We start from the raw sequence: 144,179 nt of genomic DNA, 5'->3' as shown, positions 1-144,179 counted from the left end.
GCCTGCCTGCCCAGCACAACCTCCTGTGACCCAACCTATGGATTCTGACCTCCTGCTTTTCGTGACCCAGCATTTCCCAGTGCTGACATCACCCCAGCCTGCTCAGCTGCCCGATGAACATCCCAGGATCAGAACCTCAGATGGAGAATCTAAAGAAACAAGGCGTTTTCTGGAGATTTGCCTGGGAAAACCAAACTCTTTCACAATAACCAGTTATTCTAGGCCTTGTTGGTAGAGCTTTGAAAGTGCACAGTTGGTTTCTTTCCCTTGTTCATCTGTATAAAATTGCTTTTATGGTATCTTAGAGCTGGAAGGACTCTTTGAGCTCATCTAGTCCAATTTATTTCCTTTTATGTATGAATAAATGGAGTTCCATGGTGATTAAATCGCTCACCCAAGGTGACATAAGTACTAGGAAATGGATCTGAGACTTGGGCCTAAGTCTAGAATGTTTTCCTTTATCGAATGTTCCGTCTGGTTTCTATCTCACTCTCAGAACTGCGCATTCTCTTTCCTTTGCTTCTACCAATTCATCTCATCTCCTTCCACATTTCCTGCCTGTACCCCACACTCAGGTCCTTGGGGAGGCTGAGTCAATATGAGGACCTTGCCCAAGAGAAGGAGAAATACCATCAACAACAATTTTATGCTCTGACATTGTCTACATATACTGCCATTTTCTAGACCCATCTCCCATTTGCATCTCCATAAGTCTGACCCATAAAGAGCCAGATAGTTGTCTCCAAAGTTATACCCATTCCATCCATTCATTTATTCAAGACACATTTACTGAACAACTACTTTGTGCCAAGCACTATGTGAGGTACGATGGCTGCTTTTGAGGAGCTCACAAACTTAGGGGAGTTCAGATAAATCATTTAAACATATGACATGGTATACCCACACAATGGAATACTGCTTAGCAAAACAGTGAAATACAGGCTGATTGAGCAATTAGATAATTTTACAGATGTTCATGGGTTTCCTGTTGTCTTTATACCCAGACAAAGCATAGAGTAATAGGAATAGCAGATTCTTTTGTAGAATCATGTACTTTGATACAGTTTTCTAATCCTACCTCCCCAATTGACGTGAAACTGAGGCACAGAAAGGTGAGAGGACTTGTGCTAAGTCATTAGCAATGACTCAGAGAAGGAGCCAGAACATCCTAAGTCCTTCATTTACACCAGCTTCCTAGGCAGCTGTCAGCTGCAGGTCTTCAGATAAGGAGCTTGAGCTCCCCTGATTTAATGTCAGTCTCCTTAACTAGGGTGCGGTTGAAACCAGCTAACCCCTACTGCACAGAACACAATGTGCAACAGCGAAAGAAGACCTACATGGAGAGATGATCTAAATAGAGTCTCGTTGTCATCATCATCACCATCATCATCATCAGTTCTTCAGCAAATATCATAAGAACTCAATCTACTGTGAACTAGGATTTTCAACATATAGTTGAAAAGATAGGAAACAAAACTATAAAATCTACTCAATTAGAAGTCCCATTTAAAAGTCATCAAAGAAATTATAGAAGTAAATGTTCCCATGCTGAAACAGACTTGAAGTTTCAGAAAACGAGATCTCAGAATATAGCAAATGACATTTATAAGAAGACACTCAGATAAAGATGCTCTGGTAAGCTTTCTTATTTCAAGAATGATGGAAAAATTTCCTCAGCACCTACAAAGGGAAAAAAATCTAGAGAGGAAAAACAAAAAAGAGTGCCATCAGACTTCTCCTCCACTCTACTAGATTTCAGAAAGTAATGAGAATAAGGGGGGTTTGTGGGTGGACAATAATTAGAGAATTCTGTGCTCCACCTCTCTGTTGTTCAGGTGGAAAGAAACAGAGAGAAGTTCTCAGCAATGCAAGCACTCAAAGGTGCCCTACACTCTATCCTTCTCTATCCACCCACGCCCAAATTATTTGGAGAAAAATTGTTCAACTTAATAATGAATAAAAACAAAGATATCAGTTTTAGAGAAGACATGGTGTAAAATAAATCATGGAGAGAAATCTGATCAGGAAAACAGATTGAGTGCTGAAATACCTATTGCTAACATGACGATGAAACGGTGTAAGTGTCAAAAGAATTAATGACCAAGAATATATAGATAGATTTAATCATCATCATCATCATCTGGATTTAAAATTATTCAAATGATGGAAAACTTGTCAAAATGGGAAAAGAGTGGGCCAAATCTCTTTTCTTATACGTGTTGACTTAACAGGAATGACCTGATTCTCGATACTATTAGAGAAGCAGAGGTTCCTTTATTTTTCTAAATAAAGGTAGCCACGTTAGAAATGAAATTGGATATGAACTTCCAGACCACTAGGGCATGGAGGTGTGTGTTAATGCTTTGATGTGCTCGTCACTGCTCTGAGTGCAGGGTGTGTGTCAACTCATCCTCATCATTATCCCATAGGGAAGGAGCTATTACTCTCATCCCTATTTTACAGGTAAGAAAACTGAGGGAGGCTGACTCCCAAGACCCTACAACTTGTAAAAGAGAAGTTGAAATTCAAACCAAGCAGTCAAGCTTCAAAGCACATGCCCTAACTAATCCATTACACATGCTTGGGTAACAGAGTAAGAACCTGGAAAAGAAAAGAGGAAAGGAAAGAAAACTGCAAAGAGGCATTTTTAAATGCACAAAATATATTATTGATTACAAAAAAGAAAGAAGAGGAGGAGGAGGAAGAGGAAGAAGAAGAGAGGGAGACAGAAGTGAAATTCCTCCAGTAAGAGGTAAGTGCTCCAAGACTGAAATTAAAAAGCAAAACAAAACCTTCTATCTTAATATTTATACAACCCCTACATTTTCCATGAAATGGTGCATTAGTCACTCTAAATAAACTGTGAAAAGTTAAGGATATATATTGTAATTCCACAAGTAACTGCTAAAAATATAATGCAAAAGAGTATAGCTAAATAGCCAGTACATGGATTAAAATGGAATATTAAAAATGTATTCAAATAATCCAAAACTGCTCATGAAGGAGGAACAGAGGAACAAGAAAGCAGAGGGATGAACAGACAACAAACAACAAAATGGTAGATGTAAATCAACTCCAATTAAAAGTCAGAGTTTGTCAGAATGGCTAAAACAGCAAGACCCAAGTAAATAGCGTTTACAAGAGACACACCAAGATACGGTTAGGTTGAAAATAAATGGATGAACATTGATATACAATGCAAACAGTAAGCATAGGAAGACTGGATTGGCTATATTAAATCAGAAAGGTGGCTTCAAGACAAAGAATAGTACCAGTGTTTAAGAGAAATATTCTATAGTGAGAAACGGATAAACTAATCAGGAAGACATGAGTCATTAGTGAGTATGCACCTAATGATCAAGCTTGAAACTAGCAAACATTGACAGAATTAAAGGAGAAATAGATAATTCCATAATCATACCTAGGAAGTTAACACTTTCTCTTAGCAATTGATAGGCTAACCAAACAAAAAAAAAAAATCAGTAAAGTCATAGAAAATCTGAACTTGCTCTCAGGTCAAGGTCTGTCACTTGTTAGTTGCTATAGCAGCACCACGCTGAGAAGGATGTTGATCAATCGTGCGTTCAGGCTCAAGAAGAAAGAGTGTTTCAATTAATGATGTCTACCATGGGCATAGAGGAGGAGAAAGAAAGGACCAGTGGACCAGAAACCCTCTTAAGTCTGACTGTGCATTAGAGTCACCTGGGGGGCCTTTCAGAAATACTGATGCCTGGGCCCCTCACTAGAGACTTTGATCTGCGGTAGAGCCCAGACAACTGGCATTTTTCTAAACTCTCCCCAGATGATTTCAATGAGGAGTGAGGGTTTAAAACCGCTGTCCTAAACTGTAAGGAAGTGGACGCTCCTACTCTGATGAAGGGAATGTGAAACATGTTTAGTATATAAAGGACTCTCATCTAGAAATCTCATTTCTAGGGAAATAGTAGTGATGTGCCCATATAATATATATTTGAATGCTTTCTGCAGCTCAATTTATAATAGCAGTAGATAGATAGGTTGATTAGATAGATACATAGAAACACAGATACATGGACATATAGATAGATAGAGAAAGATAATAGGAAGGAAGGAGCAAGGGAGGGAGGGAGAAAGGAAACCTAATTATTCAACAATATGGAATTAGTTAAATAAGTTAAAACTAAGGCATAATGGATACCTCTTACTAATGTCGTTATGTATTTCACATAAAATGTGTATATAATAAGATAAGTGAGAGAATTATGTTGCAAAATACACTGCAAAATGCTTTATTTTTGAAAAAATACATATGCACCCATACGGAGAAAAAGTCTCAAAGGTCATGCTTCAAAATGTCATTATATTTATCTGAAGGTGGTGATATTTTAGTCAATTTCAATGGCGTTCTTTTGGTTTCTGATTTGTGTAAAATGAGTACATATTCTTTTATGTAATAAAACAAGAGCTAAAAACACCAACTCTCCCTGATTACAGTACCCACTGTGAAATGGGGACAGCCTTTCATCTAGTCAGCTCTAATCCTTGAAAGAGGGTCAAATGGATTATTATTCATGCCAGTTAAGGAATTAAGAAGAACTTAGAACAGCTCTGTGAGAGGGTGTGGGAACTGTGCCATTACCTTAGGTGAAAACAAACAAGGGAGGCTCCTTTGATCCACGGGTGCCCATTTCGTTTAGCCTTCTCTGGGTGGATCTGGAACCAACCTTTAGAGAGGGTGAGGCCAGCTTGTACCCACTTGCTGTCCTTTCCAAGGTGTGGCTGGGAAAGTGGGAGCTGACTGGATCCTACCCCCAGTTATCTTTCCACCGCAAGAAGGTCACACCTGTCCATCCATCTTCTTCCAAATGGAAGGAATCTGGGCAGGCTCAGCCAGAAGAAATGGAAAGAAAGCAGAGTTCGTTTGGGGCCCTCCACTCCTCCCTTTCTGCCACACCATCCCTCCGTCTTCCTTTATGTTCAGTACTTTCAGGCCTCAGATTCTCTCTCTTCTGCTGCAAGGAAAGTGGTCTAAAAACCTCATTGTCATTAAATCATCAGTATTTGCATTTTGAGGGAAGAACAGAGAAATAAAGTTCACAAACAAATGACTTCCTAATTGAAGAACTTCAAGAACCAACTTATAGGAAGAGGGTGATTCTGTGGATCGAAAAAGCCTAAAACATCTGTGGTTCTGGACCTGTGCTCTCAGCAGAAAGAAGTAGGAAATAAAATACCCATGGAGCTAGCCGCCATTGGGACATCATCCTTTAAGAAAACTCTTACTTCCAGGGAGTGTCTTCTAATGTTTCTGAGAAACTAAGTGAAGAAAGCGTTTGCCAACTGGACCCTAAATGTGCAGGCCAGAACCCCTGCCCTCTTAGATAAACACCATCTCCTCACAGAGCGCCGAAGTCGCCAGATGTCCTCGGTTCTAGTCCTAATCCATTTAACCATCTCCATATGCATCATAGGATGCGCTTCCCACAAACAGTCTAGGAAATATTCCTTGATGTCAGGTCACCCAGCAAAGGTTCGACGGTGGTGGCAGATCACTGCTGGCTCCTCTTCCTCCATCTCAAGGTGATGGTTTGCTGGTAAAAGGAGCTGTAAAGTGTAGGTCCTTTTAGCCCTCTCCCCGCATCGCTGCTGCCAGGGTGGTGGGCGCTTGTCAATACCACCCTCGGTGACTGATTAGTTCAGTCTCCCATGGCTGTGTAGTGATCGTCTATCACAGGGCAATCTCATATGACACAAAATATAGTGCCCTTGTGACTCTTCACTCTCCAGCACTCACTGACAGCAAATGAAAATGACACTGCCTGCCAGAATCAGCCGTAACTCAGCCTCATTTTCCAGAAAACCTTCATGGGGCACTACAAAATAATGAGATGTGCACTGCCTAGAGGTTAGAGCATAGCCCAGCTGTGGTATATGCCCATAAATCAGCCCAACAGATGATCAACCCGCCCAGAAACAAAAACCACTCTATTTCCCTACATATTTTACGGTATAATTTAAGCAAATGAGTTCAATACAATATTCCTCTTTAGTCATAACCAAGCAGGTGATCGATATTGCTTTAACTGGTATTGGTTTGAGAAATAAGAGGAATATGATTTTATATCTTAATCTCATTTTCTGCCATTCCTCTTGAACAACTGAAAGAGGTTTGCTGCTGAAAAAATACTTATGAGAATGATGATAATTGATGATGATGATGTTCAAGGTTATAAAATGCATTCTGCTCTGCAAAATGATATCACATTTATTTTTCATTTAATCTTTACAGGAAATTCTGTAAAATAGATCATGCGGGTAAGTTATACATTTTTTCGGTTGAATAGCTGAATCTCAAAGGATATGACTTAGCATTGTACAACTTCTTGAAGAGTTGGGTGGAAAGGGGTGGGATACTAAGCTCAGGTCTGATCATCCATCTCAAAGTCTCTTAGTCCAGCCTTGTTTCTGGGTTCTTGAGAAAAGCAACTTAAGTCCTTCCCATTTTACAGATTATGGAACAAATTCAATGCAATTAGCATTAAGGTAAGATTTGCAAACAACAGACCTGTACAAAATGAAGTAGAATAAACTAAAAAACTATGCCAAAATTACTTTACACTTATCAAGAAAACAAGTTAAAAGTGATGGATGCATTATTTATTTCTTACGTAAAGTTTAAGAGTGTTTATGGAACAACTACTATCTGTCTCTGAGCCAGGTGTTGGGGTACAAAGATGCTTTCAAAGAGATGCTCCTTAGTTTAAAATCATACTGCAAAAATATTAAGAAAATGGGACACAGATGTGAAGATTTCCGATGTGTAGTACATAGCCCCAAATGAAGTGGAGATTTCCTCGTCTTCCAGTTAACTGAATCGAAAGAAACAAATGGAGAAGACTGATTTCCCAAAGAAGACACAGTTAGAACCCAAATCACAGAATCCAGGGAAAATCCACGAAGGACATCTCTGCTTCTGACTGTTCTCCCACATTCTAGCCTGGAGAGGTTGTTTGGCTTTTAAAATAGTGCAAGACCTAGTTACACACGTTTCCTTTGTGCCTTTAGATAATCAGGTATCTTCCCCCAGGGAACTACAGGCTCCGTCTTATGTATCTGATAGCCCCACAACCAGCCTAATGCCTGGCACATAATATGTTTTTAAAAATTGATATATAGTTTGCATGCCACAAAATTCATGTTTTTAAAATGTACCATTCAGTGGTTTTTAGTATATTACAAGGTTATGCAACCATCACCACCATCCAATTCCAGGGCATTTTCATCACCCCTTAAAGAAATTCCATATCCATTAGCACTAGCTTCCATTCCCCTCTTCCCCTAGCCAATGGAAGCTACTAGTTTACTATCTGTTTCTATGGATTTGCCATTTCTACATATTTCGTACGAATGGAATCATATGTGACCTTTCGTAACTGACTGGCTTCTTTCACTTGGCACAATGTTTACAATATTCATCCACATTGTAGCGTGTATTAATACCTCATTCCTTTTTATGGCTGAATAATGTTCTATTGTGTGGATATACCACACTTTGTGAATCCATTTATCCATTGATGAACATTTGAGTTGTTTCTACTTTTTGGCTACCGTAACAAGATTTTAATACACACTTGAATAAATTAATGACCTTCTAAATGTTAATGTCATATGTGAGAAAGTCAATAAACATATAAAAACTATTCAAACTCATTTAGTAATCAGAGAACTAGAAACTGAAAACAATGCAAGACCATTTCCTAGTTATCAGATTAGCCCTGCCTTGCCTGTGAGGATACAGGATCCCTCATGCACTGATTACGGAAGTACAAGTTGGTGCAAGTGTTTTAAAGCAGGTTGGCGGGATATACCAAGAGCCTTGACATGTTCATATAATTTGACTCCTCCAATTCTATATCTGAGAGATGAGACTAAAGATCTAATATAAAACACAGAAAAAGGCTTTATTTGCGAAGATGTTTATTTACAATGATGAAATATGGGAAGCAAACCTAAATTCCCAACAACAATGAAATGTTTAAAGAAGATATGGTGGATACATAAAATTAAATAGTATATAGCCTTTAAAAATTACATTTTGAGACAGTTTTAATTACATCAGAGTGTGTTATTATTATTTAGTGAAAACAGGTATGATTGATCTCAAATATGTGCAAATTTCACAGAAAAATAGAAATTTGAGGTAATCTGCAAAAATGTTAATATGATTTTTCTGAAAGATGAAATTATGGATGATGTTTATGGTAATGGGAATGAAGAAAAGAGGAAGAATCTTAGATGTAACTGTACCTATCATGTCTTCAGTTAGATAGTTGTTATGTACATGCGACTTAGCCCCCTTTAAATGATGGGAGAGCAAAGAGCTATTTTAAACGTGACCATTTCTGTGTTAGATATACAACAAGTATTTTTTTAATTAATAAAAAAAGAATTTCGATTTTTATTAGACCCCATTTAACCCATTCAGACATATATACTTAGAGCAGTTATTTCCAGTAATTATAATAGTCGATAACAAGGTAATGGATGTATAGAACACTGAACAATGTAAGTTTCTGTAATTCTGTTCAACAGGGTCATCCCAAAAGTGGTTAAAGGATTGGGGGACTACATTACCTACGCGGGAAACATTAGACAGTCGGCATGAATGTAAATAAATCCAATGACAGAAGCAATGGCTGATAAGTCACCTACAGGGCGAAATGTGTCATGCTTAGTTCTTCTGCCGATGCAGAAAGTGTGTTTTTATCATGTCTCCACGAATGAAGTGGCAGGTGGGAGAGGGTATTCCAGTCATTGGGGGAAATTCAGCAGTAATGGCCTTTATGTTTATGCAACTGTTATAACTTGTGAGTTTGTCAAAGCTTTAAATGCCTTTGCCCAAGCATCTTTTTTCCATTATATTTAAACATTCAAGTCCCCTCTACAGAAAGTAGGCTCCCACATGGTCCTAATTCACTTCTACTCAACTTATCAAAACATTATCCCATACGACTCATTTTAAGTCCACAAAATTATCTGAGCTTCTTGTATGAGGCTGGTATTAGTTCTTCTTATAAACAAGTTCTTTCAATTACTGGTTTTGCATGCCCTTCAACTTTGCATGTGTTTGCGTGACTGCAACTTAAGTCAAAATTAAATACCTTTGCATGTGAGCTGCAGACATTATCCAGATAATTCAAACTTAAGTATCTGTGTAGTTCAAATGATGTCACATAAAGAGTGCTCTGAAATGATGAGCTTTATTTTTTGTTTGTAGACAAATGAAAGAGTTAAGTCTTAACTCTTTCCATGTACATATCACAGTTATGTTTTAGTTACCCTTGTAAAACAATAATAGATAAAATTAACTGTAAGAATTTATTATGTGCTAGGGCTTGTGTCTGGCCTTAGAAGCATGTTTTCTTTTAATCCTCAGAAGATGATAAGAGATAGATATTATTTTTGGCCTTATTTGGCAGATGACAAAACTAAAGGGAAAAATTATCTGTCCATGCAAAAGAGGACTTACGTAGAAATATTCATAAAATCCCCAAACTGGAAAAACCAAAATGTCCACCAACAGATGAACAAATCGTGCTATATTCATACATGGGAATACAACTCAGCTATAAAAAAAAGAATGAGGGGTTGGCCTGGTGGCACAGTGGGTAAGTTTGCACACTTGGGTGGCCCCGGGTTCGCAGATTTGGATCCTGGGTTCAGACCTACACACCGCTCATCAAGCCATGCTGTGGTGGCATCTCATATACAAAGTGGAGGAAACTGGGCACAGATGTTAGCTCAGGGACCATCTTCCTCAGCAAAAGAGGAAGATGGGCAACAGATGTTAGCTCATGGCCAATCTTCCTCACAATAAATAAATAAATAAATACATAGATAAATAAAAATAAGAATGAACCACTAATATGTGTTCCAACATGAATGAATCTCAAAAATCTTTTACTGAGTAAAGAATCCAGCCAAAAATACATAAATATAAAATACAAAAATCATATTGTATGATTCTGTTTATATGAAGTTCTGGAAGAAGTGAAACTAATCTATGGTGATAACAATCAAAAGGAGCGTAGGTATTGATTGGGAAGGGACGTGAGAGAACTTTGAGAAGTGAAGGAAACGTTCAACACGGGAACACTTACCGTGCTTCTGAGATACTGCGTTTTTTACAAATTGCAGTTTTGTGGCAACCCTGGGTCGAGCAAGTCTATCAGCGCCATTTTTCTGCCAGCATTTGCTCACCTCATGTCACATTTTGGTAATTCTTGCCATATTTCAAACTTCTTCATTATCACGTTTGTTATGGTGATCTGTGATCAGTGATCTTTGATGCTACTATTATAATTGTTCTGCCACAACCACTCCTGTATAAGATAGTGAACGTAATCAATACATGTTGGGTGTTCTGACTGCTCCACTGAACGGCCATTCCTCCATCTCTCTCCCTCTCCTTGGGCCTCCCTATTCCCTGAGACACAACAATATTGAAATTAAGCCAATTAATAACCCTGCAATGGCCTCTAAGTGTCCAGTGAGAGGAAGAGTTTCACATGTCTCTCACTTTAAATCAACAGCTAGAAATGATAAGCTTAGTGAGGAAGGCATGTCGGAAGCCGAGAGGGGCCAAAAGCTGGGCTTCCTATGCCAAACAGTTAGCCAAGTTGTGAATGCACAGGAGAAGGTCTTGAAGAAAATTAAAAGTGCTACTCCAGAGAACACATGAGTGATAAGAAAGTGAAACAACCTTATTGCTGACTTGGAGAAAGTTTAGTCTGGATAGAAGATCAAACCAGCCACAATATTACCTTAAGCGAAAGCCTAATCCAGAGCAAGGCCCTAACTCTCTTCAACTCTATGAACGCTGAGAGGTGAGGAAGCTGCAGAAGAAAAGTTTAAAGCCAGCAGAGGTTGGTTAACGGAGTTTAAGGAAAGAAGCTGTCTCCATAACAAGAGTGCAAGGTGAAGCAGCAAGTGCTGATACAGAAGCTGCAGCAAGTTATCCGAAGATCTAGCTGAGATAATTAATGAAGGCAGCTACAATGAACAAAGGATTTTCAATGTACACAAAACAGTCTTTTACTGGAAGAAGATGACATCTAGGACTTTCATAGCTATAGAAGAGAAGTCAATGCCTGGCTTCAAATCTTCAGAGGACAGGCTGACTCTCTTGTTAGGAGCTAATGCCGCTGTTGACTTTAAGTTGAAGCCAACTCAGTGCTCATTTACCATCCTGAAAATCCCAGGACCCTTAAGAATTATGTTAAGTCTACTCTGCCTGTGCTCTGTTAATGGAACAACAAAGCCTGGGTGACAGTATACCTGTTTACAACACAGTTTACTGAATATTTTAAGCCCACTGTTAAGACCTACTGCTCCGAAAAAATGATTCCTTTCAAAATACTACTGCCCATTGACAGTGCACCTGGTCACCCGAGAGCTCTGATGGAGACGTACAATGAGACGGATGTTCTTTTCATCCTGCTAACATAACGTCCATTCTGCAGCCCATAGATCAAGAAGTAATTTTGACTTTCAAGTCTTATTATTTAAGAAGCATATTTTGTAAGGCTGTAGCCACCATCGATAGTGGTTCTTCTGATGTATCTGGGCAAAGGAAATTGAAAACCTTCTGGAAGAATGGCATCATTCTAGATGCCATTACGGACATTCATGATTTATGGGAAAAGGTCAAAATATCAACGTTAGGAATTTGGAAGAAGTTGATTCCAACCCTCATGGATGACTTTGAGGGGTCCACGACTTCAGTGAAGAATAACAAGAGATAATACCACCACTGATGTGGTGGATAACAAGAGAACTAGAATTAGAAGTGGAACCTGAGAATGTGACTGAGTTGCTGCCATCTCATGATAAAACCTTAAGGGATGAGAAATTGCTTCTTATGGATGAGCAAAGAAAGTGGTTTCTTGAGATAGACTCCACTCCTGGTGAAGATGCTGTGAAGACTGTTGAAATGACAACAAAGGATTTAGAATATGACATAAATTTCGTTGATAAAGCAGCAGCAGGCTTTGAAAGGATCGACCCAATTTTGAAAGAAGTTCTACTGTGGGTAAAAAATACCATCAAACAGCATCTCATGCTATAGAGAAATTGTTCTTGAAAATAAGAGTCAATCAATGTGGCAAACTTCTTTGCTGTGTTATTTTAAGAAATTGCCACAGCTGCCCCAGCCTTCAGCAGCCAGCACCCTGATCAGTCTGCAGCCATCAACATGGAGGTAAGAACCTCCACCAGCAAAAAAAGCTACAACTCACTGAAGGCTCAGATGATGGTTAGAAATTTTTAGCAATAAAGCATTTTTCAATTAAGGTATGCACATTGGTTTCCTTACACACTTAATAGACTACATTAAGTTTATATTGCATACTTAGGGGCCAGCATGGTGGCGTAGTGGTTAAGTTTGCTCACTCTGCTTCCATGGCCAGAGGTTCACAGGTTCACATCCAGGGCAAGGACCTAGAACCACCTGTCAAGCCACGTTGTGGTGGCATCTCACACAAAATAGAGGAGGACTGGCACAGATGTTAGCTCAGCGACAATCTTCCTCAAGCAAAAAGAGGAAGATTGAGAACAGATGTTAGCTCAGGGCCAATCTTCCTCACGAAAACAAACAAAGAAAACATTGTGCAGTTACTAGACTACTGCATAGTGTAAATGTAACTTTTATATGCACTGGGAAACCAACAAATTCATGTGACTTACTTCATTGCAATATTCGCTTTATTGCAGTAGCCTAGAACCAAACCCTCAATATCTCCGAGGTGTGCCTGCATCTTGGTCAAGGTGGTGGTTACATAGGTGTATCTGTTTGCCAAATGTTTTTCAAAACTCACTGAACTGGGCATTTTATTTTATGACAATCACATCTTAGAAAAAGGATAGGGACAGATGGCAGATAGATTAGATAGATAGACAGACAGTTGATAAATAGATAGAACTTAGTATGTGGAGGGGTTAAAAAAAGTTTAGGCATTTTCTCAAGGTTATATAGTTACAGTCAAAGTAGAATTTGAGCACAGTTTGAATACAGGGAGCCTGACTCCTAGGCAAATAGTTCATGAAATAATCCACAAGTACATTTGGCAGTAGCTACATGCAAGGCATTTTCCTAGTTGCCACGGGAAATAAAAAAGTTCAATTAAATGAGTTAATACATGTAAAGTGCTCGTTACAGTGCCTGGCATATACAAAGAGCTCAAAAGTGTTAACTACCATCATTAATATAAGGTACGAGTCTTAGACTCAAGGCAATTATAGGTTGCCTGGGGAAACAAGCCATTAATTCATGAATCATTAAACAACGATACAAGACTCATAGGTTAGTATAAGAAATGGCACAGAAACTACCTAAAGGCAAAGCCAAAGCCAGAAACTCAGCATCTCTAGGTGCCAAGCTGCTTAACAAAAGTGCCTCAGGTGTGAGGCGCTGGAGAACACCGGACGCACCCAAATGGACAGCCACACAGCACCAACCTATTATTGACATGTGGACGTGCCAACCTGATATTTGCAAATCAGTTTTAAAAGAAGTGAGAAATTTAGATATTTATGTGAAACCTCCCAATTTTTAAATGTTGACCACTAATTCAATGCTTTAAAAAGTGCATGACCTTTGGGTTATGAGCTGCAAAATGTGTCTTAAATGCATGGTCTTAAAAGGACTCTTAGAAGCCACCTGAACATCTGTTCCCCACCTTACTCGTCTACTCATCCTCAATCTTGAGGAGGGAATCCAGCCCAGAGAGGTGAAGTCACTTGCCCAAGCTCATTCAGCTCATTGGAGGTACAGCTGGGAATTCAATCTGCACAGACTTCAGTGTTGAATAAATGGCAAAGCTGGCCACAGCTCCGTAAGTCCCCTTGAGCTGGACTACAGAAGGGAAGCTTGAGGGGGAGGTGAGCTTGGAGTAGGATTTGGATAGAAACCCTGTATGTGAGGGAAATGTCATGGGAAAAGCATAGAGAGATAAAGTTCAAAATGTGTTCAATGGCTTCTAAGTCTAAGTCTAATGGATCTAAGTTTGAGGTAGGAAGAGGCTTGAATGGCCTAACAAGAGGCCTAGTAGCCACAAATTTTTATATTTATGCCCCCCTCCATGGGACCATGGAAGTTTCCTAGAGCCAAATAGCATAATGAAAGGTGAAAACAGACTTTCCAAAGGGCAGGCTGTGCAGTGCTTGTCTCTATTGTCAAGAGGCCCCATCAGCCACACCCCTTTCCCCGTGCACCCAGATTTTCCATCCAGGGGAGGAGGCAAGAAGGGGAGAGAAATCAGGGGAACTATAATTTATCTAAGGAATAAGCAGTGAAGTAAGGATAATTTATCAGTCAAACTCAAGGAACCAGATTCAACTCAATTATACTTTTTCCTCCACCAAACTTGTTTAGGTTCTTCAGGAAGAACCAATCAGCTTTAGATGTAGATTTGTAAGACACCATACCTGAGTGCACTGTGAGTAAATTAGTGACCCTTCTCCAAACATTTCCATTCCAGATGTCTGCAGAAATAGACATCAGTAAACCGAGATGCTCTCTACGCCAAAAGTCCCTTTCGACCATTCATTCAACAAATATTTATTGCATGCTCACTATATGCCAGATACTGGGTTGAGCCCCGGGGATTCAATGTTGACCAAAAGCAGACATGTTCTTCTTACTCAATTGAAGCTTAAAAGTTTTCTCATGGAGACAGGCATTAATCGGATCCGTCCAGTAAATGTGAAGTACGATGTGATAAATGCTGTAAAGAGGCACTGCATGGGCTCTGAGAACATCTGGCAGGAGGAGTGAACCTAGTCCTGGAGATCAAGGAGGTCTTCCCTGAGGAAGTGATGATTGGGCTGAGCTCTCAAAATTAAGGAGGCATTTTTAAAGCAACAAGAATAGGGAGTCCAGGCAGACGGAGCAGCAGCAGTCGCTTGCAGGACCCAGCTCATACTGATTCACAAGAGCAGACTGCTGAATTTTGAGGAGTTTTGCAAGCCAGTTGATGTCATGTTGAGAATCTTTACACCATAGACATGGGCAAATGCTACAAAATCAGGGGTTTTGTGGGAGGAGGGGGAGATTTTTTGTTTTTACAGAGAATCAGATTTTAAACAATTGCCAGCACACCCTCATAAAATGTTGTAGTTGGAAAGAGGAGAGCAGATGTACTGGACAGAAGGAATGTCAACTGTTGAGAATGCAAAAAAGGAAGAGGAGAATGATGGGAGACAAAGCAGACGGTTAGGTAGGGGCTGGACCACGCACAATTATGAAGTCTTGTTAAGCATTTTAGTCTTCATTTTAAAAGCACTGGGAAGCCATTGAAGTATTTATAAGCAGGATGAATAATTAAGCAGATAATGGTTTTGGTAAGATCCATCTGGCTGTACTTTCTAGATTGGATTGGAAGAAGACAAAAGAACACATGGATGACCATTTAGAAGGCAATAGTATTCCAGGAAATAGATAATAGAAGCTTGGACTAGAGTGTTGACAGTGGAGATGAAGAGATATAACAAATTAGAGATATTAGAGAGATAAAAATAAATAAGATTTGGTGAAGTTCTTCAAATGGGAGTGAGCTGATATAAATTTTATAACTGGATGTTTGGTAAGGACTCTTCACAACAATAGAAAATATTGAAAAAGGATCAACATTTTTGTTGGCAAAGAGAAATATAATGAGTTGTTTTGGGACATGTTTGTCTTGATGTTTTTGAGACAGCCCAAAGGGCTTGAACGATGAGGGATCCGAGCTGGAGCTATACATTTAAGAAACAGTTGAAAATGGGGGCATGGGATCCTATAGCAAGAGCATGGAGCGAGAAGAGAATTGGACTTCGTGTCGAGCTGTAAGGAATTCCCTGTGTTGAGACATTGTTGAAGATGATGACCCTGAAAAGGAGACTGAAAAGAGCAACCAGAATTCTGTTAGTTTTGGCAACAAGTCACCTAAAGGTTCAGCAAGTGCTGCTATAATGACATAACGGAGACAAATGGCGGAGGGAAGAAGGCAGAGAGAGTGGAAGGAGGGGAAGTGGAGATAGTGAGTATGGACAACGCTTTCAACAAGTTTGGCTGAGATGAATAGAGATATGGGACCCAAAAAACTGTTTTTTAAGTGGAAGAGATGTTAAGAACGTTTAAAACAAAAACAAAAACACTTGGGCTAGCCCAAGTTGAGAAAGAAAATCTTAACGTACAAGAAAAAGTAGGATAGGCAGGGAGCGGGGATGTAGAACCCACCGGAAGAGGTTCCAGCACCTATGGCACTGAGGGAAAAGAGGATGAGATGGGTGCTGAAGGGCTGAGGGTAGACTTTTCATACCAGCAACCTACAGGAGTTCCTGTCTGATGGTTTTCATTGCATCTGTAAAGCTTATAGACTGAATTGCTACACTCTTCACCCAGGGGCAAAAAATTGGCCTAAATGCCCTCTGTGGTTTCCTGCTGAAAAATCTTTGAACCCATAATTTAAACTGTATGTGTGTTGAATTTCTCTGATCTTGAGAATCTCAGAACCTTTGAAGCAGAAATTAACGATCTTATCCACCCCCTTCACTTCAATGCATTCCCCGAATATATATCAGGCATCCACACTGCCAGACACTCTGCTAAGCACAGGGAATTCAAAGATAAACAAGACAGCCTCCGACCTAGAAGAGGTAATGGAATAAAAATATTTGTACAATTAACTATAATACAGTTGCAAGCATACCAATAGAAAGATGGACAAAGCTGGAGGTTCCCAGAGAGGAGAACCAGTTGGTTTCAGGGCCAAGAAAATGATCCAGGCCTCTAGACTCCAAATACAATGCCTTTCTCACTATTCATATATAATATTACTCTTATTATTCCACACACACAAAAAAGATTTGCTGTGTAGATCTATTTGTGTAACCCACAGAGATAATATAATCTTTCAGCCTTCTTGTTAATACACTACCATCAGTAATCCAAGATCAACACTCGTATATACTATTGGCCGAGAACTATATGATTTGGATTCTGGCATTAACCACTCATTTCCCTTTAAACATTAGTTTGGAAACCTTTTAAACAGTAGATGGCCATCACTCCACATCCATTATTCACTAGAACAATTCTACTTAGCTCTGTCTATATAAGGCCACGGAATCAACCACATTTTTGTTGGTTTACTATTATTTTTTTTTGTTACTGCGTCTGTCATAATTCTAACCTACTGGTTAAAGGGAACCAAAATGTTTGATCATTTTTTGGTTCCGTGTCTTTTGTCCTCTGAGGTGAACCTATACTAATGGTTAGAAAGTAAAATTTTAGTCATCGACATTTCAGCATGATATGAAGCAAAATGTGCATTAAAATGAATTTTTACCTTCCTTTATTTTTCAGAAAATCATCAAATATTTACGGAAAACTCATAATTGCCTGGAAGGAGGACAAGTGCGTCCGGGGCTGAGGAAGAGACAAGACAGGAGCTTGTAGTATAAATTCAGAGATTCAGTCCTGAACTTCTTTCAATCCTTCAATTTTGATTTTAAAACAGACATTGGCTCTTTTAGAGGAAAAAAAAAACCTTTTTGGAGCAAAGACTGTCTGACAACAAAGTTCATCACACTCAAACTCACTTAAGCGAAAATCGTTCTGACGCGTCAGGTATCTAACGCGTTTACTCTCTTTAGAGTTTTCTCCTGCTCTGAGGGCTGTTCCACAGTTTGCTTCGCTCCGACAGGGAGAAGAATGTGGTGAGTGAAAAGTTATGATAGATTCATTAATCTGTTCCCTCCACAAACAACCCACCACCTGCCAATTAACAGCATCACACCAAGTACCCTGGGAGGAATATAAAGAGGAAAACGCCATTGAGAAATTTGCAATCTTGTGGAGAAGACAATGATGGAAATAGCAATGCATAATGAAATTTATGGTAAACAGACATAAAGCAACATGTTGTGGAAATTCTGAGAAAGATGAGGTTTCCTCTGACTGGGGGGTTGAGGGAAGCTCCTCAGTGGGGTTTAGCATGAACGGGATTTAGACTTTTGGAAAAGATGGGGAGGATGTTCCGGGCTACAGCTTCCGTCTTTGCAGAAGTTACAAAAACTAGAAATCATGTGGTAAATACCACTGCATAAACCCAGATAAGAATTGTACTTTTTTTTTCCAGTTAGGAACCACTGAAATGCGCCCATGTTGATGAGCGGATTTAGGACTAATTTGTCGTAGCAAATGAGAACCACAAACTCCCTCTAAATTTTCCCCTCCTGGTTGTTTTGACTGAGGCCTTTCTTGACATTTAAGCAGACAGGAAGGGAAACCTTGGAAGCCACAGCTCGCGGTAGTTTGCTGCGCCCCCAGTCTCACCAGGAACAAAGCCGGTGAGGGTGGGCGGGAGAACGCAGCTGCTTGGTGCCCAAGGCACAAGCTCAATTCTGAGTCCAAAGTCCACAACCTTCACCTGAGTTAATGTTTCAGTTGGGACTCAGCACCAGGCAAATCTTATCTCGCCCGGTTCCCCAAACAGAGGTGGGGAGAGAAACGCAGCCCCGCATCCTGCTTGGGGAGAAAGGCAACAAACCAAAGAAAGAGATTAAATTTTTAAAAACCAAGCGCTAATCAGACAGTGGTTTTTCAAGAGTGCCTCGAGCATTAGTAGGTCATTAAATCTTTGTTAACAGGCCAGGAAAAAATGTAAGAGGAGGAAAAAAATGGTCATGGTCCTGTTTGAGTTTACACAGCACAGGAATTTCATCAAATCACAGAATGGCAGTGATGAAAGGAACCACAGGACCCCCAGTCAAGGCTAGATGCCCCCAACAACATCCCAGGATGAGGTTCTGCTCACTCCTCATCTCCCGAAGGACACACTTCACCAGAGACTGTCTGATTCATCTCCGAACTTTGGGTTTACTTGTACAATTTGGGCATATCAAAGTCTAATCTGTCTTCCACTCCCCTTCAGAAACTTGAAAACCACCTTTAGGATCTTTCTGAATCTTCCTTTCTGTAGGCTATGCCTTCTGTAACAGGTAGTCTCAACATTTCCTTATAGTGCACGGTCTCAAGCCCCAATAATCTTCACCAACTTCTGTCTTTCCCTCCCCTGGAAGACATTCAGCTGGGCCACGCCCCTCTTCCACTGTGGCCTGAGAAGTACATAAACTATTTCAAATAGAATCTGACAACATGGAGTAAAAGGCTACTGTTATCACCATTTTCAAAATATGTTATTTTGTTTAAAGTAGCCAAAAAAATGCTAATTAGGAAAGAAATCTTATTTTGTCAGCACTTATAAATTCCTGTCTTTAAATAATCCATCAAATTTGGATAATTCACATCAAGGGAAGGTGAGATAAAATGAAATAAAATTTATTCATATGTAAAATACTAGTTGACATGAAGCTGAAGACACTATGGTGGACACCTGTATGCATGCGCACACAAGAACACACACCACACACTCGCACAGACACACAAGCTACAGTATTAAGCGTTTCTGTCCCCGAGGACCCCTTCTTGATTGACCTATTCAGGAGCCCAGGATCCAGTTGGCCCAGAGGAAAAGGAAGGAGAAGCACTCACTGTACCAATTTCACATCTAGAGATGGAGGACCCTTTGTAGGGAGTATAAATGTCACAGTCATAAACTTGTGCAGAAAAATAAATGCAGTAACTCTCTTAATTTCTCTATAATTGAATTTAACACAGCTATCAAACCCTCATTCAGATGACGGTAAAAAATGGGAACTTTCCACTTCAGGACAAACTCAGTCACTTCTAGATTGTGCCTGATCTCTTTTGGATAATACCCAGTCCTGCCAGGACTCCTCCCTCCACCCCTCTCTTCACTGCCTCCTCCTTCTCACTGTCACTGAGCTGGTGTCAGGTGTCAGGGGCGGGTGTGGGGGGGGGGGTTGTCACGCTGTCATCATCTGTCAGAGCCATCATCTGTCAGAGTCTATCTGGGAATGCCATGCTGCTGTGGCGCCTCCCATCTGTGCTGTGGGAGTGGCCCCTGCCCCACCGCACCCGCCGCTGAGTGTCTACACCTCTCTCTGGTAGCAAGTCCACTGTGCAATACCTCATCCCACCAGTGAGGTCTCTCCAGGCCTCCCAACCTGCCCTCTTCTCCCACCTCCAGGAGGTGCAGGAGTCTCTCACATCCCCTCCCGCATCACTCTGAGGTCATGGGAGACTGAGGGGAGGGAATTCACACTGGATGCCCTCTTCCTAAAGAAGCCACGCCACATCACCCTTCCTGTTTCCTGAGGCTCCACTCATAAGCTCAGAGAAGAGGAACCCATGAGAAGGTTCCTGGCTTTCTTGGATTCTACCTGAAATGCAAAGAATAGGCTGCTTTTGCTCTGTGGCTCCTTAAAATTCTCTCAGGATTCTCGGTTTTCCTCTGGGGCTTATTCAGCAGAAGGGTTCATACATGGTTCCCTTTCAGGGCACTTACTGCAGATTATACCTTCTGTAGTCTCTCTCCTGCTGCCTACTGCCACCCTGTATCTGCTTTGTGTTTGGAAAAGTTCTCTTACGTCATCATGCATTGCAATGTATGGAAGAAACTCGATCCTGCAGGTCTACCAGATCCTGAGTCTTCTGGGCTCAAGAAGCACTCCCTTAAAAAGCCCAGCTCTTGCCACAGAAAGCACCAGCTTCCAAGACCGTGTCTCTATTTCTAATTTTTACAAACATTCAGAAGCTGAGCTGCCTTCTGTGTCCTGGGTTGTGTCTGCCTTTACTCTGACAGAAGAGGCCTCTGACTCGAGTGTGGACGGTCCTGAGACAACACGAAGATTGCAGGACGGAAGGACCTCAGCTGTCGTCTAGGGACGTTACATCTCCATGCTGTGTCATTGAGAGCTGATTTATAGATTCAGGAACAGGGGTTTCGTATTGTTATGTCATTTTGTTACCCATCTTGTAACAAAATGTCACCATTCATGAGTTAGTGAGGGAATCCTTCAGGGTCCTTCCTGAAGGAAACATTCACCCCCAGTGGTTCCGATGAAGAGAGTCTAATGAAGGACTCCCTTCAGAGGTGTGAGCAGGGTAAAGGGAACCAGTAAGGGGCATCGAGGCACCCAGAGGCTAGCAACAGTGGAAGCCATTACCCCTCTAAGGCTGAAGAGGCAACAGGTTGGATGAGCGGGGGCTGAGAGAGCTGGAGCCATGGAGGAAGGGCCGCCCCAGCGGAGCCACGATTAGGGAGAGACGCCATCAGTCACTTCCTGAGCCTGAACACAAAGCAGGGGGTGGGCGGAAAAGGAATTCATTGGCCTTGCTCTCCTCTTGTCCTCCTGTCTCCCCTGACTCCTGCGGGCCAAACCCAGCCAGGTTCCAGCCTACAACCCAGCCCAGGTGAGACTGCCCAGGGCTCAGGCTCCTGGGGCACAGAGAAGGGTGGAGACTATGTCTTGCAGGAGGTGGGAGGGAAGGAGAATAACAAACCTGGTGAGAATATCATTCAATGCCCCACTTCTCATCCTTGCCTTCCTTCCCCTGCTCTCTGCTGAGTTGATCTAAGTGGCTTACGTGGAAAGTTGTGAATAATCACCACTGAGTCTTCTTTCAGACTGAGTCATGCAAGGGCCTCTTAACCTTTGTTGTTGGGTTACTATCACAGAGAACTTTTTTAAATATGTATTTGGCCAAGTTCTGAGAAAAATGCACTTGCCACACCAAACGCATATGATGTCAGAGCGTTCATGTGGGCCTTGAAGCCCATCCTTGGGTGTCCCAGGGCCCCTGGATCCAAATTGAAGGTCCTCTGCTCCAATAGGATTGATAATTCAGAGACTCTTTCCATCAAACAGCCGTGGGGCTGGGCGCAAGGAACAGAATCATCTCTGTCCCTGAGAACCCGTAACTGGATGAATGAATTTCCTTGGTGCCTTCTTAAGGTTAGGCAGAGAAGAAAGTGACTTCTTAAGGCTAGATAGAGAAGAGAATACTTGCCTATATAAAAAAAAGAATAAATAAAGACTTCAATTTTGTTCCACAAGCGATCATTGTTTGTTTCCCGTGTACAGAGTGCTGTAGAAACAAAGGGCACCCCTAGGTAAAGAAAAGACAAAAGAAGGATCCAGGAGAAGAAAGGAACAGAAAGAAAGAAAAGGGTGCAGGGGAGCAGATGGGTTGCATCTTCTTCTCCTTGATCACCATCAGCAGTGGGGGCTTCGAAACTTCTATGGCGAGAGCACCTAGCACAGTAATCTGGGTAGATGGAGAGTGGGGCTTGGCTTTTTGGATTTTATCATGCATAAGAATGTCTCTCAGGGAAGTACCACCCTTTACCAGGCCTTGCTTGCTTCCTCGTTTCTCCTTACATCTTTGTGCACATTTCTTTTACATATAAACTCATTAGAGAGGCCAATCCTTTGGACCAGACTCTCAAAGCCCTCTACAGTCTATCCACGTTCACTCTTCCAAATTCTCCTCTTGCCATGTCTTTACCCAGTCACAACTCGGCCACCTCCCCAAGGGTACATCCTATCCTTCCTAACTCTCTGGCCTTACTTGTGCAGATTCCTCTTCCTGGAATGTTTTCCTGCCCCTTCTCACCCACTCCTACTCCTCCCTATACACACCACTACCTATGAGGTTTCCATCTCATGGTTTCCATCTCATTCCTCCATAAAATTACTTTAGCTCCAATAAAAGGATTTTTTCGTTATAAAAAAAGAAGTGGGTATGCTATCTATTCCAGCAGACAATTGTAAGTTATTTGTATAACATTTTCAGCTTACAAAGTATTTGCATCCACATTATATATTCATATAGTCATCATCGAGCTTGACTCCCTAACATCAGTATGTTTGGCTAACCCTGGCTTCTCTGTTCCACTTTTTCAGGTATATATTCCAGAATGGGCATTTGACTCAATTGTGGCTGATGAGAGAGGATCAAAAGCCAGCTAGAATTTGCCTGGGAAGTGCTTCCCCACTTCCAAGGAGACAGAAGATAAGAACTTTCTTCTTTGGTCTTTGCATGTCTAGATATGATGCCTAGAACTTTCCCAGCCGTCTTGTTCCCAGCCTGGGGAGGAAGCCATCACCAAGGATGCCAGACTGTTGGCTCTCAGGATATTTTAAGTTTGGCATCAACCAATGTCCACTCACTCTCTGGACATACTGTTGTGTGATAAACTAAGTTTCCTTATTGCTTAAGCAGTTTGATAATTTCTGCTGTTTCCAGCAAAAAGTATCCTAAGTATTATACATTTAGCTTTGATATTTTTTCTTGATGATAGTGGGAAAAATAAGAAGATGGTGACACTAAAAGCACGGGCCACAAAAACAGAAATAAAATACTGGGACTACATCAAACTAAAAAGCTCTTGCAAAGCAAAAGAAAAAAACAAACAATGGAGTGAAAAGGCAACTTACAGAAGAGGAGAAAACATTTTCAAACCATACATCCGATAAGAAGTTAATCTTCAAATATACAAGGCACTCTTCCAACTCAATAACAGAAAAAGAAACAAACAACTGAATTTTAAAAAAATGGACAAAGTACTTGAACAGAAATTTCTCCAAAGAAGACATAGAAATGGCCAACAAGTATATCAAAAAATGCTCAATGTCACTTATACCCAGAGGAATGTAAATCAAAACCACAATGAAATATCACCTCACACCCAGCAGGATAAGTATTATCAAAAAAACAAAAGACTACAAGTGTTGATGAGGATGTGGAGAAATTAGAACCCCTGTACACTGTTGGTGGGAAGGTAAAATAGTGAAACCACTGTGAAAAACGATAAGAATATTCCTCAAAACATTAAAAGTAGAACTACCATATGATCCAGCAATCTTGCTTCTGGGTATTTATCCAGAATTCAATTCTTTCAAAAGAATTGAAGTTGGGATCTGAAAGAGACATTAGCACTCCCATGTTCACTGCAGCAGTATTCATAATAGCCAAGACTGGAAACAACGTAAAAGTCTATCGACAGATGAATGAAGAAAGAAAACGCGGCATATACATACAATAGAATACACTTCAGCTTAAAAAAGAAGGAAATTCTGCAATATGCAACAACATGGATGAACCTTGAGGACATTATGCTAAGTGAAATAAACTAGACACAAAATGACTAAGACTGTGTGATCCCACTTATCCACGGGGTATCTAGAGTAGTCAAATTTATAGAGACAGAAAGTAGAGTGGTTGTTGCCTAAGGGCTGGGAGAGAGAGAGAAATGGAGATTTGTTTAATGGATACAGAGTTTCAGTTTTACAAGACAAAAAGAGTTACAGGGATTGGTTGCACAACAATTTGACTATACTTAACACTTCTGAACTGTACACCTAAAAAAGGTTAAGATAGTACATTTTATGTTATGTATATATTGCCACAATTAAAAATAAAAAACAATTTTAAAATGGGGAAATAAGCGAAAAAAAAAGACCCCATATTTTTTAAAAAGAGGAAGTATTACAGAAGAAATTACACCAATTCTCTGCAATCCTTTCTGGAAGATAGAAGCAGAAGGAATACTTCCTAATTCATTCTAGGAGGCCAGTATTACCGTCATAACAAAACCAGAGAAAGACATTACAAGAAAAGAAAGCTACAGATAAATATCTCTCATGAACATAGATGCAAAAATCCTCGATAAAATATTAGCTAATCAAATCCAACAACATGTAAAACCAAGTGGGATTTATCCCAGGTATTCAAGACTGGCTCAAGATTCAGAAATCAATGCAATCCATCACATCAATAGGCTAAAGAAGAAAAATTATGTGATCATATCAATAGATGCAGAAAAAGCATTTGACAAAATCCAACACACGTTCGTGATAAAAACTCTCGGTAAGCTAGGAATCAAAGGAGACTTCCTCATCTTGAAAAAGAATATCTACAAAAAACCTACAGCTAACATCATACTTAAGGTTGAGAAACTTGAAGCTTTCCCACTTAGATCAGGAACAAGGCAAGGATGTCCCCTCTCCCCACTCCTTTTCAACATTGTACTGGACGCTCTAGCTAATTCAATCAGACATGGAAAAGAAATAAAAGCATACAGATTGGGAAGAAAGAAATAAAACTCTTTATATTCACAGACGACATGATTGTCTCTATAGAAAACCCAAAAGAATCAACAAATAAAACTCCAGAACCTAATAAGTGATTATAGCAGCACTGCAGGATACAAGTTTAATATATAAAAATCAATTGCTTTCCTATATATCGGCAATGAACAAGTGGAATTTGAAATTTAAAACACAACGCAATTTACCTTAGCACCTCCCCAAAATAAAATACTTAGATATAAATCAAACAAAATATGTTCAAGGTGTGTATGAGGAAAACTACAAAACTGAGATGAAAGAAATCAAAGAAGTGAATGAATGGAGACATATTCCATGTTCATGGATAGGAAGACTCAATATTGTCAAGACGTCACTTCTTCCCATCTTGATCTGTAGATTCAATACAATCTCAATCCAACACCCAGCAAGTTATTTTATAGACATTGACAAATTGATTCTAAAATTTATGTAGAGAGGCAAAAGACCCAGAATAGCCAACACAATATTAAAGTAGAAGAGCAAAGCTGGAGGACTGATACTACTTGACTTCAAGACTTAATATAATGTTACAATGATCAAGACAGTGTGATACTAGCGAAAGATAGACAGAAAGACCAATGGAACAGAATAGAGGGCCCAGATAATCAGCGCCCATAAATATAGGAAAGTGACCTTTGACAAAGGAGCAAGGCAGTACAATGGAGGAAAGATAGTCTTTTCAACAAACGGTGCTGGAACAACTATACGTCTACCTGCAAAACGCATCTAGAAACAGATCCTACTGCCTTCACAAAGACTACCTCAAAATTGATCACAGATCTAAATGTAAAATCAAAACTATAAAACTCCTGAAAGATAGCACAGAAGTAAATCTAGATGACCCTGGGTTTGGCGACAACTTCTTAGATTCAACACCAAAGGCACGATCTAGGAGAGAAAGAATTGATAAGTTGGACTTAATTAAAATGAAAAATTTCTGCTTTGTGAAAGATACTGTCAAGGGAGTGAACAAACAAGCCATAGAATAGGAGAAAATAGTTGCAAAAGACACATGTGATAAAGAACTGTTATTCAAAACATATTTTAAAAACTCTTAAAATTCAACAATAAGGAAACAAATAACCCAGTTTTAAAATGGGCTGAAGATTTTAACAGACACCTCACCTCAGAAGTTATATAGATGGCAAATAAGCATTTGAAAGGATGCTCCACATCATATGTCAACAGGGAAATGGAAATTAAAACAACAATACGATACCATTACACATCCATTAGAATGGCCAAAATCCAGAGCACTGACAACACCAAGTGCTGGTGAGGATGTGGACCAACAGGAATTCTCACTCATTGCTGATAGGAATGCAAGATGGTACAGCCACTTTGGAAGGCAGTTTGGCGATTTCTAACAAAACTAAACATGCTCTTACCATACGATCCAGCAAACACCCTCCTTGTCATTTACCCAAAGGAGGTGAAAATTTACATCCACACGAAAACCTGCACACAGATGTTTACAGCAGCTTTATTCATAATTGCCAAAATTTGGAAACAAGCAAGATGTTCTTCAGTAGGTGAATAGATAAATAAAATGTCTTACATCCAGACAACGTAATATTACTCAGCACTAGAAAGAAATGAGCTATCAAGCCATGAAAAGACCTGGAGGAACCTTAAATGCATAGCACTAAGGGAAAGCAGCCAGTCCCAAAAGGCCACACACCATAGGATTCCATCTGTAGGACTTTTGGGAAAAGGCGAAACTATGGAGACAGTAAGAAGATCAGTGATGGCCAGGGGTTAAGGAGGGAAGAGGGGTGGACAGGTGGAGCACAGAGGATGTTTAGGGCAGTGAAACTACTCTGCATGATACTATAGTGGTGAATACCTGTCAGTATACATCTGTCTAAACCCATGGAATGTACACCACCAAGAGTGAGCCCTAACGTCAGCTATGGACTTCCGGTGATGGTGATGCGTCAACGTAGGTTCATCGACTGTAACAAATGTACCACTCTGATGGAGGATGTGGATCGTGGGGGAGGCTGTGCTTGAGGAGGTGGTGGCAGGGGTATATAGGAACTCTCTGTACTTTTTGCTCAATATTTCTGCGAACCTAAAATTGCTCTAAAAAATAAAGTCTATTAAAAAAGAGGAGGCCAAGAAAAAGAGGAGAAAAGAAAAGAAAATAGAAAGTTAGAAGCTGACAGAACTTTTACCGTAATCTTGCATCAGAAAACCCAGCCGAGGCTGCACACTGTGCCTCTCTGGACGTGGCATTTCCACGGTGACTTTGGGTTTCACCCTCCAAACAGAGCAGCCAGTCTGTGTCTAATTGTGTTTGTTTTTCCCCCTGCAGGGACGTTTAACAGTCCCCTAACCACTGAGATGGTCCCATAAAATTTTATGACAACAATTTCTTAAGTGAAATTTCCATTCAGTCTGTTTGTGGGACCTTCAAAAAAGCCAGAGAAAGCCAAATAGATATAACTCGGGACATTTTCCTGAGGTCTAATTTAATTATAAATCATGACTTTATGAGCCTACCATTCAAAACTCATACGATTCCTCTGCAGCACAAAATAATTTACTGCTCCTGCAAGACAGTGAGCTCATGCCTAGAAGCAAAGGGCACCCTGAACCACATTCCTTCGGGAAACTTTGCAAATTATGTTCTGAGAATGTGAGGTCTGACATTCGAGGCTCGCAAACTCAGTCCCCCACCCGCCGCCCACCAGGTCAGCAGCAACGTGCACAGAACAGAGCACCGCCAAGAGGACTTGAGAGCTCAGTGAATGCAAAGAGAAGAGGAAGACCAACACACGCAGATGGTTGTGCTCATCTCTGTCCAGAGACAATGTGTTAGCTGTATTTTTTCTCTGTTCAGACCAGTGGCGGTTGGTTAGGACATGGCTGGGCTGAACAGTCGCACGTCCTAATTCAAGGCAGAGGTTTCAGAGATGGAGTCTGAAATTATTGGGTGTGAAACGCGAATAGGTTTAGCAGCTTTATCACTATTTATGTGGCCTTCAACTATGCCTGTTGAAGTGGGGTTTTTGTCTTTTTTATCTGAACATCTGGACATTTGTTAAAGGCTGTTCGGATCTGTAAAAGTTGGCCTCATGGTAGTAACAGCTCACGGCTCTCGTCAAGGCGGGCCAGAATCTCGCTCATTCTGGGAGGAAGGGATGGAACTTATCACCAAGACTTATTCAAAGTTAAGACAGCAAGGCAGGGATTCTGAATGTGTGCAGCTCCTAAGTCTGGAGTCAGAGGCATGACTTAAGCAACACTCAAAGTGTAGACAATAGAGGAGTGATTCTTTCCATTGTGTTACATGGTCGTGTGTTATGAAAGGAGTCGTTGCTGGTCTCCACTGTGTGTATTTCATTACGTGACATTAACCACTTGGCAGAAGAGTTGAAGAAGAATACATTGCCTACAGGGGGCCGGTTGGAAATGGATGTAAACCATCTCCCAAATTATATACCAAGTAGTCTCTGAAATCATGTTACAAGGCTATGGTAAAGATTTTATAAAGTGTCGACTTTTTCATTCTTTTCCAGTGATAGGTGGATTGTCTGTGGGGTGACCTGAGGTCTGGTCCTGGCTCTTCTACTTGATATCTGTGTGACCGAAAGCAACATGCTTAAGCTCTCTGAACTTAGTTTTCTCTTCAAAAACAAACAAACAAAAAAGTGGTGGTGATTTTTTTTTTTTTTTTGAGACATAGACATATAGCATTGTACTAGTTTTGGGTGTACAGCATAACGATTTGATATTGTGGTGGTGATTTTAATATATAATTCCCATCTATAACACAGGTCTGTTGCAACTCTAGTCAACAGAAGGACAAAGTACCTCCAAAGTGGTAACATTATTCTCAGTTTACAGATGGAGAAACTGAGGTCAGAGAGGTTTTTTCCCCCAAGGTCAAAACACTTATAAAATGCATCCCTGTCATGCATGATATGTGTTTTTTAAATTAAAAAAAAAAGAAAACTTCCAACAAGTATTAAGTACAGTTTGCTGCCGTCATGAAGCTGTTTTCAAAAGTGCAATGGTTAGGACACAGTTCTGGGTTCCGAATTAACAGAGGATGCTACAGGTGGTGACCGGCCTGAGCCCCGACTCTTCATCAAGCCTGGGAAAACGGTCCATCCTTCAGGGCAATCTAGTGCACTGTCCACTGCTCTCTCTGGGCCCTAAGAAGCTTCCAGTCTTTCTGCCATCTCCACCAGAGTTAAAGTGCTCAGTGGTGACCAAAGTGCACTGGTTCTTGGCTGCCATCCTCCCGCATAGCCTTAGATAGCTGCTTGTATTTACTGCTGCTGTTGCTGATTTTCCTATTGAAAGGTGTAATCACATTTTTTAAATTATGAATTACAGTGGGGATTATGAATGTGAAATTGTGAATTATCCTATGTGCGGAGGGTCCAGAAAATGCAAATGTGTAAAAGGCGGGGTCATGCAAGGCGACGTTAGTGAAGCGGCTGGGCTGAGCCTGCTGCGCAGGATGGGAAATCGTAGCCAACAATTGATGTCCCCATTATCACGGGCTTTTGCTGTATTCCAAACAAAGAGAAAAATACACTGAACAACATGACATCCATGTACGCACCACCCATTACGCAGACCTAATACATTTAACAGTTTCCCATATTTGTGCAGACCTCTCTTCTTTTTAAAGAGAGGAAACATTACAAATATAGCTGCAGCCCCTCCCTCCCACCCAACCCTTTCCTCCCAGCCTCCCTGTGGTGAACACCATCCTGAAATTGGTGTGTTTTATCCTGTACTAGTTTCCTAGGGCTGCTGTAACAAAATGCCACAAGCTGGGGGCTTAAACAACAAAAATTTATTGCCCCAAGTTCTGGAGGCCAGAGGTCCTAGATCGAGGTGCCAGCAGGCTTGGGTCCTTCTGGGGGCTCCAAGGGGAATCTCCCTCCCAGCTTCTGGTAGCCTCAGGTGTTCCTTGGCTTGTAGCTGGTGCTCTCCCTGCCTTCACATCGACCGCCTTCTGTGCGTGTCTGTCTCTGTGACTTATCAAAAAGATTCCCCTTTTTTATAAGGACACCAGTCAGATTGGATTAGGGTCTGTCCTAATGGGCTCATCTTCATTAACCTGATCATCTGCAGAGAGCTTATTTCCAAATCAGGTCACATTCACAGGTACTGGGGGTCAGGACTTCAACATCTTTTGAAGGACACAATTCAACCCATTACAAATCTCATGCGTGTTCTTGCACTTGATGTGACCACCTTTTGGCTCACTGATGATTTTGTCGACACTCAGACTTCTCGCATTCACAATCTGAAGAGCTCCTTGTGTCTGCCCGACAAGCCACAAGAAAACATATGCGATGAAACATGCATGATAACATGTGAAACGTGTAATGCGGATAAATCTTAGCTCAAAATTTGACCAACCCGGCCCAGTAAGGCTCAGTCTTACACCATGAAGCCTCAGCCATGAGGCTTGGTGCACCTCACCCCCCAGGAAAGAGGATATGAAGGAGGAAATGTCCTTTTCTGACAGGAAGAGGAAGTGGGAAATCTATCCCTTCCTGCTTCCGCAGCCTGGGAAAGGGGGCGTTATGCAAGGTGATTTCCTGTCTATAGCAGTAGCCAGCTCCAGCATGTCAGGGGCTCATCACAACAAAGGTTTGTTTCTTGTTCTTTTGAAGACTGATAGGGGACAGGCATCCCGCCTCCAACCTGGAGCTCTGCCATCCTTAGTTCTGTGGGTTCTGGTGAGTTGTCACAACATGAGGAGGGACGGATGGTGGAGGCACACCTACTCCTAGCCGTATCAACCTGGAGGTGGTAAGTGGTCCAAAGGTCACTTGGTCCAAATAAACCACAAGAGAGTGGAATGGAATATTTGGTGAGCACTAACTGAAGAGAGACAGATGCGTGTACTCAGGCTTTCCACTTCTTGTAATAGAACCTCAAAAAAGAGAAACAACATAAACATCTAGACAGGCATGGGCAAACACAAGAATGTCAGGAGACCCCGGCCGTAGCCTGGAGATGCGGCTGTGAAAATCACCACAGTCTGTAAGTTCAGCACAGTGTGGGGTACGAGGGCAGCCTCTCTGGAGGGAGGTGGCTGGAGAGAGAAGCCTACTGCTCTACTCCTGTTTCTCCGTGCTGCTGGGACAAGTCAGAAAATTCTGAGGTTCCATGTGCTCCACTGAGGGTACGTGGAGATGGTGGAAAGGCTGGTGGGCCAACAGAGGCCTAGAGTCAAGAAGAAGAAGCTGCAGCATGCAGAGTATTTCCAGCTAGAAGCTGGCAGTCCAGACCGTCGATTCCAGAGGAGCTGCAAGCACACGTCAGTGGTCTCCAGTCTCGAGAGAGGGCTGCACTGCCACGTCCCGTGCCTCAGCTCCACACAGCTCTCCTCACACCAGAGAGATCACTCAGAGATTGGAGAATTGGGGCGAAGGGGAAAAATACATGAAATACTAAGTGTTTTCTCAGAAGAGACTGAGTCATCTGAGTGGCTACTTAAATTGGAAGCCGCTATGGTACCAAATACTGGCAAACTTCAAGGTAATTTTCCTCTTGTTCCCAGCATGATGAGGGAATTCCAAGAAAAATCAGACACATTAGAGAAAATAAAAAAGTTAAATTTTCTGTGCACATCTAAATACAGGGTAAGTAAAATTGCAAACTTGCCACATACTAAATTTAATTACTTCCCATGGAAAATCTAGATTGAGTCATACGCATTCATAGAGAAAAGCCAGTCCCTCGAGTTCTTTAACTAGAAGGCGAAATAGCTGACTGGTTTTCCTGGGTTTCATCTGTGACAGCAGTGTAACTTCATTTTTTAACGTGCAAATCTTCATCGGGGAATAACATGTGCTATCAACTATTCGACCCTGGCAGGACTGGGACCTGAGAGCTGACAAAGGGGTTGCGGGACAAGAAGATGTTAGGACAGGAAAGGCCTGCCTCATCCCTGAGGAAAGTGAAGAAACAGACAGTCTGCAAGCAGGGCAACACCAGCAGCAGATCGAGATTTGCAGGTTAGCATCCTGCATCCACACCAGCTGAATCGGGGAGAGAGACACTACACCCAGGGCGCTGCAGTTAGATGTCCCCCACTCACCACACAGCAAATTGTTCACACGCAAGTTGGCAGAGACGTAGTAGCTATCTGTGAGTAAATCCATGGGTTTCAATTGGTAACAAATTTAAAAGGTTTCAAGGAAATGATTCAGCTGTTTAGAAAGCAAACTAAAGAATCCTGGTATATTAACAAAGGCAGTGAGGGTTTATGATCATTTGTGCTTCTCAAGTCATATCTAGGATACTAATCCTGGATGGAAGGTGGGAAGATAGCCCAGCTTCTTCTCCACGGGGGTCGGGGGCAGCTCTCAGAGTAAGTTCTACCTAGTGTCCCCGAGGTCCAAAGCAAGATCAACGCCCAGCAGCCCATAGCAGTAGCATGCTCATTCACACAGCCCATATTAGCTTCCTTCCCGTCCCTGTCTCGCATCTCCACTCCCCATTTGTGTTTGCTGGAATCACCTCCCAAATATGCACCTGCATTCCAGTCTTCCTCCGAGGCTCTGCTTCTGGGAGAGCCCAGCCTGAGACACTACTGAGCTGAGTTGCGGGAACCACAGTAAATGAAGGCTATTGACAGAAATAGTTGACCCAAAGTGGAAGAAACCAGAGAGTAAAGGGTCTGGGAATGATGTCTTTAGAAGAGCAATCCAAGAGACAAGGGACATTTAACCTTAGAAAGAGCACATTTAAGGACTACAAGGGTCTTTAAGTGCCTGAAAGTGCAGTGGGTGGAAGAGAGGATGGCTTGGTGTGTGTTGATCCAGAGGGTGACCATTGACAGTGGGGGTTTGGGGGCATCTGTATCAGGACAAACTGGGTGCTTCAAGCCAGGAAATGGACATGGGTTGGAGGCAGCAAAGAAAGGCTAACAAAGCCGTGGCCTTAACAGATTTAGACTGAGCAGAGTGGCTATTAGTGTTGAGATCAAGGTTTTATTGATGCATCTAAGATCAGATTGCCAATCAGGCAGCAGTCACAAGTCTGCTTTTCTCCCTTCATACTGAGGGCTCTCTCCTTCAGCCTTCTGGATGGCTACTTTCAATGAACTCAGTGTGTCCCGACACTTCCAAGGGGACTTAACTGGCTGCCTCCCACTTTGAGGATGAGTGACATAAACACCCTCTTTTCAAGAGACAGAGAAGAAAGAGGTTGAGCTTAAAGGGCAGAAAAGACAAGGACATCCAGACACATTAAAAACCAGCATTCTTGAGAACTACTGTGAGCTGAAATATGAATCTCTTATTAGTCACTGCAATTTAACATTTAATGCACATGAGTTACTACCTATAAAAATTTAGAGTGGAATATTAAATGTGACTCATGTTATTTAGAAACATCAGGAAAATTTTATTTGAAAATTACACAATATTAAAGTCTTCCTTCTACCTAAGAAGATAAATTGAAATGTGCTACAGACATTAAAATACCCTAAGTGGATAAATCATGGCTTGGATTAGTCCTTTTATTGCTTAGGATAACATCTGTGGCAACTCACAGAAAATTTGACTAATAGTAGCTTAATTCATGGAGACACAGTGTTCACTTAACAAGGAGTCCTGGGGTCGACTCACTGGCTCAACATATCATCATGGTCCCAGTTTCTCCTTTCCTTCCACTCTGCATCCTCAGCATCTTTGCTTTCATCCTCACATTTGTCACCTCATGGTGGAAATATGGCTGCCACTGCACCAAGCATCACCTCCTTAAAAAAAGAACATCAAGAACACACAGAAGGGGCCAGCCCTGTGGCAGAGTGGTTAAGTTCATGTGTTCCACCTTGGTGCCCTGGGGTTTCGCTGGTTTGGATCCTGGGAGCAGACATGGCATCACTCATCAAGTCATGCTGAGGCAGCATCCCACACAGCACAACCAGAAGGACCTACAACTAGAATATACAACTAAGTGCTGGCGGCCTTGGGGAGAAGAAGAAGAAGGAAAGAAAAAACACACACGAATGTTTATAGCAGCTTTATTCATTATTGCCTAAGACTGGAAGCAATCAAGATGTCCTTCAATAGACAAATGGATAAACAAGTGGTACAAACAAGTGGGATATCCAGATAATAGGATATTATTCAGTGATGAAAAGAATTGAGCTATCAAACCAAGAAAAGACAGGGAGGAGCTTAAATGCATATTGCTAAGCTAAAAAAGCCATTCTGTAAAGACGACATACTGTGCAATTCCAACTATATGACATTTTGAAAAAGGCAAAACCATGAAGACAGTGAAAAGATGCATGGTTGTTAGGGGTTATGACTGGGTGGGGCCCAGGGGCTTTCAGGGCAGTGAAACACTCTGTATGAAACTGCACTGGTGGATACAGTACACTATGCTTTTGTCAAAACCCATAGAATGCACAACACCATGAGTGACCCCTAATGTAAACCATGGACTTCCGTTAATAATAATCTATCACCATTGGCTCACCCATTGTAACAAACATACCAGTTAATACAAGTTATTAATAATAAGGCAAACCGTATGCCAAGGTTAGGGGTACATGGAACTAATTCTTTGTACTATGTGCTCAATTTTTCTATAAATCTAAAACTGTATTTTAAAAATTGTCTATTAATTATTAAAAAAAAAAAAAAAAAAAGAACATCCAAAACAGAAAAGGAGGGAGGGTGGTCAGAGATTCCTCTCCATATTTCTCTCCTTTTATTAGGGAGAACAATCTTTGCCAGAACTCACTAATACTGTTCTCTAATATCTCATTGTCTGGATTTGGGTCAATTCTAGCTGCAGGGGAATCTGGGGAAATAAAAACCTGAAAACCTCGAGAGCTGTACAGAAGATTGGGAACAGTTATTGGGTTGGTGACCAGCAGAGACTGGCACTGAGCCTGTTCCTGATGATGAATAAATGATGTCGTGGGAATTCTAAGTCTCAGCTATTAACCATAGTAGTTTGAAAAGTGGATTTGGGACTTCCGGTTTAAGTTGAAATCAGAACAAAAGTTCACAACTGAGAGTCTTCTATTTTCTAACCAAAATAACCATGAAAACTAGATTTTTTCAAAAAGAAAGAAAAAACTTACGTTATGCAACATGAGAAACTTAACTGAAAATCATATTATTGCGAGAATCTTGGAGGAATGTCCACAATTAAGAAAACACGTGGCTCGAAGACCTACCGGCTGCAGAGATGTTTCCCGGTCCAGAATGAATGCATTCGTCTGAGGATGGGCTTCCTCTTCTCCCACTGCCTGCTGCCCGGCTCAGCGATGGAAGGGCTGCACTCACCAGAGGACGGCGACCCTGGCCGTCTCCACGGGAGAGACGTTCCCTAAGGTATTAGGAGCTATATAAGTCCTGCCCCAACCCCCCATCACTCACCCTAATACCACCTTTCTACCTTTATTTTGGAATGAAGACACCTGATAATGGAACAGGGCTGGTGAGAAAGTGACGGGCCCTGATGTTCTCCGCCACTGGAGGTCACAGCCTAAGAGCGAGCCGAAACAGGAAGGAGTAACCGTGCACAGAGCTTTGGGAATCTCAGGGCTTTATTCTTTCCAGCAAGGGGAGAACTACGGATATTTGCCGGCCCTCATCCCACGATTTGAGAGACTTCTAATAATTCAGGTGCACAGTAAGAGGATCCAAGAGAATTCCATCCATACCATTGATGGGAAAACACCAGTCCTGGACAAACATCTCATTATTCTAGGAGGAATCAGTTAAATATGGGGCCTAAAAAAAGATTCTGTTGTATAAGAGAAAGCCTTCAGACCTGTCACCATTACAAAGAAAGGTGAACTTTAAAAATGATTTACTGGGGCTGGCCCAGTGGCACAGCGGTTGAGTTCACACATTCCACTTTGGCAGCCCGGGGTTCACTGGTTCGGATCCTGGGTGCAGACATGGCACTGCTTGGCACGCCATGCTGTGGTAGGCGTCCCACGTATAAAGTAGAGGAAGATGGACACAGATATTAGCTCAGGGCCAGTCTTCCTCAGCAAAAAGAGGAGGATTGGCAGCAGTTAGCTCAGGGCTAACCTTCCTCAAAAAAAAAAAAAAAAAAGATTTGCTGCAGGAAATGAGTACATTTGAGAAATCACCTGATTTGTGTTCTGAGTTTAGAAAAAAGGAACACTAGCACAAAAATATGAGATAACAGACTTTGAGGAAAATATAAAGGAGAGATGGACAAGATAAAGAAAGACAATAAAAAAAATGAAATGTGGTAGGAAAATCAAAATGTGTATTAGAATGAATAAAGAGCAGAATTAACACTGACACAAAAGGAAGCATGGATTTAAAGGAAAAAACCTCAGGAACTTTCTCAAAATATAATGGGAAATGAGATACAACAAAGAAATCAGTGAGAAAAAACAGAGAGGATGTTAAATTTATAACTAATTTTTATTTTTAAACAAGACCCTGGAACAAATGGAATGGAAGGTAACTTTCCAGACCCAAGGATAGAGCAAAGTCTTCAGATTCAAGAGTTTCAAGTGACAGGAAAAAATAATTTAAAAGCAAAAAACCGTATCTTAGGAAATTGTTGCATTTTAATGGTAAAGGAAAAGGCTATAAATCTTCCTAAACAAAACCAAAAGGGGTTATCTATAAAATAATTTTTTTAAATATATGATCTAAAATTTCCTCTCTATAATGGTAAATCCTGGAAAAAAACAAGGGTAACATTCCCAGATTTATATGGTGGAAAGCTTGCAGGCCAAGAATTAATCGTGTGGACATGGTAAAGGTAATTAATTAGAAGTTAATATAAGATATCAAATAATACAGAAAAAATATCATCCATGTACCATTGCTTAAAAAGTACTACCAAGGGACCGGCCCAGTGGTGCAGTAGTTAAGTTGCATGTTCTGCTTTGGCGGTCTGAGGTTCGCCAGGTCAGATCCCAGGTGCAGACCTATGCTCTGTTTGTCAAGCCATGCTGTGGCAGGTGTCCCACGTGAAAAAGAGGAAGATGGGCACGGATGTCAGCTCAGCACCAGTCTTCCTCAGCAAAAAGAGGAGGATTGGCTGCGGATCTTAGCTCAGGGCTAATCTTCCTCAAAAAAAAAAAAAAAACCCACCAAGACATAAATCAATAATCTAATCATGCATCAAAATACAGAATTCAAGAATGGAAACTTATGGTATTACAGCATGGGTTGGGGAATACTGAAACCAGTAAAATATGGAATTAAAACTAGACTATAAATATAAAACAATTTTACAAATAAAAGGCAAAAGAGTTATATAAGAATACACAATGATTAAATAATAATTTTCTGCATTGAAAGTCACAGAATATAGCCACAAAAGTTAAGAAAAAACTGCAGGCAAGGTAAGATGAAGTGAAAGCATTTGAAAAGTCCATTTTTCATAGAAGGAAACAATAAATATTGGCATTTTTCATACAGATCATTTAAATATAATTTTTTAATATAAAGTATTTTTTATTAAAGGACTTTTTAAATACAGAGTATCCTCTAGTAGGAGTAGAAACAAGATGTTACATAATGAACAATTTAGTAAAAATATTAAAAAACACAGGAGAGAGCAAGGAAAGAAATGAGGAACGAATGACATCGAACATGGATTAGTACAATAAATAGATATGGTACAAGAAATGTTTCATTTGTCAAAGGAAACACAATCCAATTATGTACACAGGGCAGGATTCAGAAGTAAACAAAGTAACACAGAAAGGATAAAAGATAAAGAAGGAATACAGATACGCTGGGCAAATTCAAACTGAAATAAACCAGATGACCCAAAGCTTATATCACGCAAAGTAGAAGGGAAGGCAAAAAGCAGTCGATGGGACAATTCATTCACCACAGAGACATAAAGCTCCAAAAGAGAAGAGAATTTTGTCTGCTCTTGAAATCAGATTTGGCTTTTACTCCAATCTGATTTCCACCTCCAGCGTACCACCAAAATTGCTATTGCCTGCAGTACCAGGGCCATATTTACGCCAAGACCAAAGGATTCACTTTCATCTTCATCTTAGCAAAGGTCTCAGCAACACTGTATTCAACGCTTTCCTCCATGAAATCTCTCACCCCTTGGTCTGGTGATACTACGCTTTGCTGGTTTCTTCCCACTTCTTGGTACCATTTTTCCATTCTCCTCCATATCTCCTCATTATAATCTCTAAAGGCTGGAGTTGTCTATTCAAGGCCTGGTCCTGCGTTGGCTTCTCTTTGCACAGGGCTTTCATTCTGCGCGATCTTCTCACTTTGCTCTGCTCAACTTTGACCATGTACCAATGTCTCCCAGGCCACAAGTCTCTTCCGAACTTGACTAGCACCATCAACCATAATAGTTCAAGAATGTTTCAGAGTCATCTGGGTTTACTCCTGTCTAAAAGAGAACTCTTGTTTCCACCCTACTCCCAATTCGGTTCCATTTTTTCTCTACTTGTTCTCCATGCATGGCACCACAATATTCTTGACTCTCAGATAGAAAACTTGGAATCATTCTTGACTCTTCTCTTCATTTCCACATTTAACCAGTCACCAAGTCTTGCTGGATCTACCTTCCAAAGAGTTCATGAATTTATCAACCTATTTCCTTTTCTAGTAGCAACCACCTTATATCATATTATCATCATTGCTCTGTCGATTGATCTTTCTTCTGTCACTCTTGACCACCTCCAATCTCATTTCCACGCAGCAGCCAAGGTTACCTGGAACAAACAAACAAATAAGAAAAAGAAATCTGATCATGGAGCTCCGCTGATTAAAGTTCTTCAATGGTAATCTTAACCATAGAATCGTATGCTTTTGGTTCATTGTGGTTATCACCATTTGCAATGATACAGTTCTTTCTTTGTTCTCTTCGTTAATGCCTGTCTCTCCAACTCAGCTGTAAGTTCAGGAGGTCAGGGGTTCCGTCTGTTCGGCGGATCATTATGTACCAACATTCAGCTCAGCGCAGGGTATAGGCCAGGGGCCCGATACACAGTCTGATTTGCTGAAGTACTAACACCGCCATCATTACAGCAGTGTGGCCCTGGGACCACAAGAGACTGTACATCGAACAGAATAGAGGGCCAAGAAGTGGATCTGACACATGAAATTATTTATTATTTGATGAAGATAATTTACAATGGCCAAATTATTCAATACTCCCTTTTTGGAAAACTGAATAATTTGGGGGGGGGGGGGAATCAACCTCTATATCATCCCATACATATAAATTTTGAAGTACATCATAAAATAACCAGAAGAAAACACAGGGGGATATTGTATAACTTTTAGTTATACTAGGCCTTTCTAAGCATAATTCCAAAGGAAGGAATCACAAAGAAAAATTCGGAAATGTGTAAGAAGAGCTTTAAAATTGTTTCATACCCCTATTCTATTATTAGCTGTTCAGTTAATCCTGAAGAAATTGTGAGAAACTGGTACTGAAATGCATGTATAAAGATGTTAAATGAGGTGGATTTAATACCAGCATGAATTAGAAACGATCTAAATGTATATTATTTGAGACGCAGTTAAACGATTATGATACACACACCCAAAGCAGCACCGCGAAGCCATTCATAGTTGCATCTTGAGGAATACGAAACAAAGGAAATGTTCATGAGGAAATGATAAGTGAAGAAGTGTTTCAAACAAAATATAAAGTAAAATTCTATGTTTTAAACGTAAAAAATTTAAAGAAAATATATAATTAAATATTTCCTGAATTATCTACATTGAATGCACATTAAGATAGATATCTGGGGAGAGAGAGAGAGCAGATGAATATTAAAGCGTAAAAACAAGTTCTGAAAAGTCTTTTTTCAGATTTTTCAAAGCATATTAAAATAGTGTTTATCAAGTTATGAAAATTGAAAATGTAAAAGACCCAAGAGAATATTCACAAACATGCCCTTCCCTTTTTGAACATTCCATATTAAAGGAAATATAGGTTGAATAGAAAATGACTGGGTACTCAGGAAACAAATTCCAAGCAAAGACTGCCTTTATCTACAGCCAGTGACTTCCACAGCTAGCAAAGGGAGCATGAAGGATGCAGAACGTGTGTTTGGAGTCATTCATTACAATGCTACGAAACATCTAGCATGTTCACCGCAGAGGACACAAGGAGGGCAAAACCACGCCCCTCGAAGAATTTCCAAGTGAGGGTTTCAAGGGCTTGCTCGAAAGTTAGGATGAAGTCAGGCATCTGCTTATTATTTCATGTGAACAACTTCCTCCATCCAACAGAGTCGGGTGTTTTTTTTCTTTTCCATTTTCTGCAACATCTCAATGTACTTATTTTCTAGAAGGAACCCAAGACCCATATAGCCACAAATGTTTGTTGGGATCACTGGTTAAAAATGGTTGGTGGTTTGCAAAATATAAATAGAAGAAACTATAACCAGTTTCAGCCAGTCTGACGCCACTAAAAAACTGATGAATAAATAATGAGAGTATCCCGCGTCTTTCATTAGTCCGGATCCGGAGCCCTCAACTAGTGGCACTCGCACAATTCCACCTCCATTACAAGCATTTCCATCCAAAGTCAGACACAGGAAATTCATGCTGCCTCTATTTGAGGCTTCTGGGGAATCCAATGTTTCAAAACAGTGCCTTCCTGAGAAGGAACCTCCAAAAGATGTAATTGTTCTCACGTACTTAGCATTGACAAACAAGCATAGTCTCCTTTTTGTATTTCATCACCTCTTGTGCACTCTCTCCTTTGGAGAGCATGTCCACTCTGGTAATTGCAACTTAAATGAGGAGCCGACGCCTCCTGGGGATTCTTGAACAGCCCGATGGTGGAACTGTGTCACAGGCCAAAGAGAGCTGCTCTATTTGCTATCAGAGAGGCTGTGGTTCGGGGAATTCAAGTTGCTCGCCTATTCTAGGACTGATAATACACGTTGCTATTTCCCTTAGAAGAGCATTTTCACGTCCATTAGCCAAGCCAAACCTCACAGGGCAAGTCATATTCTTATTGCATAAGATTCAAGAATTTTAAAATTCAAGTCCACACAGCTTTGTAAAAACCAGAGAGTAATAGGACTCAAAATGTCCACCTTTCAGTCAGAGGTTGGCCCGTTCCCCTCCATGCTGTCATCCATTCCTTTGGCAACTGTTTCCTGAGGGCCTGCTCTAAGTCAGATCTGTTCTGGGCACTGGGGATCCGCCTGGAATGACACAGAGCATGGCTGGACAGCAGGGCTGCTTTTGTGGGTGCCATCAGGAATTCAGGGTTCCTTGAGGAGGTGACATTTGAGCTCAGCTCGAAATGACAAGAAGAAGCCAGCCACGTGTAAATCCCAGGGGAGGAATCCTCCAGGGAGGGCAAGTCACAGATGAAAAAGCCCTGGGGCAGGAACCAGCTTAGCACGTTCCTGGGACAGTAAAGTGACCAATATAACTGGAGTATGGGAAAACAGCGACTGTTGATTATTCTGTAAAGAAAACTGGGAGTGTAAGCCAGGGTCCTCTCATGTAAGGCCTGACGGATCTTTATTCCCAGGGCAGTGAGAAGCCACTGAAGGGTTTGAGGCAGGAGCTAACATCTGACTGACAGTTTTGAAAGACGCCTCTGGCTGCTATGTGAAGAATAAAATGGGTCCTGTTAAGACAAGAGTGGAAACAGAAAGAACAGCGTGGAGGATACTTGAGCGGTCCAAGGAAAGGATGGGATGCCTGGACCAGCGCGGAAGGCGTGGGGATGGGAAGAAGTGAACTGATTTGGGCTGCGTTCTGGGAGCACAGCTGACTAGACTGGCTGATGGATGAGACAGCGATGGGAGGGGGACCGGAGAACACCCGGTATTTGGCCTTGGTAACACCAATGGTCTGCTTCTTTATTTGTTAATCCATCTATTCATTCAGCAAGTATTTATCGAGTGCCTACTGTATACCTCTACTGAACACTGTGCCGTACTTAACCCCCAAAACGACACAAATCCATGTCCTCACAGAGCTTGTAGGGTGGTGGGAAACAGACAATTGAACGACTGTAATCCAGGGTGGTGAGGGCTCTGATGGGGCGAGGGTCTCACCAGGTGGGAGGACAGCCAAACTGGCTTTGGGGAGCGAGGAAGCGACATCTCTGCTGAGTCCACAAAGATAAGTGGCAGGGAGCCAGACTAACTGAGCAAGGAAAAGCATTCTATTCAAGGGGAACCACGTGAGCAGAACCAGGAGGGAGGGGCCTTCAGAGAACAGAAGTTCACTCGGTCAGTGTAGCTAGAGAGGGTGTACAGGAGGCAATGACAGATTAACCTGGGGAAACAGGCAAGAACCAGGAGACACAAAGGAGGGTGGCCTGCAGGATAACTAAAGGACAAAGGGGAGCAATAAGCACACGTAACTGGGGCAGAGGGGTGGCCTGTGTTTCAGAATCATCTGTGAGATCAAAAGACGGCAACTCGCAGAGTATTGTGTACAGCACGATCTCACGTTCATTAAAACCGGAAAAAAAAATGTGTACATGTGTTTGTGAAAATGTTAAAATAGATGTAAAAACAGGTGTGGCAAGATATACAACAAACTGATAACATCAGTGACCTCAGGAGTGTGGAAAGAAAGGGAGAGACTTTTACTGTTGTTTTCTTTATGTACCTTATGATGTCCAAAAACACGCATTTTTCGTGTTTGAGTACTTTCAGTATTATAAAGGAATCATTTGAAAGCTACAAATCTGGCCACCATGTGGAGAATGAATGGGAAGTGGGCTAGCCAGGCAGGGAGCTACAGCAGTGACCTGGGCAGAGAGGGTGGTGGGCTCAACCAGGGAAAGGACAGAAGGAGGAAAGTCACCTTATACTCAGGAGGCAGTGAGTAGAATCGTCAGAACTCGGAGAGTAATCCACTGTTGGGGGTATGCGGGATGCTTCTCACCAAAACAGGAACAAGCTCATGGAGAAGAGTTAGCGAGTTTAATGCGACACAGTGCATTTGTGGGCCAGGAACTCAGAAGCGGTGTCTAGGCTGTTATGTAAATTTGGGCGACATTAGTCACTGAAATTCGCCAGGGCAGGGAGTGCGGAGCAGGAAGGGGAGAGGTTGCGGTCAAATCCTGGCCAACCCCGACAGGCAGCGATGGGCAGGGCGCCCTGGAGGAGAGGCTGACATGGAGCATCTGGAGAGGAGGCCCAGCTCTCTCTCCAGGACCGACTGCTGAGATCCCAGACATAGTCACTACACAAACAGTTTTATCTTTGCCACCAAAAATAAATGGCTTCATAAAACATTAGCCTGGATGCGAATAAACTTGAGCGCTACGTACAGATTAGAGAGGGTCCGAGTGGACGTGCAGCCAGAGCACGCCAGCCAGCCTCACCCTGCCTCCTCAAGTTCCAGAAGTAACAGATATGTGTACTGGGGGGGAAATTGTGACAGCACTGAAAAGTAAAAAGTGGTGTTAACGATGGACCAGAATTATGAAGAATCCCAGGAAAAAGGAAGGCTGATGAGAAGTGAAGGAAGGCGTGAACACACACAGGGCAGACGCTTTCCCGAGAATGGAGGATGGAATTGCTCTGCGCAGAGGCGGGGCTGAGGTGAGCCCAGGAGGACCGTGATGTCCCTCGGGTATGCGGGGCCTGGGCTGGGCAGCGCCGCTGTCCCCTCTGCATTAGGCAGTCTCATCAGTCACAGGCAGGAGGGACTGAGGGAGCGTGCACAGCGCTCTGGAAGACTAACCAGTTTTGGGAAGTCTGCACCAACTGCCTCTCCTCCCCGAGTCCTCGCCGTCACGGCCATCTCCTGCCCCAGCGCGCAGTCCCGAGCGGACGGTGCGACACAGATCACAGAGCTGTCCTCACAGACTGGCTGATGGGGAATTTTAAATACAAGGATGAAACAACAAACCTGCATCCACAAACTACTTAGCAAGGGCGACGTTGAGAGCCTTCCAGGTCAAATGCCAGGTGTGGCCGAAGTTGTAGGGAAATATAGAGGCCTAAATGCATTTGCTATGAAAAAGGAAAAACTCCAAAAGATGCGGAAATCTCTCCTTTCTGAAAGAAGGAGCCAGAGCTTGCCTATGAAGAGGAACAGGACAGTCACTCTCTGCAGTGCCCCACTGTGGCCCTCTGTGCCCCGCAACCCCAGTTGGTAACCCCTCCCTGCGTCCTTCCCTTCTAGGGAAGGACGTCACCCTCCTCTTTTAACATGGCCTTGCTCTTTCAGGGGAGTCAACCTCACCGAGGTGCAACGAGAAAAGTTTTTTCTTAAATTGTGGTAAAATATACACAACATAAAATTTACCTCGTAACCATCTTTTAGGTGTACAGTTCATGGCATTAAGCACGTTCATATCATTGTCATACTGTTGCCCCATCCATCCACTGAACTCCTTTCATCTTGCAAGAGTGAAATGCTGTCCCCGTTAAACACTAACTCCCCTCTCCCCTCCCCCCAGCCCCGGCACCCACCCTTCTATTCTGTCTTTATGAATTTGACTACTCTAGGGACCTCAGATAAGTGGGATCATGCTATATTTGTGTTTTTGTGACTGCCTGATTTTGCTCAGCATAACGTCCTCAAGGTGCATCCCTGTGGTAGCGTGTGTCAGCACCCCCTTCCTTTTTAAGGCTGAGTACTGTCCTGTTGTGTGGGTAGACTAACAGAGCCGTCTTTTGGGTGCATTTTAAAGTGGGACTCGGACTCGTCACACTTGCCAGAATCCCAGGCACCACGGAGGAGGAGCTCAGGGGCTGGGACACTTTCCCAAAGTCCTGCCTGAGAATCAAGATGGGGTCTGATGTTGGGACACGCAGGGAACTCCAGGCATCTTCCCGGCTGACCTTATTTTCTTTGCTTAAAGCTCACCCATACATGCCCTCCCAGTCTTAGCTTTGGCAGCCCTCAGGTTTAGGGTTGGCCCTAGTTTCTGTTCTTCTGAGGGAACTGTAACTCCTTGCATGACCTTCTCCTCCAGACCAGAGCCCTGGGTGACACGCCCCCTCCCCTCCAGAACCTGGGCTGCTGCCTCGTGGGCGCTGGGCTAAGATCAGAGGAGCTGGGCTGTCAGCACAGCGACCCATTCCCAAGCTGGCACCAGCTATGCCATGCAGGGGAACACAGCCTGGGGACCTCACTGTTCACAGTCCGAAAAACTTACCAGGAACTTCGTGGAAGAATCAGCCCCATTGTTCATGAAACGCTTTGAAGATGAAGACAAGACATAATGCACACATGAGAAGTGCCAAGTTAAACCAATTAGTAACGGAGTTTCCATGCAAATAACCTCGGTAATAGGGAAAAAATTATTTCTGCTTATCTCATACCTTTGTGCATTTCTAAATTGCCCTAAACAGACTCACTTTGAATGTTTTCCGTAGACGGTCATCATCAACTTCTGAGCCTTCTGCTGTTGTTCTTGTCGAAAGCATTTTCTGATCCAAATTAAAAGTGTCACAATGAGCAACAGCAGAAAAAAAACACCACCACCACCGTGGCTTTGTTTTGTGTTTTTAAAGCCAATCAAGTATGGGACGTCAACGCTAACGGCTTTTGGAAGGGAAATTGGATACAAAATGAAGATACCAGGAATTATGGCCTACTAATTTGATGTGCGTTATTATTTTCCAGTCCTTTCAAGTTTCTGGCTTAAGAGAGCAGCCCTACAATTGTACTTTCCACACAGGCAAAGTGTCTTCTTCTCCCACTGGCCCAGTGCGTCAGGGCTGAGCAATAGGGATTCGCTGGATGGCGATCGTGCTGCCCACGCATCCCACCGAGCAGGTCCTCCACCACACATGGAGCCCCGAAAGCCATCGCTGGGGGTGCAAGACGGGGTGGCAGCAGCACCCCCGGCCCTCACAAAGCATTTTTTGTTGATTAATTCTTTGATTATATCAGAGGGGATAAAGGAGCACATAAGCCACTGAAGCACAAAGTTAGTTATATATCTTTCCTCTCCTCTTTGCTTTGACACGATCCATGAAGGGCCAAAGGCCATTTTGCTGTATTGAATTCAAAAAAGACGCGTAACTGCAAGAAGCCCCTCCCCCAAATTATAGCTCCACAGTAGAGCGTTCAAGGATTTAATCTGTGTGATTTTGATTATTTAAGAGTAACCTTGAAGGTTCATGCCATGTAGCAATTTGTAATTCTTCTGAGCCAAGAATTTGAATCACACAGGTGAAAAGACGGGTGAGTGGGAGCAACGAGCTAATGGCAGCCTGGCTCGGGGCCCAGCACCCACCTCTCCCTGGGGCTCCCCTGGGCTCTGCTGGTCAACAAGTGCTCAGCAGCGCCTGAGAAATTTTTCAAAATAATAATGATTTTCTCTCCTCAACCGTAGAATGCAAGTCGAATCTCAAAGAATGCAACCACTGCTGCTGGTGACCAATGCAAAGAAAATGAGAAGCAAAGGGCGGCCCAGTCCTTTAGGACAACATTCCTGAGGGAAATGATACTCCACAGTGATATTCGTGGCCGTCGAATTGTCAGTATGTATCCTTTATGTGTACCAAGGGTCTCCTGCATTTTCTATTTGTCTGATTTTGTTCGCTCACCAGACATCTACTGGGAGCTGAGGGAAGGGCAGAGGGCGCTCACCATGCCCGCCCCCCTGCCCTGCTGGCCCCCTTCTTGCCCCCTTGGGCTTGGACCGGATGTGTGGCTGACTTCAGAAAGTGAGGCGTGAGCGAGAGGGACTCGTTTCCCCTCGGAGCCGAGGCGTTTTAAAGCTGGTGGGCCTCCCAGGGGCTCTTCTGGAGCACTGAGCACGGCCGTGACCATGGGGACCACAGGGCATGAGGGCAGCACCTTGAGTTCGAAGTGGGTGGAATTCTTCAACGCTTCCAGCCCCGCAGTGGATGTTCGATGGGTCAGAAATAAGCCACGACCTACGAATCCCCTGAGATTTCAGGGGTTACTTGTTACGGCAGGATTATTTGTACTTGTCCCTCCTAATAAAAGTGCCCCTATGTACCATAAAGTGATAAAAAACTGACTAGTAAAAACACTTTTGTGGAACAAAATGGGTGTCTGTAAGGAAAATTGTATTTATGGATTAAAGTCTAAAGGCATATATACGTGAACAAACATATATATATAATTTGCCAAGAGCGGAAAGGGCTGCAAGAGGTATTGCTCTGATTACAATTCTTTCCTACTCTAATCCTCCCTCCACAGCACTAGCGGAGGGAAATTTCTGGAAAACAAACCAAAATGAATTGGACCTTGCTAGGTCCCTACTAAAATCATCCATAACCTGCCAGATAAAGAACTGATTCCTTAGCATGAAGGCCCTGTATTTATTTATTTGCACTCCATCCCATTTCTAAAAGGAGCTGAGGCAGCACCTCTGATAAATACCGTTGAATTGAAGAAAATCAATTAACAAACGTAGAGAAGTGACATTCGTGGCACCAGGCAGACACTTTCTGGGCTGCAGGGAAGAATCCAGCTGGTAGGGCAGGTTTTTAGGTCACACTAGGGGAGCTAGACATCTATGCAAAAAATGAGAGTGTGGGCTGTAATTAACATAGGCCATCACAAGGGGAGGAGGCCCCTCAGAGTGGCTGGAGCAGTTTGTGGTGAAGTTGGCTCTAACCATTTATAGTTTTCTTCTCTGTAAAATGGGGCAATAACAGGACCTGACTCAGCAGGGCGTTAGGGAGCTCAAATGAGTGAAGGGGCGGCTTGGAAAGTACTGCCTGCATTCCATGGTACTCATTAAATAGGAGTTAGTATTGTTTTATTTAATGAGTTATGATTGGCCTTTAAAAGGCAAAACTGAAAGTATATCAGGAAGGTCAGCAAAGCTCCAGCTGACAAAACAGGCCTTGAGCTGGGCCCGCTGGGACGGCAGGGTCCGTGCGGCTCTGCGCTGCGGGAGGAAGGTAGCTGGAGCGGAGTCTCCGAGACGTGATGTGATTGGCCGGGCAGAGCTGGGCTGTGAGATAAGACCTCCAGGAGACCAGCTGGCTGCGGCAGCGGTTTTGAGCTGATTAGGAGGAGAGACGGGAGGGTTAGTAGGTTAGAGGAGTCTGATGGGAATTCACATTAAAACAATAAAGCCATGAGTGGGTGAGAAGTCCGCTGTCATCGCTAATAGGTTGACATATATTTTGCCTGAGAAGCAGAGGCATCTCGATTTGTTCTGTAATCATGAGGAGGCACGGAAGGCTTTGGAAGAGCAGCTGGAGTGGATTTGCAGCAATGGGCAGGTTCTACGGGTGACAGGAAGCACAAGGCAAGTAAACCAGTTAAGAAAATTCTCAAAATCCAGCGTGGAAGTGGTGGAGGCTGGGACGAGGACGGAGGCCTTCGGAAGGAACAAGTGACAATGAGGAAGGTATCTAGGGAAGGCAGAAAACAGAGCTCGAAGATTTTTTCAGGTGTCTGGCTTTGCGATGGTCACAGCCTGTCCTCAACAAAAGTATGAAGTAGCTGTTCTTTTTCCCGTTCACACAGAAATGTCCATACACACAGAAACCTACACACACATTCATCACACCTCTAAATATCCCCATCTCTTCTCTGTTGGTGTGATCCATACCCTGAGCTCCTACTCCAGCCCCACCTCCAGAGGAGCCAGCGATTTTATTTGCCTCCATGAGACCTGCCCTTAAGGCACGCTCCTGGACCTCTCCCCCGCTGGCCCTTCCCAGACAATAGGACCTGCCACAGAAAGAGTCAAAATTGGCCCTGCCAGCACCCTTTACCCTCGGGCCCATTCTCAGCTGGGTAACAGTGAGCCCATCTTATAAAGGTAATTCTGTTAATGCGTTAATGATCCTGGCAGATTCGTGCATTTTCTCGCTAATGTAGCTTATTTGCATGCTAATTGGGTATCTGGAGACAATCACTCACCCCAAAGATGCTGGGGTCTTTGCTTCGCCTCTAATAACCTTCATGACTTTATTTTCTCTCTCCGGGACTCAATTTCTTCATGTTTGTTAAAAAGAAATGACATTACGCCTAGGATTCCATTCACGTCTAAAACTAGGTAATTCTATTCTCTGCTATGAGCAAGGTGGGCCATTTCTGGTACACCCCCCCCTCCTGTAAGGGACGTGGAGGTGTCACAGAAATGTTTCTGTCACACTAGGCTACCTGTACAGCCACGGTAAGGCCCTAAAGCGTCAAGACTGACGACATGGAGAGTTTAAACCTGATGTATGAATTATTAGCAGAAACCGTCTAGAATAGCAAGAAGTTTAGGGGGGAATTAAAAATGCCCATTTCAGTTCTACAACCCCTGAGGCCAAGGGAGGCTGTCACCGACAAAAGTGTGCAACACTGGAAAATTCAGGGTTGATAACCTACGATTTTCTCTTTTTAAACATTGTTCAAATTACCAGCTTATACCAAGATATTTCATATTTTATTTTAAAGAGCAATGAGGTTATAACAACAAAAAAAAACCAGAAACAAATTAATCATCTAGAGGTTACTGGATATTTTGTAATATGTTCACACAATGGAATAGAACACAGAGAAAATGAACGAAGCGACGTCAGCGACACAGGTGGATCTTAGAAGGATAATTTTGAAGAGAGAGAAGCAAATCCCAAAACTACATATGGTCTATGGGATATAACGCTCAAAAAGAAGTAAAATTAAACATAAGTGGTTAAAAAATAAAACCCATACACATAAAGAAGAAATATGGGAACAATAAATTCAAAATCTAGTAGAGTGATTACTTCTTGTTTCCTTCCAAACTTTGGAAGCAAAGTGTTCAGGTTTTTTCACCACTTGCTATGTTGTTAGTTGTAGATTTTCCATAGTGAAGTTTCTTTCTATTCTTGGTTCGCTGAGAGTTTTTATCATGAGTGGGTTTAAATTTTATCCAATACTTTCTCTGCATAAATTGAGTTGATCATGACGTATTCCTGTATTCTGTTACTGTTTTGAAATACACTGGTTTTTGAATGTTAAACCAATCATGCATTCTTGAGGAAAAAACCTCACTGTCTCATGATGCATTATCATTTTTATGTATTTCTGAGTTCAATTTGCTAACATTTTGTTAAGGATATTGGAGCCTTTGTTCATGAGAGATATTGGTCTGTGGTGTTCTTGTAATGCTCTTGTCTGGTTTTGGGCTCAGGGTTATGCTGGCCTCATATTTTTGGATAGAGTTTGTATAAAATTGATTTTATTTCTTCCTTAACGGTTTCATAGAATTTACTAGGGAAGGCATTTTGCGTGGGGTTTTCTTTGAGGGAAGATTTTTATTTTGAATTGAATTGAATTTCACATATTTTGGACTATTCCCATTTTCTGTTTCTTTTTTGTCTGTTTTGGCAATTTGTCTTCCAAGAAATTTTTCCATGTTATCTAAGTTGTTAAATTTAATGACATAAATTTGATCATAATATTCCCTTATTATCGTCTTAATATCTGTGGAGTCTGTATTGATATTCTTCTTCATTCCTGGTTTAGTCATTTGTGTTTTTTATCATCTTTCACCAGTCGAGCTAGAGGAGCATTAATTTATCAGTTGTTTAACTGGAGGCTTTTTAATTTATTGATCTTCAAAGAACAACCAACCTTATGATTTTTCTCTATTACTTGCCCATTTTGTATTTCACTGGTTTCTCATTTTATCTTTATTATTTCCTTCATTCCACTTATTTTGGATTTAATTTGCTCTTTTTTCTTCCAGTGCCTTTAGATGGAAGCTTAGGTGACTGATTTTAAACCACTCTTCTTTCCATAATATAAGCATTTAGAGCTATAAATTTCCCTGCAAACTCTATTTTTGCTGCATACCTCAAATTTTAATATGTTGTTTTCCTTTAGCATTCAGTTGGAAATATTTCCCTTACGATTTACCCAGGGATTATTCAGGAGTATATGACGTTTTCTAAATAGCTCAGGATTTTCCAGCTATCTTTTTAATTTCTGACTTAATTCCGTTGTATCAGAGAACATCCAAGCAGTCAGCATACTTTGATATTTATTAAGACTTACTTCATGGCCCAGTATATGGTCCATCTTGGTGACTGTTTCATGTCCACCAGCAAAGAATGTGTGTTCTACTATGGTTGGGTGTAGTTGTATAAATGTCAATTAGGTTAAGACAAATGATAGTGTTGTTCAAATCGTCTATATTCTTACTTATTGTACCATCTACTTTTTCTATCAATTAGTGAAAGAGAATTATTGAAATGGCCAACCAGAATCAGACATTTGTCTATTTCTCATTTTAATTCTGTCAGATTTTGTTTTTATCATTATGAAATTATCTCTGCTAATACTCCTTGTCTTGAAGCCTACTTTTTCTGACATTAGTATAGTTGCTCATGCTTTCTTATGATTATTGGTTGCCTGGGTTATATTTAAGGTGTGTCTCTTGTGAGCAGTATATAGTTGGGTCTGTAGTTACACTTTTTAAAAAAAAAAAAATTCACCCTGAGCTAACATCTGTTGCCAATCTTCCTTTTTTTTTCTTCCCCAAAGTCCCAGTGCAGGGTTGTATATGTAGTTGTAAGTCTTCTTGTTCTTCTATGTGAGCTACCCCCACAGCATGGCAACTGACACATGAGTGGTGTGGTTCCGCGCCCAGGAAATGAACCCAGGCCACTGAAGCAGTGAGAGCACTGAACTTTAACCTCTAGCCCACCAGGGCTGGCTCATGTAGCTACACATTTTTAAGGCAACTTTATCTCACAGGTCCTAAGAGTATTGACCAAGGTGAATTTTAATTTTAAAAAGCCAACAAAGAAAGTTGGCCTTCTTTTCCTACATTGGTATCTCTCAGTCAAGAGCTGCCAACAAACTTCCTTAGCACAGAGGTAATATAAGATTGGCTCCACAGTGACCAAAACAATAATCAATTATACTCATTTATGTCCAGCATGCTTTGAGATGGACTATAGAATCTACTGTTCAAATGAAATGATAGATCAGTGAAAGTAAACAAGTATTCAGCTCAGGCTAGATGTATCAAATCAAAATATTTAGCCATTGTATAAATATTCAGTGGGTAGCCCAGCTAGACAGTTGTTCTCTCCACTTTTAGACACCATTTAATGACTTTTCTGAATGAACTGGCTGCTTTGGAGGAATTTCAGACTCTTTACTACTTGAACTGCAAATTTATCTCAAGACATTGAGCTACATCCAAGGATGAACAGACCACTCAATTGTAAATTCTGTTTTAACTCTCCCATTGACACCACTGACAGACTCTCGTGTAATTATTTAAAAAATATAACTGGGGTGAAGGTCATATACACTACGGAGAGTAGTAATTTATTCTTCCCCATTGGCCAGATTAGATTACTGTAGCTCTCATCCCCAGATCTTCCTGCCAACCCTCAAAAGAGTGCGATTAAAATGATGTTCCCATGAACTATGACCTAGTTCAAATGCTGTCCCTCTACTTTGTACTAGAAATTGGTCTTCCAGGGGCCAAAGGTGGAAAAAGTGGTGGATACTCCTAATTGAAGGAGACTGTTACAACAGACAAACATCAATGTCTGAACCCAGAGAACCTTCTTATCCATCTTGGTTCAACTGGATAGGAAATTAGAGAGCCAAAATCATTGGAAATAAAGTCTCTGGGGAAAACTTATTAATAAAAATCGCTCTGAATCTTTGATATTCCAAAAGGAGGAATAAATCATAAACCTTCTACATTCAGGGTTCAGGGTCATATTGGAGGCTGCATCAAGAAACAGACTCTTGTGAACGGTAGTAATTGATGTCAATGGACGTTCATAATCTCTGTCAAAGGTCTATGGACATCTGTGGGAATCTAGTTAGATAATCAAGTTCAGTCTTTGATTTCTTATTCTGATGCTTCCTAAAATAGGCAGAAATCCTTTGACTAGTGGCTGCTCAGGGCATCAATTCTGCTTCAAGCTTGGCCTAAAGTCTTTTGACCCAGAACACCTAGGATAGATATAGAAAAAGAGTGTTATCTGTCACAATTTTTTTTATTAAGATTATGATAGTTTACAACCTTGTGAAATTTCAGTTGTACATTATTGTTAGTCATGTTGTAGGTACACCACTTCACCCTTTGTGCCCTCCCCCCACCCCCCCTTTCCCCTGGTAACCACCGATCAGTTCTCTTTGTCTTTAAGTTAACTTCCACCTATGAGTGGAGTCATACAGAGTTTGTCTTTCTCTGTCTGGCTTATTTCACTTAACATAATACCCTCAAGGTCCATCCATGTTGTTCTGAATGGGACGATTTTGTCCTTTTTTTATGGCTGAGTAGTATTCCATTGTATATATATACCATATCTTCTTTATCCAATCATCAGTTGCTGGGCACTTAGGTTGGTTCCACATCTTGGCTATTGTAAGTAATGCTGTGATGAACATTGGGGTGCATGGGACTTTTGGAATTGCTGATTTCAGGTTCTTAGGATAGATACCCAGTAGTGGGATGGCTGGGTCATAAGGTATTTCTATTTTTAACTTTCTGAGAAATCTCCATACTGTTTTCCATAGTGGCTGCACCAGTTTGCATTCCCACCAGCAGTGTTTGAGGGTTCCTTTTTCTCCACAGCTTCTCCAACATTTGTCACTCTTGGTTTTGGATATTTTTGCCATTCTAACAGGTGTAAGGTGATATCTTAGTGTGGTTTTGATTTGCATTTCCCTGATCATTAGTGATGATGAGCATCTTTTCACGTGTCTAGTGGCCATCCGTATATCTTCTTTGGAGAAATGTCTGTTCATGTCCCCTGCCCATATCTGTCACAGCTTTTGAACGCAAATCATCTAGAAGTAGTAAGACAAATTATAATACATATAAAAACCTTCAGGGAGTGAATGGAAATCTTTTTCCAGTGGTGGTTGGTTCTTAAAATTGAAAACTCAGTCTAAACAGTCTTAGCTAAGACATTTTAACTCAATCCATTTTTTCCAATAAAGATAAGCAATTCAGAGCAATTCTAATGCATACTAAACTAAGGCTGATCTGATAAAGCAGATGCATGAGATTACAATAGTCCATTGAAAAAAGAAAGCATTTAGTCAATCAACAAGAAGTTTAGAAGCTACATCAGCAAATAACAACTTGATGATTTTTGTTTTGCTTTATTTTCACTGAATTGACCTGTTGAACAGTCTGAAGATGGTGGACAATATAGATAAAAGAGCACAAGTTTGGAAGTCAAGATTTGAACCAGCTTCCACTTTTAATTCCCTGCAATCCATACTCCACATAGCAGTGAGAATGATTGCTTTCAATCACAAATCAAAGGATATCACCCATCTACTTAGAACCCTTGAGGGACATCCCTTTGCTCTTATAATCTAAGTTCTTCCTCTTAGTCTCTCTTTGTGTTATTTGACCAAGGAGAGTCTTTCTACCAGCTGGTTCCACTTTTCATTAGAATGCTCTTCCTGGGCTATTTGAAGGACTAGTTCCTTCTCATCACTCAAATGTCACCTCTCAAAGAGATAGTCCTTCTCAAGAGAAGTCACACACTTTGACATTCTGTCACCATCAGATCATCTTGATTTAATTCTGTCTCAATCTGAAATTATAATTTATTTACTTGTTTTTTTCTGTGTTGTCTGTCTCCTGTACTAGAATGCAAGCTCCATAAAGGCAGAACCTTGCTGTACTGTTCCCCCAAACCTAGTATAATGCCTGTCACACAGTAGGTGCTCAATTAACATGTGTTGACTGAATGAATACAATAATATTTTGATTCTATTCCCAGCTTTGTCTCAAAGTATATGACTGTAATCATATCGGTTTTCTTAACTGGAAATGAGGACAAATACATCCTTTCTTGGGAACTACAATGAGTTATCATTTCCTCTTCTTCACCACCTGCCCCTTCTTGATCCCTTCCCAAAAAAATCAGGAAATGAGGGAAATAAGTTACCTGCGAGGATCACATTTTAAGATTAATGCATGATAGATTGAATCACAGACGTGAAATCAACTGGGGCAGACAGAACAGCTTCCAGCTATTCATATTTGTTTGAATATATTTACATTTCTAAACAACTTCCAATCAGCAGTGTAGTTGGTAGGTCTTAAAAACATAGCAAAGGGAGAGAGTTGGAATAATACTGGCCTTGCCCGTGCCAGCAAGGGGAAATCAGATGGATGTCTTTAACCCTCTGATTCATCTATTCCCCTGGTTTGGCTCCATATTGGGCAAGCAGCCTTCTGATTATAACTTGGTCTGATTGTACTTGGATTTTCCTACAGAGAAAGAATGCGCTGATCACATACGCTTTGAGTTTTCCAGTCGTTGTGATAATGGTCTGTCATTGTAAATTACTAGATTTGCATTCTGGTATCTTCTCGGCCTTGTGTGCTTTTGGTTCCAGTGAGTGAGTCCCTCAGAGCCCATCACCTCCCATCACCCAGAGGAGCAGGCCTTTGGCCCTTGGGGTGGAGGGCTGGATCGCGGCCATGGCTATTTAGTTTAGAGATGGCTTGGCCACTCTGAGGCGGGAACAACAATTTAGTTTTGGTGTATCCATTATGCAGCCCAAGCATGAGCTTAGGGCACCAGCAAAGAGAGCGATCGCAAAAAAGATTTAAAAATAATTTAATATTTCAAAATATGCTCCAAATATCCCTCATTGAAAAAAAATTATAACATTGTTGGAATTCCTTCAATTATTTTACAGTTTAGAATGGTTTGCACTTTGAATGCCTGGGCGTGTGGAAGAGAGGGGAAGAGGTGGCTCCATAAGAATCTTGGTGCTTAGACCTATAAAGATCTTAGTTGAGCCCCAGGAACAATATTTCACTGTGGCCCCAGTGAGCTCAGCAGCCTTTCAGAGGCTGCTGATACAGAGGAGGATGATGAGGCGGAGCTACTCATGCTCACACAGAGCTGGGATGGGAACCTGGAAGTCAGCATTTGCAGTTCAGTACTCCTTGCCCTACTGATGGAGGTAAGACGTCCCTCAGACGACACATCTGACACTTTCCTGGGACCTATTTCATCTTCTCCCCTCCTACCAACTTTCTACAGGGGCCTCGTCTAGGAGAACCCCCAGGTTGCTTTCAGGTCTAGCATTCAGTGATTCAGGAAAAGAGTAATGGAATGAATGACATTGCACTCTGTGGGGGTCCTCTCAAGCTTCTACCAGAGTGTCAAAGGAGAAGGAAACTTCTCCTTGCCCTCTGCTCCCCTCTGGCCCTGGACGGCAATCTTAACCTGCCTTGGGGAGAGGGGAGAATCAGGGTTGAAAGCGTAAATATTTTGTAAATTTTCAGGACATGCTGCAGCTGCACAGTTGGGTGCCCGATTTCAGTCTTCTAAGCTGCTTTTAGAGCAACCTAAGTGCCTACATTATTTAGGGCTCCTGCAGGGAACCTACAAAAGGCAGAGTAATTACTGATTGATCCAATTAGAGCACAGACTCAATCAATGAAGGAGCGTTTGGTGAGCCCCTAGAACACCCGGAGTGCTGCGGAAAAGGATGGGAGTAGGAAAGGCAGGGGAAGGGTGGGGGAGAGGAAATAAAAGCCAAAGAAGGCCCAGGAGAAGCATCGCTCTTTCTGCACTGTCCAGGAGGTGGTAGTCTGTGTCTTATGGCTTAGCACAGCCCCGGCACAGATCAGGGACCCAAAGGATGCTTATTAGTTGACTGAATGAAATAAATGAATTGAAGCAAGGAATGTCTCCATTGTCAATTGCTAGAGAAAATGCCAGTGGTCTCTTGAAGAAAAGAAAACCCTCATGGCTGGGTCCCTTTGCCCAGTTTTTAGGAAGATTTCTCCTAAATGATCAACAAACATGGAAGTCACAAAAATACAACCTAGATCTTTTCTTTTCTACCAGTATTGTGAGATCCTTGCCTTCAGAGTGGCAAGCCAGGTTGAGTGTTAGAGGAAACCCCAATGTTGCTGGCAAGATGCTCTTTTGGTCCCAGTCTCCTAAGAACACAGATACCACCTGAGGAGCCCATTGACCCTCAGTCCCCCACACCAGCTGGCCAGCATCATCTGGGAAATCTTCCAAACTTCCGAAGTAGAGAGGAGGAGCTTTAGAGAGGCCCTGAAAGATCAACTCCATTTATCAACCCTGTGTGTGTGTGTGTGTGTGATTAGAACTCTCCAGAAGTGCATTTTCCTTCTAAAGTAAAATACTTTCATCCATGAGAAAGATAAGCTATGTATGTAACCATATCAAAATAATCACTTTATTCAACGGATAAAAAAATTAATGTTTTTACCTGATAAGGACCCCAATGATGTTCTCCAAGCAGGATGCACCACTCCATGCTTCACTGCACTCATACAGGCCTCAGGGACATCCCTTATCCCACTAGGTTGCATTACGGGTCTTATTCTTTCTCCCTTTAGTGAGTATCTTAGAAGGAGAGACCGTGTCTCACTCATCTTTGCATCAACAGAACCACATGCAGATCTGGACATGTAGAGGGCAGTCAACAAGTGTTTGTAAAACTGAGTGTCGGAAAACACGGAGGGAAATAAATGAACGAATGGATGAATGAATGCCTATGTGAGCACGTGAATAAAAGAATGAGTGATTAGGTGAACCAATGTGCTGAAGCAGCCAACTTTGGCGTGTAATCATTTTGAACCTGGAACCCATCTCCATTCAAACCCCTAGGGAAAGTGGGAGAGGAGTGGGGAGAGAGGATGTGTTTATTTCATTTTCACTTTTCAGACTCACCTATCCTCCCAAGTCACCCACCCAACCTGGGACTAAAGTTCTGCGTTGTGAACTTAACCTTTCACACGTGTTCTGGGCTGCCCAGCTACCACTGCTCTCAGTGAAGGAAGGGCTGTGGGAAAGCAGCCAGAAAGGCTGTTATAGCAAGATGTTGAGCTTTGTTGTCCAAATACGAGCCAGCACTCACCAAGAGGAAAAAAAAAAGACAACTTCTCAGGCTGTGTCCAAGCAGCGTAAACCCAAGTGCCAATTTGGCAACTGGCCACTTGACAAGAGCACAAGTTTGAAGGTCAAAGTGATATTTCAGAGTGGCGTTAAAATCCTATATATATACATATATATACAGAGCTCCAATGGATGCCCCACTGCATTTCATTTTGAACAGTGGGAGCCAGGCCCCCCTGTACGGATGTCCATCAGTGCTCCCTCTCCCTGCTCACAGGATGCAATGGCTGCACTGTCAGTGTGAGAACCAACTACAAGAACCACATGCCTGGTTGGCCCATGCCCACTCTAGAAGGGCCTTGTAAAGAGCAGCACATGAAATGCCGGGGGTCTGTTCTGTTGCCATAGCCAGAATAGCAAGCATCTTAGACTCGTTCGCAGGCTCACAGAACACTGTAAACTGACCACCACCAGAGTACTGATCTCTGCCACCCATTTGCTTTCCAGAATTCCTCGCTTTTTTAGGTACTCAACTAAGGTCTCTCGATTTGTTGTTGGTGTTTCCTCCTATTTTGCAATGGGAATATTATTAATGCCACTGTACTTGGACAGAATTTTCCTTTTAAAAATCAGTTCAAACCAACAGATTAGCAACTCAGCTCAACCAAGTCCAGTAAGGACAAGCACTTCTCCAAGATTAGGAGGTGTGTTGTTGGAACAGTACTGCAGGTCAGTTTGGGGAGGAAGGCAGGATGATGCTCTGTGCTAGTATTTCACATCCCCAAAGAGTTTTAGGTATTTTTTTTCCTTCATAAAATTCCTTTCTGGTCTATTATTTCATTTAATCTTGCAATGTACCTATGAGCGAGTTGGGGTTCTCATCAGTAAAATATAATTTATGCTTGTTCTTAGGCACAAGAGAAACTAGAAAATTGCCTACCGAATTTGGTTGTAACCATTTATAAAGGATGAATCATTAGAGAAATGTTAAAACTAAACAGGCCTTCGAAAGTGAGTCATTATCCCTCCTTCTCTGCACATGGCTCCAAGTTCTAGGACAGTAAAATGACTTCCTGAAGTCAGACAGCCAGCAGAGATCAAAGCCTGTTCTAACTCCAGACAGCCCTTCTTTTCACCTAAAGATAAAATGGCCACTGAGCAAGCCATTTGCCAGGAACAACAGAAGAGCATGAAAGTATGGCGGAGGGAGTTTACACCTCATTCGGTTGGCTGTGGTGCAGCCTCCTGCATCGGGTGTCACATGGGACCGTATCCACCGTGCATCCCACCATCTTGCTTTCCACGAGGCCTCCCTGCTTTCCCGGCTGATACCTATTCAACCCTTTAAAAAGTCTGTTTTCTTTGTTTTTCCACTATATTTTTTTAAAAGAGCTGTTTTTCATTTTATTTTTTAAATGCCTTTATTGGAAGTGTATTTTACATATCATAATATTCATCCATCTAAAGTGTACAATTCCGTGATTTTTAGCAACTTTACCGAGAGGTGTAACATCACTATAAATTGAACATTTTCATCCCCCCAGTAAGATCCCTCACGCCCCTTTAAAGCTAATCCCCATTCCAACGCCTTAGAAAGGACTGGCTCTTTCTAATCAGCTAAGAAAAGAAAGTAAAATAGAAGCAGTTAATTTTTTATATTGGAAGAGTCTTGACCTGCTGCATTCTCTCCCTCCAAGAACAATTTGCGGCAGCGAAGACAACTTTCACACCACGCTGGTTTATCTCCCAGAGAGTGGGTCACGGGTTATATTCACCAGGCTAGGAACTCCCACGTACGCTTTGAGATGTGAGTGAGTCTCTCCACTGCCTTCCCAGAACTGGGTGGGCAAGACTGCTAATTCTTCTGGTTGTGTCCCTTCCCTCACCCCCAACTCCAGGTCATCTCTGTTTATGTGGCTAAGGGGTTAAGACCTAAAGACATGGGAGAGTGGTCCAAGCCCCCTTACCCGCCCGACGAGTTCTTCCCCTTTCCCCGTCTGACTGGCTCAATTCTTAACTATCCCCTTTTCCTGAGCGAGTGGGAATGGAGAATGTTGGAAGTGAGTTTCCTGTCAGCTCTTCTCTGGATGGCAGGCTATTTCTGCACGTCACCTTCACTCGCTCTGCCCCATGCTCCTCCCCTGCAGTATTTTCAAAATGACACAGCTCAGCAACAACCCACAGTCTCAACCATAAGGAAATGGCCAAACTCATCATCGAATGTATATTTCTACATAACCATGAAAAATATGCTGTAGAAGGATATCTCATGGTATAGAAAAGCCCTTGTGATATCATATTAAGGAAAAAAGAGGATACAAAATTATATACATAGCATGAAACCCACCTCAACCAATGTATTTACATGTGTGAATCTGAGAGTGTGTGTATCAAATATATCTGGACAGAAAACACCAAAATTTTGACAGTAGTTACCTCTGCATGGTAGGAGCATGAGTAATTCACATTGATTCATTTCTATTTTTCTGAATTTTTTGAACTTTCTGCAACGAACACGTATTACTTTTGTAACCAGAGAAAGAACCATAAGTGTTACAATAAAAAGAATGAAAGATCAGTGCCCTGGGCTGAAACAGCATCTTCCTCCCATTTGTCTAGCCCAGGTGCACTGTCAGCACCAGGTTCTTCTTCTTATTAACATCACTGTTATTACTTGCTAATCACAGCGTACATACCTCCTTCCTCTTCACTAATCACCCGCCACACCTGGGAGACTGATCTTGACGGAGGAGACGCAGAATCCCGAGCAGACAGACAATCTGGACTGAGTTCAGAGACAAGTTAGCCAAATGATCAAGGGAGCAGGGGGATTGTTGCTGGCGAAGAGATGAAAGGATCTCCATTTTTATAGCTCTGTTGAGCAGAGACTGGGGGTAGGGAAACTTGAAAACAGACCCAAAACATATGAAAATCATGAGCCATAAAGAGTGAGGAGGGAGCTGAGCAGAGCCTGGTCCACACTGGGAATCGGATGCTGTGGTGAAGGGAAACAGGGAGCATGAACGTGGAGTCTCGCGTTGGCATGGCCCATTCAGGTTCGGAGCCGAGCCCCACAGGAGAGGAAGCCCCACCATCCAGTGAGTGGAACACGGTGTTGCGTTGTACTGGGAATGCTCTGGCATCACCACGGAGCAACGTGAGCCTTCAATTCCACATTCCTTAAGGTGAGGAGAGGCCCTTCTGGTTAGAAGCCCAGATACGAACTGCCTCCATCAATCACAGGCCAGGCACTTCTGCAGCAGCAAGGCTCTCTGAGGCCCCCGCAGCCTCGGAGAGCTGCCCGGCTCTGCCGCTCTGGCCAAGGGGCCCCTGCTATTTATTTCTTTCTCACACCCACTCCTTCAGAAGGATTTCCTCAGAGGCTCCCATTGCCCATTTCTGTACTAAGTGCGGCTGAGAAGTGTAGCTAAACAAAAGATTTGCTCTTTGCCCTTAACGAGCTTACACAATAATCACGAGGTCAAAAAAGATTACTTTCTTAGGTGTTGCTGGCGATGCTCTGGCACCTCCTGAAAACCTCAGGGGCCCAGAGCTGAGGAAACAGGCAACTCCAGCAGAGCCAGGCGGGGTCCATCCAGCACAGCAAATCAAGCTGTGCAAACTGAAGTGTCACCCCAGCTTCCAGGCTCACAGCCAATATCTGTTACCATCCCAAGGAGGAGAACTCAAATACAAACTTGGAAAGTTTCAAGCAAGAGATCATTCTATCAGAGCTTTCTCTCAAGAACATAATTCTGGGGATGTGAAGATTGAATGGAAGAGTAAGAGAAGGCAGCAAGGGAATCCATCAGGATGCTACACCCAGGGGCATGAAAGATGGTGAAAGCTTGAAGGAAGCAGTGGCAGAAAATGCGGGGAAAGCAATGGATGCCACTCCAGCATGGAACCCACCAAAGCTGGTGATTGTGCTATTGCCAGGGCCCAGGTCTCTAGAATTCCTGACCAATAGGTGTTGCTTCTAATTAGTGCCTGGGAAATCAGAAAGCAAGAGCCAGGGTTGGAGGGGAGGTGGAAGTTCATTTTAGGTATTTAGCAGGTATTAGAAATATAGTTCTGGAGCTCAGGAGAACGGCTGACTCCAGAAAGGCAGATTTATGAGTCAATCCCCACAACAGGGGTGGGAAGTAACAGCATCACTCAAGGAGAGAATATATTGAGAGTGAAGGAATGCTGTGAAGAAAACGTGGGAGAAGGTTGGCTTTTAATGGAATCTATTGGGTACATGTAGTGTATTGAGAGGAAGAATTGGCAATGAGATATCCAGGAGTGCTCAAGAGGTGGGCTAGAAAGAGAAGCCATAGAATTAATACATTTTCATTCAAAGCACTCTCAAACAGCTCCCTCTGTGTCTCAGGCTCCATGCACTTCTGGGGTAGAGAAAGGTATCTGAGATGGGCCCTGACATCAGGATGCTCGTGGTCTAGTCCAAGAGCCGTGTACATGAGAAGATAGTTGCAGTAAGTGACAGGAGAGCTCTAGCAGGGGATGTGAAGACACAGGGAAAGAAGGTCATGTGCTGACAGAGACAGAGACTGGAGTGGTGCAGCTGCAAGCCAGGGAGCACCAAGGATTTGATGGCCCCCGCCAGAAGCTAGAAGAGACAAGGGAGGAGTCTGCTCAGAGCCTCAGAGGGAGCGTGGCCCTGCTGACACCTTGATTTAGGACTTTGGCCCCCAGAAATGTGAGAGGATAATTTCTGTTGTTTTAAGCCAGTTTATGGCCCTTTGTGACAGCAACCACAGGAAACTAATACACTTAGGTACAAGAATCCAGTTTCTGGCTGTAGCTCCAATGTGCCACGAAAGCCTTCGGGGGAGGTATACACGTGTTGTAGGAAGTAGGGGCTATGGTCTTGTCTGACTTGTCAGGTGCCTGCCAGGCCCGGGGACCTACAGAGTAGGGCTAAGCAGGTATGGAGGCACCTCATCAGAGCCCAGCCTGCCGAGCTGAGGAAACAGCTCTGGGATCTCCCCGACCTCCACCCCTTTCCCCTCCATGCTTTCTCCTCATGGACTGGGGTCGCTCTGTTTCTAAGTGCAGAAAAGGAAGAAGAATGTTAGGTATAAAAAATAACTCAGAAGCAACCTAGTCTCAACTCACCTTGTGCGTGAACTGCTCTCCAGGAGACTGAAGAGACGCTTAAACAGCCTCTGCTCGAACAGGACATGTGGCAGAGCTCTGTCCTCACGTAGTAACGCTGTCCGTCTCTGAGCAGCCAACTCCTGGGGAAGCATTTCCTCACAGAAGCCGAAGCTCACCTCTCTGTTCCCCTCATCCGTTCACCTCCTCCTGCCTTCTGAAACGACACTGGGCAGATCCATAATGGTTCCCAAATATCCAAAAACAGTTACCACGTGTAACCCCTTGAGGGCAGATGCTCCCAGATTTTCTGTGAGGACAAGAACTCCAGACTTTTCCTTTACCCTCTCGCTTCTCCCTTCTAGTCACTGTCACACATCCTGACGTATAATGTTCTTATTTGAAAAGACTAGTAACTCTGCCCCGTTCAGGACGTACGTGCCGTCGTCTGTCCAGTCTTGGGAGTTATCTTCTAAACAGAATGATACAGGTAAAAGCCCTCCAGTGGATGAGTGTATTTGGTGTGTTTTATTCCAGGGGGTCCCATCAGAAGGGACATGGAGAACTGCCTGGAAGCCCCTTCATCTGTCTACAAAAGAGGACAACTGTCTGCTAGTGAAACAGGCTGCCTCTAGGAAGTCATGTGATTGCCTCCCAGATCCCGGGTCCCCTGTCTCCAGGACTCTGTGGCCCCTGGGGATGAGGGGGTGCTCAGGGCTCCTGTTGTACCTGCTCACCTTTTCTCCCCCCTCCTCAGGTCTCTGGGCACAGAAAGCTAGTGGTGGAAAGAGAGACCTGGAGTGTGGGAAGAGTGGCTAAAGCTCTGAGTTCCCTTGGCACCATGGCTTGGACGTCTCATCTCTGCGGCTGGAGGGGTCAAAGGACCTGGGACAGAAGTCTCTATGTTGCACCTACCTGGAGGAGACCAGCTCAGTCCTAGGCATTTCAGGCAAAGGTTCTTCTTGCTGGCTGGTGTGCCTTCAAGAAAGGAACTGTTCCGTTATGATTCGAGAAGGAAGACGCAGAAGGCCGAGATTCCGGTACCAGGTGGGAGGAAAGGGAAGCTGGCCCCCGTCTCAGATTAAGGGAGTCTCCCCATGATCCAGAAGAACTCCCCAGGGGACCTTACTGGGGCCTGGAACACAATCGCCATTTGAATCAAGAGGACGGCCTCATCTCCTGTCCTGGGACTCTAGTGGAAGGATGGCTATAGCAGGAGGAGGCTCTGGTTTCGAGACCCCAGGTTCTCTCCAACCTCACTGTCTCCCACCAACTTCCAGACTCTGAGACATTACACAGGACTAGATAAAATGTAGAGTGAACCAGTTAGAAATGGGGAACTTAAGACAGAGATTCTCAGAAATGGAGCTGACTCTTTGGGGCCTGCTATTCAAAGCTTCCTAATTTGAGGTGTCCCAGGCTTTCATTCATTCATTCACTCATTAGAAATTTTTTTTTTTCCTGGTGAGGAAGATTGGCCTTGAGCTAACATCTATTGCCAATTTTCCTCTATTTTTTTGTATGTGGGATGCTTCCACAGCGTGGTTTGATGAGCCGTATGTAGGTCCATGCCTGGGATCTGAATCCATGAACCCCAGGCCACTGAAGTGGAGCGCACAAACTTAATTTCTATGCCACCAGGCCAGCCCCTCACTAGACAAATTTTTATTAAGCTCCTGCTATGAGCCAGGCATTCTAAAACTGGGGGGAAAGCAGTGAACAAGATAGATTAACATCTCTGCTCTGATGGAACTTATAGGTGGGTGGGGGAAACAGAAAATAAACAAGCTAAATATGTAAAATATATAGGGTATGCAACGGGGATTAAATGCTAATGTGAGAAATAAAACCAGGAAGGCAGAGGAATACATTGGTAGAAGGAGAGGAGATATATTGACAGTTTAGATGAAGTGATCAGGAAGATCTCATTAAGAAGGTGACTTTTGAGGGAAAAAAAAAAACAGAAGGAAATGAAGGAGTGAGCTCTCAGGACATGAGGAAAGGCCAAGCAGGGGACAGTGGCCCTGAAGGGCATAGCAAACAAAGTGGACCTCATACCGAAAAGGATTTGAGAGAACAAAAGAATAATTAAAGGAAAAGGGCAGAAAGAAAGCAATGAACATCAAATAATAAATGAGCAAGAACAAGAAAAATAACCTTTAAACATCCAGGAGCAGATCCCTTAAAAAGTCTAATGAAATGGACAGACTCTCACTCAAAGCCAAGAAACGCTTCGCTATCAGAATTAAGAAAGAATGTCCGCCCCAGATAAAATGGAGACCGAAAATACTTTTACAGACTGTTAAAACTCTATACCGATTATTTTGAAGTCTGAATAAAATGATTGCTTTTCTATAAAAATATAAATTATTGAAATTCACTAACCATGTAAAAAAGCTGAAGAAGAAATTGAAAATACTGTCAAAAACGTCTCTAAATAAAGCTCAGGCCAAGAAACTGTGTAGGTAGTGTAGTTAATACTATTATAGTTCAATTAGTAGTACTGTCTATAGTTTAATAACAGTATTGTACAAAAATAAAATAAACAACAATCAAAATTGAAATGAATATTTTCAATATGAGAGAAAACATAGAATTGCTATACTTACTCTACAAAAATTAAATTAACAATTAAGTTAATATTTTAAAATATATCTTATTATTGATAAAGAGACAAAAAAACATGGATAAAATGGCAATATTTTATACGAAAATATTCAAGCTTAATAATCAAGTAAAAACAATGAGATATTATCGTGTATCTATCAATTCAAATTTTTAATTAAAAAATCCAGAATCTGCATGAGGTAATATTTATACCTCGCTGGTGGGTGTGCAGAATGGTTTAATCTTTCTGGAAGGCAGTGAGGCAATTCATAGCCAAAAGCCTTACTCTTTTGCATCTCCCTTGATCCAGCAATTTCTCTTCCAGAAATGCATTGTAAAGAATGGGCATAAAGATTTAGATCCAAGGATGTCTGTTATGGTAGGAAAAAAAAAAAGAGAGAATTATAATATAACCTTATATCTCAGTCAGCAAAAAAAATCTTGTTTAGGAATAATTTCTAGCATGAAAAAAGTAAGTTACAAAACAGAATGTCCATATGATTTCAATTTTTAGCTTTCCAAAGAAAGAAGAATAGAAAGAAGGTGGGAGAAAGAATAGAGGTAAAAAGAAAGTACTACACAATTATACAACAATTAATTATTAAATTATTGTTTTTATTCATGATATTTCTCCATATGGTGAGGTTTGGTCACATTTTAAATTTTCTTCATTTTGCTTCTTTTTTTTCCAAAAATTCCCCCAGAATGAACGTCTTACTTTTGTAATTGAAAGAATAACAGTTGTTTTAAAAAAAATGTATGGACTAGTGTATGTTACAGGAAATAGCTGATTTTCAGCACCTAAAATTAAGAGTTTTCCAGTGTAGTATTCTGTTCAACAGAGTAAAGGAAATTTTCTTCTCTTTTACTCATGGAGGTTAGTGATAGGCAAGAAACCGCCTTGGCTTTCATTTGATTTAAGGGCTCTATTTCTTTATCCTGCCACCTACTCCACTTTTTTTTTTAACGGGACCTGGGAACTATTAAAAGGGCCAAATAAAATGGAAGCTTTTCAGTTGTCTTTTTCCTGGGGTGTATGTAGTCTTCTGGTTAGACTAAATTCCAACTGATCGTCAGATGTTTCAATTATTAAGATTGTTTTAGCCAAGTTATACCAAGTATGGCAGTCAAAACTAAATACATTTAGGGGGTCAGCTGGTGGCATAGTGGTTAGGTTCACTCACTCCCCTTCAGCGGCCAGGGGTTCCTGGGTTTGGATCATGGGCCTGGACCTGTGCACCTCTTGTCAAGCCATGCTGAGGCGGCATCCCACATACAACACAGAGGAGGATTGGCACATATGTTAGCTCAGGGCCAATCTTCCTCACCAAGAAAAACCAAAAAACAATACATTTAGGATTTCTCCCAAGCTGCAGAGAAAGGGTGAGCACAAAGAGTCACCTTGGTAATTATCACTCAGAAATCTCCCTAAAGCTGAATCCCAGAGGGAAATAGGCGTCAGCGTCTAAGGGATAAACTCACTTCCTGTCTGATAGGACGTCCTTAGTTAGCGAAGCCAAAAAAGAAGGAGCTGGAGAAATGAGGATGGTGTTAGAAAATTAGAACTGGGGGAGGAGCAATTATGATTACTTAATCCTAAAAAGAGAAGGCTCATCTAGATGCCACTCTTTTCAAATATTCAAAGAATAAGAGCAAATCGGATTTAAGAGATTTTAAGACAGAAGACACTCTCCTGGTAGCTTAATTAAGGTTTATGGAATACTAGAGCAGGCTACTGATGGATGTTTTAGCGTTTCTTTCCTTTGAGAATTCTAAGTATAAGACAGAAAAATATCTGCTGGGGGTCATCCCTGTTGGTGGAAAAGGATAAATGAGGAGACTTACGATGAATCGCCCCCCAGTCCCCGTCTGTGGCGTCCAGTGCCCACTCTGGCGTCTCCTTGCTGAGTTTACTTGCTTTGAGTGGCTGGGGATCCGTCTATGGGTAGACAGGTGCATACGCGAGGGTCCTGGAGAGCCAGGAGGCCGCAAAAATGCTGAAGCATTGTGCAAATGTCTTGGGATTAGCAAAAAAATCTTCATCTATTTTTCAAGTGTTTTCAGATCTGCTCAAATCCAACTGTGGTTTGCCCCTGAGAACTTCATCGTCTAAATGTTTTATGCTTGTTTATTTTAAGAAAAACATAGGTTTGGTGTTTCTGGGTCCATTTACGCTTAGCTCGTTACACGGGTTTGTAAGCCTGTTCAGTGTCCAGGATGCCTTGTGGGATTCAGAGGAAGTCGCCTCTCCACTGAGGAGTTGCATTTGGTCCGCGTGAAACAGAAGCCAAGCTGCAAACAGCCTATGGTTCAGCTCTCTCTTCACGACCCCAGAAACTTGAGCGGGGTCTGAATTTGACAATCCTCCAAGGTTCTTAAGCTGCATTTGTCTTTAAGTATCAGTGTTTCCCTCTCATCGTCTGGGCTGAAACCTATAGGTTTGCCTCAACATGGGAGACTGTGTTCGAATTAGACTTGATGTCAGATAAATGGTCTTGCTGGATGAAGCTTTGCCAGGAAATATGCAGAGGTCAAAAGTTCAGACACCAGCTTGGGTAAGCCCACCTCTGTTGGCTTTCTGATCCCATTTTTATCCAGTGCTAAGTTAAACGGCCTAAATGTTTAACTCTAAAAAATGTCAGTCATTCAACATTTACGCGTTTGTTCCAGCTATGTGCACTGAACTGTACTGGTTAGGAAGTTTATGAAACAGATCTAGCATACGGCCCATGCAACCTTAGGAGGCAGAGTTTATAGGTATGAACCAAGTAATATGTAATTAATTATGAATTGCATGGTGCAGATTTCAAGAGTGGTAGGAATTCAAGGGAGAGAAGGATCTGGTTAAACATAAGGTGCCGCAAGATGGCCTTAAGTAAAACATACACAAGGAGGGAGAGTGAGATAGAGACAGAGACAGCAAGAGATGGGCAGAGAGAGAGGTGTTTAAGAAGGAAGAACATTAATTACAGGCTCACGGTAGAATGTGGCATGGCCTGCAGTCAGGATGAAGCCTATACCGGTTGGAGGGGAATGGTGAGTTTTTATATTTGGGAGTAGGGGAAAATAAGATCAGAAAACCTTCTTGGAAGAAGGCCCTCACAGCCAGGCATATGCGTTTATCCTTGACGCAGACAGCCCTAGAGCACCAGTGTGGTTTTGAAGCAGGAGCATGGAAAAAGCAGAGTCAAAGTAAAATTAATATGAAGGCAGTATGTAGGATGACTAAAGACAGGATAGCCAAGGTCAGGCAACTCAGTCAGCTGTGCAGCTATTGGAATGACCTAGATACAAAGTGAAGAGTTCATGTGCACACAAAATGTTGGTAGTCTCATCTCAAATAATCCCTTGAGATGTTTTTGCTGGCTTGCATATTAGAACAACAATAATCAGATATTGGCAGTTTCATATGGTTCAACATAATAACTAAAAGTCCAGAGGTATACAGACTTTAGGTATGGCTTGATCCAGCAGCTCAATGATGTTACCTAGATCCCAATTTCTACTTCTCTCTCTTTCTTCCCTGCCTTTTACCATGTCAGCTTCCCCCAAAGCCTAGCTCCCCTATCATGGGAAGAGCAGTGAATTGCAACTCCTCTGGGAAAAAAAGAGAAATGTTTTTCCTAGATGCCCCTAGCAAATGTCTCCTCTCAGTTCCTTGGCCTAAAAGGACATGCTCACCACTAAACCAAATATCACAGCCAGGGCAAGAGGACAAAGGAATTATATTAGCCGATTAGAGCCTTAGAGCTGAGAGTGGGATCAATCTCGGCCAAAGTCATAGGGCTTTACAATTTGAGGTCCTGATAGGAAGTGGAGAAGAGGCAATGGATGTGGGAAGGCAACCAACAAACATCCACTACAACATCACTTAACTATTGTGTTTGCCTTCGCCCACTACACTGTTGCTCTCTGAGTCAGAGGGGCAGTCAGGAGCTAAGACCAGGAGACCCTCTAGCCAAAAGGGCTCTCCTCAACACAGCAGTCAGATAGTTGTAGGAAGCAAACAAGGGAGAAGGACAGCTATGTGCCCAAGAAGAGGCCCTGTCTTAACCCCCTGCTGGTTGAGGAGGCTTAAACACAATGGAATCCAGAAAGAGTCAGAGGCACGTTTGTGGAGTTGCTTCTCACTGATTCAGGGTAAGAGTTGTTAAGATCACCAGAGGCCCTAGTCATTAGGTCATCATAGAAATGGGGCAAAGAAAACTGCCCAAAGAATTGCAGATCTTATTGGTAACCACAGAACAACAATTCAGAGACACAAAATACATAAAAAATAAAAGAAAACTGAGGGGCCGAGTGGTTAAAGTCCTGTGTGCTCCAATTCGGCAGCCCAGGTGCACGGGGTCAGATCCCAGGTGTGGACCTACTCCACTCATCAGCCATGTTGTGGCAGTGTGCCACATACAAAGTAAAGGAGGATTGGCACAGATGCTGGCTTGGGTCTGATCTTCCTCACTCACCATAAAAAAAAAGGAAACTGAGAAAAATATCACAGATAACCACTAATCTGAAATGGCAGACAGAAACACACAGAAAAAGAAACATGGGAATATAGAGCAACGAGAAAACAAAGATAAAATGGCAATGCTGAGTCCTCATGTGTCAATAATCAGGCTAAATGTAAATGGATTGAATTCACCAATCAAAAGACAGAATGACTGGATGGATTAAAAAAACAAGACCCAACAATATGCTGCCTCCAGAGGACCATCTCAGCTCTAAAGACAAATACAGGCTTAAAGCGAAGGTTGGAAGATGCTACTTCTAGCAAAAGGCAAACAAAAGAAAGCACATATAGCCATACTTATATCAGACAAAATAGAGTTCAAGCCAGAAAAAGATAACAAGAGACAAAGATAGACATTACATAATGATGAAGAGGATACTCCACCAAGAAGGCATAGGGGCCAGCCCGGTGACATAGTGGTTAAGTTCATGTGCTCTACTTCAGTGGCCTGAAGTTTGCAGGTTCAGATAGCAGGCACAGATTTACTCACTGCTCATCAAGCCATGCTGTGGTGATGTCCCATATATAAAGTAGAGGAAGATTGGCACAGATGTTAGCTCAGGGCCAGTCTTCCTCACCAAAAAAGAAAAAAAGAAGGCATAACATATATTAATATATATGCTCTTATTATAAGAGCACAAAAATATATAAAGCAATTATTAACAGACCTACAGGGAGAAATTGACAGCAATACAATAATAGTAGGATTTTAATACCCCACTTACATCAATGGATAGATCATCCAAACAGAAAGTCAACAGGGAGACACAGGCCTTAAATAAAACATTATTTAAGAAAGCTGGAAAAGGCAAAAATATGCAGACACTAAACAGCATGCTACTTCATTGGATCAATGAAGAAAACAAAGGAGAAATCAAAAAATACCTGGAGAAAAATGAAAATGAAAACACAACATACCAAAATCTATGGGATGCAGCCAAAGCAGTGCTAAGAGGGAAGTTTAAAATACTACAGGCCCACCTATAAAGAAAAATCTCAAGTAAACAATCTAAAATTATACCTAAGGGAACTAGAAAAAGAAGAACAAACAAAGCCCAAAGTCAGCAGAAGGAAACAAATAATAAAAATCAGAGCAGAAATAAATAGGCTAGAGACCAAAAATCAATAGAAAGGATCAATGAGACTAAGAGCTGGTTCTTTGAAAAAAATAAATAAAATTGACAAACCTTTAGCTAGACTCACTAAGGAAAAAGAGAAGGCTCAAATAAAATCAGAAACAAAAGAGGAGAAACTGCAATGGATACCACAGAAATACAAAGGATATAAGAGAATACTATGAAAAGCTATATGCCAACACATTGGATAACATAGAAGAAATGGATAAATTCTTAGAATCATACAACCTCCCAAAAATGAATCAAGAAGAAATAGAGAAACTGAATAGACTGATCACTAGTCTAAGGAGACTGAAACAGTAATCAAAAACCTCCCAAAAAACAAAAGTCCAGGACCAGATGGCTTCACAGGTGAATTCTACCAAATATTCAAAGAAGATTTAATACCTATCCTTCTCAAACTCTTCCAGAAAAATCAAAGAGGAGGGGAAGCTTCCTAACTCGTTCTACAAAGCCAGCATTACCCTGATACCAAAACCAGACAAGGACAACACAAAAAAAGAAAATTACAGGCCAATATCACTGATGAACATAGATGCAAAAATCCTCAACCAAATATTAGCAAACTGAATACAATACATTAAGAGGATCATACACCAAAATCAAGTGGGATTTATTTCAGGAATGCAAGGATGGTTCAACACCTGCAAATCAATCAACATGATATAAATACCACATTAACAAAATGAAACATAAAAATCATATTATCATTTCAACAGATACAGAGAAAGCATTTTACAAGATTCAACATCCATTTATGATAAAAACTCAATAAAACAGGTAGAGAAGGAAAGTACCTCAATGTAATAAAGGCTGTAGGTGATAAATGCACAGCTAATATCACATTCAACAGTGAAAAACTGAAAACTATCCCTCTAAGAACAGGAACAAGACAAGGATGCCCACTCTCATCACTCTTAATCCACATAGTAGTGGAAGTCCTAGCCAGAACAATTAGGCAAGAAAAAGGAATAAAAGCCATCCAAATTGGAAAGAAAGAAGTAAAACTGTCACTATTTGCACATGACATAATTTTATATACAGAAAATCCTTAAAAATCCACCAAAAAACTATTAGAAATAAATGAATACAGTAAAGTTGCAGGGTAAAAAACCAACATACAAAAATTAATTGCATTTCTATGCACTAACGATGAACTAGCAGAAAGAGAAATCAAGAAAACAGTCTCATTTACAATCACAACAAAAAGAACAAAATACCCTATACAGGAAAACTGAAATATAGTGAGGTACACCTGAAATTTACACAATGTTGTAAGCCAACATGACCCCCCAAAATTTTTTTTAAAAAAGAGCAAAATACCTAGCAATAAATTTAACCAAGGAGGTGAAAGATCTATATACTGAAGACCTATACAGTATAAGACATTGTTGAAAGAAATGGAAAGATATTCCATGTACACGGATTGGAAGAACTAACATAGTTAAAATGTCCATATTACTTAAAGCAATCTACAGATTCAATGCAATCCCTTATCAAAATCATAACAACAGTTTTCATGGAAATAGAACAAAGAATCTTAAAATTTATATGGAACAATAAAAGACTCTGAGTAGTCAAAGCAATCCTGAGAAAAAAGAACAAAGCTGGAAGTATCATACTCTCTGATTTCAAAGTATACTGCAAAATAGTAGTAGTCAAAACTGCATGGTACTGGCAGACAAACAGACACACAGATCAATGGAACAGAATTGAGAGCCCAGAAATAAACCCACACATTTATGGACAGCTAAGTTTTTACAAAGGAGCCAAAAACATATGATGGAGAAAGGAAAGTCTCTCCAATAAATGGCGTTGGGAAAGCTGGACAGCCACATGAAAAAGAATGAAAGTAGACCACCACCTTACACCATACACATAAACTAATTCAAACTGGATTAAAGACTTGAATGTATGACCCAAAACCATGAAACTCCCAGAAGAAAACATAGGCAGTATGCTCTTTGACATCAGTCTTAACAGTATCTTTTTGAATATGTTTCCTCAGGCAAGGGAAACAGAAGCAAAAATAAATAAATGGGACTACAAGAAACTAAAAAGCTTCTGCACAGCAAAGGAAACAATCAGCAAAATGAAAAGACAACCTCCTGATTGGGAGAAGATATTTGCAAACCATACATCCAATAAGGGGTTAATATCTAAAGTATATAAAGAACTCATACAACTCAACAACAACAAAAAAAACTCAATTGACAATGAGTAGAAGAACTGAACAAATATTTTCCCAAAGATATACAGGTGACCAAGAGACACATGAAAAGATGTTCAACAAGACTAATTACCAGGGAAATGCAAATCAAAATTACAATGAGAAATCACTTCATGTCCACTAGAATGACTATTAAAAAGACAAGAAATAAGAAGCATTGGAGAAGATGTGGAGAAGACGGAACTCTCATACACTGCTGGTGGGAATATAAACTGGTGCAGCTACTATGGAAAACAATGTAGAGACTCCTCAAAAAATTAAGAATAGAAATACTCTATGATCCATCTATGCCACTCTGGGTATTTATTAAAAGAAAACAAAAACACTAAGTCAAAAAATATATGCAACCCCATGTTCATTGCAGCATTATTCACAATAGCCAAGACTTGGAAAAACCTAAGTGCCCATCAATAGATCTGGACAAAGATATGGTGTGTGCATATATATACTTATATACATATATATAAAACAATGGAATACTGCTCAGCCATTAAAAAAAAGATGAAATCTTGCCATTTGCAACAACATGAACGGACCTTGAGGGTCTTATGCTAAGTGAAATAAGTCGATTCACTCATACGATTTCACTCATACGTGAAAGAGTAAAAGAACAATAACAAACAAACAAATACATAGATACAGAGAACAGATTGGTGGTTACCAGAGGGGAAAAGGGTGGGGGGAGTGCAAATGGGGTAAAGGGGGACATTTGTATGGTGATAGATGGGCACCAGACTTTTGGTGGTGAACATGGTGCAGTCTATACAGAAGTTGAATTATAATGATGGACACCTGAAATCTATCTAATGTTATAAACCAGTGTCACTGCAATAAAAAAAGAAAGAAAGAAAGAATTGTAGATCTTAGGACAGGGGTAGAATACGATTTTCCATCTTGTCGCCAACAATCATTTTGGTGCTACACAATACTTTCATGATAGTCCTGATGCACGTAGTAGATTGTCCCTGAAACCCCAGCCCAATACACCAGACCTCTTTCTCAGGCTGTAACCAATACCCCAGAGCCCGTTCTGCCTGCTCCGAGTGGATTCTTTCGCTTTAGTTCCTTACCAGATACTTCACCTCCTTGAAACTCATCTACCACATTCCTGCCCGTTAACACAGCCTCCAGAGCTTTTCTTGCTGCGTATCCACATCAGCATGGCGAAGTGCTTTCTGGAGAACTTTGTGCCATCTGCCAATTTAAAGATTTCACGGTGCCTGTGTGTCCGGATCATTTATTTGGGCGAGGGGGCAGTTAAACAACATCAGTGCCCACATGCATCTCTGGGGAGAATCCCTGTTTACCACCCGCTGGGCATCAAAGCCAATCTTGGTGACTTATAGCTGTCCTCTGGCTGGTGCCGTATTCAGATCCTTTCGATGCCTTTGCACCTGGAGGTGTTACAAATGCTGCTTTTGTGTGTAGGTGCAACGGTCACAGGGCAGCCAATATAGAACAAGACAGGTGTTTGCATCATAAAACAAATCAATGGCCTCAGGGGGGCTTGGTGGCCTCCTTTTTTTTTTTTTTTCCTTGATTTCTTCATATGCCTCGGCCCCACCAGGCACCATGCACTCCACCAGGAGGACAGCTGGCTGAACAAGACCAAAGAGAGCTGTCAGCTGGACACTTACTTTAGGATGAGTCAACAGCTCAGAATAGATAATAAAAAATCAGCTTTAACCACCCTTTCCAAATGCGCTCCAGCCTGTGATTAGCTTGCAATGTTTTTATCTGAGTGTGTGGATCCCAAGGCAGGCTTTCCCTGCAAATTCCCAAGAGCAATTAAAGACGAAATAGGGTCGACAGATGCTGGTAACAGGCAAGCCAGCCGGGGAGGCACTAATCTCCCCAGATGTGTGGGCAGAATGAGAGCAATCTTGGCATCTGTAAGATTGAATAGATTAAGATCTAAAACTAGGGCAGGGGTGGTCAGGAAGTGGGAGGGGGGCGAAGATGGGAGGATGCTGGCTTCCACAAGTTTCCAGCTTGATCCCCAGGCATCTGCCAATGTCAAGAAAGAGTGGAAGAGCACACTGTACTTAGAAAACCAGCGTCTTATTAGCAATGTCATTCCAAACACTTCTGTCACTATAGAGGAGGTGGCGCTACGCCAGGAAGAACCCACTGTCGTGTCTTGTAACTGCCGGCCTTAGCTCACGTTCTGCTAAGATCGAGGATGTAGCCTGACCCAAGTTAGAAAATTGGAAGTCATTCCAATTTCAGACACTACCCCACGAAAGTGATGAAAAACATCAATTGCAGTCACATGACATTGGTGAACACACAAAAAACATCTAAATTTCCCCAAAGAGGGGAATAAATAAAGATTTATGGTACCTCCATATCCTAGAATATTATGTAGCAAGTATACGTTCTGTTTTATATGGCCTTTCAAATGCTTATGAAGTCGTAATAATTGACTAAAGCAGGACACGTACACACAAAGTGGACATGTTAACAAGTCCAGTGTGCATGCAGGAGTGTACACGTGTGCTTTTCAAAGTGAAAAGACTTTTCTTTAAGCATTTCTTCATTGTTCTAAATTTTCCAAAATAATTGGTTTTTTATTATAAATTTGAAAGTTTCCACTCCTTACTTTCTTTCAACAGCAAAGATGTACTACGCCAATAACTTATGCCCCCTTGAAACTATTCCTTCCATGAAAACAAACCTGAAAATGCTCCATCCCTAGATTTTTCTCTCTGAGAATGCAAACTGAGGTGGCCAGAGTGTGGGATCAAATCCCTGCCGGGCTGGCCGGCTTCCTGCCCCACCTGTCCTCACAGCTGGGCCCACCTGAGGAAACACCCCCTAGTCTGTAGGGCTGGACTGGCTTTGGGAGGGGGTATTTTAAGCTCTTCTTGTCTGATGCCCTGGGTCTCAGCATCATGTCCCCTGAGCCCCTCAGCAAACCTCTGTGTCCCAGACCTGATAACTGGACTCCTGCTTCATTCTCGAGATCTACTGCCCATCCCGTGAACCATCTGTGCCCTTGCTCACTGAACCAAAGTCCTTGCATTCCCGCCCCAGAAGAACCAGGGGTCCAGCCTTATTCCTGCTGGCCACTGGCTCATGATCCACTTACTGCATTGACTTCCTGCCACCAAGTGTCTGCCCAGATCTACAAGGATCTCTGCCCTACCCCCACCCCCGCCCCGACTCCTCCTGGAAATCTTCATGGCCGCCTCTGCCGTCTGTTCTGCCACCTAGTTGATAAAACGTTCGTCCTTTCTCTGGATTCGGCCCCACCTCCTGCCCTGCTGGGCTTCCTCTGGGGTCTACACAGGTGGGAAGCTCTTGGGCCACCCTGGTGGGTGCTGGTTCTGTCAAGCCCTCCCCAGCCTGCATGGGCTACTGCAGGCAAGCAGCCGAGGCCTGGCACTTTCTTAAGACATAGTACTCCTTGCCACTCTACCTAAGTCAATTCTAGATGTAAGTCAATTCTAGATGTAAGTCCATTCTAAGTACATTTATTTGTTTTTATAAAAGAGTATCCTTGATTAATTCATACATAGAGTATAGCTTATTGCTTGGTCAAAACTCCATGTGAGATTTTCCTGAAACAAATTGTCTGAGTTTCCCAAAATATATTTTATAAGAAACGAGCAGGATTCGAGTCAATTACTTCTCTGTCTTAGGATGAAAGACATGAGGACATGATGCTCTCCTTACATGGCGCTGAAATTGCGCAGGAAGCACTGTCCAAAGGCAGCACAGATGGCTCTCCACGGTCTGTTCTTCGTTAGAGGTCCAGGCAGAGGCTGTATGCACACAACAGGGGGATTAGGCCACAGAAGATACAACAGGATGGGGAGTTAGAGAAGAGTCTCCCGGGGATTCTGTGATTCCCCAGTCAGGACTCGACCTTCCTGTCGGTGTTAGCTTGTGAGCCTCCTCCAGAGCCTGTATCAGTAACATTCACCAATAGTTACTGAGTGCCTTCCATGGACCAGACACCATGGCAAGGAAGCAGGGAGACAAGAGATGATCATCAGAGAGCTACTGCTAAACAGCCCGCCAGAAAAATATCCCGGGATGGGCAGAATCCCAGGCAAGGGGCTCAAACAGGGCAACAGTGCCTCTTCCTTCTTTTTAAGGTTTACCTTAAAAACTGGTGCAGCTCTTAGAGTAATGATGAGAAGAGCGAAGGGAAAAACAAAACTGTGTTTTACTCAGTCCTTACTACGTGCCAGACTCTGGGCTGGCTACTTTATATGTGTTGTTACTGCAGTCCGCTATTCCCAAGGCTCGTAGTCCGTAGATGAGTGGGGTGGTGTTAACATTAATGCCTGAATGTCCCTGAGTGTTCCCTGGTCCCATAGCCCAGCCAGCTGAGCACACACTGTCTTCTGCAGCGCTGGTCTCCTCCCCACCCTCGTGCAGCTCCTGTTACGCTAACTGCCCCCAGGAGCTGGCCTCTGACACTCTGCCCAGCCTACTGCTACCACCCCCATCAAGGGGTTGCCTGCTGATCAGACTTCCCCATCGTTCTCAAGAACTCTGGTGGCACTGCTGTACAGGGCTCTGGAAAGCAAGGAGAAGGTTTTGACCCTGTGCCTACATCGCAGGGCTGCTCGTACCACAAAAATGTTCAATCCTGTCTCTCAGTTCATACCCAGAGTGCTTTGTCTCCGTGGGATGTGGCCATGCCGCCAAAGTATCTGGCTTGGGATAGTTTTAAACAGTGGTGTGCTGGTAAGCCAGTCTCAAAATTAAAAAAATATCCCTGACGTGTAGTGTTTGCCAAGTCTTATAGAGTAAATGTTCCCACTGTGGTTGATTTCAAGCTATAGCTTGACGTCTCTGAACACAGAATGGGGCTCCGTTGGGCACAATAGGCTCTTGGGAGCAGGTGTGAGCACTCGGGAGCAGGTGTGAGTATTCAGGAGCAGGTGTGAGCACTCCAGCACACCTGATGGCCATGGGGACCCGGGACCAGGGACCACCACTGCCTTTAGCAGCAGGCCTGACGTCACTCTCTGTGCAGACGCCTCGTCCCCTTACGGAGAATCCTCTTGGGACTCTGCTGTGGCTCCCACAGCCTGCTGTCTGCTGCCTCCACTCCCACGCCCTGCAGACACATCAAACCTGACTTGTATCCTGAATATCAACTCTGGATGAGTCTATGTTTAAATTTAAGTCTCCTCCCACCGCCACACCATCCCGGGCCCCTCAGCTCCCGTTTGGAAGGTAAACAAGCAGGCTTCAGCAACCAGAAGCAATCGATAAAACAAACAAAGAGTGTCACCTCTCCCCGTTCACTCTATGAGGCTGGTTCTTCGTCATCCCGTGGATGAAACCTTGGGCAGGTCCCAGGACTTGCCCGGTCACTTCAGACTATAAAGAAGAACCTTCACATTATCGCTGATCACAAAATATAATCCTCATTTCTGTAAGTAAAATCTCCACGTCCACGTAATAATTAAAATTCTGAATTCTGTGTAAATATAAATCTTCTCCCTTCCTCCACCTGACAGCCCCTGTTACAGGCTAACAGCAGAAGGAGCGGGCCTGGTGGGCTTCTTCTCTCTTCTCTTAATTCCATCCTCCCACTAGGCTGTCTACACTTCCAAGCCGGAAGCAGAGGAGGAGGAAGAAATAATGGCTACTGAAAGCTCTTTCTTGACTGGCACCGGTTCACCTGCTGGCACTTTCTTCTGGCCATTGCAGGTGTCTGAAACAGCCTCTTTGTCTCCTAATGTTCTTCGTGGGTTCATTGGAGACAACGAATAGCCTACAGATTCCCTGGTACAGGCAAATGCACGTCCTTCGGCTGGTCACCAGATGGATATTTGATGCCTGTCCAACCTCTGTCTTCTGAGCCCCACTGTCGTCTCCAAGTGTTCCCCTTGGGCAGAACCTAAAGCTATTCCAGGATTCAGCCCAGCAGAGACCTCATTTCAAGTCATTTGCTTGTTCACAACACTCACAAGGTAGGGTCAGTATTGCCATTTTAACAAAGCAGGAAGCCCAGGCTAACAAGAGGAGTGCCCGTTTTTTGAGCACCTACTGTGTGCCAAGCACTGGGCCAAGATATTTATAGGCATTGGGTCTTTTATTTGCACTACAGCTGAAACGTGGGGCCAAGGCAACTATTATACTCATTTTATTTTATTTATTTTTGCTGAGGAAGTTTCGCCCTGAGCTAACATCCATTGCCAATCTTCCTCTTTTTGTATGTGAGCCACTGCCACAGCATGGCCACTGACAGTTGAGTGGGGTAGGTCTGTGCCCAGGAACCAAACCTGGGCCGCCAAAGCGGAGCGCACTGAACTTAACCACTAGGGCACTGGGGCTGGCCCTATTTTATCTGTTTTAAAAATGAGACAATGGAAACTTGAAGCCTCTCAGTGACGTGCCCAGAGTCTGTCAAATGCTCCGACTCCTGAGCTTCCTCCAGTCTTCTCAGTTCCCTGGTTTGGCAGAAAGGGAGGAAAATAGTCTCCTCCTTATTAAAGACAAAAGAGACTTTAGCTGAAGACAATATGACCATTGGAAACACTCTGATTTATTGTTAGCCTGTTTATGCCAGAAAGAAGCCAACAAAAACTAAATTCTCAGAGATCTGGTAAACATTTATCCCAACTACAATTATTGTCAATTCAGACGTTTAGGGGATTTTTGAGTTAACCATTCCAGCAGGCCTTTTAGAATACAGCCCTACTTAACACTAAATTTACCGTGCAAACCAAATTTAAACTCTCCTTAAAGAGATGTGGTACTGATGTGGCAGTATCTACGTCAGAGGTGTGCAGACTGAAGTCCTCGCCTCCACGTGACATCAGAACTTGGGGGACCCCAGTCACTGAGCTCCATGAGGACAGGAAGTGCATCTTCTTCACCCGTGTTCTCAGCACCTAGCATTGTGCATGGCATACAGTACGTGCTCAGTTCATGCCTGTTGAATGCACATGGAAAGACTCGCATCAGTACGTAGAGTGATTTCTCAGTGCTCCTCTCTCCCACCTCTAAGAGAGAAGGCACCAGTGTCGGGCTTGTGACCAAAAAGAGCCCATGTCTCCTGGCTTCTCCTTAGGCTGGGAACCATTTACATTTTCCTGTTTTCAAAAATCCTCACAACACACCGAAGAAAGTGATCTTATGTGAGATGGCCAAAATCAGGAAAATTATCACAGTCTGGCTCAGAGATGTTTAATAAATTGTTAAGATCACGCAAGTAAACGTAGCTGACAGCCCCAGGTTCAAATCCTGTCCCCAGCCTGGTACTGTAAGACTGGCCATACACATCACAGCAGAAAGTGGGCCTTGCCCTCTCAAGGTTGGCTGTGAAAACATGTGGTTCTCCCTTTTAACGAGAATCTGGAGTGCCGCTATTTCTTGCCATTTGTCAGAGAACTCGCTGGTCCAGCCCTCGCCAGATGCTCACTCAGGCTGCTTGTTATTCAGGCAGCTGTGGACAGTGCATATGTGAAGTGGGATGGAACAGACCCGGGGACATCTCTTCCCCAACTCATGTCAGACACGCTGAGTTGAGGAACTGACGCAGAGCTGACTCTGCAAAACACGACTCGCAAAATCCAGTCTCAAGGAGGCCCAATGATCCTCTCATCAGGAACCTAACACTGCCCAAGGCGACTTTTCCCAACCTCAGGTCTTGGTGAAAGCGAGCAAGGGCCTTTCTGAGGGAGTTCATGCCCACATTCTGCAATGAGACCTACCTACCACGTGTTAATTATATAATAAATTTGTATAAAATAGGTATGTTTATATAATAAAAATATAACCTGGGCCCAAGGAGACACAATGACGAAATATAATGTGTAATGTGATGTGGATCCCGGGATGCTCAAGAGGGCATTAGGTAAAAACCGAGAAAACCTGAATAGAGTATATTGGTTCATTGGTTCTCATAGATGTACCACACTATCGCAAGGTTCTGAAAATAGGGGAAACTGGATATAGGGTATACAGAAGCTCTCTCTACTGTTTCTGCAATTTTTCTCTGAATCTAAGACTGTTCCAAGAAATAAAGCGTACATGTCCATGTATGTGTGTGTGTGTGTGTGTGCGTATTCTTTTTTTCAGGTGGACAGATAATGTCCAGAGTTTTTGCAGTCATCTCTATTTCTTCTCGATACCTTTGCCAGTGTGTCTAAGAAACTAAATCCGGTTCTACTGTGTTCGGTGTCCCTTTCAGCCCCTGCAGCCGGGAGGCCTGCGTCTTGCTCCAGGGCGCTGAAGCTTCAGCAGACCCGAGGCCCTGCTTGCAGACTGACCCTCTCGCTGTTCCAAACCCCTAAAAGTGTGGGATAAAGTACTAAGTTTTCCTTTTTGCTTTGGCTGCTTGCATGATGCTCAGTCTTTAAGCCCTAGGTCTTGGCAGACTGATTTCTGCAGAAGGCTTTGCCAGTCCCACGAGCGCCAGCCCCTCCTGCTCTGGGCTCTGGACTCTGGGACGCCCGCCGCAGCTCCTGCCCCTCCCTGCCCCTCTCTGCCTCTCATTGCCCCTCCTTGACAGCCTGGTGTCTGCCCTGCCCACAGCTGCGTTTCCTTTAAAATGTGCTCTGTGTATGCCAGTCGAAGAGAGATTTTGTAATCTCATTGGGTGGGAAGTTTTCCTTCCCACTTGACCCCTGTGTGGTGCAGAATCATGGGTTCCTTAATCCTTTCTGTGCAATACAGGGAACACTCCCCCTGCCCTCAGTATCTGGGACACAGTTCAGCTCCCTCCGTTGTCTCCTGGGTCTCACCTCAGAGAGGCCACCCCTCGCCATCTGATCTAGAAAAGCACCGTCCTCGTTAATCTCATCGGCTCTGTTTCCCTCCACCCCACACAGCCCCCTCTGGGGATGAACGTTACTTATTTCCTTGTATATCCTCTATCGCCCGCCGCTAAGTGGAAACTCCGCACAAGCAGACATTTTTCTCTTTTGTTTGCTGTTGCATCCTCAGTGCCCAAAAAAGCAGTTCTTCAACTGCTTTAGAATCACCTGGGAAGCTTTGAAAAGCAGGCCCCATGTGGAGGCCACATTCCAAGCCTGTTAAATCAGAACCCCACGGGGCAGGGCCTGGGCATCAGTACTTTTTAAAGCTTCCCTGGTGTGATGGTTCATTTTCTGTGTCAACTTGGCCAGACTATGGTGCCCAGTTGTTTGGTCAAATATCAGTCTAGATGATGCTGTAAAGGTATTTTTCAGATTTCACTAACATTTAAATCAGTCGACTTTGAGTGAAGCAAAGCTTTGTGGGTGGGCCTCATCCAATCAGTTGAAGGCCTTAAGAGAAAAGACTGAGGCTGCCCCACTCCTGCCTTCCTTAGGAAGAGGGGATTCTGCCTCCGGACTGCCTTGGGACTCAAGGATGCACTGTCAACTCTTCCCTGGGGCTCCAGCCTGCCCTTCAAATTTTAGACTTGCCAGCCGCCCAAATCACAGGACCAGTTCCTGAAGCTCGATCTCTCTGGATATATACATCCTGTTGGTTCTGTATCTTCGGAGAACCCTCACTAATACGCCCAGTGATTCCAAATCTGAGAATTGGTGACATAGAAGAGTGTCTAGGGCATGGTAGGCCCTCTAAATACTCGAATGAGCATCTGTTTAATCAGTTTTTGCTATAACGCATAAATTATCATGGATTCTGGAAAAGCAGTTCTCTGGGGCACGGAGATCCTAAAGCACTAAGAGAGAATCTAAGGACTGGAATGGAGTTCGTGATCAGAGGTAGAGGCTTTGTCCAGACGCTTAGCTCAGCCGCTGTCAATCAACACAGCTGGAAAGGGAGAAAGGGGCGGCACCTCTCAGAAAGCAGACATCAGTCAGAGCTCCAAAGGGAACCGCAGCTCCCGACTGCACGCTGAACAGGACTCCGTTTCTGCCCATTTTAGAAGCAAATGTAAAATAGATGGGGTACGAGGAAAGACGGTGACCCTCGCTGTTTAAAAGTTAGTCTCCAGAGATAAGTCCTGGGTCAGTTAGAAATGAATGACGAGGAACCCTCTCAGGTTAGAAACGTTCCATTCAAGAGAGCCACCCAGGCCTCCTGCCATGAGCTTCTCCAAATACCCATTGAAATGACCAAAGGAAAAGCTGCATCCGCTCAGAACTAGAGAAATGAATTATCCGTAGATCTGAATCTTTAAGGAAATTCTCCAAGAGATAGTGCAGTGGAGACCAGACTGGAAGAGGGTTTACAAATCCACAATTTGCCTTAGATGAAGGAAAAACCCTCCGGGGCGGCCAGCTGAGGCTCAGAACCACACCCTCCCTCAGGGCCTCGAAGGCGGAGAGAGGAGGAGTATTGGCCTGGGAGCATCTTCCAGGATCGCATCCAGAGCCTGCATCTTCCCGGGGCTGAATTGCGAGGCGCACATTCGGCCTGGGAGGGAGGAGAAGGAAACAGCCGAAGTGGGCGCACTGGGGCAGCCTACTCCCCCTGGGAGACCGAGCTGTTCAGACAAGACCCGCTGGGACGAGGGGCTGCGGCCGAACCACGCCCCGCACACCTCCCGCCTTGACCAGGGGCCCTCGCGCTCCAACGCGATCCATCTCAGCTGCTGGAGGTGGAGACACTGAGATCTCCTCACCCACCCCCGACTCTCAAATCAGTGGGAGAATGAACAAACAAAAGTCAGCGCTCGAAAGAGGTAGAGACGAGCTGAGGGAGGAGAGCATACGCTTCCCCGCGAAATAGACTGACTGCTAGATACAAGAAAAAATCACTGCGATCCCACGATGCTCGGAAAAGGAGAAAAAGGTGATGAGCGCAGAGAACGCACAGGGAAACCCCTGCCAAAACAAGACTCGCAGCTGATAATTTGAGAGAGATCAGGCGTCCACTCCGAGACAGTCTCACATTTCAGTTTATCCTGAAAGTTTAGAGAGCGTACACGGCCTCCCTCGGGAAAACAGGACACGCTGTACAAGGGGACAGCTCTCGTGTCTGGAAACAATAAAAGACCGGGATGAAATAGGCCTTGTAACATCAGCTTCCTTTTGTTTAAACACAACATGGCGCTTTCCACAGTACATCTTAGAAATTCGTCTTCAAAATGTCTCCGTGTTTTTGCTGTGCTTAATCATTGCTGGGCTTCCTCAGAACCCAAAATGAAATCTGTAAGGTTTCAAATAGACTTTAGTTTAGAAAGGGTTTTTAAAAAAATTTATTTGTTTTTTGCCTATTACCTCTCCTGTTATTAATTGATATTTTTTGTCTTACTCATCAAAAAAGAGGAAATCGCATTTTCCCCAAAACTCAGACATGTGGGAGAGAAGAGTAAGGTGAGAAAAAGCTACCTTAAAGTCATGGAGAATTTGAAGCTCATCATTGTGTATAAATCTTTGTACATAGAGAGCAACCTATAGACATGCAGCAAAAGACCGTAGATTTCCATCCCAAAATCGGGACAGGGGAAATTAGAAACACGTTAACACGTTATTACTACTAATGTTTAGAAAATGGTAGAGAATCCACAAATGGCTTGGGGAATTTACTAGTGCCTAAAATCCTGCATTCTGTTTTGTTTAAATAAAGGCTTTCCCTTTTTTTAATGTGCACGATATTACCAGGAAGGGGAGACAGCACTGGATCATAATGGTTTAATACACTGTGTAGAGTGAAAAAGCCTAAAGAAAAAGCAGATGGCAACCCCTTTTGCAGGAGCCATATAATTTCATGGTGCATTTTCTCTTCATGGCTTCACTGAAATTCAAGCCCACGGGCCAATTCTCTCTGGCAGCAGGGATGGGCTCAGGGGGCTGGGAGGAAGCGGCGAAGATGGGGGAAGTCCTAACAAAGGTGGGGCAGTCAGATCTCTGCTTCTTGGTGAGTGTCCACCGTTTAACTGACCAGTGAATTTCTGGGCTTCAGCCCAACCAAGACCCATGATGGGCACCCCAGCCCCCTCTCTGCTGGTCAACAATCCAACTTCCCTCTGTGTCACCTCATTCAAATGCCTGATGCCTTGGTCTAGGTCACCTTTTTGGGTGGGGTCATATAAGTCAAAGGTGAGTGGCCAGCTTACAGATGGATGCCCTTTTAGGTCAGTCCCTGGTCATTGAGGACAACAAGGGCTGTGCATGGTTAGATTCCCCCGGAAGAGTATGTGGGTGGGTAGCTACCCTAGAATAGGCAGTAAGGAGCACTGGGAAAATAAATGAACTGAACCCTTAGACAAGTAGTTCTCAAAGTGTTGGCCCTGGATCAGCAGCAGCTGCACCAACTTGGAACTTGTTAGAAATGCAGATTCCCAGGCCTCGTCCCAGACATACTGAATCAGGAACTCTGAGGATGGGGCCCAACAATCTGGAGGTTTTTTTCATTTATTTTTTTAAGTAATTTTATTGGGATTATAATGGTTTATAACATTGTGTAATTTCGGGTGTATGTTATTATTTATCAATACCTGGATACACTTCATCGTGCTCACCCACAGTAGTCTAATTTTTATCCATCACCATATATATGTGCCCCTTTGTCCCTTCCGCCCGCCCCTAAACCTGCTTCCCCTCTGGTAACCACTGATCTGTTCTCTTTATCCACATATTTGTTATCTTCCACACATGAGTGAAATCATGCAGTATTTGTCTTTCTCTCTCTGGCTTATTTCGCTTAACATCACACCCTCCAGGTCTATCCACGTTGTTACAAATGGGACAATTTTGTCCTTTTTTATGGCTGAGTAGTATTCCACTGCTGTGTGTGTGTGTGTGTGTGTGTGTGTGTGTGCGCGCGCTTGTGTGTGCTTGTGTGTGTGTGTGTATACATATACCATATCTTCTTTATCCATTCATCTGTAGAAGGGCACTTGGATTGTTTCCACATCCTGGCTATTGCGAATTGTGCTGCAATGAACATAGGGGTGCGTAAATCTCTTTGGATCATTGATTTCAAGTCCTTTGGATAAATGCCCAATAGTGGGATAGCTGGATTGCATAGTATTTCTGTTTTAATTTTTTGAGGAATCTCCATACTGTTTTCCATAGTGGCTGTACCAGTTTGCATTCCCACCAGCAGTGTATGAGGGTTCCCTTTTCTCTGCATCCTCTCCAACATTCGTTGTTTTTTGTCTTGGTAATTATAGCCACTCTGACAGGTGTGAGTTGATATCTCGTTGTAGTTTTGATTTTCATTTCCCTAATAATTAGTAATGTTGAGCATCTTTTCATGTGTCTGTTGGCCATCTGTATATCTTCCTTGGAAAATGTCTGTTCATTTCCTCTGCCCATTTTTTGATTGGGTTGTTTGGGGGTTTTTTGTTGAGTTGTATGAGTTCTTTATATATTTTGGAGATCAACCCCTTGTCTGACAAATGATTTGCAAATATTTTCTCCCAGTTGGTGAGCTGTCTTTCTATTTTGTTCATGGTTTCCTTTGCTTTGTAGAAGCTTTTTAGTCTGATGTAGTCCCATTTGTTAACTTTTTCTTTTGTTCCCCTTGCCTGAGTAGACATGATGTAGAAAAGATGTTGCTAAGACCAATATCAAAAAGTGTACTGCCTATATTTTCTTCTAGGAGTTTTATGGTTCCGGGTCTTACATTCAAATCTTTAATCCGTTTAGAGTTACTTTTTCTGTATGGTGCAAGACAATGGTCTACTTTCATTCTTTTGCATGTGGCTGTCCAGTTTTCCCAACACCATTTATTGAATAGACTTTCCTTTCTCCACTGTATATTCTTGGCTCCTTTGTCAAAGATTAACTGTCTATAGATGTGTGGTTTTATTTCTGGGCTTTCAGTTCTGTTCCATTGATCTGTTTGTCTGTTTTGGTGCCAATACCATGCTGTTTTGATTACTATAGCTTTGTAGTAGGTTTTGAAGTCAGGGATTGTGATGCCTCCAGCTTTGTTCTTTTTCCTCAGGATCGCTTTGGCTATTTGGGGTCTTTTGTTGTTCCATATAAATTTTTGGATTCTTTGTTCTATTTCTGTGAAGAATGTCCTTGGGGTTCTGATTGGGATTGCATTGAATCTGTAGCGATCTCTGCTGTAGCAAGCCCTCCAGGGGATTCTGATGCATGCTGAAGTTAGAGAACCACTGGTCTAGAATAATCTCAAAATGTCTTCAAGCTCAATGCAGTAGATAAGGGGAAGGCATATGTATTCCCTTAAAAAAGACTATGGACCAACGTCCACTGATGAATAAATGGATAAACAAACTGTAGTGTATACACATAATGTGATATTATTCAGCCTTGTTAGGAAGGAAGTTCTGACACATGCTACAAAATGGATGTAACTTGAAGACATTATGCAAAGTGAAATAAGCCAGTCACTAAAGGACAAATACTGTATGATTCCACCCATATGAGGTACCCAGAGTGGTCAGAGTCATAGAGACAGAAAGTAGGTAGAGGGTACCAGTACCAGGGTAGAGGGGAGTGGGAGCCACTGTTAAATGGGTAGAAAGTTTCAGCTGGAGTTGATCAAAGCGTTCTGGGGATGGATGGCAGTGATGGGTGTACAACAATGTGAATGTGCTGAATGCTCCTGAATTATACACTCAAAAGTGGTGTAAATGGTAAATTTTATGCTATGTATATATTTTAAATATATATATACATATATCTATATCTTTCTGGGTTATACATCTATATTTTGGGGCCAGCTAGGACCCCAAACTCTAGCCAAGATGCCCCCTCCCAGTCCTCACTTGGTGAGGACAATGTGCGGAGATGTTGCCAGGATAGACTTGGAAGAAGGGTGGGCCATGCCAATCAGAGGACGGGGAAGTGACTCGGCAGCTCAGGGCAGCCACACCACACCCAGAAAGGAAGCCCTTGTCACAGCCGGGCACGTATCTCCGGGTGTTGCCCTCCTCACTCCCTGCAGCCCAGGGAGCTGAGAAACCTTGACGCATGAGCCGCACAGCTGTAGGTGAAGCTCCCACTTCGATCTTGTGAAAGATTTGGGGAAATGAACCAGTGCTGGCCCACCGCCAGGCTGCCCTGGCCACCACCCTCATTGGAAATAGGTGGAGTCTAACCAAAGGAGCCGAGTGCAGCTAACGAGGGCAGTCATCACAGGTGAAGAAGGATGGCCACAGAAAACACACAAAAGGAATCACTGGCTACAGCTGTGACGCTCCTGGCCGCACATCTTCCTTAACTGGTAGAAGGGTTCTGCAGCCACGTCCTCAGTGACCGAAGGCCTCACCTGGCAGTATTAATGCAGACTCTTCTTTTGCATTTGAACATTTAGAACATTTGAACGTGAATGCGCACAGCTGAGACGCCAGCTGCCTATACCACTCAACGCACACCTTCCCAAGGAAAGACAAGCCTGCGGAAAATCATCTCACTTAAGAACACACTCAATAATTCAAAATGAGGAGAGCAACCCACGGATTCAGTGCAAATACCCTCTGGAACCAATTTATGCTATAAAACAGAATTTTTTTTAAAAAAATTATTTTTGTATTTTCTATAAAATTTGAGAGAATATTGCATCTTTGCAATGAGAATCATTTGGTTAATCAAAAAAGGGAGAAGCTGTGATATGAAAAGCAAATTTTCTGACATTTCAAAATAAATTTAAAGACCCATAAAGATTAAAAATAAAAAATAATTTAAAAAGCCAGAATAAACCCACGTGTACTCACCAAGCAACTTCAGAATAGAATGTTACCCAAACCGTACAGCTCCCGTCCATGTCCCCCACCCTGAGCAAACCGTCCTCGTCTGTCCAGGTTTAACCATCCGGCTACAATCTTAAATTGTGATCACTCAATTTTTAAACACTGAGGTGGCAGGAAAGAGCCATATACTCTAGAAGCTCAAGAAATATTTGCAAAGAAAATGGACAATGATTTGTGGCAGTGTTTTCATATTTTAGAGAGAAGTTTAACCCCTTCCCTAAGATTTTAAAAAATGCTCCTTTACTGCAGGAATGCAATAGATTTCCTTTGTTAGAAACTCTCTGCAATTTCATAACGTTACTAGATCTAAGAAGCCAAAATGTTCATTGTGAAAAATGCCCAGAAGAAATATGATAAAACTTAACATCCATTTCTTACTAACAGAACATCCATCATAAGTCATTAGTCAGAATATTCTTTTTTGGTGAAAGATGGTTGATAGTGACATCATTTGACAGAATTCTGAAGCACAGTCAATGCAATAATCAAAAAAAGTTATAAGAAATCTAATTGTATTTTCGGGTAGTAAGCACCCAGAAAATCAAGGAGAGTACACTAAAATTCATCAAAACTAAAAAGAATTCAGTAAGATAGGGTCTGGCCCCATGGCCAGGTGGTTAAGTTCATGCGCTCTGCTGCAGGCGGCCCAGTGTTTCGTCAGTTTGAATCCTGGGCGCAGACATGGCACTGCTCATCAGACCAAGCTGAGGCAGCGTCCCACATGCCACAACTAGAAGGACCCACAACGAAGAATATACAACTATGTACCGGGAGGCTTTGGGGAGAAAAAGGAAAAAAATAAAATCTTAAAAAAAAAAAAAGAATTCAGTAAGACAGGTAATGGTAAAAGCAGTACACAAAATTTAATAATTTTACTACATATCAATAATGACTAATTAGAAAATAGACTTTAACATATTATTTTTCAATAAAAATATGAGTATCTAAAAATGAATTTAAGAAAATGACGCAGGCTTATTGAGATATATTTTTTAAATGAGAATGAATACAGACACGTCATGTACTTAAATCTCACTGCTTTAGCAATGTCAGCTCTCACTAACTAATAGAGAATCTCAAGAAAATCTCAATGAATTTTACTGAAATTTTGTTCAAAATCTTTATTTCTAAAATTCAAAATTTTGTTCAAAATCACTTAAAATGGATTATTTTGAAATGCGCAAAACTCATTCTAATGTATATTTTAAAGAATAAATGTATGAGAATAGCTGAGACGTTTTATTTTTTAATAAAGCAGGGAAGAGAAGTTTGCACTTCACGTAAAATAGAGTGGTGCCAGCAGGCAGACAAACATTAACAGAGCAGCACAAAAGGACCAAAATGAACCCAAATGTATACTGGAATTTAGGATTAAAAATGAATCACTGTATGGAATACTACTCAGACGAAAAAGGGGAAGATACCCTGCCATTTGTGACAAGATGGAGGGACCTAGAGTGCATTATGCTGAGTGAATAAGTCATATGGAGAAACACAGATACCACAAGATTTCACTCGTATTTGGAAGATTAAAAAACAACAACAAACAAACAAATACATAGATACAGGGAACAGATTGGTGGAGGGTAGGTGAAAGCAAATAAGAACTTGTGTATGGTGACTGATGGATCCTAGACTTTACGGTAATGAACAGGATGTAGTCCGGGCAGAAGTTGAAATACAATGATGTACACCCAAAATCCATATAATGTTATAAACCAGTGTTACTTCAATAGAAAATAAATAAATAAGCATCATTGTAAGTCCATGGGTAGGATGGCTTATTTAATGAATGATGTGAAGAAAACTGACTAAGCATTTAGGAAATAATAAAGTTAAATTGAATATCCAGTGGAAAGATGGACAAAAGATGAGAAGACACGGGGCTGGCCCCGTGGCCGAGTGGTTAAGTTCGTGCGCTCCGCTGCAGGCGGCCCAGTGTTTCGTCGGTTCGAATCCTGGGCGCGGACATGGCACTGCTCGTCAGACCACGCTGAGGCAGCATCCCACATGCCACAACTAGAGGAACCCACAACGAAGAATACACAACTATGCACCGGGGGGCTTTGGGGAGAAAAAGGAAAAAATAAAATCTTTAAAAAAAAAAAAAAAAAGATGAGAAGACACATTTCACACACACAGCTAGCCTATAAACAAATAATGAAATATTCAGTCTCATCAGTAATCAAAAATGCGTATCAATACATATGTATATCAATATAACAGTATATCATTTTTAGCTTATTAAATTAATAATGATTAAAAAGAAAGAATACGCAGTGTTGACAAGAGTGTAACAGGTATTCATATTCACTTCCAGCAAGTTAAGTACAAACTGTTACATAGCCCCAAATGTGTAACAAAAACCTTTTTAAAATTGTCAGATCTTATAACAAGTAATCCTACTTCTAGTATACAGTTCTAACGAAAGAATCAAAAGATGCACACAGGCATTCACGCTAGTTATAACAATGCCGGGAACATAATCATCAATAAACATTTCTTAAATAAAAGAACAATGAACACGTGTGAATAAATGCACAGGGACGTTACCCCTGAATTGTAGTTAATAGCACTGACTAAGAAAAATGGGATAATGTTAGTACAGTCATAGAATTTAAGACACTACAACCATTTTAAATGGTATTTTGGAATAATATTTAACGATATGGAAGGAGGTTTAAAGTATATTCCTTAGTGTATTATAAGATACCTTATCTGGTAACATCTGAATAGCTGGAAAACAGAGGTAGAGAGAAAGAGAGATTTCATAGAAAAAGACGGAAAGATAGAGCACAAAAAGTTCACAGTGCTTATCTCTGGGTGATATAATTCAAATGCGATATTATAAAATTATCAATGTGTAAGCATTTTTAAGCCTTTTTTCTCTCCATACCACTGGAGAGAATTCTAGTCTGCTGCTCAGTTATTTCCCAACATCCATCCTCTGAGGAAGGTTTTTTCACTACATCAGGAGCTGTTCAGGTCACCAGGGAGGAAAGACAGAAGGACAGGAGGAGGTCAGCTAAGACTATTAAGATTTGGGATTGTTTTGAGGAAAGAGGCAAGGAACTATGACAGTATGTGAAGGAGGCATTTGAGAACAATTGGGATTTCAAAGAGAATTGTAGTTGCTTATTTGACTCCTTCTGAAATAAATAAATGCAAGTATAATATGAGAAATGCAACTATAATGTGTCAAAATTATAGTTTTGTAGTCACTCAATTTTTTTTTAATACCATGTAATTGGTTTTACGCACTTTTTTTTTTTTTGGTGAGGAAAATTGGCCCTGAGCTAACATCTGTTGCCAGCCTTCCTGGGTTTTTTTTGGCTCCCCAAAGTCTCAGTACATAGTTGTATATCCTAGTTGCAGGTCATTCTAGCTCCTCTATGTGGGATGCTGCCACAGCATGGCTTGATGAGTGGCGTGTAAGTCTGCACCCAGGATCCAAACCTGTGAACCCCAGGCCACTGAAGTGGAGTATGTAAACTTAACCACTTGACCAAGGGGCTGGTCCCTCAATTTTTTTTTAAGCGAAGTTTTTTTTGACCTGTCGGCCCCGGTCACAGAAATTCCAGAAAGAACAACCCAGCAGGGAGCCTGGAAGAGCTAAGGAAAGTCCCCCACAAGAGAATGAGTCATCCTCAAGATCAGCCAGGCAAGAAGCACGTAAGAGGTCACATTACAACATTACAACAATGTCCTTCATTGTCCCCATCTACCAGCCAATGGGTGCTGAAGCCACTGGTCTAGTTAGGAGAGGCAAGATAAAAGAAAGAAAGAGAGAAAGAGAAAGAGAGACAGAGAGAATGAGAGAAGGAAAGAAGGAGAGAGAAAGAAAGAGAGGAAGTGGGGGGAGATGGAGAGAGAGCGTGTGGGAGGGAGGGAGGAAGGAGAAAAGGAAAGAAGGGAAAACTCAAGGAAACCTCTTCTCTCCATTGCAGGTGTCTAGTCTGAAGCAGTTGCAGGGCAAGAAGACTTAATGAATGCTAAGTTAAGTTTGAGGTTTTAATTTTTTATATAGGATTACACATTCTAATTCTGAAAATAAACTGAATTGGGGCCTTAGAATGATCTTTGTAGGACTTTCTATTATCTAGGTGTGAGCAGAGAAGTCATGAAGGCCAGGGTTTTCATCAGTGGGGCAGGGGACGAGGGAGAGAAACACACTCACTGAATAAAAGTTAAAGGGATAATAGGAGACAAAGCTGCATTTCAATTATGTCATGGGTCATACTTGTTCAACAGATCAGTTGCTGTGTAAAGACGATGAGTTAGGGTTATTTTGAAGTTAACTTTTGATTGCTTAACAGTTTTGATTTTGTTTGCTTGTTTTTGTTTTTGCCTCTTCCCTGGGATGGGAAGCCCTCTAGGGGAAGTCCTTCTTGAGTCAAGAACTGACAAGTAAGTAGGAGTTAGGTAGATAAAGAAGGAACAAAATTACATGGAGAAGATTCTGGAAAGAGAGACTAGTAGATGCAAACACCATTTGGTGAGAGGGCATGGCTACTTCAAAGAACTGAAAGAATCAAAACTGATACTGCAAACAATTCTGAAATAAATGGCAATGATAGCACTACTCATCTCAATGGGGGGTGGGAGGCATGGCCAAAGCAGCACTCAAGAGGGTGATGTATAGCCTCAACTGAATTATTAAAAGAAAATAAAGACTGAAAATAAATAAACTGGAGACTCAACTCAAAAAGCTGAGCCTAGAAAATTTTAAAGAACAAAGAGGAACTTTGTGCACAATTAGAAATACTAGTAGTTGCTCACAGCTGAATTTTCATCAAAACCCAATTTTTTAAGATGTAGATCTAAAAATATAATTTTTTTCCTTAAACATTTGAACACAGAAATCATATTTTGTTTATAAATCCAGTAATCACATCAACACTTAAAGCACCCATTTACTCAATTTTTGATTAATTAAAATTTAAATTTGATCAATATTTCCCTAAATAGTTCAGGATATTTATGTTTGACTAATTAAATGTCCTCAGATGTTTCAAATTCCAATCATAATTTTAGTACAACTGATTCATTCAAGCACTTCAATTCTTTAGCAAGGCAAACACATATCTTACAAGCACTTAACCCTTTTGAGTCTAAAAATTCAAAATGTTAAATTTAGCAAATCAAATTATCTTAGGCCTTCCAAACATCTAAAGTCAAAATACACACCAAGAACTACAATAATGATTAAAGGTCACGCTACACTTGAATTTAATCTCATATTGGGTCTACTCATTCCTACCTAATTTTTCCTAGTTATTCAACTAAATGGGAGGAACAGAGTTATCACATCACACAAGCTGAGGCTATAGATTTCGGTTATGGGTTAAAGATGTGGGGTTGGGCCAAATCCTGAGAAATATTCTAAGATTTGAGCTTCCCATGTTGAGCTGGACCACATTCTATAAACAGGCTGTCAAGTCAACATGGAATTTTAGTACACAGCTTTCATCTGGGACTTCCCCGGCCATGTAAGTTTCCATGTTTCCAGGCTACTGTCTTCTTCCTAAATGACTTCTCCTTAAAATTAAAGGAGCTTCTTAGACTTTGAGTTTTAATTGTCTCTTCCAGACACTCAAGACCTCCTCGTTTCCATTTTCAGGACCTTTAAGACCATTCACATTCCAATTTTCCAACCCTTGAGACTTTCCAAGTCTTCTTGTCTTATAAGCTCCAAGCCAAGAATGTTTTTAAGCCCTGGAGACCTAACCTATTGTGTAACTGCATCGGTCAGTGTTCTTCAGAGAAACAGAGGCAACAGGAGATATACAGATAGAGACACACATATAAGAGGAGATTTATTATATCGGCTTATGGGGTTATAGAGACCGAGAAGCCCTACAATCTACTACAAGCTGGAGAACCAGAAAATGGGTGAGATAACTCAGTCAGAGCCCAGACATCTGCGTACCAGGGGCCCCTGGTGTAATTCCTGAAGTCCAAAAGCCCCATATCCATGTCTGAGGGCAGGAAACCTCGGGTGGCCCAGCTCAGGAAGAGAAGGGGAAGGCACTCTTCCTTCACCTTTTCCTTTTCCTTGGGGTCTCAAGGATCGGATGACGCCACCCATGCTGATAAGGACAGATCTCGTTACTCGGTCCACTGAATCAAATGTTAATCTCTTCCAAAAACACCGTCACAGACGCACATGTTTTACCAGCTATCTGAGCATCTCTTAGCCCAGTCAAGCTGATGCATAAAACCATCAATCACAGAAACTGTTACATAACCTCCTGTGTTACGACATGGAATGCACTCATTTTATCTTCAGATCAGCTATTGAACACATTCTGAATGCAATATTCACATAGTTTTCTATTCAAAAGACATTATTTTCTGCAAACTTTACTGGAAAGTCATGCACAGCACACTTCATATAATCTGCTTTCTTAAGCATCCTAAATTCTCATGGCTCCCATAGACCTAATTTGCGTCAATTAACCACAATTATTGCCCTCATTGTGCTCTCTCAATTGTCAAGTTGGATAGGGCATGGTTGTAAAGGGAGGTTGTAAACTGGCCCTATGTCATTTCAACTCTATGCCATAAATCCTTGATGTTCTACACCTACCCTGGTTTTCTCTGTACTAAAACACGGAATCAATAACTTTCCAGGGAACTTTGGTTGCTTCACGCTGAGAATTAAACCCCAACAAGGGTCCCAGGGAGTGTCTATGATTGTTCCATACAAGGATGGCAAAAGACACTCCTCCTAGACTGCCCTTGCAACTGAGACAGAAAAGATCATTCTCTTCTAAAAGGACATCCATTCATGTCCATGCTCCATTATAAATAATTCTACTATGCTCCAATTTAATCTTGTTCTCCTAGAAAATTTTTTACTTTCCACAATTTTTAGCAACCAGCTTCTCTACAACCATTTTATATCAAATTTAATATACTATGTGTTTAAATTGCAACATCATTTAAATTTTAGCAACCTCAATTTTCTACAATATACTTGGAGATGCTTAAATTTGTAAACCCCCTCACCTAGACTAAAATTATACTCCTTTTCTTTTTTTTGGTGAGGAAGACTGGCCCTGAGCTAACATCTGTTGCCAATCTTCCTCTTCTTGCTTGAGGAAGATTACTCCTGACCTAACATCTGTGCCAGTCTTCCTCTATTTTGCATATGGGACACCACCACAATATGGCTTGATAAGTGGTATGTAGGTCCGCACCCGGGGTTCTGAATCTGCGAACCCTGGGCCACCAAAGCAGAGTGCGTGAACTTTACAATTACACCACCGAGCCAGCCCCACCCCTACTTTTTATAATCCTTTTATGTCTCATTTATTAACATTCTGCAGTTTGCATTGTTGACAGAAAAAGAGCAACAAAATAACCCCAAAGAAAGAGCAGGACAGGAATTAATAAAGATAAAAGCAGAAATTAATAAAATAGAAAACAAAAGCAGAACAGCTCCTCAATGAAACCAATGTCTGATTCTTTGAAAAGAGCAACAAAAATAGATAAACCTTTAGGAAGTCTAACCAAGGATGAAAGAGAAAAGACAGAATTAAATAACGTTTACAACGCATGAGGAGGTATGCCTGCAAACAGATGGGGTTTTGAGAAGTTTTAAATGACAGTTGCAGTTGACGGTGAAGGGCGCAGACTCTGGAGCCCAAAGGCTTGAGTTCACATCCTGGCTCTGTTTTTCCTGTGTGTCCTTAATTTTACTCAACCTCTCTTTGCCCATTTACTTATATGAGAAAAGGGCAGATATTCATTATACCACTTCATAGAACTGTAGCAAGAACTAAATAAGTTAATCCATATAAAGCTCTTAAAGTAGTGTCGAAACTATCGTGAGCACTCAAATCACTCCTCTCAGAACCATCCTCTTATTAGTCATAGCCCTTCCGTTCTTCCAGTTTTCAGATGACTCTAAAATTCTGGAGGCATCCCTGAGCCCTCTTTTTCTCTCATAATGCATGTCCAACCCAGAAGCAAATCTTGTCTTCCCTACCTTCAAGTGTACCCAGAAGATTACTTCTCACCCCACTGCTATGACCCTCCTTAAAGCTTCCTCTCAGCTAGATCACTGATTGTAATGATTAATAATCAATAGCTTCCTATCTGATCATCCTTTACTCTCCTGTAGTCTATTTTCCACGTAGCATTCAAAGTGAGTCTTTTGAAAAGTGAGTCAGATAATGTCAATCCTAGTTTCAAATGGTTCTCTATCTCCCAAAGTTTTTAGCCAACATTTTCACCGGTGCATCCAGAGCCTCATCTGCTCTTGCCGCAGGCTATCCTCTGACCTCATCTCTCACTACTCTGCCTTCTTCATTCACTCACTCCAAACTTCATTCACTCCACTCCAAACATTCTTCCGTCCTAGCTCTTCCCTGAATGCCAGCCTGGCACTTTCCTGAGGGCCTTTACACAGGCTCTTCCACCTTCCTGCAATGCTGTTCTCCCAGATAAATGTATGACTGCCTTTCATTTCCTTCAGATCTCTTCTTCAATGTCACTTTCCTGACAGTCCAAAGTAAATGTCTGCTCATCATAAAATCTCTCAGCAAACTAGAAATAGTAGCTAACTTCTACAACCTGATAAAGGGCATCTATGTAAAGAAGATTACTGATGACATCATACTTAGTGATGAAAGAGTGAATATTTTTGCATAAAATTAGGAACAAGGCAAAAATGTACATTTTCACCCCCCCACACACACACATACACACATTCAACTCCCAACTGGTAGCTCTAGCCAGTAAAATAAAGCAAGAAAAAGAAATAAAGGCACACAAATTGGAAAGGAAGAACTATACTCTACTTATTTGCAGACAATATAATTGTCTATGCAGAAAATCCAAGGGCTCTACAATAGAAGAAAAAACCTCCTGAAACTAATCAGTAAATTTATTGATGTTGCAGGATACAGGGTCAATACAGAAAAATGAGTCATGTTTCCATTTACTAGCAATGAACAATTAGAAAATGAAATTTTAAAATAATACCATTTATAACAGCTTTTCCAAAACTGCTATAAACTTAAGTAATAAATTTAACAAAACATGTGTAAGATCTTTATACTGAACACTTAGAAACACTGATGAAAGAATGAAGAACTAAATAAATGGGAGATATATTGTGTTCACGGGTTGGAAGATTCAGTATAGTAAAGATATTAATTGTCTCCAAATTGAACTATAGATTTAATGCAGCTCCCATCAAAATCTCAGCCAGATCATTTGTACAAGTTGATGCTAAAATTTATATGGAAAGGTAAAAAGAATAGAATAGCCAAAACAAATTTGAAAAAGGAGGATAAAGTTGGATGAGTGACAATATCTGATTTTAAAACTTACTATAAAGCTATAGTAATCAAAACAGTGTGGTATTGGTAAAGGAACAGACATATAGATCAACGGGGCAGAAGAGGAGTCTCGTAAATAGATCCACACAAATATTGCTGATTGATTTTTGTCATTGATGGAAAGGCAACTCAATGGAGAAAGGAAAGTCTTTTCCAACAAAAGCGTTAGAACAATTGGACATATATACGGGAAAAAATTATGCTCTAAGTCTCACAGCTTACACAAAAATTAATTCCAAATAAATCATAGCTCTAAATGCAAATGCAAAACTATAAAGCTTTTGGGACAAAAATATGAGAGAAAGTCTTTGTTACCTGGGGCTAAGCAAAGAGTTCTTGGACAGGACACTGAAAGCATGACCCATAAAGGAAAAAATGCTAAGTTGAATATTACCAAAAGTTACAACTTTTACTCTGCAAAAATCCTGTTAAAAGTATTAAAGGCGGAACTAAGGACTGGGAGAAATATTTGTAAAGTACACATTAAACAAAGAACTTGCATCCAGAATATATGAAGAACTCTCAAGACTCAACAGTAAGAAAACAACCAACCTAATCAAAAAATGGGCAAAAGACATTTCACCAAAAAGGATGTATGAAAGTCAACTAAGCCGATGAAAAGATGTTCAACACCATTAGTCATTATAGAAATGCAAATTAAAGCTGCAACCTGATGCCACCTCACACCTACTAGATTGACTAAAACAAAAATACTGACAATACCAAGTGCTGTGAGGACGTGGAGCAACTAGAACTCTCACATATTGCTGGTGGGAATGCAAAATGGTACAGCCATTCTGGAAAATAGTTTGGCAGTTTCTTATGCAGTTAGGCATATTCTTACCACAGAACCCAACAACCCTATTCTCAGGTATTTACCATAGACCTGGAGAAGTGAAAACAGGTTCACACAAAAACCTATACAGGTGCTTATAGCAGCTCTATTTATAATTGCCAAATACTGGAAACAACCAAGTTGTTCTTCAGTGAACAAGTAGGTAAAACCTGTGGTACATCCATGTATGGAATACTTACTATTCAGCAATAAAGAGGGCTGAAGAAGTGACACACTCAACAATTGAGATGAATCTCAAAGGCACCACACTGAGTGAAAGAAGCCACTCTCAAAGCTACATCCTGTATTACTCCAGTTGTATGATGGATCAGGGGCTACCAGGATTTGGGGGTGGGGGGAGTGTCGTTACAAAAGAATAGCACAAGAGAGTATTTGGGGATGATATTGTTCTGTATCTTGATTGTGGAAGAGTTTACACAAATTGTATGTCAAAGAAAGTCAATTTTTTTTTAAGATTTTATTTTTCCTTTTTCTCCCCAAAGCCCCCCAGTACATAGTTATATATTTTAGTTGTGGGTCCTTCTCAGTTGTGGCATGTGGGATGCCGCTTCAGTGTGGCTTGATGAGAGGTACCATATCCACACTCAGGATCCAAACCCTGGGCCACTGAAGCAGAGCGAGTGAAATTAACCACTTGGCCATGGGGCTGGCCCCCCAAAAAGTCAAATTTAAGTTAATTTAAAAGTAAAATTCAGGTCCAGCCCCAGTTGCCTAGTGGTTAAGTTCGGCACACTCTGCTCTGGTGGCCCTGGTTCGGTTCTCGGGTGCAGACCTACACCGCTCATCCATCAGTAGCCATGCTGTGGCAGCAGTTCACATACAAAAAGAGGAAGATTGGCAATGGATGTTAGCTCAGGGCAAATCTCCCTCAGCAAAAAAATAAGTAAATAAAAGTAAAATTTAAAAAGGGGTGTGGCATGGGGACCAAATCCATTTAGTCTTGACAAACATTCAAAAAACAGAGAATTTCCTAGTTATAGAAACTTCTAAATGAAGTCAGGAGGGAGGAGTGATTAAAAGATTTCCGACTCATTCTATGATGTGAACTAAACACTTATACAAAACCCCAAAAAGAAAGTAGAAAAATAAGAAAGCAAAGAGCCCATATCATTTTTGAAAATAGACACAAATTTATAATTAAACGATGAGCCTAATGGATCCAGTAGAACACTTAAAATATAAGGCATCATGGGGCTGGCCCGGTGGTGCAGCAGTTAAGTGCACACGATCCGTTTTGGTGGCCCGGGGTTCGATGGTTTGGATCCCCAGTGTGGACATGGCACCACTCGGCAAGCCATGCTGTGGCAGGCGTCCCACATATAAAGTAAAGGAAGATGGGCATGGATGTTAGCTCAGGGCTAATCTTTATATATATATAGGCATCATAAACAATTCGAGTTTATTCCAAAAATGCAAGAAGGTTTATAGTAGAAAAATGCTACTGACAACTTATATGAATAGATTGAGGGATAGAATCAGTATGATCATTTCAAAAGATGCCAAAACATATTTAAATAGAATTAAACATTTTTAACTTGTTAGGGGGAACTTATCAGAGATCTATATTACCATAGAATATAACGACCACGAACAGAATTCCACACTGCACCGCAGGTCTTAACAGTGAAATTAGGTTTTAAATATATGTAATTAGGGAAACTTATCAGATAAAGCTGACTTTCACATCAAAGAGACACGAACGAAAAACGACTGGATTATGAGAGACCAACTGTGGCAGCGACTGGCTAGACGCCCCCTCCTGGGACACACAGCTAGAAAACACTTGCTAAGTGGGCCTGTGTCTGGGACAGCGGAATGGGGAGAAAGGATATAAGCGTCTTCTAGGCTTTGCCAGTAAAACTACCACTTCAAGCCTCCACCTTCTCTCTCACTTTGCCCATCTGGGGCCAGATGCTGAGGCTCCAGTGGAAGACTCTAAGGCCCTAGGACGCGGCAGAGATATGAGACGGAAGGGCCTAGATCCCTGTGTGACCACACCCAGCAGAGACCCCACCCTCTGTCACCATAGACCTATGGTGGTCTGGACGCGAGTGCAAAATGAACCTTTATTTTATTAAACCATTGAGATTTTGGAGTTGTCAGTTACAGCGGTTGGCCTGCCCTGGTACATCAACAAAATGGCCCAATAGAAGATCAACACACAAATATTAATGGCTTTCTGATATACTAGCAATAATCATTGAAAACATATGATGGCTAAGAACATCACCTTTACAACGCACACACAGACACACATCTAAACTTTTGTGTACTTAGGATTAAACGTAAGAAGAAATGAGGATAATCTATATGAAGACAATGATAAATTTCGGTGAAGGATATGGCACAAGATCTGAATAAACAGAGGGACATACCATGGACCTAGATGGGAGGATTGGATATTGCTACCGGGTTTGTAGAACTGCTGATTTTTGAGTGTAAATACTCCCACTCTATGGCCCATTTCATGCCCTCATGTGATGTCATGGATCGTGGAGTTGAGAAGACAATCTGTACAATCAGCTCTGGAGAGTCGATAGGAGTGTCTCCAACACACTGTTGGACTTGCCCGACCAGACTCCTGAGCACGCAGTAGAGTAATTGAAGCCATTTGGTATCAGCTTAGGATTCGAGAAACAGATCAATGGAACAAAGTGAAATCAAACCACGCCAACAGGAAAATTTAGTTTATGATTGATTTGGATACCAAATCAATGGAATGGACAGGCTGACTAGTAAATGGAGTTGGGACAAATGTGTACCTATTAAAAGAAAAAAAAATACAGAATCCTATGCCATGGTATACATAAAAAGGAAGTAGGAAAGTATACGTTTATAATCTTGGAATAGAGAAACTCCTCTAAAAATATAAAAACGTACAAAAAAATTTTAAAAATATATTCATATTCAAATGTAAAATGTGTACCAAAAGACACAAAGCTAAAAGACACAAAATATACAGAGAGAAACACTTGCAATATTTAAGACATGTAAAGGATTAATATGTCATTTATATAAAGAGGCTCAGAAAGAGAATGAAAAAAATATGCCCAATGGAAAAAATGGGCAAGAGTAATAATAAAAAATTGGCCAAGGGAAAAAAAAGAAGTAATCAAAAATGGCAATGGAAATACAAAAACGTCACAGTTTTTACTAATCAACTTGAGAAAACCTAAGTAAATTAATAAAATCTCAGGTTGAGCATATGTTTTAGTGATTTTTTTATACTGTCGGTGAGAATTAAATAATACAGGCCTTTCGAGGGTCAGTGACATAACTGAAGTTTAACGGTGAGTATCAACCTAAGGAAACACCAGGTGCACAGAGAGGTAAGAATATGGATTTTTATTTCAGTATTGCTCCTTATTGGAAAAAATTGGAAAAAATATAAATATTTATCAGAAAGTGGATATTTCATACACATTAAATATTCTGCTGCCTTTACAAAGAATAACATAGGTCCACATTTTTGCAGGCAGAAGGATCTCCAAGAAGCAGCATGTAGCAGAATAATTTATAAAGAATCATCCTAATTATATAAAAATAATCATAAAGCAAAACCATGTATTTCTACCTTGACTATCATGGGAACATAAATGAATAGGAAAAGGTAAGGAAAGTTCCTCGCCAAACTGATAACAGTGAGAGGGAATGGGAGTAGACAGGTGAAAGGGAGTTTTGAAATCTCTTTATTCAAAAATTTCTTATAACAAGAAGGCATTATGAATTATTGATGTATAAACAAAGAACTAATAAGAGAGAAAACTGAGCAATGAAAAAAGGAGCAAGTCAGTCGTGTAATGAGAGCATTTCACGAATCCCTCAACTCAGCTCATGCAAGAGTAGAGACAGGAAACCGAATTCTACTTTCCACTGTTCAGAGAAAGCAAAACCCTTGTGTCTGAACATGGGTTAGGACATGGGAGAGGGAGTGTGACCCGGTGAGGGAGAGCAAGCCCCATCACCCTTTGGGTACTCTGTGTCCTCAGCTCCTCAGTAAATTGGTGGGATTGTCTCTAAAGTTTATGTTCCCACCACACGTACCTATTGGGCGGAGGGGGAGGGGGATTCCAAGGGCTCCGCTGGCTGGGCACATGGTCAAGCTGGCTGTAGCCTTTCTGCTCCCTAGACGTACCTTCAGATATCTCCGCCATTTACAGGAGTCCCAGCAGGAGACTGGGCTGGGCGTGGAGGAAGCCATGCCACACCCTGCAGGAGCAGGAGACAGCAACCAAGATCACTCCCACGAGTGCTTCTGGAGCCTTTCCAGGATGCCCTGCAGATGCTGCCCCCAGGAGAGAACTGGTCTACTGAGAAATCAAACTTGCAGAATCTGCTGAAGCCTCGCAGATACGTCAGAGCCAAGATCTAAAAGAGGAAGCCGCAACCAACAATTTTACCGTCTTCACATTCAAATGACATGGCAATTTACCTTTGGGGAAATTTCCCTCCTAGCTATCTATTCATCTCGCTGTCTTTGTCTCTTAGCAAAATATTTCATCGGAGTTTCCCATACGTAATTTAAATAACTCTTATCTGCACATCATTGTAAACTAAATTATGCAGCACACCCTGTATAACATTCCATTTGAAAAGATCCATTTGCTAATAGCCCTCCTGTACTATCTAATCCAAAAGTACCAAATTCATCCTTTCTCTTGCACTTAAAAGGCTTTCTTTAGTCCGGTTTAATTTTCAAGATCACTCTCAAGCAAATAGCCTTGAACCAAAGACTTCTACCTTAAAATAATAATTTACTACTTGTGCAAAATCATGCCATATTTATTTAAATTCCCTAACTCAGTTATTTAATTTATTCTGGTATGTGTTTGGACTTAACTTGCTCACTTTTCTAAGCTCTTAGGGTCCAGCAGGAACATATTTTTAAAGGGGGGTGGGAGGCGCGTCAGTAGTGACTAAGCAGCGTTCTGCTCGAGTTCCAGACAACTGATTTGCCTGAGAAACGGTTTGCTTCTTTCTCGTTTTAACTTTTTGCTCTTTGAGAGACCAAAAGGTGATCTTAGAGTAATGGGGGGAGGGGAGTAAGGATCTGTTTAGGAAGAAAGCAAAGAAAGAGCCAAAAAGGAGGAGGAGGAGGAGGAGAGAGAGAGAGATGAGAGGGAAGAAGGGAAGGAGGAGGAAAGGGAAGAGGAAGAAGAAGAAGAAGAAAGCATAGCTGAAATTATTCTACTCTTTTCACTCATTCTGGTTGGTGTTCAGCCAAGAATCAAACAAAAAGTAGTGTCTCCTTATCAATTAAATATCAGGGTGGCTATTCTCTATTGTGGTTCCTGGTGCCAAAAAATTACTCCATCAGGCGTGGCTTTTCTTTCTCTACCCGCCTCACCACCACCTTTAGCCTTTAACTGAGAGATTTTAAACAATATGGCAGACGTTGTGTTCAATTCCCCAACAAACTTTCTGCTCTTCCTATGTTTTGTAACATCCATGGTGCCTTGGGAAGAATTCTAGCTCCGGGAATGAGATAAGTGTTGATTAATGAAAGGCAAACATGATAACCCCATCAGATTGCTTGAGGAATCTGGACTGAAACCAATGCAGTGCTTGCAACAGTTATTGGTTCAGAGCACACCCAAAGCAATCAGATGGAACGGAAGAATTTTATTTCATGATTAGGGGAGAGGCTCTTCATTTTTCCCTACCATTGGATCCTATAACTGTGAGGGAACCAGCCCTGGGCAGAAGCCAGCATTAGGGATGGCAAAGGAAAGGGGCAGTGGGGACCTGTGTTCTTGATGACAACGTTGAACTGCCGGATTCACCAACCCCAAACTCCATTCCCTATGGTTAGACTTCCAGACATGTGAGCCATAAGTTTCTTATTATTTAGGCCAATTTGAGTGGCATTTTCTGTTACAACTAAAAGTAACCTAACTACATAAAGCCAACATAAATGTTTACTTCTGATTATTCAACAGGGAACAAAAATGTCCATTGAGCCAAAACGGTCTAGTGTCAGCTGCCTAACTAGTTTGGCAACATGTAGACAGAAACTTGGGAATGTATTTTGAGTATTTAGGTACTGAATTTAAAAAATATCATTTTGTACATGGGTTGAACAGTGTGTCTGTTTCTCTGCTCACTGACTGGCTCTATGACCTACATGGAGCATTAGAGGAAAGATCCAGCCATTGAGCTGTAGGCTCAAGTCCATCACTAATTGGCCATAGTGCCTTGGTTGTCTATCCCTGACCTCCTTACTTTTACCAACCGTAAAAAATAGAGATTAAACATAATGCAGGTTCTCTAGCGAAATGAGCAAGGATGCCGTCACGTGGAAGGTGATCGCTCACTTATTACTGGTCAATTCTACCACGACCATCACCTGCCAGGGTTTAAGCTCCTCCCTTGGCAGTGTGTGAGTGTGAAGACACAGGGTAGGCCCATGCCCCCCGTTGGTGATTGCCTCCCTGCTGACTCAGCAGCGATTTAGAGATTAAGTATATTATATTACCAGAGATTTACAGGTAAACAGCCAGGTCACAGAGCTTAACCTACCCTCCCTTTGGCTTTTCACTCATACCCTGAACTCCAGCTAGGCCATCTGAATTCCTGTCCTTCCGCTGAACTAGGACACAAGCCCCTCCCAGGACCACTTGAAGATGCCTTCTTCAGCAGCCACTTAGAGTTGACGGCTCAGCCTCAAAGATCTTGTGAGATCCCCAAACCGGAGAAGAGCATCTCTCTCCAGGCACTCTTCCGTAGATCAGCCTGCACCAGGTTTCCGCTTCTTCTCCCAAATCCTCTCTTTCTTGTTCCATCTTCATCCACATGACTACACATTCAGTTCAACTCAGCAAATAGGACTCGGGCACCTCTGTGCCTGGCTTTGTGCCAGATGCTGAGACATTTGAGAGACATCTGTCCCTTCCCTCATGGAGACTACATGATAGTTATAAGGACACATACACAAACCTTTAAGTGTGATAAACATATGTGAACATGCTTAAAGGCGTCTTATCAAGTTTGACATAAGGCAGAGACAGCGGGAAGAAGCTGCGGGAAAGAAACAGCAAGGGACGGCCTCCTAGGAGAGGAAATGTCTGAGCCAGGCAGAAGGAATTGCATAGGCAAAGGGAGACGGAGGAAAGATAGGAGGCGGCGTACTCGGGGTGGACTGCAGGGGCTCAGCGTGAGCATTAAGAGTGAGGCGTGGTGAGCAGAGAGTATGCAATCAAGGTAGGAGGGGCCAGCTCATGAGACGCCTTGTGCGTTACTCTAAACGACCTGGAAGTTATTTTTAGAGTAATTTTATGAATTAATTAAAATATTAGTTAAGGTAACGCTGGCTAATGAAACAAATAATCCTTGATTTTTCACTGGATTATCACAACATAACTTTATTTCTTACTCAAAGTACAGTCCAATGAGGGTGTTACTGGTTAGGCGGCTTTCCTTCCAGAAGGGAACCAGGGACCCAGACTCCATAAACCTTGTGAATCCACAGGGTAGCTATAAAGCTCCTATGGTTGCTACGGGTGGGGAAGGAGCCTGTCTCGGAAGGTTTACTAGTATTTAATCACTTCAGCCCAGAAAAGACACACACACTCCACTTCTGTTCATGCTCCATTGGCAAGAACTAATCATATGCTCAGGCTAAATGCAGGGGGGGTCCTGAGCTACGTAGGCCCTGACTCTGCAGGCGGCTACTTCTCTGCAGCCACTCAGCACTCTCCAGGGGAACACCAGTCTCTGGCAGTCAGGGATCCGCCTCTGACAGGAGCAGGGGAGCATCATGCTTAGGTTAGCATCTAGAAGGCCCATCTGGTTGCAGGGTGGAAGATGAACTGAAGAAAAGGAAGAGTAGTGAGAAAGAGGCCAGTGACAAGACCGTGGCTCCCAAGCAGGTGACAAACGACAGGGGTCACCTACTATTACTCCAGCTCAGTAGTAGTAGAAGGAGAGAAAAAAAAGCAGGTGAGAAAGCAAACAGCACACCCAGGGAACCAGAAACAACCCGAAGAGAATGTTAAACCAATATTTTTAAATTGTTGAAAGAAACAGAGATAAAGGAAAGAAGCGAATCTTCTCGGCAATAAGAAGAAATGAAAAATCGTTTTTAAAGAACCAAGTAGAAATCCTACATATAGAACAGAAACCGATATAAATTAAAGCTCAGTAGAATTCCACCTCATAGAAGATAATGGACGTGAAGGTAGAGTTTGTTTGTTTTGTCTGTTTGTTTACTTTTTAAGCCTGAGCACTTAGAATAGTACCTGATCTATGTATGCAATCAATAAATATTGTTAAATGGATGACTGACTAAATGAATGGGCTAAAGAGAATTGACAGAGGAAATTTAGTCACATGGAAGATAGAACTAAAAATGTCACACAGAAAACATACAAAGAGACAAGACATTAAAAGAAAGAAAGAAAGAAGAGACAGTTAAGTGACCTGGACAAGAGAAAGCAATATTCTGATATACATTAAAGAGGGATTCCAGAAGGACAAAATAGCAAGAACAGGCAGAGGTAATACTCAAAGGGATGCTCTCCAGTAAGTTTCCAGTGTTTAAAATGTACAAAGAACTCTTTAAAAATTAATGAAAGGTAAATAAGCAAAGAGGAAAATGGGCAAAGGCTATTAAGAGGCAACTCAATGAAAAACACCCAAAGGGAAAATTAACAGATGGAAAGATGCTCTGGCCCATTAGGAATCAGGAAAACTCAACTGAAAGCAGCAATTAGATAGCATATCCTATGCATCAGATTGGAAATAACTAAATAATCTGATAACATCAAGTGTGGGAAAATGGCAAGTCATATGCATTGCAGGTAGGAGTATAACTTGGAACAATTAATTTTGACACAAACTAGTCTAAAGATGCACACCCTACCACACGGCAAATTTGTTTCTAGTTTCTACCCCAGAGAAATTCCCACATATGTGTCCAAGGGTAACATTTGCAACAAAATTGATTGCCACATTGTAATAGTGAAATGTGCAAACAGGCCAACTGCCCAGTCAGAGAGGGAACCCACAATGAAATACTGCTTTATTTATACCATGATGTTACTATAAGAGCAAGGAAAATAAATGAACTAGACCCGCATGTGTCAAAAGGGATCATTTCAAAGAAACATGATGAGAGAAAGAAATGCAAGGAGGATAGGTATATTATGACATAAAACAATCCTCTGCATTGTTTAAGGGGACGCGTATATGCAGTAACTGTATAAAAACATGTATGAGAATGATACACATCTACTGCAAGGTAGCGGTTATCCCTGGGGAGGAAAAGTTTGGGTGAGGAGGATGGGGAAACTGCGAAGTCAGATTTCAGCTCTATTGATACGAACTTAAAAAATACATGAAGCAAAAATGGCAAAATGTTAACTCAAATCGTTATACTACTGTTTGTGCTTTTCTGTATCTTTAACATATTTAATGATTCAAAATCACTTTTAAAAGAATAAGAGCGAAATAAAGACATTTTCAGGTCTGCAAATATTAAGAGAATTTACAAGCTGGAGACCTGTGTTGACATACTGTAAGTGGATTTATGTACTTTAGTTAAAAAAAAAAAAAGGAAGAAGTGAGGTGGACAAAAAACGCTACAAATCACATTAGAAAATTTAAATAACCATGGATAGTAAAGAATACATTATTACTATTAATTATTTTTTATTGTAAAACAAAGCCCAGGTAAAATACTAGATAAAGATGATATGAAAGATGAGAGGACGGAAGTTGAAAAAAATGGAAGCATGTTTATTTCTTAATGCGCTCAGAGGTAGGAAAGAGATATTAAGTTTAGACTTTGTCAGCAACAAGCACAGTTCAGTATATGTGTTAGAAATTTCAGGGTGATAGCTAAAAGCATATAAATACAATGTATGATTTCCAAACCAAAAGATAGAAAGGGAGAAAGAAGAAAGGCTTTATTAACTCAACTGAAGGCAAAGAGCATTAAAAATAAACCAAAGAAAAAGCATATTAACAGAAAATGCAAAACAAAAATACAAATAATCAAAATAAATGTGAGTAGATTTAATTCACGTGTTAGAGATTCTTACATTTGACAAGGAAAAAAACGTGTTAGGCTATTTATGAGACATCTCACCCCTATTAAAAAACTATACCTGAAGTTCTAAAATAAAAGAATGCAAGAATATACCAGGTAAAGAGAAATTAAACAAAACAAAGGAGCAACAACAAACTCCACCACCACCAAAAACAATAAAACAGAAAGAAAGATGCAAAAAAAAGGAAATTGGTATAGGAATAGTAACATCAAGTAAAGTAGAAAGCAAACTAAAAACGCTAAGAATTATAGAAAGGAGAATATAAGTCCTATATAATGCCAAGTGCTGGTAATAATCACTAATATTTATATATATTTTTCCAAAATTAAAATTATATTAAATATGTTTTTTATTATTTGTTTTAGTCCCTTATTGATAGAGCAGTATTTTGTCATTCCCGGAAATTCTTCAGTACCATGATGTCTAATATTTTCCATCATATGGATGCTCTATAATTTACTTATTGTTTTTGTTGTTGGACCTTAAGATCCTTTCTAATTTTTTGCTGGTATAAATAGCACTGTAATGAACACTTTTACATAAATCTGTGCATAGTTTTCTGCATGGTTTTACATTGTCTTCAGCAGACAGAGTATAAGAAACTATATATGGGTGGAAAATTATTTATTCTTTGTCATCTTCGGGTTAACCATGAAAGGGTTTGACGTATTTAGATAAGGAGATAAAACTTGATTTAACAAATGTCCCCCTTAATTGACGGTAACGCCCAGAAGGAAAAAGAGGGACCATCTTGGCCCTTTCTTCCAACAACTGGATGGTGGCTGCTTTGGTCCAGCGGTCATCAAGGTCTCCACAGATACAGAGATGAAAAGACAGAAACCCTGTCCTCCTGGAACTTATGCCCTCTCAGAAGACAGCGCATAAACAGACAGAAAGAGCAAAGTGACCTTTGCTGTAAGGGAGGGGCCAAAGCAGTTTGACATGGCTTTTCACACCTCCATTTGTTTTTCACTTAAATCAGGGGTGGAAGTTGTTAAAATAATTGAATTACTGATAATACTGATTCATAAATATAGAACACTAAATATTGGAAGCGTTCAATATGTAGTTGTATTCTCTAGGAGCATTGTTTCCATTTAAATGTCTCTAGAATTATTACAGTTTCTCACACAGCAATCTAGAGCTAGTCTTGGACCTCTGGAGTCTGACGCATCTGCACAGCGCACGAGGGGTGGAGTGCAGCGTGGCCCTGAGACCGCCTCAGCCTTACACAGTTCATCCTGGACCTTGTGCCAACCGGTCCTGTGTAAAGGATGCCCCGGGGGCGTCACATCGCCATAATGACCAATGCACTAACCCTCCTGAAAGTCTGGACTGTCACCATGCCATTCCCCTTCCTGAGAATCCTTACTGCCCACTGATGACATGCAGGGTCATCGCGTAGCACATTTGAAATTTTACTAATAAGCTAGTTCCAGGAAACACTAAGACAAAAACCAGGACTTGAAGAATAGATACAGACTTTTTTTTTTTTTTTACCACAATGAATTTTTAGAGCAATCACATGTACTGAAAACAAGGCCGATGATGGAAAAAGCAAGCAGTGCCAACAATGGCTTCACCATAAAGCACTCCCTACAATGTGGTCCATGCGCTCTAGACCTGCCTGCCAGACGTGGGCAGCCACCGCCACATGCTGGAGGAGACACTGACATACGACCAGGAAGCTGAGTTAACCATAACTGAATACCATCTCTCTGAGCGCTTTTAACTCATTAACCAGTGATTACAATTCGTGAGCAGATGCGGGAGGATCTGAAGCAAACAGTAATCTTTCAGTAAGGTTCTGAAAGCTAAAAGCAAGTCAATGATCAGCCAAGAGGTACTTAGGAGCGTTGACTGTCATCGGCCTGAAAGGAGAGGGACCTGTTGGATAGTCCTGGGCTATCAGGTTAGTTCAGTGAAGTCAGGTGTTAGGGAATTTCTGAAAACCAATGTAGCTGGAGAACTGAGGACCAAAACATCATCTATATTGAGGCTGAATTGATTAACTTTGCCAGGCAAGCAGCGCTGCATCCCTGTAGCAAGTTCAGCAAATCCCACCTAAAGTGTTGGGGGGGAGGGGCACGATGAAGGCAAAGTAGGATTCTGAAACGTCCTCTCTGACCCGGGACAGAGGGAATTGAAAAGTCTCCCTTGGGACTTATTGTCGTTAAAGTGCAACATCATTGTGGCATCTATTGACAGAGGACCAGTTCACATGAGGTCTAAGGGCGAACTGTGGACCTCATGCGGCCTCAGGGCCACGCCCCACTCTATCCCCTACACACTGTTCAGGGAGTGGGCAGGGATTTCCTTTAGCACCGGTAGGCAATAGGGAGCTCCTGAAGATTCTGGAGAAGGGGAGCAAATGGTCAAGATAGTGTTTTAAAAATTTGACTAGGGGCCGGCCTGGTGGAGCAGCGGTTAAGTGCTCACGGCCTGGGGTTCACTGGTTGGGATCCAGGGTGTGGACATGGCACCACTTGGCAAGCCATGCTGTCACAGGCGTCCCACATATAAAGTAGAGGAAGATGGGCACGGATGTGAGCTCAGGGTCAGTCTTCCTCAGCAAAAAGAGGAGGACTGGCAGCAGATGGTGGCTAAGGGCTAATCTTCCAAAAAAAAAAAAAAAAAATTTGACTAACCTGGCGCTGTCCTGTGGGGTAGTGGTTCCGTTCCTGCCCTCCACTTCTGCGGCCCAGGGTTTGTGGGTTCTGATCCCAGGCACTCAGATCCTGGGCCGGACCTAGCACCACTCTTCAAGACAGCTGTGGCGGCAACCCATATAAAGTGGAGGAAGATTGGCAGATGTTAGCTCAGCTACAATCTTCCTCACACACACGAAAAAAGTTTGACTAATCTGATATCCCACTATTGCCCAATATATACCTGTTATTTATCATAAAGATATGACCAGGATGAAGCTGATTCAATTTCAGGAATGATTTTGGTTTGCTTTATCCAATTTCCATCCTTAACAGAAATATTTTTGAGCACTAATTATTTGTGGATCTGGGACCACATTTGAAAATGGACCCTATTCACTACACGCAGTATTCTAGAATTTCAATTTGGAAACTAGAGGCATCTGGTCCATGCCCAGCTTCCATCAATTCCTCTTCCCTGTAGGGGAAAGGGTGGTGAGCTGGCGGGCTAGACTTGGCTTGCCAAGTGGTGCCATGTCCACACCTGGGATCCCAACCCTCTTCACTGGGGCGAGTGCAGGCCAGTGCCTGGGAGAAACGGATGCAGAGGGGGCATCCCAGCCCGGAGGGCAGAGGCAGGTCCCGGGCTCCTGAGCTTGGAGCTAAACAAAGATCCGTGCGGAGGACCAGTTCAGGGAAGCGTGGGGAGGCGTGGCCGTGGAGCGGGTGTGGGTTGCAGCACCGGGTCCTTACAAAGCTCCGAGGGCTCCAGCTTCACGTAAAAGGCCCGGGGCAGGGCCGACTCATGATTTATGCTCATACTTTTCTTGAGACTAGACTGAACACTTCTTCAAAGAAATCTTTTTTACTCATCTCGCTTCCCCAAGCATCTGGCACATTGACTCACAAACTTGGATCCTCAGTGCATATCAGTTACATTTTATTAAAAAGCCTCTTTCTTCCTCAGTCAGAAACCAAAGGAGATTCGAGGTCAAGGCAGTCTTTGCAGCAGTCTTTGCAGCGTTAAAACCCGCAGTTAACGCTTTCTCCCTTCACCTCGCCCTCGCCGCAAATCCCGCCGCAGGGAATTTCCCGTCCTCCCCCACCGCGGCTCCTCTCCCCTCAGATGTGCGCCCTGCCTTTGCACGCTGTGGGTCCATTAGCCTCCGCTGGGGATGTCTGCCCTCCGAAGAGCCTGCTTCTTTTAAAAAGAGCCACGTCCCCTTCCTAGTTGCAAATCTAAACCATACCAGAACACGGATTTATAAACACATCTCGCCGAGCTGAACCAGGGCTTTCCATCAGAGGCAAAAGTGGCAAAGTGGTTTTTCCACATCTGCTCTGGCTCGGGGCCAGCGCTGCTCTGATGGGCATGCGGGAGGCCTGGCTGGAGCAAGGACTAGAGCGCAGGGATGTGCCAGCCCGCGAGAGCGCTGGGTAGCAGGCCCAGCGGCCGCCCAGCCCCGACCCAGCCCGGCCGGTGCCAGCAACCTCCGAGAAGTTCTCTGAATGCGAACTTCAAAGTTACACGCTCTTGTGATTGCACACTGTCCATAGCGATTTGGGGGCAAATCACTATTTATTTCACCAACTTTATCGAGGTATCATTTACATACAATAATATATACCCATTTTAAGTATACATTTGGGAGAGTTCTGACAAAAGTCTGCCTGTGTTGCCAGCATCATAATCAAGATAACTCTTCCAGCCCCGGGGCTTCCTCGTGTCCCCTTGCAGTCCACCCCCACCGCCAGCTCCAGCCCTTGGCAATCACTGTATCTGCATTTTCTAGAAAGAACTTCACGCAAACGACATCCTACAGTATGTACTCTTTTCTGTCTCGCTTCTTTAGCTCATCCTTACTCATCTGTGTTCTTGCTTGTAACAGTCGTTGGCTCCTTTTTTAATCCTAAGTAGCTTTTCCTGGTATGCATACAACAGAATTTTTACCCATGGATGGTCATTTGGGCTGACTCCAGTTTGAAGCTGTTACTGAATAAAGCTGCTGTGAACATTCAAGCATAAATCTTAGTGTGAACGTTTTCATGTTTCTTGGGTAAAACCTAGATGGAATGGCTGGCTTATACGCTAAGTGTGTGTTTAACATTCTAAGAACTCATAACTCTTCTCCAAAGTGGCTGTACCATTTTGGATTCTTACCAGCAATCTATAAATGTTCCAATTGCTCCGTATGCTCATCAATACTTGGCATTGTCAGTGTTTTTCTCCTTTTACCTAGTGTTTTTGTGGTTTTAAGTTGTATTTTCCTGATGTCTCAGAACGTTGAGCATCTTTTCACGTTCCTATTGACCATTCATATGGCTTCTTTTGTGAAGTGTCAGTTTAAATCTTTGAGACAAGTTACTTTTAAAAAGCCTTAGATATAATGGGAAGACTCCGGATTGAGAGCCAGAAAACTAGGGTGTGAATCTTAGCCCCATAAGTGGCTGTGTGACTTTGAGAAGTGATTCACGAACTCTAGGTATTGGTGTCTTACTATTTCGACAAGGAAAAATGACTAGATTATCTTTCAAGTTCTTTTTCCACTGTGAAGACTTCATCACAATTTCCATTTCTTCCTTATAAGACAGACATTCCTGGGGGCTCAAAGAAACACATAGTCACAGAACGCAAAAACAGAAAGGGACATTGGAGATCTCATCAAGCCCCTGCGTGAGTTCAGACACCAGGAATTAACATGGCCAACGTTACACAGCTGTCTAATAGCCTAGATGCAACTAACTCCAGTCTCCTGGCTCTAGTAACTATTAACATCAGAGTTTGAGGAACAGACATATATTCTGCCTCTGACTTCAGAGGAAATCCCCTGGGAGGAAGAGCTGGGCAGTGTGATTTTGTTTTTTCACCAAAATTAGGACATTTTCATTTGCACCCCTGGCATTCATGTGAGCAACAGAGGGGGTTAATATGAAGGCTCTGGAGGGGTTCCGAGCCCAGGCATCTGTCTGGGAAAGCTTCTGCACCCTGATTTTGCAGGTGCATTCCCATTAAGACACAAACCTCGTGTCCTCAGCACAGGCTGCCTGTTTACAGAGCTCTGACTGCTATAAAGATCACCACACAAATTACATTTGCACCCTGGTCTATAGCATGAGTTCTATAAACTGACAAGTACTGAGGGGCCAGGGTATATTCCTCTGCAATTGCGGCATGCCATTCCCACGGGTGTTAATGTTTATAGAAGGCTAGTTAACCTTGCACAGGATCTGGGATCACAGGGCTGTATGTGCCATTTGCTTCAGAGCAGAAGAATGCATTTCCACGCCGGCAACCCGTACTAATGCGGAGTGGACAATCGAGGCTTGTTCTCGGGGCCAGGGCAAAGCCCCTGGACCTGGTTTGCGTGGCCTCGAGGCCCTTGATTACTCGACCAAGGCCTGGAGCTTCACTTTCCCTAAACAGCCCGGACTTAATGGACTGTGCTGATTGGTCTTACACGGTAACTCTGTTCTGTTACTTGAGCAAACCATGTAGTTACACATTCGTTTGTAACTTTCCAAGACCCCCTAGGAAAGAAGGGGCCATTGTAAACCTTTGAAACAGAACCCAGACACGCTGAGAGCCTTGGAGATTGTTTCAAGTAACACGAAACTGCTTTTCCTCATGCACTCAAGGGGCTGCAAAGAGGGGCAGGACATGGTGCTTTTGTTCCAAAAGTTTACAATCTACAGTTTTTGGATAGACAAGGCAGGCATACATGAAAAATTCAATAAAATACAAGAGAGTATGTACTAAATCTCTGCCGGAGGCTGGAGAGGTTAGCCCGTGAGAGATTCAGAAGGGAGCAAGACTGCTGGAGCCTGGCTAAATGGAGGAAAATGTCAGGAAGGAGACGGCATTGAAAGTGGCCCTTGATGGACCCTGGGGTTCACGTGGAGAGTGGATCAAGGAGTGGAAACGTGTAAGGAGCATTCAAGTTAGAGGGAAGAGACCCGCCCACATCCATGACCCAGGGATGGAAAGCATGGGTCATGTTCAGATGGGACAGTCCTTGACAGGCAATGGATGCTGGGCACAGACCAGGAATGTATGCATGCAGGAACCATGTGTGGTCTGTTTGTTCAATACCCTCCACTGTCTTCCCAACTCATTCACAGTAAAAACCAAAGTCCTAACAAGGGCCCTACATCATCTGTCCCCCACCCCCATTACTTCCCTGATCTCAGCTCCTACTAATTTCTTCTTTGCTCCCTCCACTCTAGCTATACTAGCTTTCTTGTTCCTACGATACTGGAGGCAACTTTCCACCATGGCATCTTTGCATTTTCTGTTCCCTCTGCCAGAAATTCTCTTCCCACTGGTATCCACGTGGCTGTCTACCTCACCACTCTGTCTTGTACTTACATGTCCCCTTGTTGGTGATCCTTCTCTAACAACTCAATTTAACATTGCACCAGCCCCTCACCTTTGGCTCTTTCTATCCTCTTTCTCAGGCTCATTGTTTTCCAGCAGCATCTCATCCTCTAACTTCTTATATAAACATTCACTTTGTTTATTGTTGCTCTTACCCCAATAGAATGGAAACTCATGAAGGCACAAGATTTTGTTCATTGATGCCTCCCCAGCACTTAAAATGATGCCTAGATACTCAATAAATATTTGGGAATGAGTAGGTGATTTTTAAGAGCACTGATCTGATAAAGGAGCTGGTTTAGGTACACCAGGGTCCACCCGTACAGCAGGATCTAGAATGCACAGGGCATGGAAGAGGCTGGAGAAAGATTCATGATTTCGGTGTCTACCTTTATAAGACAGGTTAAGGTATATATTAGTTAGGGCTCCTTTGTTGCAAGTGATAGAAATTAAATCTGGCTTGGGCTAAAGGTAATTGACTGGAAAGGATCAGGAGCTCACAGAATAGTCGAGAGGCCAGAAGACCAGGCTAGGAAACAGAAGAAGAAAGTAGGGAGACCACGGATAAGAGACCACAACATCTGCACATGGCAGGGACACTGTAGTCAGGAGGTTGAAGCTGAGTGGAAAGGAACGCTGACTGTTTTCAATTTCCTCGTTCCTCCACTCAAGAATTAAATTCCATTCCATTGGCCTGGCCTGGGTCACATGCCTGCTCTCATCCCTCCTGGTAAAGATTTATTGTGTTTTGGTCCAGCGTCCACTGTCTCTTCCCAATATCATCACCAGTCTCTTTTTTCCATCACTAGATGGAGTTTGGTGGGGTTGTAATCAAGAATTTCTCTCTCCTCTGCCAAGGAGTTGAGTCTGCTTTTCTTTTCTGTTTTTACTCAGAATGTACAACCTGGGGAATCGAACAAACAAAAAGATTTCATTATAGTGATCTTTTAAGAGCTTAACCTAATGATTATAACTTTGAAGCACATAAGATATTACTGTTTATAAAACACTGCTACAGATACTGTCTCACTGAATCACGACATTTCCATAAGATAGGCAGTAGGTGTTACTACCCTCATTTTATAGATGCACAAACGGATGCATGCAGAGTTTAAGCAACTGATTCACATTCATAATGCCAGGACTGTTTTAATATTAAATTCTGCTATAATGATGGCCAGCATTTCTGACCACTTGCTATATATGAAGCACTCGTGCACATTACATGTATTAGCAAAACAAACTGTCACGACAACCCTATGAGATGAGTACTAATACTCTAATCTGTGGATGAGGAGACCAAGGCAGGTCCATGGAACTTGCCAAAGGTGACCTATTAATGAAGTCTTGGAGCCAGGCTCCTATTCCTGAGTCTGCACTCTGAATAATATGCTATACTGCCTCTCAAGTTTATTAAATAAATGTCGATGGATATATGTGACATCAATAATATTTCATAAAATACCCATGCTTTTGTAGCTCAAATTCAGAGATTCCAAAGATACACAGTGCCTGTTCCATAGCGGCCATTCAGTAAAGATAATGAATGAATGAATGAATGAATGAATGAAGGTCTTTTCCTCACTGACTCTTTGCAGCAAGAGGCTTTGTGTTTCAAGTAACATTGCAGATTCGGGGACTTGAGAAGGAGGGGTCATTATAATGATCACTGGGACATTTGACTTTTGACTTGGTGCCCATCCTCCGGGCACGTGAGAGAGACAGTTCCCTTCCATAGCTCCCCTTCGTTATGCTGATTCCTGGGCACCACACGCTCAGGAGAGAAACCAAGGATAGCTTCGTTCTCTGATATCCTGCATCTGGTCTGGCTCAGAGTTGTCCATTTCTGTCAAGTAGGGAAAAGTCTTCTGATCTGGAAAATAATCTAGTGGCGTACTCCATCCTATCCCATGGGCACACTGACAGGCTTACTTTGGAAGCCCATACTGATGAGTTTCCCCATCTGTGGATGCCTTTTGCTTGTAAATATTGAAGTGAGGAAGAAACAAATTCATTTTTATTTTTTAAGCAGTTATATTTTTATTCTTTTTAGCATCATGTTAAATTGGCCATGAAGCCAGGGATGACGCAATTGAATTACAAGAGGGCTGAAGTATCAAGTAAAAATCTAGGAGACAGTCAAGGGGAGGAACAGATTTATTGATCTGGAATGCTCGTGGCTGTCTATGGCAGGCACTGGGCTGGACTCTGGGGACGCAGGGATGAACAGGACGTGCTCCTCACCTTGTGGGCTTGCTGCCACTGCTTCTGTTTCCAAAGGTTCAAGTTGGTCCATGTAGAAACCATACCTTTTGGGAAATATCTTTTGGGGAAAGTGCCAACAAAGTGAGCTTGATTCAGAACTACCTGATCTGGACATTGGAAAACCGGTCAGGAAGCTGCAGTGACTGTGTATCCATGAGAAGCTGAGGGTCAGGCAGGGAAATGAGAAATGAAGACACAGTGAAAGATGCTATGCAAAGGCCGATGGTTCTCCGTCACCCCAAATCCTTTAGTAGATATTTAATATCATGTAGTCCTGTGGAAAAGCTACACAAAGAACTGACATGTATGGCCACAAACCTGACTGGTGCAGAGCAGGTGATCAAACAGACGTTTGGATTATTATAAATGCACTAAATCATCCATAAATGTGCTATATTAGCAGTTGCAGCTTTAAAAAGTTATGTCTCAAATAGCAGTTATATTTCAAACTGCTGATATATCAGGAGGAAAGCTGGGATGTGGGAAGTTACCAGCCTATCCTGTCCAGATCATTCTCAAAAGACTCCAAGAACGCGTATTTCAGCAGCCGCTTGAAGGACAGGATCAAGTCATTTAGCGAAATTCTGATTAAGTACCAACTATCACTTTAAAAGGTGCAAATCCATATCTTCAGTGTGGCTTACAGCTTAGATCAACTCTCCTTTACTCACACTCAGAATAAACCAGTTGAAGCAGACACTTTCTTTATGCTGAAGGAAGGAGATGAAGAACTGAGGAAAATAAAGACGACACTTCTGGAGAGATGGGCCCTGCCCTACAAGAGGTCAGAGAGCACTAACGTCAATTCAAAGTTTCCATGAGTTTTTTAGTTTCACTTTCCATGAGTAAAATGACTGACTGTAAAACCCAGTCCTGGAGATCTTCCTACGCAAATGGATAATTTGCATCTGATAGGCACTCTGCACTACCAAGTAGATACAGGAAGCAATCGTCAATGAGAACACGGGATTTGGGTCATAACGTTCAAGGACAGTTTTACCTCAAGTATGGCACTGGGTTTCTTCTCGGAAAAACACACGAATTTAACTTGGAGAAAGAACTCCCAATAAGCTCCCAGATTTTATGAGGAAACCATTCCCTTTTCAGCCCTGCAGTTTCACACCTCCCTGAGCTCTCTAAATATCAACAAAAACTCCAAGGATTTGATGGAAAAATGGTGTTAAGTCTCACGTTGTTTCAGGAATTTCCCAATATGCACTAAATTAACTTTGGGGCCATATGAGGCTGAGTGGTAGGAAATCGCTCCATTGGACACAGATGGCAGTCCTAATGTTCCCAACAGCTGTTGCACACACATGAAATCAGATTGGGATTAACACTTACCTTCGGAGTGGTCACACCCGGATGGGATGGCTTCTCTGTAATATACACCAAGCTTAGCTTATGTCTCTGAAACCACATGACCTCACAGGCCTTGGGAACATTTGATCCAGGAAATCTGAACCTGGGCAGAAATCATAAAGCATCAGGTACATGTTAAGCAGGAATTTATCTGCTTTTTGTCTGAAGTGGCCTCACATCCCATCCAGCTTTTGTCTGACTCGGAGTGAAATATTTATAGGCAAGCTGCTTTCAGACCTATTCGGGCTTGGTGTGAAATGTCTCTGCCCGTTGACCACCTGCTGAGACCTAAATTCCATGTGCAACCAGACCTAAGTTTGTTTGTATCACTGTGAGTTTTAGCCCTGATACCAGGCTGGAAACCAGAGTAGAATTTACAGTGAAATCGAGTTGTATGACAATCTAACTAGTTATCGGCAAACATATTAAAACATCAAGTTTGTCATCAATTAACACCCCCAAAGACCCCGTTAGTCTTGCCCGGGGAAGAGGGGTACTTCCTATAGAGAGGTTGCAATTTTCCAACTTCTAAAATTCTCTTTGACATTATTTGCAGAACTGTGGCTCACTCATTCAAATAGACTTACGAGTGTATCCTTGGAGGGTAGATTTGACTTTTGGAAAGAACCAGAGGTCACTGAGAGCTAAACCGGATGATTTAGGAAGGGGATCAAGTTGGGTGATATCAATATATATCAAAATGAGGTGTGACTTTTAATTAGTAAGTGGATTTCATTGTATGGCTTACACATATGGTTTTAAAGCAATTCTAAAACTTTTCTTTTTAATAATGCCTATATTGTAGCAACTTGAATGTTTAAATTTTGGAATGTTTGTTTAAAAATAACGTTTTATTACCTAGAGTTACAGTTCATATGTGACCCTAGTGAGGGCAAACTTACAGAAGGATGTCAGAAACCCTTCCCTTTGGGGTTACTCAGAAGGAAATAAGCAACTCAGAATTCCTGATGCCTAACTCTGATCCCCTTCGATTTCCAAGATTATTAGTCAAGATTCCACATTTTCCTTGCTCTTCTGTCTTATGAAAGATCTACTCACCAGCTTTAAATTTCCTTCTATTATTCCCTTTCACTATCCCAAAGTTTATAGTTCATCCTTTGTAATAAAGGTCAAAAGAGCCGTAGCTGAAACCCCACTGGTGCTTATTTCTCTCTCATTCCACTCACGTTTAAGCAGTCGGGGCCGGTATGGGGACTCCAGAACTTTGGAGACCTGAGACCTTTCTGTCCTTCTGTTCTTCTTTTCTTCACAGCTTCCATCTTGTCATCCAAGATGGCTACTCCAGCACCAGCCAACACATCCAAATGCCAGCTAATGAATAAAGAAGGAAGAGAAATCACTTTTCTTTCAAGGATACAATCTGGAAGTTGTATAGACTACATTATCACTTTTTTTTAATTCTCCTGGCCAGAAGTTAGCTGCAGGCAAGGCTGGAAAATGTGGTTTAACTCCCAACTATGTATCCAACGAAAACTTGTGATTTTGTTATTAAAGTGAAAAATAAAGAAGGGATGTTGGGGAAAACAAGCATCTCTAACACACAAAATCTTTGGTAAAGTTTTATGTAATGTGATGGACGCTTTTAGCTATGCCTTGAGGAATTAGGGGAGGGCAGATGTCCATATTGGGGATAAGAAAAGCAGCCAAAAGACACTAGTCACGAGAGGACAAGAGGAAGGTGTGGGGTGCAGCCGGCTGAGGTGAGGAGTAAGAAGGACAATCAGGATGGATTCGTGAAATGACTACACTTTCCTCAGAAAACCCCATACTAGTTAGACTGAATTTTAAGCTGTCAGAATGGGCACAGTTCACTGGTGTTCAGATGTTAAAGGGAAAACAATTCCAGAAAACTAGAGAATGTGGGAACATCTAGGCTTAGCCAGTCCCCCTATTACAGAATATTCCCATTTCTGAAATGCCAACCCTTCATTCATCAAAGCAGAAGCCCATTCTGACACGTTTGTTTCTTAATAAATGGTAACAGACCAGAAAGGGATTGTGGTTAAGCAAGAGAATAAAGTCAGGCGTGTGGGATTCCTAGCAAACAAGTTGGAAGGAATCATTAAACTCCCTGTAGTTCTTACTTGGCAAATGCCTTGGAGCCGGCACTCTAATCACTCCACGAGGTGATGTTAGCATTTAATAAACTTAAGATCTAGACATTCCACAGCATCTGGTCCCATCGCCACGTTACGTGGACTGATGAATCGACTCAGGAAATACCACTTGGCTATAAGGCAAGATTTTTCTCCACTGGCATGAGAACCTTTCTAGTTATGAGAACATCCTTCTCATTGCTAAGACTCTCTAAGTCCAACTGCACCCAGAAGCCCAGAACATTAGGCTGAGAATTGTCAATATGTATGTGTTGATAATCAATATTGCATATGTTTTAGAACAGCCTTACAAGAAGACCCTTACATAAAAAAATGGAAATCATGAGAGAGACTCCTTGATGATACTCCTCAGAACATAGTGGGAGTGTCGGAGAAGAATAAGTCACAGTTGGTCAAGGATATGTAAAACCACCATCTTCCAAATACTGCTGAAAAGTCAACTGATGCGAAGATCTTCTAGAGGGCTGTGATTAAAAACTCATTTTTGCAGAAAGCCCATCAGTAGTCAGTTGGTGGCGGAGCGTCAATATAATCCATGACATCCCAAGTCCTGTTAAAGAAGGAGAAAAAAGAGAAGGAGGAGAAAAGGAGGAAGAAGACAGTTTCAACAGCGTTGGAAAAGATAGGGGGCCACCGGTGAATCAGTGGACCAGAAATATTCAGGAATTCTTAAAAGATACAGAGCAGGTAGAATCAGATCTGACACGTATAAACAAACCACCACCACAAGAGGAAACCGCAGCTCAGATTATGATGCAAAAGGAGCCTTCTTCAGGGGACGGGGCAGTTCTGAGGGACTCGGAGACCAGAGGCCGGATTACAAGCGGCGGCAGCAGCACCTGAGCGGTTGAGCAGGGCGCTGCTTCCACAGCTCCCTCTGGAGCAGTTTCTCTTCCCTCGCTCCTCTTCTGTGCGAATCAGAAGGAGCAGTGGTAAGGGTGTCAGCGACAGAAAAAACAACAAAAAGCCACCCAATGGATAGTCCCAGAAGACACAGGAAATCCCTACCCGCCGAAGACAAGCCTCAGCGCCCTTCCTAGCAGCGCCGGCGGGTGATGGCCAAAGGATGTGAGGTTTCTTCTGGGGTGATAAAAATGTTCTGGAATTGACTATGGTATGATTGCACAACTCTGTGAATATACCGGAAGCCAGTGAATTGTTCACTTTAAACAGGAGTGTGAAGTAGATCCCAATAAAGCTGTTACCAAAAAAACAAAAAGAGAGAAAGACAAAAATCCTCAGTAAATTAGTAATTGAAGAAAACTTCCTAAACAATAAAGGGTAACCATCAACTACAACAAATATCAAATTAAGTTCCCATTAAAGTCTGAATAAAATCAGAACGCCAGCTCCCACTGCCACCCAAGATTGTACTTAGTGCACAGTCATGGCGACACGGTAACAGAGAGGAAAACGTCTACATATTGGGGAAGGGAGGAAAAACACATTTGACATGACATTTCAGATTGTAATATTATCTATCTAGCAAATTTAAGAGAATCAGCCAGAAACTATTAGATGAATAAAAGGGTTCAGCAAAGCTGATGGATATATCAACAGATGACAATTTTCTTTTTTTTTTTTTTAATTCTTCTCCCCAAAGCCCCCCAGTACATAGTTGTGGGTCCTTCTACTTGTGGTATGTGGGACGCTGCCTCAGTGTGGCCTGATGAGTGGTGCCATGCCCGCACCCAGTATCCGAACTGGGGAAACCCTGGGCCGCTGAAGCTGAGCACGCAAACTTAACCACTCAGCCACGGGGCCGGCCCCAACAATTTTCTACACACCAGCATTAACTTGTTAGAAATGTTTTAGGAAAAAACATTCCATTTCCCATAACCACAGGAAATATAAAATACCTAAAAGTGATGCATGAGACCCATATGCAGAAAACTATACAATGACATCAAAGAAAAGACAAATTAAATAAATGGAGAGATACATCATGCAGATTTTTTTTTTTTTTTTGAGGAAGATTAGCCCTGAGCTAACTGCTGCCAGTCCTCCTCCTTTTTGCTGAGGAAGACTGGCCCTGAGCTAACATCCGTGCCCATCTTCCTCTACTTTATATGTGGGATGCCTACCACAGCATGGCTTGCCAAGCGGTGCCATGTCTGCACCTGGCATCCGAACCGACGAACCCTGGGCCGCCAAAGTTGAACGTGCACACTTACCCACTGCACCACCAGGCCGGCCCCATATCATGCAGATTTAAGCTCTGCCCAAATTAATAGACAAAATAATTCTTCTCTAAGTCACTGTGGAACTTTATGGAAGGTTATTCTAATTCTAAAGTTTATAAGGAAGAGAAAATGTGCAAAAAAAGCCAAGAAAACGTTGATGAAACAGAACGAGGGAGCCGTGCCCTATCCACATTAACTCCACAGGGTGCCGATTTGCTGTTTTGCTGGAATGCTCCAATACTGTCTGGATCTTTTAGAAAGAGATTCACGCATTTCTTGTAATACGTATTGCCCCTTACCTTCTTTCCCAAAATATTCATCTGGAATTATTTGATATCAATATTGTAACATATTAACTTCTGAGCTGCATCTTATAGACAATGCATTACTATTGATGGGGGTGGGGGGAAAAAAGAAAAGAAAGAAGGAGGACCAGACCACTTTTAAGAACAAGAGACATGAGAAAAGTCAAAGGGAACTAAGGAACTCTTCAAGAAAATCAGTGTGTGAAGTGTTTTAGGAGTCATCACCTCCACTGAAATCTAAGCGTCATCCTGGCGTTGGCTGGAACGACCCACCTGACCGCCACCAGCACAACGGTCCATATCCTTTGTTTCATTACCGTAAAAGGGCGGAGGTCAGACCTTTATAAACTGGATACTTCTGGCCAAAAATCCCATTGCATTCCCTTCTCTCCTAAATGCCAGATGCCAGCAGGTGCTGGACATTGAGGTGACTTTCCCTAAATCAGACTAAGCCTGTCCGTTTTATTTGAAACAGATGCACAAAGAGAACCTAAGAGGAAAACAGATTTCTTGGTTTATGAAAAGATTACCTTCTGTATACACAGTCACACGAAACTAAGTGTAAATAAGTGATAAACCTAAGTGGCCCATGTTCCCAAGGCATTCCGCTCAGACTTCTATTATCACACTTGTGCAAAATTAGTTTAATTATCGGTTTACATGGACCAGCCTAGCGCTTGTCAAATCGTAGGTTTGCCATAAATACTTGTTAGATTAAAAAAAATGAGGGAGAAATTCCCACGCTTACAAGACAACAGAACTAGTATCTAATCACCACATTTGCCCTTATTTTCAGTCTATTACTAGAAAACGGATTTTTGTTTAAAATCATCTGGGGTCAGTCAAGACCCCGCAGACACTGACCCTGGGGTGCCCTGCCCAGGTCACCAGTCCGCAACTGGACAAAATCCAGAGGGTCCCTTATTTCCAAACCGCTCTGCACCGTCAACCCACACAGGGCTTCTTGACCCGGGGCCAGCGCGCGGGGGTCAGCGGAGGCGGTGGTGTTCCTCACGGCCCTCGCCGGCCCGTCCTCGCCAGGACACGCCTGGTGACGGGCCCGTTTCTCCTTAACCTGCTTACAACTTCCTTTCCTTAGCCAGGTTGCAGAGATCCCGCTACTGTAAACACGAACCTGCGCTCCTTACTCCAAACCGTGCTCTTTCCTCCCCGGCTTGTTTACACCGCCCGCCCCCAACGGCTGCCTCCCCTGCGCTCACGGGGCTTCCTCGGTTAACATTCCAGGGGCACAGTTCCTTCGAAGGGAACTCCTGCCTTCCAGTTTAAAATTGTTTCCAGTTTCCCATTAAAATACCTTTGAAAGCAGGGGAAAGACGGGAAACTCGCAGTCCTATAAACCAAAATTGACAAGCTATAGAATATGCGGCTCTACCGGACTCTCCTGACTAACGGGGCAAGTGCAGCCGGGCCTGGAAAACTGCTCACCGGACACTCTTTCCCGGCGCGTCTCCTCCCCAGCTTCGTGTCATCTCAGCAGAAAAGAGCGCCTCCTGAGCCGCCACATACCTTAAACAACACAAAACTCGTTCTTTACAAATAGCACAAATGACAAAATAAACTTGTTTTAGCAAAATCCCCACAACTTATTATTATTACTATTATTGTTGCTATTAATCATTACTATTATTGTTTTACAAATGACTTATTTGCAGCTACTGTTTTCCATCCAGGTGGATGGACATCTGAGTTGTCATTTCCAATATGAAGGTATTCTAGGTGTCAGTAACCTCTCAGGCTTTAAGATCCCTCAATGGGGCAAAATAATTCCCGGCAGGCCCAAGCACAGAGAGGGAAGAAAGGAAAAGAGGAAACACCAACAAATAAATAGAAAACCGGATGTTGTTTGTCTAATCAAATCCCCCAGTGGACCCCAACACACTTCAAAGAAATTCCAAAGCCTCTGCCTGGTGTAGGAAGCTCCGCCCATGATGAGACCCTGCCTCTCCCGCACCTCCCTCTGCTCTCGAACCCCTTTTCCTACTCCCCTCCCGGCCCGAGCCACACTGACCTCCCTTCTTACTGTTCCTCCAACATGCTACTTTTGCTCCTGCCCCAGGGCCTTTGAACTTGCCACTAACTCTGCCGGGAACACTTTCCTCTCCAGATAGCAAATGACTTGCTTCATTCACCTGAGTGATCACTTCATCAGCCCCACCCTCCCTGCTGTCTCACACTGCATTGCCCTCTGTTCCTTACTCTCCCTAATTTTACTCCATAGCAACTTCTCAGCACATGACTTTATGTACTAAGGATGTAAGTATGTATGCATGTCTACATTTTCGGTCTGCTCTCCTTAGACTGTGGTTCCAAGCAGACAAGGACATTGAACTGTTCCCTGCTGCATCCTTTGCCTGGAACAGTGCCTGTCATTCAACAAATAATTGTTCACTTAGTGAATAAATCAGTAATGGGAGAGAGAGACAGGATTTCGTGATTGATTTAAGCACCAGCCTACCCAAACCACAGTCCCGTGAGACTGACAGCTCCTTGCCAATGCAGATGTACTCTAGCCCTGTGTATGCTAGTGAATAATGCAATTCATAGATTTCAAATTGCTGTACGTGGAAAATGAGCTGGTGTAGAGGGGACATCACCATCCCGTGAGCAACAGCATTGGTATGACAAATAGCTGAACTCACGACACTGGAAGAGAGAGGAAGAGAAAACACCGCGACATAAACGAGGAATTCAGGGTATAAAGTGGAGAGTAAAATGAGATCCTGAAAGCAACTTGGGAAACTCCAAATCAGGGTGGTGAGTCCACAGGGGCCAGGCAGGGAGTGTAAAGAGTGAGGCAGCCTGAAACAGGGCAGTCGGGAGTGGTGGGCACTGCAGGGAACTGGAGAGCCACAGAGAGGAAGCAAGTGGCTGCTACTCACCAAAGGCCTTTGCTGAAGTGTTGGGAGTGACCAGTGTTGCCGCATGTTCCAATATTTCAAGAGAAAATGGAAATCCAATTTTTATATGAAATCACATGGCAACCGAGTTTTTAAAATAAAGTACTGAGCTGGGGCAACGCTTCTAGAGGATCAGGTCCATAGGCCACGAGTTTACAATCTCTGCTGCGTAAGAATAAATAAGACATAACCAGCGGGGAGATGGGTCATTTGGGTTTAAGTGTCACTTGGGTTTAGGTGGGTGTAGGAGTTCAGTGAAGTCAGTGTGCCCAGCTATCGAACAGGAACAACACCTACCTCCTACCTCATGGGGTTGTGCTAGGGCTCCCATGAGAGAGCCTAGCACTCCTAGCACAGGAACATGGTTGAATTCACTTTATTACCCGGTACATTTAGGCAACAATTATAACTTCTTACTGAAGTACTGTATACATACAGTCTGTCATAAACACACAGCTCAATTTATTTTCACAAACTCAACACACCCATGTAATAAGCACCAGCTGGAGAAGCAGAAGTCTCCTGAATCCCAGTATCCTTCCTCAAGACCCCTCCCAGCCAGCGCCCTCTCCAAAGGATAACCTCGGCATGACTTCTCCCGCCTAGAGAGTCTTGCCTGTTTTGTACTTTATAGAGATGGAAGCACACAGCACGTACGCTTTGCGTCTGCTTTACTTCCTAACGTTATGCTTGTGAGACTTGGCCACCCTCGTAGATAGTCCAATCCCATTGCCCTACAGTATCCATTGTGTGAAGGTTGCACAATTTCTGTATCCATTCCATTGCAGTTTCCACATTTTGACGATCACAAACAATGTTGCTGTGAACATCCTCGTATATATCTGTATATATCTTTTGGTGAACCTATGTATGCATTCTTGTTGGGTATATTCCTACGAATCGAATTGCTGAGTCATAGAGAGCCCATATGATTAGCTGGAGCTGATACTATGAAACGTTTTACAAAGCGGTTGTATGAAGTTACACTCCAACCGTCAGTCTGGCTCTGCATTCTCACCAACGCCTGGTATTGTCAGTCCTTTTAAGTTTAGCAACGTGGGAGGGGGAGGTTTAACGTTAACACAGTTACATCATGAGTAAACCAATGAGTGGCCATTTGGGTATTTCCTGTTATGAATTGTCTGGTCATGCCTTTTGTTCATTTTTCTATTGGGTTTTCTGGGCTTTTCTTAATGATTTCAGGACCTTCTTATTTTTCTGGCTAAGAGTCCTTTGTTGGGGGCACAAAAAGAGAGAGGGGAGAGAGAATTTCCTCTCATTTATTGGCTGTCTTTTCATCATTTTATCGTCTCTTTTTAAAAAGTTCTTGATTTTTAAAATAGTTCCATCTATGTTTTTTTCCTTTCGGGCTAGCACTTTTTGTAATATGGTAAAAAAAAAAATCTTTTCTTACACCAAGGTCATGAAGGTGTTCTCTTGAGTTGCTTTTTCCTAAAAGCGTTATTGTTTTACCTTTCACATTTAAACCTGTAATCCATCTGGAACTGATTTTATGTGTGGTGTGAGTTAGGGGTCAAGATAGTTTTCTTTTCCCATATGGCTACCCAATTGACCCAGCACCATATTTTGAAAGACTACCCTTTCCTCGCCATTATTTTTTAATTTTCATACTGCTGACTCATGTGGAATTTGTGGTCAACCCAACAGTCCAGGTGCTTTTCATATGGACTGCATTAACCCAGGTATCCCCATCCTGCGTACATTGCACAAGTGTCTTATATTTGTGTTTGTTTGTTTTCCCTAAACAAAGAACTTGATGCTTATTCCTTTTAAATTTCCTCTTATTCTATTCAAACTATTATTTCCACTCACAGAAATTTATAAAATTTCACGTTACCATCCAATATATTTGCTATGTCCAACAAGTTTAATAAGCATGCATTTTCTTTTTTACACCCAAAATACTGAAAATAATGAAGAGCACCAGGCCTTACATTGTCCCTGTATCAGGCCACTAAGGAATGTCCTCTAGGTAAGCATTGATTAATTCAACAATAGTTTGTCAATACAGGTGATCAGCCAATTACCTGCATATCATCCAGCCGTGTATACTTCTCGACTCGTCTTCCATACCTCCTCCATGGTTATCTACTTTTAGACTTACTCTAGGTCACCAATATACCTCCCCAAATCAGTGCCTGAAATTCAAAACAATGTCCAGTTAGCAATCCATCAGCACAGTAATAACTTTCTCATGATCCGGAAAGCAAAACCTCCCAATGAAGCTTAAACCATGCCAACTCCCCTAGAAATAAGGAAACTCAACAAAGTCCTAGATAACCACAATACACAGGCTCCCTACCCCAGGCCATCACCCTAATACCTACCATAGTAATACCTACAGAACGATTGCCCAGCATCCTCATCCCCTTCCCGTGACAAGCCAGTATTTGGGAGAGAATATTTACCGTTCTCAGCCATGTGCTCTGGCTGAAGTTGACTCCAACCCTATTCCCCAGGGTAGAATACACAACTTAGACCAAGGCCAGTTGGCCCTTTTTTCTATAAAGGGCCAGATAGTAAATATTTTAGGCTTTACAGGCCATAAAGTCTCTGATGCAACTACTTGTCTGCCATGGCAGCACAAACAGCCACTGACTATACGTAAACAAATGAGCACAGCTGTGTTCCAAAAAACTTTATTTGCAAGAATGGCATAGTTTGCTAACCCCAGATCTAGACTAAACTAGTCAGCACATTTCAAACCATGTGGCCACAGTTACTGGTTCAAGTCCAGCCAATTAGGGTCAATGAGCCTCCATTCTGGGACTCTGAGATGTGAAGGGAGCAGGCTCTCTTCCCTTGGATCAGACGTTGTGAAAATGTGAGACTGAAGCTGCTGGGGACTCAAAAAGGGGCCTCAGAATGGGGCATCACTGAGAAAATAGAGGGGAAGGAGAGATTTTGATTGCGTCCTTTAAACTGTAGATCTAGACACAAAAGCTATCATGCAATACACACACACAAACACACACACACACACACTCCCCTTTTCTTTATTTTTAGTTTTTTGCTTAATCTGGTTTGGTTTGTGTTTTCTAGTCCCTGCAGTTAAAAGGGTCTTACCAGACACACACATCGACTCCCAATCCAGATGGCCCACCCCCTGCTTACCAGTCAGGACCCTCCCTTCAGTACGGGTCCCTGAGTCCATTCTTGTCAAACCACACCAACTGGCTCTAACTTTGCTCAGCCAGATTAAGCCCCCCCCATTCTAAAAGGTCCAGGTGAGCACACTGAGATGAAGGAAATTACTTTTATCACCTATATTTTATAAAGGTGTATGGCAAAAGTGTTCATAAGGCAGGAGATTTTAATGGAAATTACCAAAATAGTGATTTCTTTGGGGTGCTAACCAAAATGGATTAGGACCTTAGAGAAGGTAAAGTGGACATTTAAAGATTTCTCCCCATGACGAAGGTGAGACACACACTTCTTGGCTCACCACACTGCCATTTCTACCCTCCTTCCCTGTGGTCACACACTTGGTTTTCTCATGCGAGAGAGCTCTGCTCTCAGGGAAGGTACCTCCTATGCCAGGCCTGGGACAAGACAACCATGTAATCGCTCTCCCTTTTTGAAATGCTCACTTTCCCAGCTTCCCCTGCAGCGGGGGGTCATGAAACAAATTTCTGAGCAATAGGACCTGGAAAGTTTGGTGTATGTGCTTCTTCAAAGGACTTTCCACCTAGATTAAGAAGACAAAGCCTTAGGAGAGGAAAACCTTTGCCTCTATTCCTTTCTTCCTGCTTGGGATGCCAGTGTAAGGACCAATGACTAGTGCTGCTGCAGCCATTTTGTGACCATGAAGAGAGAACAAGAGTATCACAGAGAGGCTAACCCAGCATGCCACCATCATTGCTGTGCTAAATCAACCTTGCTAGTTCTTACATGAGAAAATTAAACATCTCCACTGATGAAGCCACTGCACTTGCAGGCGCTCTGTTACCTGCAGCTGAAGGTATACCGGACCCATCAGAAATTCAGGCGTTTCCAAAGAAGACATCCAAATGGCCACCAGGTACCTGAAAAGATGCTCAACCTCACCAATCATCAGGGAAACTCAAATCAAACCACATGAGCTATCACCTCACACCTGTTAGAATGACTATCATCAAGAAGACAAGAGATAACAAGTGTCAGTGAGGATGTGGAGAGAAGGGAACACTTGTGCACTGTTGGCAGGACTATGAACTGGTTCAACTGCCATGCAAAACAATATGGAAGAGATCAGCCAGGTCTGGCACGCTTCATATCCAAGGTACCCCTTGCAGACCCATGGTACGGGTCTGACAACCACTCAAAGCAGTGCAAGGCCCATAGAGGTCATTTAGCTAGCACAATCTGTACTCCACCACTTGGTCTCTCTGAGGTCTTCAGAGAGGTGTTTCCAGGATGGCGGATCTGTTTCCCTGAGACTTGGTTGCTTTGAGGTTCTTAAGTGAACATGGCAGCAACCTGATGTGCAAACAAGCAGATTGTGGTCTTGGAAGGATTTCAAAGTCAGCCATATGCACAGCAGCCCTCGGTCCCGACTTCAGGAGGGCCCCCTCTCCAGCCCTGGGGCTCTGTTCTGCAGCTGACGTCAGGAGCCACCCTCATCTTTGGGGCCAGGCAAGCCCTCACACGGTGACCCCGGGAAGAGTCCCAGACATCAGAGACTGCCTGTGATAATACGAGGTGCACACGCCACCTGGAGCTGCCCCCCTTGCCCACACGTGGGGTCCTTCAAGGATTTGGGGGCTGGAAAGGCCAATCCGTTGGGGCTGCATCCCAGTTCTTTCCATTACCAGGTCAGTCACGTCTCCAGAACTATTTCAGCCTGGTGAGCCTCGAGGACCCCATGAAGAGAAATAAGTGTGTGCACTGAAAACTGGAAACTGGGATGCTGAGCTTCTTTATTATTGCAGAGAAAACTGAAATTACTTTAACCCGTGACTTTCCCGGTTGTCAGAGCTTAAAAATGATTGCATCTTTTTGACATCAAGAAAAATTAAACTCCTAGAGAGCAGAAACTGCATTTCATGGATGCATCATGAAACGCCCATCATCTATCACAGTGCCTGGTACAAGGTAGGTGCTCAATAAATCCTTCTTGGCTAACCTAAAGAAATACATTAGAAGTGAAAACCTTAAAGGGTGGAGCAACATACATTCCCCTCTTCCTCTCCCTTCCACCTCCACATAAAGGGAGCATAAGGTTCATACTCATTTAATTTACAGCATCTTTAGCTGTGACCTTTTTTTTTTTTTTTTTTTTTAAAGATTTTATTTTTTCCTTTTTCTCCCCAAAGCCCCCCGGTACATAGTTGTGTATTCTTTGTTGTGGGTTCTTCTAGTTGTGGCATGTGGGACGCTGCCTCAGCGTGGTTTGATGAGCAGTGCCATGTCCGCGCCCAGGATTCGAACTAACGAAACACCGGGCCGCCTGCAGCGGAGCGCGCGAACTTAACCACTCGGCCACGGGGCCAGCCCCTAGCTGTGACCTTTTAAGACTGACTCAGCAAAACTGCCTTCAGCCCAGAGCTGATGGTCAGCCAGGGAAGGATGGAGAAAGGTGGAGGAGGCAGGGCTTCCCAGAAACACAGCCTTCCAAGTGTCGTCACAGAAGGGTCTGTGGCTTCTGTATTTGCGTGTCAGTGAGCAGAAAGCATCATTTCTCTGTATTTTCCCAGACTCTCCCTCTCCTTGTAGCTTGATTTATCTTTTCAAGCATACTGTCTTTTACAATACTACCTTCTCCTGCAGAGGGAAAGGGTGGGAGGGGTTGGGATGCGGGGACGGAGGGAGGAGCACAGCAAAATGAGGACAAGGCAGCCCTTCCGGGGAAGGCCGCAGCACCAAGGGCTGTCGCGGGGTGTCCTCCAGGCCTGAGTAACATCAGCAGTGCCAGAGAAGAGAGCCCGCAGCAGGGCGGAAAGGCGAGCCACACATAGCGGCGACCAGGGCGCGCTTTCCCTGCTCTTCTTCTCCGAGGAGAACACTGAGTGGGAGATTGTTTTTTCAGAATTTAACCTCAAAGGTGAATTTCCACATTTACAACACGCTCTGTTTGGGGGAAAATGAGGCTGATGCTGTTAATCCTAATATTTAACAAACGGCCAGGAAATCGCATCCCGTGGCTCCCCTCCCCCACACTGCACTGTCATAGGAGACACTGAGAAGCCGATGGACACCGAGACCAGGGCCCACACGTATGCAGGGCTAGGCCCATTGTCGTTTGTCCCTCTAACTTCTTGTGGCAACAGGCAAGGTTTTTCCATGCTTTTTATTTTTATTGAGGTGAAATTCATGTAATGTGAAATTAATCACTTTAAAGTGAACAATTCAGTGGCATTTAGGACATTCACCATGTTGTGCAACTATCGCTTCCGTCTAGTTCCAAAACACTGTCATCATTCCAAAAGAAAATCACACACCCGTGAAGCACCGCTCCCCACAACCCCTCCCACCCTGCTCGGCCCCTGGGCACCACCAGGGCGCCTTTTCTATCTATGGTGATCCCAATCTGGATACGTCATATAAACGGAATCATACCACACATGACCTTTGTGTCGGGCTTCTTTCATGTAGCATAATGTCTTCGAAGTTTATCCCCATTGATCAGTGTCACTCCTTTCGTATGACTATTAATAATCTCCCATTGTACGGATATACACACTCCGCTCACCCATTCCTCTGTTGAAGGACACTTGGGGTGTCTCCTGCTTTGGCTGTCGTGAAGAAGCTGCTGTGAACATTTGTATACAGGTATTTGTTTGAACATCTGTCTTCAATTCTTTTGGCTATATACCCAGAAGTGGAATTGCTAGATCATATGACGATGCTATGTTTAACTTTTTGAGGAACCAAGAGGCAGAGTTTTAATGCGTTAGTAAGAGAAATTGCCACGAACTGTCTTATGGAACACTTTTAATGAAGAGAACTGGCCAGTCAAAGAAGTAAGATGGCGCTTCCCTGCCCTCTGAGGCCCCAGTGTCACTGGAGAGGGAGGACAAGAAAACAAAGTGCGAAATAACGCTACAAGGCTGGATATTTTTTTAGGAAGATTAGCCCTGAACTAACATCTGCTGCCAATCCTCCTCTTTTTGCTGAGGAAGACTGGCCCTGAGCTAACATCTGTGCCCATCTTCCTCTACTTTATATGTGGGACGCCTGCCACAGCATGGCTTGATGTGCAGTGCATAAGTCCACACCCGGGATCTGAACCGGCGAACCCCGGGCTGCTGAAGCAGAATGTGTGAACTTAACCTCTGCACCACCAAGCTGGCCCCAAGGATGGATATTTTGAGTGCCCATAAAGGAAATAATTTCTCTAGAGATCCTCAGGAAGAGAAAAACCCTAGTTCTGGACATCCACTCAAGTGTCTCATCTCTTCTAAAGCTAAGGAAACTGCAGGAGAAACAATCTTGGGAGCTTTGATCTTAGAAATGACTGTTCCATCAGAGGAAAAGGCAAGAGCAGAGCCGAAGGCAGTGGGTATGTGGACCAAAAGCCTTCCCCCTTGACCGGGAGGATGGTTTATGTGGGGGCCTCCTGGGAGTGAGGCTGGAGACATAGATGGGAACCCGATGGTGGGGCCTCTGGGGACTGAGCAATACGTATATGAAGCGAGAAGTCACTGAAGGTGTTTCACAAAGGCCAGGAGCTGAGGAGGTAACCTTGTACGCAGTGGGATTTTAGGAAAAGAGAATGAAACAAAGGAGGCAAGTGAGAGAATTATCACAGTAACCCAGGTATGATGTATGAGGCTTCCTGGAGGATGTACCGTGGGATAGAAAGAGTCGAAAGAAAAAAGAGAGAGTTCTCAGAAAGCATCTAGGAAACTTCATGAGGGGTCAAAGATCAGAGAGAGAGGAAAAGGGACAAGTCCAAGGTCTCGAGCCTCAAACACTGAGATATGACGAGACTGAGAGAAGGTGTGAAATCCCAAAACAGTTTTTCCATCATGAAGCTGGGGATTTTCAATCAACTGAGTGACTTCACCTTTCCATTAAATTATTTATTATTTAACAATATTAAGTTATTAAATTAAATTATTGGTTTATTAAATTATTGATTATTCTCTCAATGCCACAAAAGATTTGAGCTGTATCTCGGAAAGCATACAATACCAAATTGAACCTTCTGAACGAGGAAAGGGCTTCCTTTCCTTGTGTCCTGTGAGACCACTGGCATTACAGTCCCTGAATGTGGCACCCACGAGCATATCCCCTCTCTTCAGAAGCTAAAAAACTCTAGGGAAAACAACTTTGGGAACTCTGACCTTAGAAATACCCGACACCAGCAATTTTAACTAAAAACAAACAAAACACCTGCTGAGGAGCCAGGGCAGTTCCAAGAGGAACACCTGTTGCTTCCATTCAGAGCAAAACAGATCCCATTAAAATCTTGCACTAAATTCTGACTTTCAACAGTGCTGTGTGAGGCCCTGAAAAATGAGAGCCAGCCACAGCATCTGTGCCTGAAACACCTGAGGCAAGCCTACAGCAGACAGACGCTCAGAGCAGACTGACAGGTTAGCCTGCATGAAATGTTAAATAGAATCTCCACATTGCAAATCACATGAGAAGGCAGGCACCAAACTGGGGAGAATATTTGCAACATACATAATGGGCAAAAAATTATCAGCATCCTTCTATATCAATAAGAGAAAGAAAGGTACCAGACTTGAAAAAGAAATGAGCAAAAGATATGAACAGGCAATTCACAGAAGGAAAAACACAAATGGCCAGTGAGTAGTGACAAGTGTTCCACCTATTTGTTACCAAAGAAGTTCAAATAATAGGATGCCATTTTTGTCTGTTAAATTGGCAAGATGGAAAAAAAATGTAAAAAGAAGATAAGGACCCCTAGTTGGCAAGTGTACAGATAAGTAGACATATTTATATACTGTCAATGGCAGTGTAAATTGTTACAGCTTTTCTGGATTCACTTTGGCAAGATGTTCCAAACGCTGGGAGTAATATGGATCCCCTTTATCCCAATTCTGCACTGAGAAATTTATGGCAAGGGAAATATCGTGGATGTTCATCAAACACAGCTGACATCAGCAGAAAAGAGCAAACAGACTAAATATTAAAAAATGGAGGACTGGTTCTAAAAACTATGGTACTGCTGTATGATGGAATACCATGCAGCCATTAACAATTGTGATGTTGAAGCTTATATGGTGACATGCTAAGATGCATGTAATTTAATAATAATTTTGTAACAGAAGTTATAGACAAGTAAGTGCATTATGATCCCATTTATACTAAAAATATAAATATTTATGGATATATGTACATTCTTATTGGATTTATGAAAAGAGAAACGTCTGGAAGGCTATATGCTAAAATGTTAATAGTCGTTATCTGTGGATAGAGGGGTCATGAATTACCTTTTCTAGCTTTTCTTCAAGAAATATAGACTTCTGTAATAAAAATAATGAAAGCACACAAGGCCAGATAGAACTTTAATTGTGGTTCTGCATATGTCTACCACTACCGTTTTGGACCCAGCAGGCCAAGTCTGGTGTCAGACGGTGAGTGAGCAGTGCGCCATGCAAACAGTCCTCAGGCTGGAATGTGTCCATTGCATTTCTTTTTCAGACAAAATGTCCCTGGCCCGCCCTTTGCCTCTCCTCCCTGCCTTCTCCTCTAAACAAATATTGACACCAGCCGCGGGCGGGCCCTGATGAGCTGCGTCCGGGGAGGGCAGCTGCGGGTCAGCCGCAGCCTCAGCACCTGTGCGCTCGGACTGGCCTCCCCAGGGTGCGCGGAAGACCTCACAGTACCCAGAGTTCTGCGGGAAGAAGAATTAAAGTGGGAAAATGCCGGGTTTAGCTTTGTGGGTTGGGAAGGTTTCTAACAACAGCCCAACCAGTATGCACACCTGGGAATGTGATGTGTTACCAAAAAAGGTTTTGAAAAGCTCTGGAAATAAAGGCAACCTGTGCAATCGAGAATGAGAAACCTGCAAAGCTGCCAGGGGCCAGGAGTGGGGCGTGTCCTGTAACACAGAAAAGGGAAGCATGGAGTGGCCTTAGAAGGATGGGAAACGGTCTCTTCATCTTAAACGTGGACCATTTCCATGACCAGGGTCAGCTTTTCAACCCAAAGCATCTGCCCACCGGCCTGGGGTGCCTCTGAGACTCAGGCACAAGGGGGCGAGTCAAGAAAGCGTTTTCACCCGCGCAGGTGAGACCTCTGGCAGAAGTAGATGCTGTCACGTGGTTTCCCAGCCTCTCAGCCGCCCCTGGGGTGGGGCAGGTCCCTGCCGGCTGTCAGACTAGCCTAAGGAGATACTTCTTTGGGGTCCAGCTGCTTTCTTTTGGCTGCCTTACTCCATTGTTCTCTTCTTGAGGAGGGTCCCCAAGAACCTCTGAGAATCCTATGTGTCGCATGTCCTGGGAACAAGTGATAACATTAGGACTCTGCACTGTGAGAGCTGGGGGGAATCCGAGGCAAGATCTGACCTCCATTTATAGACGTGGGGAAAAAACTGGAGGTGGAAGGGGAAGTGAGCTGCCTGTGGGTCACCACCGAGTTCATGGCAGACCTGGTCCTGGAACCCACATCCCCTCCTTACAGCTATTTCCTCCACGATCCTGCTGCTCACTGTGTGGTTTGTGGGCCAGACTCATCAGCATCACCTGGGAGCTGGTTGGAGAAGCAGAATCTTTTCTGAGCCTCACCACAGACTCTCTCAATCAGCATCTAAATTTTAATAAAATTCTGAGTCACATTGGAGTTTGAAAAGGGCGTCTCGGAGGCAGTGGTTCTTAAACTTTCCTGAGCATCAGAATCCCCTGGAACACCTGTTAAAACACACATCCCTGGGCCCCTCTCATCCTCAGAGCTTCCGATTCAGTAGGAGGGGTGGGGTCTGAGAGTCTAGATTTTCAACAAGCCCAGCTGATGCAGATGCAGATGATCCGAGGACCACACTTTGAGAACCTCTAGGTTCTCCACCACATGCTATTGGCAGTCACCTTGGCCAGGGAAGGATAATGGCCTGTCCAACAGGCAACCTGCGGGCTCTCTGAGGCGTGCTCTCTGAGGTGGCCTGTCCCCCTGAGAGACCAGGGGCAGTGAGGAAAGGACAACACTCAGGAGCATCCTCCCATCCCACGGGGTTTATGCTGAGCCTGCTTTCACAGCCTGGCTCTGCTGTCCTGACGTGGGGGGTGAGGGGTGCAGCTTCCTAAAGAATCTCCACATGCATGTGGTCATCGCCAGAAAAATGTCTCAAATATGAGTCAACCTTTTGCCTTTTCACTTATTGCCTCCTTTGATCCTCTCTGTAAGTGGGGGAAGTGAATAGGTCAGATATGATTGACCCCTTTTACAAATGAGAAAAACCACCAAGAGAGAAAGTAAAAAGAGCAGCCATCTAACTGCTGACAAAACTAGAATGAAAAACCATTTTTCAACTCTTACTTCATTAATTCTCTCCTGCAATAATTCATTGCCCTTTCAGGTTCTACTGGAATGAATATAACTGAGGTATTTCTGATCATATTCCAGCTGGGGCAGGTACATTACTGTTCCAGATGAGTGGGAGAGAACCATTGCACTCATTTTACTCATAAAGAAAGACACACACGCACAAATATATATACTTACAAAGCAACTAAGTGACTTTCCCAAAGCCATGGTGGTAAACGCATTGAAGCCAACATCAATGCCTGAAGGATCAAAGACTTTCAAGGAAGAGACCATCCCTAACAAGAGAAAATCTGGTACTAATTTAACTCCACATTTTGCCATTCATAAAATTATAGACTGTGCCAAGACTTGAAAAGAGCTGCACTCCAAAAGTACAGTTTCAAGTCAATTTCTTGAAGCACAGAATGCCTACAGAGCATTCAGTACATAATGGGCAGTTGAAAATTAATGCAATTCTTTGAAAATTATAAGGATGTAAATGGGAGGGATCTTTCCCACGCCAGTCCATAAAATCTGGTATCACCCACAAGATGCCTGAAACACCGTTTACCTCTCTGACAATGTCTGTTGAGGGAGATCGCATTCAAACTTCTAATTCAAGGGATGTGACACAGGGCTTACTCACAATTGTCTCATACTGTTTTAATTGCTTGATTACTTGTCTGTCTTTCCCTCTTGAAGGCAAGAAAGTAGGAACCACGTCTATCTTATTCATCCTTGTACCCCTTGTGCAATGCCTGGGACATAAAGATATTTAATGAATAAATGCTGTTTCTTGGGCCTTCATTGCTCTATGACTGGCTAAGTCCTACTCCCAGTCATGAAGCCAAGCCTGCCTGGCTCTCTATCAAAGTTGAATACCCACTCATGTCATGTTCTCCCCAAAACACCCTGTGCTATCCCAGGGACAGCAATGACCACACTGTATCTTGAATATACTCATTCCCCTCAAGTATCTTTTTCCAGGGCTACACTCACAGACTCAGAACTTCAAGTTAGCTTTTTTAGTCCTTCATTCTTAACAGTGAACCGATACAAAGCAAACATTCAAGACCAAGACTAAAACAAACAACTAGGAACGACACGCAGGAAACAAACTGTAGGAAGAAGACAGCCTCAAGCATACAGTCCAACATCCTGGAGAAGAATGTTGAAGAAGTATTATTTCTGTAAGCTATGGACAGGGAAACAGGATCCTATGTTTAAAGGAAAATTCAATGAATAAAAGAGAGGACTTGGGAATTAAAAACATGATATTAGAGATTATAAACTCAACAGAAAGGTTGGAAAATAAAGTTGTAGATACGTCCCAGGAAAGAGACAAAGAAAGGGAAAACAAGAAAGAAAAGATAAGAAAATTATCAGAGTGGTCCATGGGGTCCAACATCTAAATAATTGGAGTTTCAGAAAGCGAAAGAAGAAGAAAGAAAGTAGAGAATCTGCATCATCAACAATAAGGTCAATAAACTCTTGCAGAACAGGACTGAACAATATAAGTTTCCAAATGGGAAAGGTAAATTTGAAGAAGATAGACTTGTACCCAGGGACATCATGGTGAAATTTCAGAACATAAATGAGAAACCCCACAAACTTCCAGAGAGAAAGAGGTAAATTACATTCAAAGGGTCAGGGTTGAGAATGGCTGTCAGCTTCTCAACAGCAACACTGAAGGACAGAAGACAGTGGAGCAATGTCCTCAGAATTCAGAAGGGAGATGAGTTCCAGTGTGGAATTCCACATACAGAAAACTAATAATCAAGAACAGGTATAGTATAGAAATTTTTAGACTTGAAATATTCTAAAAACTTTATGTCTCGCGAAATTCCTTCTTAAGAGGATTTTCTCCATCAAAACAAGGATATATATGGAAGATCTAGGATGCAGAAAGTAGGAAATGTAAGAGCAAAGTGATGGTAAGTTCCAGGATGGCGTGAAAGGAGCTTTCAGTATAACAGCTGTGCCCCACATCTAGATGGTAACTGGTCCAAAATGGGGCAGACTTAAGAGACAGACACATTGAAGGCTATCTATCATTACTGTGCACTTAACATCATCTTAATGTGAACAGTTACTGGAGATATACTTCACTAAAACAAAGGAGCTAAAATATGAGACCCAAGGAACAGGGAATTCAGCTCAGAGGAAAGACAAAGGGGATTCCAATAATTCCAGCAAAGAGAAGTCCCAGGATGATGGCTGTGTAGTTCAGACACACACACAAAAATTGAGAAATATATCTAAGAATTTGGAACACATAAATTCCTGATGTAATTTACTTTATAGAAAATTTCACTGAGAATCTTTGGGAAGATGTGGGGAAAAATTAGCAATAAACACAAGCAATTAAAAATAAATATGAACATGAGTGATCAGGGGTGCACTGGCAACCTGGAATTTAGAACCTGCCTGTAGGACTCGTTGGCCCGATATTGAGCACATAATATCTAGAAAGGTCTTCTAATGTCTCAAGGCCCCAGGTGCAGAAATTTCTGGAGTACAAAAAGCTTAATTCAACAAAATAAACATCAAAGATGCTAAGACAAGAAAATTCATAAGTTGAAGTTATTTGACAGACTAGGACAAGTCCATAGTCTCTAATGACCCATTTTAGAGTTTGTTCCCTAAGAAACCTCATAGCGTGGTAAAGTCACGTCTGGTTCTGGACAGATGACTCCCTGCAGCGGGAGGTAGGAGCAGTGACCAAAGATGAGTCAAGGAATAAGGACAGAGCTCATCTCAAGGTCATAACTCCCAGTCCCACCTGTGGTGCACAAGGTGCCAGCACAAACACATCAGAGACAAGAGGACACCTTCAGAGTAAGGATAAAAGGATCCTTTTGGGATTTAGGACTGTTGGCATGGGACTTCTCCACATGGAACTCTGCCACTGTGTGCCCTCCGCCTACTGTGGTGAGAGCTGCCTTTGGCAGTCACCGCCACTAGGGGTCTTGAGACCAACACCTGTAGAGTAGACTTTTCCTCTGTGCTTCTGGGTTCAGGGGGCCACGTGGAGTGATGAGGTTTTTCCTAATTAACAGTCATATGCACGTCACCTACACAATTTTTGTGATACCTGGGGGCCAACTGTATTAAAATTTACTTCGTATTTTTGTTTAGATCAGACTAGCTTAAACATATTTATTTAAAAGGTAGATTTATGACATGACCATAAAGAGAGAACCACATTCTGTGGTAGGCAGCCTCCAAAATGGCCCGTAATGGTTCTTGTTTCTTCATATTCATGATCCTGTAGTCCCCTCCCAGCTGAAGAGGGCTGACTTATATAACCAATAGATACTGAAGAAAAGATAGAGTGTGACTTCTAAGTTGAGGTCATAAAAACATTATGACTCTGCCTTGCTCTTTCTTGGATCACTCACTCTGTGAGAAGCCAGCTGACGTGTTCTAAGGCCACTCAAGCAGTCCTGTGAAGAGGTCCATGTGGCAAGGGACTGAGGCCCCCTGCCAACAGCCATGTGATTGAGCCACTGGGGAAAGAGAGCCTCCAGCCACAGTCAAACTTTCAGATAAGTGCACCCCTGGCTGACATCGTGACTACAACGTCATGAGACACTCCGGGCCAGAAATGCCCAGCGAAGACACTCCTGAGTCCCTGACTCCCAGAAACTGTGTGAGAGAATAAATGTTTATGGTTGTTTCAGGCCAGTAAGTTTTGGTGTATTTTATTACATAGCTGTAAATAACTAATACATTTCCTATAAATAGGGAATGAAAACGAACCAGTGCTATTAAATTCTACTTGTAGACTCTTCTTTGCTGATGGCTCTGAGCCTAAGATTTGTTGTCTGTTAGTTAAAGGGAGAAATTAGCAAGTATTAGGGTTAAAGACTAGCCCCAAAGACAGACGTTTTCTCCTTAAGGTCTCCATTGCTAAAAAAATTAGATCTTAGAAATTCTTATCACAAGAAAAAAAAATGTGAAACTCTGTGTTGTCGTGGACATAGACGAAACTTATTGTGGTGAGCATTTCTCAATATATACGAATGTTGAATTAAAAATAAGACTACTTCCTATGGTGATTCAGAGTAGATACTGGGGGTTTTAACTTCTCAGAAACTTTTTCCCTAAGATATACTTGTACTGGAAAAATGCTACAAGAATTCTCATAATTAAATGAGACAGGCAAAATACATGCAGATGCATGTGCATGTGCATGCACACACATACACACACGCACACACATGCCTGCACACACAGATATGCGTGCGCACACACAATCACCTACAATTTGATCTGTAGGAATAGGGTCTTCAGAGGAGGGTTCCTTGAGAGGAGAAGCTGTAGCTGATTCATCCTTGTGTTCTCAGATCTTGAGACAGTGTTTGGAATAAAGTTGGCGCAATCGGGAAGACAAAAAGAGAATTGGGAAGGGCTATCTTCCTATGCGTTTCAGTTGTTTAATTCAATATCTTGCACCATCTAAAGTGGTTTCAGGAGCCAGCAATGGTACATGTTCCATACTTGGGGAGAGGCAGATGGTGGAAGGGTCAGGGGATGGTGTCAGACATACAGCAGAGTTTCTAAGCCCAGTTTTGACAATCCCTAGTGAGTGACTTGGCGTGTGATTTCAGCTCCTTTATAGATCTCAGTCTGCTCCTCTGTTAAAGGAAGATTGAAGCAGATGATGTCTGAGATCCCTTCTAGTTCTTACAGTCTTAATTCCAGGTCAGACTCAAGACATTGGATTCACTGTCGGTGAATAGTATCCACCAGTAGTACTATTCACCAGAACATCAGAGGACAGAGATGGCAACCCACACAAAGCAGTCTGCCGAACTGCTCTTTATGCACAGCGCAAAACATTTTTTAACGTGTTTTCATAAGTGTCAGATTTGTTCATTCAAGATTTGAAAAATAAATTCAGTCATATGCTCCAATTAAAACAATAAACAGCATTCCTGATTTATTCATCAAAAGCAGTTCTGATCATTGCTAAAAATAAAGCCTTTAGCCTGAGTCACATCCAAGTCATAATAATTAAATACCAAGGAGCAGAAGCTTGAAAAGGGTGAGGTCTGGTTTCATTCCAGATGTGCATTTTTCACTGAGTATCAAAGTCACAGTTTCTGTGTGAGAGCCAACGAGGCTCTGTGCCAATCTGAGCGTATTCTTTGACCTACAGAAAGCTAACCTGCTGGACCTGAAATTCTGAGAGAGCTGAGCTCATTTTCCAGAGAAGCCTAGTGTTTTAATGACCCTAAACTGACTCTAATCTACCCATGAACATATGTATAATCACGGCGACATTTCAGGCTCGTATTATTTT

The sequence above is a fragment of the Equus przewalskii genome, chromosome 10 (genome assembly GCF_037783145.1).
Source record: "Equus przewalskii isolate Varuska chromosome 10, EquPr2, whole genome shotgun sequence".
Lineage (NCBI taxonomy): Eukaryota > Metazoa > Chordata > Mammalia > Perissodactyla > Equidae > Equus > Equus przewalskii.
This window is presented reverse-complemented; position numbering follows the sequence as displayed.